The 144,179-nt window shown below is 38.3% G+C and overlaps 1 protein-coding gene and 1 long non-coding RNA gene across 2 annotated transcripts; both read right to left on the bottom strand.

The window, feature by feature from the left end:
* Positions 1-76,427: 76,427 nt before the first annotated feature.
* Positions 76,428-129,666, bottom strand: LOC141543153 (uncharacterized). The gene is made up of 5 exons (XR_012482355.1): positions 129,626-129,666; positions 100,292-100,320; positions 99,976-100,055; positions 81,348-81,491; positions 76,428-76,620 (listed from the first exon to the last, which is right to left on the bottom strand). It is a non-coding gene; the product is annotated as an uncharacterized LOC141543153 (long non-coding RNA).
* A 4,308-nt stretch (positions 129,667-133,974) lies between these two features.
* On the bottom strand, positions 133,975-137,814 carry ASCL1 (achaete-scute family bHLH transcription factor 1). Its single transcript, XM_074271415.1, has 2 exons — positions 136,626-137,814; positions 133,975-135,998 (listed from the first exon to the last, which is right to left on the bottom strand). The coding sequence occupies exon 1, from the start codon at positions 137,432-137,434 to the stop codon at positions 136,673-136,675; it is 762 nt and encodes a 253-aa protein (XP_074127516.1). The 5' UTR covers positions 137,435-137,814; the 3' UTR covers positions 133,975-135,998; positions 136,626-136,672.
* Between the last annotated feature and the right edge of the window lie 6,365 nt (positions 137,815-144,179).

Below are 144,179 nucleotides of genomic sequence, written 5' to 3'. Positions count from 1 at the left end.
CTAAAGAATTTCCATTCTAATGGAGAGACATGAACAAAAGTAGGTGTTTCAGCAGGAAAAATACTGAGTATGTAGAAGGAGGCCATATCTATAAGAGTGAAAATTAAAGCATTAAAAAGTGAAAGGAAAAAGTAAGAAGAGAGAACAGGATCTTACTAAGTCAGTTCTCTCTGGGTTGTGGTCAAGGGAGAAGTAAATATGTGATATCATCTTTTTATAATAAGGTATTTTGGTCCCTCTGTAAACAGGCAAATCCACCTTATACCATTTTCTCCATTAAAATAGCAAAATACTTGTGTGTTTTTAATTCTTTCTTTATCACTACTACATAAAAGAAGTTCTTGATCATTCCACCAAGGTTATTAGGCTTAGAAATGTCTCATATTTTCCAACATGATCTTTAAAAATAAAGGCATTTTTGTCTGTACCAGGGAGATTATGGGAACTACTACAACAGTATTTTATTTTTCCAAATACACATAAAAATAATTTCCAACATTTATTTTTGTAAGACTTTGTATTCTAAACTTTTTTCCCTCTCTCTTTTATCTTATTCCCTCCCCAAGACAGCAAGCAATCTGATATAGGTTAAACATATACAATTCTTTTAAACACATTTCCATATTTAACAGACCAAAAAGAAAAACACAAGAAAGAAAAGGCAAACAAAAAATTGGGGGGAATGGATGATAGAAAGGAACAAGAGGTACAATAAAGGCAAATGGAAGAAAGTAAAAATACCACTTTTTATGACTTTTCTTTTAGAAATATTTTATGAATATTTTCCATAACTGTCACTTCACAAGTACTCCCTCCATCTAAAAATTATCCCATTGATTTTTCAATTAGTACTTCTATGTCTGTGGTTCATTTTCCCCCTCTTTTTATTGATATTTTTTTTGTTCATTTCCAAATAGATCCTTTTCTTGCCTCTTCCCAAAGAGGCATCCCTTACAATAAGAAATAAAAAAAAAGAATAAGAAAAAAAGTACTTCAGCAAACAAATCAATGCATCAAAAGAGTCTGTCAGCATATTAAATGAAATCTTCTCTTGTGATGAATAAATAAATATCCAAGAAAAAAAATCAACACATTTTACATATCTAAAGATACATTCCTTTTTTCCATTTCAATTGCTAACTGCTTGCCTGTTAAGAATCAGATGTTTCAATGTCAATTATAGGTCATAGATCCAGAGTTGAAAGGGATCTTTGAGACATCTGATCCAATGCTCTCATTTTATAGGTGAAGAAACTGAGGCTCATAAATGATAAGTGATTTGGCCAATGTCACACAGGAAATAAATGACAATATGGAATTTAAAACAAGGTCATTCAATTCCAAAGCCAGTATTCTTTCTCCTTTATAGCTGAAAAGAAAGAACAAGACTGACTCCCTCTTGGAGCAACATTGATAATTAGAATTCATCTAACGAAAACATTCTTATGAAATCACAAGGATACTTAGGAAGCAAAATGGTTTTGCATGTAAAACATAGATATCATAGTTTGATAATGTCAACATAGAAACCACAAAATGTTATTACATCCTTGACATTTCTCCATTATTGCTTAATCTCTTCTCCTTTTAAACTTATAAAAATGTAAAGTAGTTCCATGTGGAATTGGAGCAATAGTCACAGAAATCTAATCCTGTTTCCTTTTGTTTAAACTAGTAAAATCTCCTGGCTTATATGACTGTGATTCATTTCATCTTTTGTACAGTCCTCCAAAGTCATGACTGATCACTTCATTGGTCAATGTTGAAAACAGATTCCTTCCATTGGACTAGTAAAAAGTTTCAGATTTTTTCCTTCTTCAATTAGCCTTATCCAGTGTGGGCTAAGATTATTTATTACAATTCTCCTTCCTTATTCACCATCTGTAAGGGAAAAATGCTCTTTCTCTTCAGTTAAAAAGCAAAAAAAAAATACTGGCATTGGAATTAGATAGAAAAACAAAGATATTGGATTTTCAACTAGATCCAGTAGTAGTATTTTCCATTAGTGGAAAATGTGTTGGGTTTGGATCCAGTGGATCCAGATGGAATCCAACATCCCCAGTATACTACTTCCTGTTGTGACCTTGAGCAAGTTATTTAGCTCTCTGGGACTCAGTTTCTCATCTTCAGCTTGAAGGGATGGTACTATGAGATAGCTTCTAAATAAATGACTTTATGACTACTGATACCTTTCATTTACATTCTAAGACCCTATAAACTTCCTCAAAACTTTTTAACTTAGCTTATGACCCTCTAATCAAGTATTAAACTCTTAAGAGAAGAAATTTTAAAAGTTATTGGCTGTAACTTCTATACCTTTCCCTTTTGTAATTACTTATTCCTACCCCAGGGAAACAGGCTTTGTTGTGCTTCTATTCTGGAATCTATTCTGGTTAATTTTTAATGAAAGTAAATTTTGAGTCATTTGGCATGGAATGGTGATGATCTGGCTTCAAATGGATTGATAGGTTGATGAAAGTTCAGGGATTTGTTTTCTCCTTAATTTGTATCTAAACTTTATTGGTTTATTGATTAGAAATTGAAGTCCGCTTGAAATCCTCAGAGCTTTGCAAGAAGAATCAGGCCAGAAATGGAGCAGAATTAATATTGTTTGTATTGATTTTGCAAAATATTGGGGGTTAAGCAATAGATAAACAAAAAAAAATCTAAGCAAACACAAAACGTTATAACAGCTAACTCATCACGTTCTGTCTCTTGAAATAATGTAGGCTACTGTTTAGAGAACTTTGGAAGGATGAAACCATAACACTGTAAATTCTGTTTGAATTTTTGCTGCATGAAATCAAATCTCTGATAAGTGCATGAGTTGCTTAAAATATTGTCCTATTCTATAAAATATTCCCTTTAATGTAAAGACTAGGAGAGAGGCTTTCTTTCAAAGGAAAGTCAATGCTTAGGAATCTGTCGAATTTCCCCAAATGAGTTAGACACAGTGATGAGATGAAGAGGTTAGAAAAGCTAGCTAGATTCAGAAGTTATTAAATGATGGAATCCCAAGAGTGTTGTTATATAAATTGATTACTAGCCTCATTAGATACTACTTTCCCTCCTGCTAAACTAGTCTTCTCTCTCTTCCTCATCAGTGAAGTTCCATCTTCTTCAACTTCTTTTTACCATCCATCCCTCTGAGAATCCATCTTAAACTTGGTACCACCTTCTTCATGAAGCCTATGCTGATTTCCCCCAACACTAGTGCTTTCTCCCCAAGTTACCTTGTATTTAACTACTTAATTATTCATGTTTATTCCCTTTATATTTATGCCAGACATATTTATGTAGGTCCTTGTTGTTTACTCCAATACAAAGTAAGTTTCTTGAGCATATAGATCAGTCCATTCTTTGTATTTGCATTCTCAATGTGTATCATAGTGCCTGACATATAGACTAGGTAGTTGATAAGTCCTGCTTTGTTCAATATGGGATCATGAATTTGCAGCTAGAATGGACCTTGGAAGTCATCAACTCCAGTTCCACTTTTCAGACAAATGAATTGAACCATGAGTTTAAGTAACTTGCTCAAGATCACACACTTAGTAAATTTCAATCTAGGTGTCCCTGATTCAAGACTCAAAGTTCAATGCACTTTTGCACTTAGTGTCTCACAATTTTCAGTGCTTGCTCCTATAAGCCAGGTGTGTGCCCTAAAATGCTTTGCTTTCCCCAAGTACTTTCTTCTTACCCAGCAAAGCCCATCAACAAATCTAAGCTGAAGAAGATGGAGGATCATGTGTGAGGAGCAGAGAGAAGGTCAGTTTGACTGGAGGCAGATTAGTTTCCATGAGGCTATTCACCAATTTACATATCAATACCCTTGTGCCCCTATTTTCTCCAAGTGCTTTCTCCATCTTACCAAGCAGGAGTCTACCAACAAATCCAAGGTGAAAAAGGGGGAGCTTACCATCCAAGTCTAGACTTCTGTGTCGTGTAAACAAAAAATAGTCTAGATATTTTTTCCAATTCTGGTGACATCGCAAACTTCCATAAAATAGAAATAATATATCAAAGATAAAGCAACTTCAGGTATTTCAATGGTTTAGGATATCAAAACAAAATTTTAAAAGTTCAAACCCAGAAACTGATGATCATTGACCCAGAATTCATAACATTCCTCTCTCTACCTCCCATACTACCAACATCAAAGTTGCATTAGCAGACCCAAGAATGAGTCACTGGTTTACATCAAAACCTCACGTGATCCCACCACCTTCCATACTGTGGAGACCTCAATTATAGGCTCTGGAAGTTTTCCTAGATACCAAAAGCCAACTTGGCCTTAGTCTTCCAGGAGCAAAAGCTCCAAACCTCTGGTAGTTGACACTACCTTGGGCCAAAGAATTAAGGAACTGAGGAAATGGAAGAAGTCACTGGGACAGTGTGTGGATGTGGGTGCAGATGAGGGGGCTGTGCAGTTCTCCAGCAAGCCTGAGAGAAGAGCCAGCATCCAGCTGGGGCCCCTTCTGACCACCCAAAAGTCATTTGGGACAGAGACCTATACTGATGAAGCATGAATTACCCAATGTTGGTAGAAGCTGAAATGTTTAAAGATCTAGTCCTCAAAAAAAACAAAATCAAAAAGGAGAGAGTCAGAAGTGAACAATTGGGAAAATACAGGGGACCGTAAGACTGAATAGTATCAAAAATACCAGGAAAAAGAAAAACCAAAAACTTTGAACATACTAACTGAACTTTTTATCAATGACTTGGATGAAATAAATGATAATTATGACATAAAGCTTGAAATCACTATTGATTAGAGAAAGACAAATTAAAATAGCTCTGAGGTATCATCTCCCAACTATCAGAAATGACAAGCACTGGTGGGGATGAGGAGGAAGGAATAGATATACTAATAAACTATTGGTGGAATATTGAAGTCGGTCCAATCAATTTGGAACTATATCCAAAGGGCTATAAATGGCATGTATATGCCATTTGACCTTGAAAACCCATTACTAGGTCATATCCCAAAGAGATCAAAGAAAAGGGAAAATGACCTAAAAGTACAAAATTATTTCTTTTTGTGGTAGCAAAGAATGGGAAATTGAGGAAATGCCCATCAATTGAGGAATGATTGAACAAGTGCCATATGATTATCATGGAAAACTATTTTGCTACAAGAAATGACAAGGAGGGGTGGTTTCAGAAAAAAGGCAAAATCTATATGAATTGATAAGTAAAGTGAGAAGAACTGAAAGATCATTGTATACAGCAATAGCAGTGATGATCAGCTTGGTTACTCTGGTCAAGGCAATGATCCAATTCCACCTTGCTGTGGTGTAGACAGATATTAATAATTCATGTGACTTGTGGAATAATATCATCTTTAAATTCATTCACTCCTGGATCATGGGGGCAGCAATGAGCAAAAAACAGCTGAGATGGTCACATGGGAAGAATGAGAGACAATCATTTAGCAGTTAGTGGTTTCCATTAATTTCTTGAAAAGGAAGAGAAAGAAAGAAAAATTTTTAATAGTTGGAATGATGAACTCATAGAAAGATATGGAGTAGGAAGAGCAGGCCTGGATGGTTGAAAAAAATGGCCAAATTAGAGATAATACCCACTCTGATGAGATCACAGATAGGCTAGAGTAATTCTGTATTTTACCCAACATTCTGGAGTAGTCCAGATCAACTCCCAGAACCTACATCAATAGCAGCCATTTGCCAAGTTGGATAAGAGTCGATTCAAAAAGGAGGAAGTGAAATCCCTAATATTTTAAGACATAGACACTATATAGAGCAGAGTTCTTAATCTGGAATTTATGAAATTAGTTGTTTTTAAAATTGTATTATTATTTTGGTAAGTATATTTCAATATAATTGATTTCTTTGCAAGTTTATGTGTTCTATTCATTAAACAAAAAGTGATTATGAGAAAGAATCTATAGAATTCACCAGACTTCTCAGGGGAAGTCTGACACAAATATGGTTAAGAATCTCTTCTCTAAAAGTATCTTCTTATACTATCCTTGTCCATATCAATGTTTAGAAGCTAGAGTACCTTCAGGTCAATAAAAGATCCCTTGAGCATTATTTTGAAGACAGCTAAGCAGGGCTTGGAAAAAGTGATGGATTTACAGTTTAGGAAGATCTGAACTTAAATCCCACATCTGTTGATCACTGGATGCATGATCCTACCAGCCTCAGTTCCTAATCTGTAAAATGAGGATAATAATTTCTTCTATAAGGATTAAATGAAATCACATATATAAAGTGTTTTGAAAAATCTTATAGTATTATATACACAACAGCTATTATTAGGTGGCTCAATTTTAACATATATGTTAATTATTGAGAACAAAAATAGACAGCTAGATTGTATAGGAAATAGTGTTGAATGAAGTGATTCAAGTTAATAGGCTTGCCATGGAAAATGTCATCCTTATTCCTTGACAGAGAGCTATGGAGACTCAATATGGATGGAAGCATAGCATTTTTATCTTTTTGTTGTTGTTTTTCTTTATCATGGTTTTTAACTTTTTGATCTGATTTTTCTTATACAACATAATAAATATGGAAATATGTTTAAAAGAATCCCCCATGTTTTCTTAAAAGCTTTTTATTTACAAAACATATGCATGGATAATTTTTCAACATTGACCCTTGCAAAACCTTTTGTTCCAAATTTTCCCCTCCTTCCCCCGGTATATTGGACAGGTAGTCCAATACATGTTAAATATGTTAAAATATATGTTAAGTGCAATATATGTATACATATTTATAAAATTATCTTGCTGCACAAGAAAAATCAGATTAAGAAGGAAGAAAAAACTTAAAGAGAAAACAAAATGCAAGCAAACAACAATAGAGAGAGTAAGTTTTCTCTCTGGGTATAGATGGTTCTCTTCATCACTGAACAAGTAGAACTGGTTTGAATCATCTCATTGTTGAAGAGAGCCATGCCCATCAGAATTGAGACTCAGATAGCTTTGTTGCCGTGTATAATGCTCTCGTGGCTCTGCACATTTTACTCAGCATCAGTTCATGTCAGTCTCTCCAAACCTCTCTGAAATCATCCTGCTGGTTGTTTCTTACAGAACAATAATATTCCATAACATTCATATACTATAATTTATTCAGCCATTCTCCAATTGGACATCCACTCAGTTTCCAGTTTCTTGCCCCTACAAAAAGGGCTGACATAAACATTTTTGCACAGTTGCGTCCCTTTCCCTCCTTTAAGATCTCTTTGGGATATAAACCCAGTAATAATACTGCTGGATCAAAGGGCATGCACAGTTCTATAACTTTTTGAGCATAGTTCCAAATTGTTCTCTAGAATAATTGGATCTGTTCACAGTTGCACCAACAAATGTATCAGTATCTCAGTTTTCCTATATCCCCTCCAACATTGGTCATTATTATTTCCTGTCATCTTAGCCAGTCTGACAGGTGTGTAGTGTTATCTCAGAGTTGTCTTAATTTGCATTTCTCTGTTCAGTAGTGATTTGGAGCCCTTTTCATGTGACTACAAAGAGTTTCAATTTATCCATCTGAATATTGTCTGCTCATATCCTTTGATCATTTATCAATTGGAGAATGGCTTGAATTATTATAAATTTAAGTCAGTTCTCTATATATTTTAGAAATGAGGCCTTTACCAGAACTTTTGAATATAAAAATGTTTCCCCAGTTTATTGCTTCCCTTTTAATCTTGTCTACATTAGTTTTGTTTGTACAAAACTTTTTTAACTTAATATAATCAAAATTATCTATTTTGTGACCAGTAATCATCTCTAGTTCTTCTTTGGTCACAAATTCCTTCCTCTTCCATGGATCTAAGAGGTAAACTAGCCCATGTTCTTCTAATTGTTTATAATATCATTCTTTATGTCAAAATCATGAACCCATTTCAACCTGATCTTGATATACAGTGTTAGGTGTGGGTCTATGCCTACTTTCTGCCATACAAGTTTCCAATTTTCCTAGCAGTTTTTGTCAAAAAGTGAATTCTTATCCCAAAAGCTGGGGTCTTTGGAATTGTCAAATATTAGATTGCTATAGTCATTGACTATTTTGTTCTGTAAACATAACCTATTTCACTGATCAACTTCTCTATTTCTTAGCCAGTACCAAATGATTTTGATAACCACTGCTTTATAATATAGTTTTAGACCTGGTACAGCTAAGCCACCTTCATTTGCTTTTCTCTTCATCGATTCCTTTGAAATTCTTGATCTTTTGTTCTTCCAGATGAATTTTGTTGTTATTTTTTCTAGATCAGTAGAATAGTTTCTTGGGTGTTTGATTGGTGCAGCACTAAATAGATTAGTTTAAGCAGTATTGTCATCTTTATTATATTCATCGCCCTATCCAAGAGGACTTGATATTTTTCCAATTGCTTAGATCTGACTTTATTTTGTGGAAAGTGTTTTGTAATTTTGCTCATAGAGTTCTTGACCCTCCTTTGGCAGGTAGCTTCCCAAATATTTTATCTTTTCAACAGTGATTTTAAATGGAATTTCTCTTTATATCTCTTTCTGTTGGATTTTGTTAGTGATGTATAAGAATGCTAATGATTTATGTGGATTTATTTTGTATTCTGCAACTTTGCTAAAATTGTGGATTACTTCTAATAGTTTTTTAGTTGATTCTTTAGGGTTCTCTAAGTATACCAGCATATCATCTGCAAAGAGTGATAATTTAGTTTCCTTATTACCTACTCAAATAATTCCTAGGACTGCACATATATAACTTGTATCAGATTGCTTGGTGTCTTGAGGAAGAAGGGAGAAAAATTTGGAATACCAAGTCTTACAAAAATGAATATTGAGGGACAGCTAGTTAATCTAATGGATAGAGCACCAGCTCTGAAGTAAGGAGGACTTGAGTTCAAATGTGACCTCAGATAATTAACACTTCCTGGCTGTGTGACCTTGGGCAAGCCACTTAACCTAATTGCCTCAGGGGAAAAAAAAGAATTTTGAAAACTATCTTTACATGTACTTGGAAAAATAAAATGTTACTGAGCAAAAAATAAATATACAAAGATATAGTGTTGAATGGGTGGAGTCAAGAAAACCTCAGTTCAAATCCTATCTTAGATACTTACCAGTTAAGTGTACCTGAACAAATCATTTAAATTCTCTGAGATTCTGTTTGCTCATCAGTAAAATAGTGATAATAATAGTACTGCCACTCAAAGAGAGGAGAAATAATTTGCTCAAGATCGCATAGCTAGTTTCTGAAGTTGGATTTGAATTCAGGTCTTCTTGACCTGAGCTCTAACTATTGCACCTCCTAGCTGCTCATGTATGGTTTAGTAGCCCTCGTTTCTATTTGAGTTTGATAATACTGGACTGGATGACCCCTTTTCAGCTTTCTATGCTCCTATGATATGCCTCTATGACCTTGAGCATTTGACCTTCATGGAACTCATTTCTCTAATCCTAGAATGAAAGGGGTAGCCTCTGAGAGCACTTCCAATTCTCTAAATCCATCAAAAAGCTCTTTGCACTGTAAGCTTAAATCCACATTTGACAATAAGTGATTCCAAAATGTAACAGATAAACGTTACTAGGTGCATCTTGCATTATAATGCTATCTTTTATTTTGATGCTTTATTACTTTTTTTTTTACAAGCATTTTTTACATCAATTCTCTCATTTTTTTAGGTATCCAACTTGATACGAATCTGTATAAAGAGAGAAATAGGGCAAGACACAAGCATAGGCCAGCTCCTGAGTGAGTAATGGTACCCTGCTATCTTGTCATTAGAGATGGCTTTGAGTCTTTATCTGCCCATGAACTCTAATTAATGATCATTGAACTATACTGTCAGTCTCGTTTAAATTTGAGTATTGCCAGTTGCTTCCTCCTCAGATGGACCAATAGCAATTGGAAAAGTCATTCATGCATACCATTGTCCTGGTGGCTCTGGGCCTATAGCATCCCAGTTTAATAGGGCATTCAGAGCTCATTAGCAAGGAAACACATCAGGAGTGACCGCTCCGGTGCCACACGTTGCAGCTAATAGCCCCGTGGAACAGAATCGTTTCTGTTTCTGCTCACTTGTTGTGAAATCCTTTCAATGTCAACAAGTAGTAATGCCGGCAGGAGCCCGCCATCCTGCCCAGCAGTTTTATCCGTTGCTCTCCTGAGCCAGACTTGTGTCTTCCTCCATTGTCTGACCCCACAAAGGGGCCTGAGCAATTACAAAGGCTTCACAGCCATTCATCATCAGCTCACGGATTCTGAGGGCCATGTTGCCCGCCAAAGCTTGGGCCATCCTGCGGGCAGAGCATGCATGAATACCAAGGCAAGGCTCAGGCATACGCCACTGGCTTGGGGGTTCCACAATACCAACACAGAGTTTTCTAAGAGGTCTTTTCTGACTCTTTCTTCCTAGGGAAGGGGAGTAAAGAGTGGTGGACAAAGTCAACACTGGGAAAAGATGTAAAGAATGAAGCACAAGGGAAATAATAAGTAAAAATAAATGTTCTGCAAAAAAGAAAGAAAGAAAGAAAGAAAGAAAGAAAGAAAGAAAGAAAGAAAAAAGAAAGAAAGAAAGAAAGAAAGAAAGAAAGAAAAAAGAAAGAAAGAAAGAAAGAAAGAAAGAAAGAAAGAAAGAAAGAAAGAAAGAAAGAAAGAAAGAAAGAAAGAAAGAAAGAAAGAAAGAAAGGCAAAAATATGCACAAGGTAGGAAGATGCAATTTTTGCTTTTATAATTATTTTAATAATTAATAAAAATCTGGCTTTTCTCTTTCTTCCTCCCTTCCTCCTTCATTAAAAAAGAAAAACAAAATCCTTGCAACAAATTATTATAATCAAGTAAAACAAATTCCCACATTGGTCATGTTCAAATATATATGTGTGTGTGTGTGTGTGTGTGTGTGTGTGTGTGTGTATGTATGTATATATATGTGTGTGTGTATATATATATATATATGTGTGTGTGTGTGTGTGTGTATATATATGTATATCCCAATCTGTACTTTATGCTTCTTTTTTTCCTCTTAGGTGAATATTATAATTCATCACCTCCTGGAATCATATTTGATCAATGCTAGTTAATCAGAGTTCTTATGTCTTTCAGAGTTGATTATAGTATTGCTGCTATTGTATAAATCATTCTTCTGGTTCTGCTCACTTCACTATGTATCAATTCATACAAATTTTCTCATGTTTCTCTGAAAGTATCACTTTCATCAGCCATGGATGAGGATGGTTCAGGATTTATGCCACAGAAAAACAAGGTCTTTTTATCATCTTCATGCTTTCTCCTGTTGCCTCCCCTGGGTGAATAGCTAGCACAATTTCTAGAGCTTCTTTCTTTAAACAATACCTTTTATTTAAATTCCCCTAAAGAAAAGAGCCATTTGAACCCTTCAGGAATAGTATTAGAAAGTGTGTTTTCCAAAAGAAATAGTATCCTGGAACATTGAAAAGAGTGTTATCTCCAAAGCACAGAAGTTAAAAACTTGGTTCTCATTTTTATTACCCCGGCATGAGGGACTTAATCTCTTTGAGTCTCAGTTTCCTCATCTGTAAAATGTGGCAGTTGCACTAGATGGTCTCCGTAGTTCCTGCCAACTCTTAGTCTATGATCATAGATATTTATTTGTTCCACCCCCATCTCGATTTTCTTTTTTTAGTTGTTGGGTTGTTTGTTTGTTTATTTATTTCTTTTGGTGGAAGGGGAAAAGAGTCTGAACTAGTAATTTCATTGTTATAGGAAACTGTTGGTAGAGAACTCGTGTGTTTAGCATAGTGCCTGGCACATAGTAACTGCTTAATAAATGTTTATTGATTGATTGAGAACTTCCTCCAGCAGTCTAGACTGGTGATTGCTCTATAATTTATAATATTAAGGAGTTACCTCGTTACAAAAAAAGATTAAGTCATTTTCCTAGAGCACCCGGTGGCTGGAATGCTTAACAGGAGAAACTTAAATCCGTATTTTTGTAATTCCAAAGCCAGTTCTCTATCCATTACTTCTGTATAATCTTGTGAACTTTGGAAAATCCATTTTTTAAAAATAGAGAATAAAATAATGTGGATGCTTCAAGGCCAAACCAGACTTTAAAAATTACATATATATACACATATATATATGTATGTATGTATGTATTTGAAAATGTGATAATAGGTTTTAGTGTTTATGCCATATGCCATATCTTAGTAGCTGAAAATTGGCTGTGTTTGATTCTGAAGAGAACCTAGAAAACCTTGCAAATTTAGTATTTGGTAGCACAGAGGATAGCACAACAGGATTTGGGATGGTTCAAATCTGACCTCAGCCACTCCTTAGTTAAGCAACTCTACACAAGTCACTAACCAGTTTGCCTCAGTTTCCTCAGTTAAATGAGATGGAGAAGAAATGGCAAACCATTATTTGATTTTGATCTTTGCCAGGAAAATCCCAAATGGGATCACGAAGAGTCAGACATGACTGAAATAAATTAACAATAACAAAATAATGATAATGATGCTGATGGCAATAATTGGAATTCAGACTGTACTTTTAAAAATTGCTAAATATTTTATGACATTTGAGCCACAAAACAATCCTGTGGAATAAATAATGAAAAGCATCAGTGTTTCCAGAGCCACAATTATGGTAGAGTAACTGGGGCTTTAACTCAGGGTGGCCAAAATCCACTGGAAGTGCTGCCTCCCTTTCAGTAATTAGTCTTTTACTACAGCCTCTTGTATTCAAAGCCAAACGACTCCATGCCTTCATTCAGCTTAAAGCCATCACTTCTGATCATCCCCTGACCCTTAGCATTTCTCCCAGGGTCCATGATACCATGGGCATGTTAATGTATTCCTCAGGGGAAAATGAGATGTGCCTTTTGCCCCTCCACTCCCAAACCCTCCCCCTATGTCTTCCTGAGAAATATCTTAGCATAGTTTGGACTCTCAGTTTCATAGTGATGGACCACAGAGGATACAATTCTATGAAACAATGACAATGAAAGTCATCTCAATCTGCTGGCAAAATGGGATGTCAAGGACACTCTGCCATTTGATTGAACTCCTCAGGAAAGCTCAACTCAATTCTGCCTTGCTGCCAATGGCCTCCTATTCTTTTTGTTTTGTTTTGTTTTGTTTTGTCTTTTTATATTATTATTATTATAGTTTTTTTATTTACAAAACATATGCTTGGGTAATTTTCCAACACTGATCCTTGCAACAAAACCTTCTGTTCCAACTTTTCCCCTTCTTCCCCCATCTCCTCCCCTAGATGGCAGGTAGTCCTACATGTTAAATATGTTAAAATATATGTTAAACATAATATATGTATACATGTACATACAGTTATTTTGCTGCACAAGAAAAATCTGACTTAAAAATAAGGTAAAAATAACCTGAGAAGGAAAACAAAAATGTAAGCGGACAAAAACAGAGGGAATGGAAATGCTATAGTCTTTTCATTGAGTGTAGCTGGTTTTCTACTTTGCTGAACAATTGGAACTGGTTTGGATCATCTCATTGTTAAAGAGAGCCACGTCCATCAGAATACATCCTCATACAACATAGAGAAGATCCAACTCACTTCCAGTTGATCAATGATGGACAGAAACAACTACACCCAGAGAAGGAACACTGGGAAGTGAATGTAAATTGTTAGCACTACTGTCTCTCTACCCAGTTACTTATACCTTCGGAATCTAATACTTAATGTGCAACAAGAAAATGGTATTTACACACATATATTGTATCTAGGTTATATTGTAACACATGCAAAATGTATGGGATTGCCTGTCATCGGGGAGAGGAAGTGGAGGGAGGGAGGGGATAATTTGGAAAAATGAATACAAGGGATAATATTATAAAAAAATTACTCATGCATATATACTGAGGGAAAAAATTTCTAAATAAAATTTTAAAAAAAAGAATACATCCTCATAGAGTATTGTTGTTGAAGTGTATAATGATCTCCTGGTTCTGCTCACTTCCCTTAGCATTAATTCTATAAGTTTCTCCAGACCTTTCTGAAATCATCCTGCTGGTCATTTCTTACAGAACAATAATATTCCATAACATTCATATACCATAACTTATTCAGCCATTCTCCAATTGATGGGCATCCATTCAATGACCAGTTTCTAGAATGGCCTCCTATTCTTCCATGGTTTCTATCTGCCTCCATGGGAACTGGTGTCTAGAGGAATCCTCTCTCAAAGCTCTGTTTCCAACTGTTTTTTTTCCCATTTTATGGATTTGGAAACTGAGCCTTATTAAAGTGAAGGGGTTTGCTCATTGTCACATATGAGCAAGAGGCACAGACAAGATTTGAACTCAAGCTTTCCAAAGTCTAAATTCTATCCAATATACCCTGCTACCCTTTGATTATAATAATCAAAATGCTTGATTTGTATCCTTTTAGCTAAGAAATGACAATTAAAAGGCAATGCCATAATGGATTGAAGGTCTTGGACTAAGGAAAATGTGCATTCAAATCCCATTTTTGATGTATATTGAATATGTGAATTCAGGCAAAGTAGCCAAATGAGACTGTTGTGAGAACATGTTCAGTCATTCTGTTATATTCAGCTCTTTGTGACCTCATAGACCATATTGTCCATTGGGTTTTCTTGACAAAGGTAATGGAGTAATTTGCCGTTTCCTTGTTCAGTTCATTTTATAGATGAGGAAACTGAGGCAAATGGAATAAAGTGACTTGTCCATGGTCACACACAGCTAACAAGTGTCTGAAATCAGATTTGGAATCAGGAAGAGGAGACCTTATTCAAACCAAATATTCTATCCACTGTGCTAGTAGCTGCCCATAGTACAAAGCATATAGTAGATGCTCAATTAGTACATGGTGTGGTGGGTAACAGATAAGTTTTCTTGATCAAAAAATTGTCCCTACACACACACACACACACACACACACACACACACACACACACACACACAGACATGAATACAACCTTCCCTACCCCTATGATTTGTTGTGTACTGTTCTATATTTGCCTCAGGATGCTACAGCATGTCCCAGAGGAAGTGATCCTGGATAGTTATTAAGCAGCTTTTGTCTCCTATCACTGTGGGTAGGAGTGGAGGGCATTGTAACAGATTTCTTTGGGGAACTTTAAAAAGGGTAATTGAATTGTTCAAATCAAATTTGAGGCCCCCTGTCACAAATCATTACCTTGTCTTTTCTCCATCTATCTCCTTGTTCTTTGAAATTAATGGTATGTCCCCCCTCCACTGACCTCCATTAGCTTAATTTGGTTGAGACATTTTCCAGCCCCTACCAGCAAAAAAAGAAGGAAAATTGGGTTGGGTAGGGGACTGTCTCTGGATTGCAAATTGGAGAAGGAATGGGATTTTCTCTAGTTATTCGTGTGTGTGTGTGTGTGTGTGTGTGTGTGTGTGTGTGTGTGTGTGTGTGTGTATTTAGCCAATTGCAGATCGCAGGAAATATCTTTGCCAATTCAAGACATCTCTAAGACCTCTGACTCATATTTAGTGACTAAAGCAAGTAATCACATTATCTTCGATTCAAGTTTATAGGTTATCTGGACTCATTGTAGAAATGTCTTTGCACCAATGCACATCTACAATGATGAGTAATTTGTAGCTTTTGAGAGTTTCTTAAGACCCTAAGAAGTTGGGTGACTGTCTCAGAATCACATTGTCAAGATGGGTCAGAGGTACTTAATCCTGATTCAAAAGCTAACCATCTAAACCAGGATTCTTCTGCTTACTTCATATAGCCTTACAAAGGGGTTAGAGTGACTGAAACATGATGTAGACCAGTGGTTCTCAAACTTTTGTTCTTAGTATCTTTATACTACTAAAAATTATTAAGGATCTGGCCAAAGAGCTTTTCATTTATTCATAGATATCACCACATCAAAACTAATTTTAAATCTGTACACCCTCTGAAAAGATTTCAGAAATCCCCAAGATTCTTTGGATCACACTTTGAAAACCACTGATGTAGAATGGGAGAAATATTGGATTAGGAGTTAGATGACCTGGGTCCTAATCTTTTCTAAGTCACTATCTGTATGCATTTCATCAAATTTGTCTGTAAAATAGGTGTAATAATACATAGGGAGAATGCTTTGAAATTTTAAAAAATTAATAGCACTTAATTTAACATTCAGGTGCTGGTCAATGCCCAGTTTCTGCCATATTATTTTCCAATGTTCTCAGCAATTTTTGTCAAATAGTGAGTTCTTATCCCAGAAGCTGAAGTCTTTGGGTTTATCAAATACTAGATTAGTCGTTGCCTTTTATGTCTTGTGATCCTAACCTATTCCACTGATCAACTACTTTATTTCTAATGGTAACAAATGATTCTGAGGACCACTGCTTCTTAATATAGTTTTAGGTCTGGAACAACTAATCCACCTTCTTTCAAATGCTTTGCAAATCTTAAAACACTCTTGAAATGGAAATTATTCTAACAACAGGGAAAAGCACTTTATGGCTACTTTATCTAAAGCTTCTCTTATTGTTGTCATTGTTTCTTCCTTGTCATATATATATATATATATAATATGTATATTCCCTCCTCTCCATTCATACAAACTTTCATCACCTTCCTAAAATATTCCAATGGCTTTCTCATTGGCCTCCTGCCTAATCTCTTCCCTTCTTCAATCCATCCATCAGAATTGCCAAACTCATATTCCTAAAGAACTACTCTGACTTTGTTCCTCCCCTTTTCAGTCTTTTTTAATATTTTTTTTTTGCTGAGGCAATTGGGGTTAAGTGACTTGCCTAGGGTCACACAGCTAGCCAAGGTGTTGGCTAGGTGCTCTCTCATACCTTCTAAAATGAAATATAAATTCCTTCAAGTGATATTGAAAGCCCTTCATAACAGGCCTCCAGCATGCCCTTCCCAAATTGTTACACCCAAGTCACTTTCACATATTCAATATTCCAGCTAAACTGGCCCCACTGATCCTCATACATGGAATGCCATCTCCCATTCCTGTTCTTTTGTACAAACTTCTGTGTGACCACAAGACCTACCATACTCATCTCTGCCTCTAAGAATCCTCAGTTTCATTCAAAGTTCAGCTCAAATGCCATTTCCAACATAGAGCTTCTCCTATCTTCCAGCTGTTTGTGCCTACCCAATACCCCCCCCAAAGCTTTCCAATCTTTCATATTTACTTATATTACTTTCTTTTGTTGCTTCAGAGAATATAAGCTCACTGAGGAAAGACTTTTTTTCTTTTTCTTTTTTAGTCCTAGTATCCTCAGGAGGCATCCAAGTGCAAGAAATAAAGTAGGAACTTAATAAATGTTTATTAATTAAATGATTGATAAACTATAAGAATCAATACTGTTTTTCTTAGCACTTTAAGATGGCAAAGTGCTTTTGGCACAAGAAAAGGTAGCACAAGTATTCCTTTTTGAGATGAAGAATCTGAGATTTTAAGTCATTTAGCAGCAAGCCAGTAGGCCCCTGGTGAGGAAGAGTCTGAGATGTAAATACAACTCTCTTGGCCCCACATGCAAAATGCATGCTTTGAGAGCAGTGGGTACAGTGTGGAACTTTGGAATTACAAAAGACCTGGGTTGACATCTTGTTTCTGAATAACCCTGAACAAATCATTTCATCTCTCTAGGCCTTGCTTTACTCAATTGTCAAATAAAGGTACTAGACCTCTTGGTTGACTTCCAACTCTAAAGATTTTGTGATTCTATGAATAAAAGAAGTTAAAAGGATAAAGTCAGGCAGAATATTTTAGAGATTTGGGGAGAGAGAGAGATCAATTTCATACTGAGGGTATGGATTTGTGGGGAAACATAGGAGCAGAGAGGGTTCCAATGGAAACAGGAAAGCTTCCTGGAGAAGATGGCACCAGGCTTGTGCTTTAACAAGAAAGAAGAGCTCTCAGCAGTCAGAGATTGGAAGCAGAGGAATGAATGAGGTCCCTTAAGAATTCTCTTCCATGCTCAATCCATTGAAATACATCCAGGATTTTGGAACCAAAGCATCTCCCAACCTATCGTCCTAGAGAACAAAAGGTATTTTGATCAAATGGAGAGGTTATATTTTTAGTTTTTTAAATATGTTTCTTAGAATCAAATCTGTCATCCCAAAGAACATGATGGCGAACATTTGTTTTTGATTAGGTAAAGAAAGCCATTCTCTGTCTCTTTTCTTACCTAACCTTAGTCACTGAATGGATGGTTGCCTCAGTCAAACTGAGATATGTTAAAGACCTTAGTTAAGAAAGGTCCAGGTCTCCCACTGCATCCTCTATATCTTGCCATTGGACCCATTGGAAGAGAAAATGAGGCTGGCGACTTTGCTCAGCCCTCCCTCAATTAAATCCAACTCAATTTTATCACCTCCTTGATGTCATGGTCATCTTCAAGAATGGAGGACAAACAATATTCCATGTTGAGTGAATTGATCCAGATTTTGAAGATTTAAACAAAAGCAGCATGTATTTTTAAAATGAGATTATAAAAAAGATATCTCAGGTCAGTAGAAGTGAGTTGTCAGTTTATGGGCTTTTCCTCTCATTTTATTTTTTTCTCAATTGCACAAAAAAAGGTCTATAGCTTTCAATAAGCTGAAGTTCCCAACAAAGCTGTAAGGTGGGACAACTAGGGCTTTGTCCAAGGGAATCAAATTTCAGGGGCACAGAATGGAAGTGACCATGTGGTTCCCTTCATTTCATGTAACTCTGGGCAGCTAACTTTTTATTTCCCAGAGTTGTAGTGAGGATCAAATGAGATAATATGTGTGAAATATGGCAAACATTAGAACATTTTAAAAATGCTATTTATTGTTATTATTTAAATAATGTTATGTAAATGTGTGTAAGATGAGGATATATTTTAGTTGCAGCTTATCATGAAATTTGAAGCTGCTTGCCAAGGGTTTTTCCCTTTACTATATGGTTATGATGAATCCAAAACATATTCTATCTTGCTCAAGTTGATTGGTTTTACAACACATTCACTCTCTTTCCAAACTTATTATTGTCTTCTTACATCCTAAAATCTAGTTAATATAGTACACTTGGCTCTCCATCTCCTCTTTCTTTGTCTCTGTTTCTCTCTATGTCTCTGTCTGTCTGTCACTCTGTCTCTGTCTGTTTCTGTCTCTCTCTCCCTCCTCCCTCTCTGTCTCTGCCTGTCTGTCTCTGTCTTTGTCTCTGTCTGTCTGTCTGTCTGTCTATGTCTTTTTTTCCTATATACATGCTGCCTAATATATCACAAGTGCTTAATTCTTACTGATTGAAACCATTCTTGCAACTGTGCCTCAAACATTATGTGCCTTGCAAATGGTACTTCCATATGCCTAGAATGCAGACCCTTAGAATAGAAGGCAGGGATAGCTTTGTTCATTTATTTGTATGGCCAGCATCTCAAACAGGACAATTCCCTTCACACTCCCTATTGGAAGCAAACTTCCCAGCATCTTCCATGAGAAAAGTTTGAATCCTCCAAGCAAGCCAAATGAGTCTGGGCAAGTCTCAGTATCCTATCCTATTACCTTTCTCTCTGGGCTTTTCTCATGATTCTCTGAACTTTTCCACCTTCATACCAGTAGTCTTTCACCCTAGAGATGTCTGCATCCCTGACATCTCTTTGACTGGTTGAGTTTCGTGTCCAGGATAGCCATTTTATATAGCACTCTTGTCATCCATGATAACATCTCACCTGCCTCCACTCCTGACCCTCTGGACTGTTTCATCTTGCTACCTTTCTCTTCTTATCCCTTTTACAGTTTGTATTCTTTCATCAGAAATAAGTAGGGTAGGATCTTTAAAAAAAATTTGACCTTTGTGTTGTAAGTGCTTAGCAAAGTGAACATAATATGCATTGGATAAATGTTCTCTGTGTGTGCGTGTGTGTGTGTATCTGTCTGTCTCTGTCTCTTTGATTCCCTGCTTCTTCTCTGTCTCCCTCCTGCTTTCCTTTCTTCTTCTTCTTCTTCTTCTTCTTCTTCTTCTTCTTCTTCTTCTTCTTCTTCTTCTTCTTCTTCTTCTTCTTCTTCTTCTTCTTCTTCTTCTTCTTCTTCTTCTTCTTCTTCTTCTTCTTCTTCTTCTTCTTCTTCTTCTTCTTCTTCTTCTTCTTCTTCTTCTTCTTCTTCTTCTTCTTCTTCTTCTCCTCCTCCTCCTCCTCCTCCTCCTCCTCCTCCTCCTCCTCCTCCTCCTTCCTTCCTTCCTTTTCTTCTTCTTCTTCTTCTTCTTCTTCTTCTTCTTCTTCTTCTTCTTCTTCTTCTTCTTCTTCTTCTTCTTCTTCTTCTTCTTCTTCTTCTTCTTCTTCTTCTCCTCCTCCTCCTCCTCCTCCTTCTTCTTCTCCTTCTTCTCCTTCTCCTCCTCCTTCCTTCCTTTTCTCCTCCTCCTCCTCCTCTTCCTCCTTCTCCTCCTCCTCCTCCTCCTTCTTCTTTCTTTTCTCTATCTCTGTCACTCTCTCCACACACTGTCTGATACACAGTAGATGAGGGCTTCTTATCAATTGATAGCTTGATCTCTGATCCTCCTATCAAAATTCTTTGAGAATAAAAGCATCACAATGGTAATATGTCCCCAGTCCTTCTCTCTGTCTCTCTCTGTCTCTCTCTGTCTCTCTCTCTCTCATTCTCTCTCTCTCTCTCTCTCTCTCTCTCTCTCTCTCTCTCTCTCTCTCTCTCTCTCTCTCTCTCTCTTTCTCCCTATGGAAATTTCCCCCCTCATTTATTTTTAACTTATATCCTTGAATAACTCTCTCAAGGGATTGAAAGATTAAATTTGCTTGGTTGTGGGGTTAATATAGTCAACAACCAGGTCTTGAACATGGGTTTCCCTGACTCTGAGGCCATCCTTCTTTTGACTATGCTGTGCTATAGATCCTTGTTGGGGGTGGCTTCTGAGGTACTTTTCTGCTTAAAATCCTATGATTCTTTTGTGTTCCATTCGCCCAATATACTAGCACTTTCCCCTACAAATCCTACATTTCCTTTGATTGCTGGTGTTCCATAGACTCTAGATGAGAAACATCTCTTCAATCTAACACATACTATGCATGATAAACCACCGTCCTTTGGGATGGCCCCCAAGAAATTCCAGGAATCCCAGAACGCTATTCTTTTCCCAACAAAAAACAAACAAAAAAATCTGTTCTTCTTTTGAGGATGAAGCATCCCTCTGTCTCCCCAAGGGTTTCAATCCCTCCCCTGACATAGCATCTGTCACCGATGCCATTGATGGCTTCCAACCTCCCAGGGCCTCTCCAGAGGCTTTCTTTTATAGTGTGGCCTCTGACAAACTCATAGATGAAATCGTTTAAGAGAGAGCTTTCATACTAAGATAGGAGCTGGATTCTCTGCTCTACACAGGATTAGGCCCTATTAGGGAAACTCCGGTTAACGCTTCTAAACAAAACCTCATCCCCATCTTTAAATCCAAATTCAGGGAAGTTGTGAGGAAGAAAAGAATATCCCCACATTCTCCTTCTCAAGATGGGCGTGGGGAGAATTGTAGAATTTTAAACCGGGGATTCTTTACCTTTTTTGTGTTGTGGCCCCCCTCTGGCAGTCTGAGGAAGCCTATGGATCCATTCTCAACACATTGCTTTTAAATGCCTAAACTAAAATGCCTAGAATTATAACAAAAACCAATTACACTAAAATAGCCCTTCAAATTATTTAAAGTTCCTAGACCTCCAGTTAAAAATCCCCAGCTTTAGACTCCAGGGATTACCATTATACTCTTAACAAGAATGTATTTCTTTAACATGTATTCTGTCCATAGCATAATCCCAGTTACTAAATAAATGATGGATTTGCATTTCCTTTATTTAATCTATTAAAAATAGAGTTGGCTATTGATTTTCATTTAGAGGGAGGATTTTACTTTTCCTTCCCTTCTTTCTCTCCATCCCACCCAAACCCAGAGATATATTCCGTCCCCTGCTCTCCTGTCACCCTCCCAAGCTCCCCAAACCCCAAATGGGCAGAAGGTATGGTAACCAAGCAGAGAAATAGCTCCCTGGCCTCCAAAGAAACTATTTGTTCTTGTATCTTTTCTTGTTTAAGCAAAGAAAGAGAATGGGGGAGGGGGGGTAAAAAAATTAAAAAAAAAAAAAAAAAAACTTCACAGAGAAGTAAACCTGAGACTGATTCAAGAGGCAGACATTTGAATGAACAGAGTCATCGGGCGAGTTTTTGACAGGTGCGGCTGCCTCCCTATATCTGGCATATAATCATTACCATTTTAATAAGGCTCTAATAGGGGGCTGATCATTCAATGGGGTGTGAGGATCCTAATTCAGCTCCCAATCCCACATGAATGTGCTAGAATTTGCCGGCTTTGTTTTCCTCCTTTGTAGCCCTGAATGCCAATAATTACTGGCTATAGATTCAAAAATTCTTAGAACTGGAAGCTAAATTAGCTCCCCTAATGCAGCACAAGAATGTCAATACTCATATAAAAAAGAGGGGAAGCAAGTGGTTTTTTTGTATTTTTTTTTTTTTTTTACACTTGGGGGTATTGTGAAGACTGGCTGCTGAAGTGGGCCGGCCGGCTTACAGCATGAATAAGGACATTACTGTCTGTCTCACATGAAGATTTCCCTCCACCACCATCTCTCCACCCCCTCCCCCACTCCAATCTCCTGCCCCCCCTCTTCCCCCAGAAGGGAAAAAAAAAAGTTGTTGGATGGTCTGAATGAAGCCAGTCTTTCTCAAATCATAAACTGCTCAAGTCCAGCTTTGGGCTGTCATGGTTGGGGAGGGCTCTCTGGCTTCCTCCCCACCATCCCTGCTAGGTTATAATAGAGGGGTTCAGCTTTTGGAGTTCTCTTGGTAGGCAATAAGATATATAAAAAAAATTGGGGGGATGGAGCTGAATTTGGGCAAATAGGATCCCTGAGTTGATTCACCATTCTCTGCCACTATTAAACGTGTCATTTTGGGGCAAGTCATTCTCTTTCTCTGGTCCTCAGTTTCCTAATCCATAAAAAACGAAGGTGGATAATTTAGGCAACCTTTTAAGGTCCCCTGAGGCTCTAAATTTCTGATCCTGGAAAAAGCACTTCATCTGTCAGTTTCCTCCTCCCTAAAATGAGATTTTTGGATGAAATCATTTCTGAGGTCCCTTAGAACTATATTATTAAGTGTTCTCTTTTTCAAGGGTGAATGTTGAAAATTATCCATGCGTATTTTTTTCATCTTAATAGCTTTTTATTTTTCCAAATACGTGCAAAGATAGTTTTCAACATTTATCTTTGCAAAATCTTTTGTTCCATCTTTTTCCTCCCTTCCTCCTCCCTACTCCTAGACAGAAAGCAATCCACTATAGGTTTAATGTGCATGAATTGACTTGTTTTTTTTTTTTTTCCTTTGCGAGGCAATTTGGGTTAAATGACTTCATGCATATGTTTTGAAAAATAAAAAGCTTTAATTAAAAAGAAAAAGTTCTCTTAGAACTCTAAATCTATTGCAAAATAAAGTGAGCAGAATCAGAATATAATACCATATATTAGTAAGAGTAATATCAATATTGTATTATGATCAGTTGTGATAGACTTAGGGACTCTGTTCAATACTACCATCCACTACAATTCCAAGGGACCCATGATGAAAAATGTTATCCGCCTCCCAAGAGAGAACTGATGAATTCTGAGTGCACATCGAAGCATGCTTTTTTCACTTTCTTTATTTTTCTTGTCTTTTTTTGGCAACATGGCTATATGGAAATATGTTTTGCATGATTTCACATGTATAATTGATATCATATTGCTTGCTTTCTCAAGAGTAAAGGGAGGGGCTAGAAGGAGGGAAAGAATTTGTTACTTAAAATTTTCTTTTAAGTGAATGTTTTAAATAGTTTTTTTAACCTCCTTTTTGAAGCTCCTTTTTGAGCTCATTCTCTCTTCCTTCTCTATCCAATCTTGAAGTCCAAGTTCACAGTAAAACCACACTTTGCAGGGGGACAAACAGGTTCTGCCAGGGTCTCATATGTATCCTTAGAACATAGATCTGAGCTAGGAGGGAGCTTAAAAAGTCAAATGTTTTCATTTTCTCTATGAGGGAAGAAACTTTCCCTTAGTCCTATAGCTGGTAGATTGCAAGAGGGGAATTCCAACCAAGACTCCCCAACTCTAGATATAACTTTTTTTTTCCATATATTTATTCTGGCAAGGATAAAATCAGTCCAGATTGGGCATTTGGTAGTCATTTTATTGGAGATGAAAAGTGTTGATGAAAAGCTGGAATTGGAGTCTGAAAAACTAGAACTCAGCTCCCACCTGTGGGAACATTAGCTGTGCCACTTGGGGAAATTGTTTCTTTTCAGAGATGGAGTTAACGATACCTGCAATACCCATAACTTTCTTTCCGGGTAATTTCATATACAATTAGTATTTCTGACTGGACAAAACTCTGAGCAAAACTCAATGAACATCACTACTTCCCACCAAGTGTCCAGTAAAGCTCCCCTACCCCTTTCAGCTTCCTTTTGTGCATTGTCTTAAGATTTAAATTTAATTTAAAACTTGAATTCAATTGTAAGCTTCTTGAGGATGGGGATTATCTTTCTTCCTGTTCATATTTTTATCTCCCACCTTTAGTAAACTGTCCAGCACATAGTAGGCACTTCATAAATATTTGACTATTGACCATAACATCAGGTAAATAAAAACTTTACAAATTTTAAAAGATTATAATTAATGAAAGTTAATAGTCTCATAATAATTTATCAGAAGGCCCCATTGTCTTAATGGGTAATTTCATGCAAGAGCAAGGTGTATTTTCTCCAAGGCTGCAAAGCAGGAATCAGTCTCAGAAAGAAACTTAAGGAGAAGTGTATTAAACCATTCTATTGAGGCATATATCAACTAAAGCCAGGAGTGGAATCTTCTTCTGTTAAGCAGGGTGTTTCAGTGGAAAGAGCCCAGGACTTGAAGTCAAATGATCTGTATTTATAGGATTCCAGGACCTTAGATTCAGAGATAGAAAAGGCCCCCAAAGATCATGGAATCCACCCTTTTCATCTTAGAGAGGAGGAATTGAGATCCAGAAAACTCCAAGGTCACTCAGGTTGTCTGACACCAAATTCCACTTCTGAATTGATGTGACCTTGGGCAAAAAGCCCTTCTATCTGTGCCCTAGGTTGGGTACTGAGCACATATATTTTGTCTTTAAGAAACTCTGGGATTCACTAGGAAACATTTACCCATTTTGTGCTAGGTCTTGCTTTCCAAATCCCTCATCTCCAATTGATTGGTGCCAGGAAAAGATAAACACAAATAAAATGTCTACGCAATAGACACAGCAGGAGAATGTTGGTAGAAGTAAGTTGAAGAGAGATCTTTAACTTTCCAGGGCCCAAATAAAGTCTGGGATGTTGAGGTCTAATCAGTTTCCTTATATGTAAAATGGAGATAGTAAGTACTATTATTGTGAATAGGATTATTGTGAAGATCAATTGAAATAAGATTTGTAAGGCTCTTAGTACTATACTTAGCACATAGTAGATACTTAATAAATGCTTGTTCTCTTCCCTTAATCTAATGGAGACTTTTAATTTCTGGCTCTTTGAGTAAATCAGAGGATTCAACTTAGAAACATTTGTAGATTGGGTAGGAGTGAGAGTATTAGTGAGAGTCTAATGTAAGTGAGCAAAAGAATCTCACTTGAATTCCCCTGTGTCAGTCTGTAATGTTGTGCCTAACCAGTGTTTTGCAGATAGTAAGTGATCAATAAATGGGTTTTTGTTTTGTAATGGATGAACATTCTATATGATCTCTATGATTTTAAAAATTCAAAGACTTGGAAAGTCTCGAGGACAATTGGGAGAATTTTTTTTTTAATGTAATAGGACCATTGAATTGAAGCTGAGTTGTTATTACAATGTTTTCCTCCCCATGGTCCCTTTCAACTCTAAAGGAACTTTAAACAAGTTCCTTCTACTCTATGGATCTATTTTGGGGTTTATGGAAATGTCACTGAGATACCACTAAGTCATTAATTAGATCATTCTTAGAAACTGTCACTGATTTTGTGATTTACCATAAAGCAAAAGTCAGCACTTTGATGCATCAACTCAGAACTTGTTCCTAGACAAATTAAGATCCTCTACCAGGAGAGCAAGCCCAAATCAGATCTCAGAAATCTGCTCCTCTCTGTCATTTTTCTCCCTTGACATGTCTTACTTTTTCTTAAAGGGCAAAATTAAGAAGATTGGGTATAAATCATAGCTAGGTAAATTTTAGCTCAAAGTAAGAAGACATTGCCAAACAACTACATTTTTTTATAAAGCAGAATAGGCTGCCTTGGGAGCCATCCCTAAGGGTCTTCAAGAGGAAGATGGATGATCACTTAGAGAGAATTCACTAAAGGGAATTCCTTTTTAGGTATGAATTGGAACAGATGGCCACAGATGCCTTCCATTTCAAGAATTTTGTGACTCGAGAGTTGAAATTCTTGCATTAAGATTCTGGAGTTGAAAGGTGGAAATAAGCTATGAGTTAATGCTGCTTTAGTTAACTTGGCCAAGAGTTAGTTTCTCTATTTGCAAGAAGGGATAAAAGTACCTCAGCAGAGGTAACAACCACAAGGATGTCCTAGAAGTAATTTGGAAGCATGAAAAGCAGTCTCTGGGGTACAGAGTTGGTTCAATATTAGGAAAACTATAACCATAATAATCCACATTAATAACAAGGACACCAAAAACCATAGGGTTAAATCAAGAGATGCAGAAAAAGCTTCTGAGAAAATACAATGTCCATTTCTAGTTTTAAAAATCACAACAATAAACAATAGAAACAAACTGGAATGAATGGTCCTTTTCATAATATACTAAATAGTATTTCTTGCAAAGCAAGAGCCAGCATTAAATGTGTAGGGGTAGTCTGGAGCTCCAATAGACCCTATCAGCTGGTTTGATTTATGCAACCTCTCTCTGTAGAAAATGGCAGAAAACTTGCTTCCAAGGAACATAGAAATGATGTGGAAGGGAATTTTTTGTAAGTTTCTTTGAAATATGCATAGATATTCTGTAATTGGTTCTTGTCAAGGTTTTTCAGTGAGATCTTTGATTGACTTTGGAAATATTTTTTTTTAAATAAGACCTTTGCCTTTTTTTTCCTTTGGAGTAGAAGAGATCAGAATCTCTAATCTTGAGAGCTTTAAAGATAGGGAGAGTGACCCTAGGAATCTGAGTGTTATATTCCAGGCTAAAGTTTATAGTCAAGCCATTCATGATGCCTTGAAAAGCAAGGCATGACTTCTAGGATTGTCCCTTGAGATACCAACTCAGGGGAAACTCAGCCTGAAGAAATGCTTTCTCTGGACATGAATTCAGTGAGACCAATGCTATATCAAAACTAAGTTTAAGTTTTAAGTCTCCTTCCCGAGAGACTAAGGTGGTCTTAGGGAGAGTACGCCCCCCCCAAAGTATTGAGATGAGACATCTTTATACTTCTTGCTATAACTCTGAAGTAAATATTACTTTGTAAAAGATAATTTATGTAAATTAGTTAAATGGAATTGGGGAGCAAATCACAGATACTTAACAAAGGAACAAATAGTAGGAGCTCTGCTAAACAGAAATGACATTTTTGTTCTGAGAGAGAACCTCAGAACATATATGTTACAGGTATATTAGGACAAACTAGAAATATTTCCGATAAGATCAGGGGTAAAACAAGTCTATATTCACTATATTATTTGTTATAAAGCTAGAAATGATAACTATAGAACTTATGCAAAAAAGAGAATGAACATAAAAAGGAGAAATTATCCATTTTTTGTGGATTATGGAATTATTTACTTAGAAAACTTTAGAAAGTTAAATAAAAATTAATTTAAATTTAATAACTTTTATCAAACTGTGCATACACTTTGATCCAGCATTGTTACTACTGGGCTTATATCTCAAAGAGATATTAAAGAACGGAAAGGGACCTGTATGTGCAAGAATGTTTGTGACAGTCCTTTTTGTAGTGGCCAGAAACTGGAAACTGAGTGGATGCCCATCAATTGGAGAATGACTGAATAAATTGTGGTATATGAATGTGATGGAATATTATTGATATTTAAGAAATGACCAGCAGGATGATTTCAGAAAGATGTGGAGAGACTTATATGAACTGATGCTGAGTGAAGTGAGCAAGACCAGGAGATAATTATACACTTCAACAACAAGGCTATATGATGATCAATTCTGATGGACGTGGACATCTTCAACAGTGAAGTTTCAATAGAACAGAAATGAATTGAACAAGCTACACCCAGCGAAAGAACTCTGGGAAATGAGCATGAACCACTACATAGAATTCCCAATCCCTCTATTTTTGTCCACGCATTTTTTATTTCCTTTACAGGTTAATTGTACACTATTTCAAAATCTGATTCTTGTGCAGCAAAATAACTGAATGGACATATATGTATATATATATATATATATATATATATATATATATATATATATATATATATATATATATATATATACATATATGTATATATGTATACACACACACATATATATATGTTGTATTTAACTTATACTTTAACATATTTAACATGTATTGGCCAACCTGCCATCTGGGGGAGGGGGTGGGGGGAAGGAGGGGAAAAGTTGGAACAAAACATTTTGCAATTGTCAATACTGAAAAATTACCCATGCATATATCTTATAAATAAAAAGCTATAATTAAAAAAAAGAAATTTAATAACTTCAGCAAAGTTTCAGAATATAAAATAAATTCACAAAATCATGGATATTTCTATGTAATACCAACAGAATTCACCAGGAAGAGATAGAAAAAAATTCTATATAAAATAACTGCAGAAAATATACAATAATTGGAAGTCTATCTATTAAGACACAAAGAGAAGTTACATGAATAGAGTTACAAAATATTCCTTATAGAATAATGAAAAACTTCAAAAGTTGGAAGGAGAAAAAAAATGTTCTTGGATTCCAATCAGTGGAAAGAATACTGACTGTAATCAGAGCACCTAGATGCAAATCACACCTTGATACTTACAACCTCCCAGACCTTGGACAAGCCACAATTTATATGGGCCTTTACTTTCTTATCTTTAAATAGAGGAAAGGGGACAACTAGATAGTCTTTGTGTTTTTTTCCTAGCTCTAGACTTGGTACTTGATAAATACTTATAGATTAAAGGATTCTCAGACCAAGTTCTAATGCCATTGACTAGGGTGAAAAGTGACAAATAAGTCATTTGACTTCCCTCAAACTCAGTTTTCTGACCTATGAAATGGACATAATTACGCTCTTAAGGAATTACTAATGAAATAATATATGTAAAAAGCCCTAGGCTAACTAGAAAGCAGGGTACTCATTTGTGAAAACAGTTGGAGCTGTGATTTTATCGGTGCAGGGAAAGTTCATCTAAAATAACTAGTTCCAGTGGGTACCTGCTCTGCAATTTATTCTCAGAAAGTTGCTTGGGGACATTTGGAAGTATATTAACTTGCTCAGGATGACACAATCAGTATAAAGAAATGGGATTAAGACCCAAGTTTTTCCAATTCCATGACTAAATCTCTATTTGCCAAGCTATGCTGCCATTATTATATCCATTCAATCCCAAACCACTTTTTGCGCATCTGCTGTGCATCAAAGATGTCCATTATCATTTCTATTGTTTAAAATAGTGCTAAAAATGCTTGCTATAGCAAAAATACAAGAAAAAGAAATTGAGGGAATAAGCATGGACAAGGGAAAAATGAAATTATCACTTTCTGGAGATGATGTGATACTTAGAGAATTAAAAAATACATTAGTATTAGTTATTGGAGGTTGAGAGTCAAACATAAAATAGCTTCTGCATTCAAGGAACTAACTTTTTTCCTAGGATCCTCAGTGACACTAAGCCTGTCACTTCTTTCTTGGAATATGATTTAAAATGGGCATTACTATATGTTTTCATTAGAGTGAATTAGTTATCAAGGGGAAAGGAGGGAAAGGATGTTTTATCCAATTTTAGACCTTGTTCTGATTTTGATAGGGTGAGTTTTAGAATTAAAATTAAACCTCCTCGGCCTTAAACTCTGTTGGGCACTCAGGGGAAAAAAAGAAAGAAAAGAAAAGAAAATGGAAAAAAAAAGTGATTTCATGATGCAAAAATAAAAGGCTTAGAGAGAGGACTCAGGAGGCGTCTTGGATATCAAATCGCTCTTACAAAACACCGTTTTGGATGAAGGCAGGCGTAAGGGAATCAGAAACATATGTATTAAGTTTCCCTCTAAATACCCCCCAGGTTCCAAGCTCAAGGAGAAAAGAATTGGGAGCAACATGGCATGGAGGTTTTCCAGGACTGTCTGAACATCCCCCTCCCTCTACAACTCCCCCAAACCCACTAGAGAGATGCTGTTCATTCCCCCTCCCCATCAGGAAGTACCAGAGCATTCACAAGACTTTCTCTTGGTGCCAGAAATCCAGATTTCTAGATCAAAGGGGTTCAGTTAAGTCCTCAGACAGAGGGAGGCTTATCTGTACTGAGGCAATGTCCCTACTGAGGTCTGCCACCAATTAGAACTAAGCCCCTTGCTTGCCCATCTGAAGCCAGCAGAGTCAATCAAGCTTGTTTTTCTTTGCTCATACCCAAGTCAATAAAATTCATTTCTCCCATTGACCCCTCAGGAAGTTTCCAAGTTTGACAATCTATAATTCACTTAAACAGTGACAGGAGAGCCATTTTTCCAGGATCTAAGGCATGACTTGCTAAGCTTTGCTCTGAAACCGATCATAGGATTCTAGCCGATTAGATTAAATAGTGGTGAAGAGTACTAGAAAACCTGAGTTCAAATCCTAGTTGTGTGTCTCTTGCCAAGGGTTAAGCTTAGTATGGGCTAGGTTCGGATACTAGTTAGTGTCTGAGCTTGGGTCCTGCTGACTGATCCAGCATTCTGTAATCTATACCAAGCCAGGGTGAGGAATTTCTAATGATTTAGGGATGTGAACTTTTGATTTGGAGGCTTCAGAAGGGAGAATGCCTTCAGACATATGACCTCATCTATACAGAGAATCCAAAGAAATCCCCTTTAATAATGTAAATGGACACTTGCACTGCCAGTTTAGTTTTAAAGAATTTCCTGAGGGTACTTGCCTTAATAATTTGCCTAAGAGAGAATAGACAAAATCAGGTCAAAATCAGGACTTGAACCCAGCTCTGCCCAATTCAATGACCAGTTCTATTCATGACATCAAATTGTTTCTTCTTGTAATTTATTTAATTCAATAAAAATTTATAAACAACAGAATAGAAATTCCAAAGAGCACAGTGAAAGGATAGGGGAGGGAATAAACTTTCATAGAGAGCTTATGGTAGACACCAGGCTAAGTTCTTTTTAAAAATAATATTTCATTTGATCATCACAACAACCCATCAAGGTAAATACTATTATTATGATTCCCATTTAACAATTGAGAAATTGAGTCAGAACTTAAGTGACTTGCCCAGGATCACACGGCTAGCAAATATCTAATTGCATATTTGAACTTGAGTCTTCCTGACTCCAGGTTAATCACTGTATTAACAGCACCATTAACATTACTAGAATAGAGTGATATGATTTCTGAGTTATAAAGGCAACAAAAAAAATCACTTAAGAAGGTTGCTATAGCTAGTTTTTGAATTGTCTAGGGCACCAAAAAGTTAATTCACTTTAAAAAGTTGCTATAGATAGTTTGGGAGTAGATTCAGATCTTCCTGACTCCTAAGCAGGATTCACTGTATCATACTGCTTCTCCTTTATGAGTCAGTTTAATTCAACAAGCATTTATTAAATTAGGTGTCAAGGGGAGCTGAGTTCAAATCCCACTTCTGACGGTACTTTTATCTTGGGCAATTCTTTCACTATGTTCTTTGGAATTAACTTCACTCAGCCCATGTTCTGAATCTATAAAATGAAGGCATTTAGGATTAAATGCCTTAGAGGCCCCTTCCATCTGTAGATTTATAATCCCTAGGACCGATGCACCAGGTATATTATTTATTATAATAAATTACTTTACTTTGAAAATATACTTACTTTAATTCACCAGGATCTAAAAAAAGTAAATAGATGCTAAGCAGCACTTTTAGGAAAGGGAGGGGTAGTGGAGGAGAAAGGAACGTGGCATCCATCCCAGAGAACTAATCAACAAAAGAGCCAGCTCTAAGGCCTCAGAGTTTTGTGTCATTGGACAAATTAAGATTAGTTTTAATTCCAGCAAGTTTTGGAGAATGTTCACCTAGGATCTTGGCAAAATTGGCCAGTGGGCCCTTAAAAAACAGGGGCTGAAATGTTTTATCTGTGTTGTCCTTTGTAATTAGGCCGCTGAATAACCCACGTATTATCACACCAGGGTTAGTGCCAGGGGATTACCCAAAGTTTTACAGATGGGATGCTAAAGGGGTCTGAGCAGGTGCACACACAAAGAGTGAGCGAGGGGGAAAAGTAGGAGAATGAAAGCTGAGGCCGTCTACTTTCAGCCACATAGGAAAATTAATGGTTTCTGTAAATGAATGGCGTGGTTAGATTACTATTGAACTTGTAAAATTAGAGGAAGGAGTCAGAGTCTTCATTACACTGCTTTTTTTTTCTTTAATTTGAGCAAAGGAGGTCGACCTTAATTGTCCTTCCTCTCCCCCCCTTAAAAAAATCTTTTCATTAGAATAATTTTGCAGCAGGCAAAAGAATTGTGCTTTCTGAAATCTTTTTAAAATTTTTTTCCCTCAGCACTTCCCCTTGTGACCTATGTGTTGGAGAAATAAAGGAGAGTACAAGTTTGAATGAGCTCATATTCAGGGAGTTGGACTGGGGGGAGGAGAAGAAAAATCACTTCTTTTGTAATAAAAGGTAAAAAAGAAAAGACGAATTGATTTCATTTAGACAAAATCAAAAGCTAATGACTGTTTTAAGTGGGCATCCTTGTCTAGAATTAATCACAAGGGACTCAGAACTAGAACTCCTGAATTCAAAAATAGGGTGACTGTGGGGTACCTTCAGGTGGCCTGGAGTAAACTGTGATCTGTTTGTTGGGGGAATTGGAGGTTTTGTGCTTTTAAGTTTGGAAAATGTTTCCTCCCCCTTTGTGAAACATGTTAATATGTGTATGATCAACTATGATTATTACTATTCTCATCATATAAACTGAGTTCTAATGAGACACCAATAAAGTTCCCCATACACCTTATGGATGTCTTGAAAATTTCAACTGTGTGAAACAGTCTAAGGCAATTGATAATGCTATTCCTTCACCAAAATGAACTCTTAAGCATTCAGCTGCTTTTACTACTATTTAAGAATAAATAACCTAAAAATAGATTCAAGGAAGTAAAGTGTTCTACATACTTAAAGCAGTACATAATATTATAATTCTCTAATGTTTCTGTGAAAGCACTTTATGATTCTTCATTGAAAGTCAGAACTGAAAGTTCATTTGATTTTTGTCATCAATGAATAATAAAAGTGAGATGAAGTTGAGATAATATCTCTAGAGTACTTAGTTTTCTCATCTATAATACAGGGATAATAATAACACTACCTCCCAGGGTTGTCAGGAAGATAAAATGAGGTACTTGAGCACATAGTAGGTATCACCATCATTTCCCCATGCTTATATAATGAGTTCCTTGGGAGCAGGAATTATGTTCACTTTGGTTTATATATTCCTGACACCAAACATAGTCTGTTAGTAGCGGGGATAAGGATCAAGACTAGGCCAGTGATTTCATGGAAAACTTCTTCTACCATAGCAAGCCAGCCCACTTCTTTGCAGTTCATTGCTTTAAGAGACCAATGAGAAGTCAAGTGAATGTTCAGGGTTAACTAACAAATCAACAAATTAACAAACATTGATTAACCATTTATTGTGAAGGACTTAAACTCCAGTGTTTCTGAAACTAAGACTAGCTCATGCTTAATAAATGCTAGTTGATTGGTTGTTTGGGTGAATGATCCAAATGATTTGGTACTTCCAATCCGCTAATAATTGTCATCTGTCGCAGAATAGGGATGCTCTAGGTAAGGTATGCCCACATGTATATGCCAAAATCTGGAGGACAAAATATCATTAGTCAAAGGTAATAGCTCACAGTCACTCTTCAAACAAGCAGAGACCATCTTTGGACTTCCACTGATTCAATGAATTCTCTTGGCTTTGTGCTATGTTCTTCCTATGAAATCATGTTTTTAACTCATGGTCAAAAAGCAAAATTGAGGGTCTACATCAAATAACAGATTAAAATAATCAAACTAAAGATTGTTCTTTGACTTGTTTTCTTCCTTCAGGAAGTACACATATTATCTTCACCTAACTTCTGTGTTCCCACCTAAAATGTGGGTAAATCTATATTTTCCTCCTTTGGGATGCTAGCTAACATTTTAATTCATTCACGATCTAGCTGAAATTAGTGGTAAAAGCAATGGCTCTTGATTCAGAAAAACTGGATTCAAATCCTTCCTCTGAGATTTACTGTCTATGGGCAAGAGTGTTAACCTCCATATGCCTCAGTTGCCTTATATATAAAATGAAGGAGTTGGACTAGATGGTTCTTGGGATCCAATCTAGTTCTAAATCAATGATCTCATGATTCTCCCTCATGACTTTTTCTGATGTGTGTTTCCCATAGAAAGTGACCCATGAAAAAGCCTGAGAGACAGCCAGGAGGACATCACAAAAGATAGTAGATGGATTGTCAAAGAGAAGTCAGTTTGGGTTCTATAATAGATATTAAATGAAAGGAATCATGGGCAGTGGAGACAGAGAAAACAAGATAAAGAATTGATAAAGTCTCCTAGAAGTAAGACATTGAGAAATTATTGGCTATGGGTAAAAGTAAGGTCAGATTTATACTTTAGGAAAATTATTTTGCTTCCATATGGACTATAGAGAGAAGATGTTGAACAAATGTATGCAAATTGGAGGCTACCATGATAGTCTGGGAAAGAGGAGCTAAGGAGCTGACCTAGAGTGGTAGACATGTGCCAGTGTACAAAAGGGACAGATGCGAGAGTTGTTCTGGAGGTGGAATTGACAAAATGTGGTACATGATTGGACATAGGCAAGTATCCCTGTCTTTTTAGAGGATTACTAAATTGATTCCCCTAAAATGTCAATTCAATGTTCAAAAGAGTAGTTTATCCCTTGAGACTAATATTTTAAGTATTATAGACAGACCATAGCCATTATTAACTTGTAATGTGGTTTTACAACTTCATACTAAGGTTTAATTGGAATATTCTGTGGCAGTTTATAACATATATGTGATTGTATGTCTATATCTGTGTATATATATATATATGTGTGTGTGTGTGTATGTGTGTATGACACAGTACACACACACACATACACATACACACACACTATCACAAGTTGTTTATAGTCAAAACTTCAGCCTTGGCCAGGACACTCTTGGGTATTTTTGAACCAAGTTAAAATGTAACTGAAAAATATTTAACAAATTACATAAAAATACAATAGGACATAGATAATGTTAATGTGTGATTTCCTAAGTCAATATGCATAGCCTACAGGAATCCTCATATACAGTTTCTATTTAAGTTTAATATCACTGGTTTATAGAATCAAGAGCTTGTAGATTGAGAGCTAGAAGATATTTGAGAATTTACATATGTGAGATGAGAAAACTGAGTCTTGGAAGAGATAGGGGACTTGATTCAGATCATGCAGATATTGAGGAAGGTTGGAATTTAAACTTAGGTCCTAAAGCTCTAGGGGTAGCTATGTGATTCAGTGGGTAGAGTACAGTGCTTAGAGTCAAGAAAACTCATTTTCATGAGATCAAATTTGGCCTCAGATACTTAGCAGCTGGGTGTCCGCAGGTAAGTCAACTTCATCCTGTTTGCCTCAGTTTTCATATCTGTCAAATGAGCTGGAGAAGGAAATGAGAAACCATATATCTTTAGTGAGAAAACCCCCAAAGGAGTCACGAAAAGTTGGACACAACTGAGATGACTTCATAAACAATAAGAACAACCTTTAACTCCAAATCTAGGGCTACTGCTACTTATGATGCTACTGTAAAATAATATTGGTTAAAGGAGCCCTTTGCCAGTGTTTTATGTGTCATAATATTGTTGGTAAACGCTCTGTGGAGAAGAGATTTCAGCTCTCTTTCCCACAGCAAGAGTAGCAACAGCAACCATATCAACCCACCTTCCTGGGTGAGTGACTCGTTGGCTACGGGCATATATGCCAGCTACTACACTATGTACTACAAACATGAGTTAATCTTTGGTGAAAGGAATATCTCCTTCTTCAGTGACTACAAGCATGAGTGCTACCTGGAGAAAGGGGCTATTTATTATGATTCTGAAGTAGCATCAATGTGTCCTAAATATATATATATATATATTCATATATCTATATATATGAATATATATATATTCATGTTTCCCATTTGTAGACACAATTTTAGGTTCTACTAATATCTTTGGTGGGCTTTATAGGTCTTTATCTGTGTATGTATGTATGTATGTGTGTATATATGTGTGTCAATACACACACACACACACACACACACATCCCTACAGGATGTTTATAGTCAAAACTTTAGCTTTTGCCACCACACTCCTCGGTATTTCTGAACCATATTAAAATGTGCTTTTTTAGTTTGATTGGAGAGAGCACTTGACTACAAATAAGAAGAACTAGGTTTGAGATCCCCTTTCCATACCAGCTGGGGTGTTTTTGGACAGGTGAATTAATGTTTCTGGATCTCAGTTATCCCATTTGTAAAACAATGCAATTAGACTTAGACACTCTCCAATTTAATATTTTATGGTTGTGATTTTCTATCAAGGATGGAAATTTTTCTTCCACTACTCCCAACCCTAACCCCTATCTTGAAACAGCACTGAATCCTTTGTTTAATTTGGAATGAAACTCTTGCCAATTTGGATCCCAATTTGGTACTGGGCTAGACACATCCATGAAACCTATTCTCATTGGTTCCTTCTTGGAAGTTCGCAACTTTAGTGTCACAGGACATAAAACCTGCTTTGAGAATGATGAACTCTGATTGGAGGATGAAACTCTGTTCCACATATTCTTTTATGGAAGGAAGGAAGGAAGGAAGGAAGGAAGGAAGGAAGGAAGGAAGGAAGGAAGGAAGGAAGGGAGGGAGGGAGGGAGGGAGGGAGGGAAGGAGGGAGGGAGGGAGGGAGGAAGGAAGGAAAGGAAGGAAAGAAAGAAAGAGAAAGAAAGAAAGAAAGAAAGAAAGAAAGAAAGAAAGAAAGAAAGAAAGAAAGAAAGAAAGAAAGAAAGAAAGAAAGAAAGAAAGAAAGAAAGAAAGAAAGAAAGAAAGAAAGAGAGAGAGAAAGAAAGAGAGAAAGAAAGAAAAGAAAGAAAGAAAGAAAGAAAGAAAGAAAGAAAGAAAGAAAGAAAGAAAGAAAGGAGAAAGAGAAAAAAGAAGAGAGAAAGAGAGGGAGGGAGGAAAGAGAAAGGAAAGAAAGAAAAAAGGAGGAAAGGATATATAGAGAGGAACAAGATGTACTAACAGATGTTTTCAGTCCCTCTAAATACAACATAAAGAAGCAGACCCAGATTGACCTCAGTTTTCAAAGCAGATCTACATTCCTATAGCTGAATTGTTTGAAGTTCACCCACAGAGGTTTCATGTATGGTATAAGATGTCAAATAAAGCCCAGTATAGTATGTCAGTATCCCTTTTGGACAAAGCTCATGCCTGAATTTTTAACAGGGACAAAATCATATTGGTAAGAAAGGAGAATATCTCTGGATGAACTCTATCCGCCAGTTATGAAGGTCCCATTTTATGTTAACCTAAAGTCACAAAACACAACTGAACAAAGTATCCTGCTTGGCGTATGACTAACTTCCAAAATGTGAGTTCAAGGTAGAAAGAACCATACTTTCCCCTTGGCCACCAGATTACCTTAAGTGTAGTCCAGTAAATAAATTCCTGCATGCTTTGGTTTATGGAATATGCTAGAATCTGAGTCTTTAGTGGGAGTACTTTCACCTGAGACAAAACATGTGGAAAGTGGAATTGCTGCAGTCCAAGCAGAGGTACAATTACAATTGGGAGAAAGGTGGTGGTCCAGAATCTAAACTGAAACCATTAGACAGAAAAATTCTTGAGAGCAGGGACTTTTTGGTTGCTTTGTTTATTCTGCCTTTATATTCCTAGTACTTAGCACAGTAGCTGGCATTTAATAAATATTTACTGACTTGGCTTGGCTTGGTTGTCTTCCTGTAGTAGCTAGAGGGCAGAGAGAGGAAAATGAGCCTTAAAAGAGGCTCTCCATACCAATGGCCTTGGATAGCATAGGACCACCAGAGAGGGCAGCAGTCATTATAGAGAGGAACTCTGAACCCCCCACTTTCCCATCCTTCAAAGATCACTTTATATATTCACCTCACACTGTTCATAGCTCTTAACACAATACTGAAAACTTTTTTAGAACTCAAAATTTTCCAGCAAGAATATAAATTTTCCATTACTTTAAGTTTTTTTTTTTTTTTCCCCCCTGAGGCTGGGGTTGGTTGAGTGACTTGCCCAGGGTCACACAGCTAGGAAGTGTTAAGTGTCTGAGACCATATTTGAACTCCGGTCCTCCTGAGTTCAAGGCTGGTGCTCTATCCACTGTGCCACCCAGCTGCCCCTTCATTACTTTAAGTTTTAAAACTGTTTTGGAAGGAAAACAATCTCCCAAGAGACTGACTTTAATCTTTTGGTGAGGAAAGGGTGAAGTTGGTAGCTAATAATGGATGCGAATGTCCATGCTGGATATGGAAGTACAGCAGCATTGCTAGGTCTGTTTTGAATTGTGATCCTTTCCTGACCCTCCTCCTTTGTAATGCTTTGTCAAATAATAGGCCACTGGAATTAGAAGAAAATCATGTAATTATAGAATGTAAGAGTTGGAAGGCATCCTAGAGAACAGATCATCTGCAGGTGAGAGAAGTAAACCCTAGAGTGGTCAAGTAGCCTGTCCAAGGTTACCTAGCCAGTTAATGGAATTCAGGACTTCAAATCCCTCAGTCCATGGATTTTCCACTCTACTGTGGGACTATCTACCATTGTTTCAAGCTGACCCCTTACTTTTGTTCCGGGGGAAGAGGCAAGATGGAGAATGATATTTCCTGGTAAACTATCACTCCTTAAAGTGAAGATTGATAATGGAAAATATTAATATTATAAATTCAGGACTTAATTTTCTATGGTTCCCTCTAGTAGAGAAGTTATGAAAACTAAAAGATCATTTACTTTCTACTAACTTTTAAAAAAAGGGAACATATAAACAAAGGGAGAACAAGCTAAAATACTGACCTATTCCCAAATCTCTTTAGGAATTAACTTGAATTGACTCCATTTTTCCTTCCCCATTGGCTGCTCTGCCCCAGCCCTTGATTACTACAATTCTTCCCACATTCAGATGTTCCCCACTATTGAATCCTTAATTCTCAGAACTTTATTCTCTTCTTTCCCCCATAAGTTCTTTATTTATATCTAATCACAATACCAAGGGCCCTGCTGAGAACTGACACTAGTAAGACATTAAGACACTTTGTATTTTTTTTTCTCTTGATCTTTCTGTCTCCATTTAGATGTGTGTATCCATATACATGTGTGTGTTTGTATATATTAAAATTATATATAGTAGATATCTATATGTAGTATATGTATATTTGGACTCTTAGAATTGTTGTGATTATTGAGTCATTTTTCAGCCATGTCCCAACTCTTTGTGGGCCCATTTGGGGTTTTTTGGACAAAGATACTAGATTCATTCTCCAGCTCACTTTACATTTGAGGAAACTGAGTTCAGCAGGGTGAAGTGACATAGATAATAAGTATCTGAGGAGCAGATACAAAGTGATATCCACACAATTATAATGACAAATTTAACTAGTTGGGAATAACTAGGGATACACATAACTAAGGAGATTGGAGTCAAATTCAAATAGAAAAGGAAGGGGGACACAAAGCCATATTTAAGGATCCCTTTGGGTGGCACATTGACTTAGAAAACCACAAATTAACAATATTTATGTTTTATTGTATTTTCATTTATTTTGCTAAATATTTCTACTTCCATTTCCATTTTAATCTGGTTTGGGCCTTGTTTGGGAGTGTTGTGATATTTCTGGTCTCACAAATCCAGAGTTGGCAGGGACTCCACAGGCCATGTAGGCTAATCCCTTCATGTTACAACTGAGGAAACTGAGCTCAAGCAGTTTATTGTATCAGTGTTTATGGCTTCCCCCCCCCCTGACTACCAGAAAAAAAATGAAAAATAAATCTTTTTAAAGATCCAAGTTCACACTTAAACTCCTTAGCTATTTTTCATTATTGTTTTACCCCAAATTCCTTGCACTGTCCTTGGCACATAGCTGGGGTTTAATAAATGCTTTTGGTTTATTTTTTTTAACCTAAATTGCTAATATCTGTAGACCCAAATCATGAGTCCTAACCAGTTGCTACTCCTATGGACCTCAGTCTCTTTCTCTGTAAATGGATGGGGGTTGGACTAATTGACCTCACAAATGGAAAATGTATTTTTAGGCCAAGAAAACAGGACCCTGCAAGCCTTCTCCCCTGTTCTGCCTTGTTCTCTGGGGTTTTTAGAGCTCACACCTCTCTTTCAGTTAGCCCAGCTCACTGGCGGTGCCCCTGGGTCCCTCCCCTTCCCCCTCCATCACCACAGTCACCTAATATCTGTTAAAGCCTGGCTGCCCCTGGCATTGTGTGAGACAGAGTTAATCAAAGGAGACACAGCCCTCACCCCCCCACCCCCACCCCAAGTGATCAGTTTAGAAAGAGTGACAGCCTTTATTGTGGTCCACCCCCCCTCCATACGATAAATGCAGACACTATTCTTCTTCATTTAAAGATCTAATCTTCGTATTTAACATTTATCAAGCTGACACTGAGATCATTAAATATTCCAAACACTAACGGGCGGTTGTGCAGTACTCCTTGGACGTTCAAAGCCAGGACTTAGCTTCTCCTTTGGAGAGAGAGAGAGAGCTTCTCCTCCCCCACTCCCCTCTTTTAAAGCCATTGGGAAAGTTGCAGCTGGAAGAAGGGGGGAGGAGGAAGAAGGAGGTCCCTAATTGGTCCCTCTGTCTCTAGTCTCCCCCCTCCAAACCATCCTCCACACAGCTGCTAAAGTGATATGCTTGCAATACAGATCTGACCAAGGCACACTTTGCCCCCTCCCCCTCAAAAATCATCAATGGCTCCCTATTACCTATAGCACAAAATAAAAACTCTTCAGCCTGGCCTTTTAATCCTCCACAATCAGGCCTCCTACCTACTTCTCCAGAGTTTGTGAAATATGACTCCCTTTCCCTCATTTTCCATTCCTTTCAAATTGACCTGTATGAAGCATTATTTCTCCCACTCCCATGATTTTGCACCAGTGGTTTCTCAAGGAGAAATCCCTTTCCTCACTTTCTCCTCATCAGTCACTTTCTTCTCCTACACAGGCCCCTTCCTGATCCCCACAGTTACTAGAAATGCCTTCCGATTAAAATTACTTTGTCTAAACTTTGCATGTATTTTATCTTTAATTACATGCCAGCTGTATTCTCCTAGCTCTCCATGAGATCAGAAACTATTATATTTCTATCACTGGACCCACAATGTAACAATGATCATCGTTATTGATTTGAATTGAACCGAATTCCCAGTTTCCTGAAAAGTGACCAATTTCTAGGCAAGAAAATTTGAAAACACCAGTGGAACTTGTAACTGATATGTGGAGTGAATGTACAAAAAAAGACAAGTAAATTAGTAAGAAAACTGGGTTCAAAGCCCAGAGACCTTAGATTCAAATCCCACCTCTCTTGCTTTTAGAACTTGGTCAAATCATCTGTTTCTTGTTCTGTGAGTAAGTTGGTTGAGCTAGATTGCCTCTGGTGGCCCCTTCTAGACTTAAACTAATAATAAAAGTTATAATTATAGCTTGATAGCAAATTAAGGTTTATAAAAATTATATTACCTCATTTTATTCTCCCAACAACACTGTGGTATAACCTGATGATAAGATAGAGAGAGAGAAAGAGAAATAGTAAAAAAGAGAAAGTGGGAGATAGAGATTGAGAGACATGTGTTTGAGAGAGAGACAGAGACAGAGACTAAAAAACAGAGACAGAAAGGCAAAGAGACAGAAAGGCAGAAAGAGACAGAGAAATAGAGGCAGACACAGAGAGAAAAAGAGACAGAGACAAAAAGAGAGAGAAACAGAGGCAGAGATGGACATAGAAATAGAGAAACAGAGACAAAGGCAGAGAGAGACAGAGAAAGAGAGGCAGACACAGAGAGAAAAAGAGACAGAGACAAAAAGAGAGAGAAACAGACAGAGACACAACGAGAGTGAAAGAAACAGAGAGAAAACATTTACTAAGCTGGATCAATCATTGGAGTTAAAAGCACAAGGAAAGAAGACAACCTCAATAGTTAAGAGGGAGGATTCTAGAAAGAGAAGACGAAAAAATGAAGGAGACATGGAACTAAGGTTGGAATATGGGTCAGGGGGGTGAGAAGTGTGATAGAGATCTTCAGGTAAGAATACACACACACACACACACACACACACACACATACACAGATTTCCAATGGCAAGGGGCTGTAGCAACTGAAGATCATGGCTGGAGCAAAGACAGAATGATGTAGGGATCTTTATGTTGGGAAAATGTCAGTGCATTTCTTTATCTATAAATAAGAAAGTCCCTTGCAGATTCTGGCTACTTGACTGCTTGCTGATCACATCGATTGGTCTGCTGCTTTGAGATCTGGATGCAGAATTGTGTGTTCTGTTTGTCTAGGTTAGTGCCATCAGGTAATTCACCAGGACCTATTAGGGGATGGGTGAAGGAGAAAAGTGTGTAATTAGTCCACCAGTGAATTTGTTGAAAGCCACCTCCAACCTCAGCTATTTGAATTAATTCCGTTCCATTCCACAGGAAGTGCAAACAATCCCAGCCACAGGTGAGGTTTTCAGGTCTGTAGGAAGGATGAGATAGGTCACTCCTTGTTCTGAAACCGATGCTCTCCTCTGCCCACTGGCCAGGTGGAAGCCCTAATTATCATGTTTGTGGTCTGCTGTAAACCAGAGCAAGAGGCTGATGCCCTTAATCTCCCTGAGTTGGGTCCGCTTGGGGACAATGTGGCTGCAAATGCTGGGCTTAGAATCTGCAAGATCAGGATTCATATCCCACTTCATCTCACTGTCTTTGGGAAGAGGGGTGAGGTATTTCACATCTCTGACTTTAAGAATCACCTCCTCCAGGAAGCCCTTTTCCATCTCCTAGTTTCTAGTTCCATTCCCTTTGAAGTTACCTTCCATTTACTCCTTTTTTTTTTTATTTTGAGTGTCTTATTTCTATAAGATATTTCCCTTATTTGACTGGAAACTGCTTAAGGACAAGAACTGGCTCTGGTTTTTCCCCCACCGTAAGTTACCTTCCATTTACTCCTTTTTTTTTTTTTTTTTTTCTTTTTTGAGTGTCTTAGTTCTATAAGATATTTCCCTTATTTGACTGGAAACTGCTTAAGGACAAGAACTGGCTCTGGTTTTTCCCCCACCGTAAGTTACCTTCCATTTACTCCTTTTTTTTTTTTTTTTTTCTTTTTTGAGTGTCTTATTTCTATAAGATATTTCCCTTATTTGACTGGAAACTGCTTAAGGACAAGAACTGGCTCTGGTCTTTCCCCCACCATCTAGCACAGGACCAAGCATGCAGTAAGTGCTTAATGTTTGTTGACTGACTGACTATCCTAAAAATTATTGTGAAATGCAAATGAGTCAATTTCCGTGAAGCACTTTAGAAACCTTAAAGTGATGTGATGTGATGTGATGTGTGTGTGAGTGCATAAATATATATATATATATATATATATATATATATATATATATATATATATATATATATATATATATATATATATATGTGCCTGTCATTTAGGATCAGAGTTAGTGCTTGAAAATACCTCAGAGGCCATCTTATCCAATCCCCTCATTTTACTGAGAATTCAGCTGAGAACGATTGATCCAAGTAAAGAGTGTTAGAAGTGAAACTTGAACCCAGGTCCCCCCAGCACTCTTGCTACCATGTTTTTTTGTCAGCAATTACTTTTTTCTGGGATATAGAGCACTTGAGGAAGCTGCTTTAAAACATTTTTTACCACTTAGAAATTATCTTTGTTTTTCTTCCAATGGCCATTTTGGAAATATCCTGAAGATTTTTATGGATTTCATCCATAGCTGCGCTGGTACACTAGATGGCTGAGGTATCAGGAAGAGACTCAGAAGGTTTGTATTTGTAATTAGATCCATCAAGAAATGACAAAAAAGAACAAAAAGTTATATTTAAAACCCTATTTATGACAAAGAAGAACTACGAGTAAGCTATCTGTAAGCCTTTCTTAAGAAGGCAAATTAAGGGTATGGTTGTGTTTGTTAGCTCCTGTGTGGATAACCATAAGGAAAAAAAAATAATTGCCCTAAATGTCTCAGCCAGAAAAAAAAATCCCTTAAGTTTCACACCTTTAAAAACTGTCATGTTAGCAACCTGTTCTAGCTCACTGTTTGGCAGGTGGCTTTCTATTTTGAACATCACATCTTTGACTGCTCTAACCAATAATACTGTGGAGAGAAACAAAGGCTATCCTGGAGAAGCTAACCAAAGCAAGTCTGAATTCAACCATAGATAAAGATTGCCTGATTTTTCCAGTGCAGCAGTGTAGAGATTAAAATCGTCTTACCTACAATAAGAGAGACTGAGGCAGAGGTCTGAGCTAATGGCCCTTTATTTAAGGGTCCAAAGTCTCCTCTCGTGAAGTGGACTGCAGATCTTCCTCACGATTTGAGATGCCCCCTTCTTCCAGGGCCTTGTATATATAAAGTTTGATATCTAAATATGCAAAAGAGGCATGATAAAATACAGAATCTCATTGGTTGATAGACTCTGTCTTTGAGAGCCAAAAATGACATATCAATATATGGTCATAGGCTGGGTGAAACATGGGGCGTCTTCACTGACTAAGTGGTCATGTGTTGTTCAACTGCTAGGAAAGAGAGAATGGTCCAAAGGTACCAAATTAAATTGGAGGACTTTCCACATAATTGAGTCCTCTCTACCACATGGGGCTTGGTCACCATGACAAGGAAAAACCAGTTGTTTCCCGTGATTAAACAAGTGAACTTAAAATCTACCACTCCCAGGTCTGGGGTCTAACAAATAGAACTTATAATCACCACCCCTGTGGAATCATATCCAATTGATGAATTCTGATGGAAATACAATAGAGGTCCAAATGAATTATTTCTCACAGCAGTGCTTGAAAGCCTTGGACAAATCATGTCATAAGATGATAGGCTCCTCTATCCAGACTTGGAGAGGACTTTAGAGGGCATCCAGTCCAAGATGTCCATTTTACAAAAGAGAAACTGAGGTCCAGTGAGGTTATGGGATCAATCAATCGATCAAATAATCAACATTTATTAAGAGCCTTCTATGTGTTACTCATTGTGTTAAGCTTCAAGATATAAAGAGAGATTAAAAATAGTCCTTGCTTACAAACTAATTGTGGAGATTATATACAAACATATATACAAGCAAGAGTTTAAATCTTAAAGGAAGCTCAGATAAATTAAGTGATTCTCCCAATGTACATTGTTGGTTAGTGGTAGAGTCAAGACATCAGGTCTAGAGCAAGACATCTTTCCATTGTATCATATTTCCTTCGGCTTGTACAAACTTCATGTTGACCTGTAAACATACTCAGTCCCATTGACCAAGAATAAAAAAGAAATAAAAGTGTGAAGGCAAATAGGAATTATAAAAAGTAATAAAACTTCTCAATGAGGTTCCTTTTTAATTTTTAATCTTTAACATGTGTGTGTGTTTTCAAGATGAATTTACTGCCTTTATGCAAGACAGTTATTTCTGACTCTCTGTTCCTGTTCAACAGGGGAAGAGTTATAATAGAGAGTCTTTAAGGTCTCCTCCAACTCTACATGTATGATTTTATCATTTAATTTTGAGGCTATATATACATATATATATATATATATATATACATATATATACACATATAGGGATTATCATTATTCAGAACATTATGGAATAAAAACACATAGGAAACAGATAAATGCTTAACTTAGTCCATTTGTTGTTACTTTGAGTCTTTTAAGTCATGTTCAATTCTTCATGATACCCTTTGGGATTTTCTTGGCAAAAATATTGGAGTGGTTTGCCATTTGCTTTTTACAGACAAGGAAACTGAGGTAAACAGGGCTAAGTGATTTGCCCAGGATCACACAGCTGGTAAATGTCCGAGGTTGGACTCTATCCACTGTGCCACCCAGCTGCCCTAACTTAGTCCATTATTCTATTTCTAAAATGGACACCAAGAGTAAGTCTAGAGACAGCTCAGAACATTGTAAAGAGACAGATTTGGAATTAGGGAACTTGAATTCAAATCTTGATTCTGATCCTTCCTGATCATGTGACTTTAGATAAGTCTCCTCTGAAGTCTCAGTTCTCTCATCCAGAAATTGAAGGCAGTTGATTCCTAAACTTCCTTTGTTTTCTGTCCTGGTGACATGTAAGCCTCATGAGGACAGAGACTGTTTCCTAGCAGTGGACCTTCCCTATGGTAAATGCTAATTGAATGCTAATTATATAGTTATACAGTTGCATAATAAATGCTAATTGAGTTGAATTAGAGTCTATAAACTTCTCCCTTCCTATATCTCCAAATTACCAATTAAGTATTCTCTATGTGATCTTAAATGGACAAAGTACCACCTCCTTCGTTCTATAATGAGAAGGCAGGAACACATGGCCTCCAGGCTTCCTGCCTTCTGGCTCCAGAGCTAGCTTCCTCTATTTAAATCCCTTCCTTGGAACACAGCCTCAGTGACTTTGAAGAAGTTACTTCTCCTGCTTTCCCCATCTATTAAACAAGGAGGTTGGATTAAATGGACAGCTTCCCAAGTCCCTTCTAGCTTTGTAAGTTTTGACACTAAGATCCTGTAAATCATATGATTAAATGAAATACACTTCCATTAAAACCATTTGACTGATTTTTTTAAAGGGTTAGACTCTCTTTTTGAAAGTCAGAAGTTACAAATTTATAAAATTAAAAAAATTATAAAATTAAAAAAATTCAAGTCATTCCCCAATTATTGATAAATGATCAAAGGATATAAACAGACAATTTTCAGATGGAGAAATTGGAACTATTTGTAGTCATATGAAAAGGTGCTCCAAATCACTATTGATCAGAGAAATGCAAATTAAGACAACTCTAAGATACCACTACACACTTCTCAGATTGGCTGAGATGACAGGAAAAGATAATGGCGAATGTTTGAGGAGATGTGGGAAAATACATTGTTGGTGGAACGGTGAACAAATCCAACCATTCTGGAGAGCAATTTGGAACTATGTTCATAAAGCTGTGCAAACCCTTTGATTCAGTAGGGTTTCTATTGGGCCTATGTCCTAAAGAGATCTTAAAGGAGGGAAAGGGACCCTGTGCAAAATGTGTATGTGCATGTGCAAAATGTTTGTGGCAGCCCTTTTTATAGTGGCAAGAAACTGGATATAGAATGGATGCTCATCAATTGGAGAATGGCTGAATAAATTAGGGCATATGAATGTTATGGAATATTATTTTTCTGTAAGAAATGACCCAAAGGATTATTCCAGAGGCCTGGTGAGACTTACATGAACTGATGCTGAGTGAAATGAGCAGAACCAGGAGATCATTATACATGGCAACAATAAAACTATATGATGATCAATTCTGATGGAAATGGCTCTGTTTAACAATGAGATGATGCAAACCAGTTCCAACTGTTCATTGATGAAGAGAACCATCTACACCCAGAGACCGACCTGTGGGAACTGAGTGTGGATGACAACATAACATTCTCACTCTCTGTTGTTGTTTGCTTGCATTTTGTTTTCTTTCCCAGGATTTTTTTCCTTCTTGATCAGATTTTTCTTGCGCAGGAAGATAACTGTATAAATATGTATACATATATTGGATATAACATATATTTTAACATATTTCACATGTATTGGACTACCTGCCATCTAGGGGAGGAAGTGGGGAGAAGTAGGGGATAATTTGGAAAAGAAGGCTTTGCAAGGGTCAATGTTGAAAAATTACCTAGCATATGTTTTGTAAATAAAAAGCTTTAATAAAAAAAAACTTTATAAAAAAGAACGTCAGAAGTTATTCTTCCTTCTGCTTTCCCCATCTATTAAACAAGGATGTTGGATTAAATGGACAGTTTCCCAAGTCCCTTCTAACTTTGTAATTTCTGATACTAAGATCCTGTAAATCATATGATTAAATGAAATGCACTTTCATTAAAACCTTTTGACTGTTTTTTAAAGGGTTAGACTCAATCTTTGAAAGTCAAAATCATATTTTTGTTCATCAGAAAGAATGATACTTTAAGATTTAAAGATAATTTAATGTAAGAAAGATAATTTAAGATTGGGAAGACATTTGACCTGATCTGTAAAATAACCCTGAGATCCCTAGTTTCCAGGAGCCACAGTATTGACAACGGGGTTTCCTCATCTGACATCAGCCATCTGGAAGCTAACCCATTAAATAGAGAATACCATATGGAGGCCAGGCTTCTTGGGATGGGGATGGAGCTGACAGGAGCAGGGAACCAGGGAAACTTTTTGATACTTCACTTTGAGACTTGTTCTGATCCTGGGAAAGTGATGTGTATGTTTTAGGGGGCAATTGTGAGATGGCGAGATTGAAGAAATAGAGGCAGAATCAATATTACCAGCACAGAATAGGAATAGCTTCCATGATTTCTTCTGAGGAAATCTTTCATGACTTCACAGAAGCTTGGTCCCAACCTGTGACCTCATCAGTGGAGGAAGATTTCCTGGACATCAGGAATTCCTAATGTCTGCCGCAAGTCTTCGATACTCTAGGCTAAACAACCAACTCATGGGTGACTAAAGTCCTTTCACTATCTTGATCACAGGATCCTAGATCTGGAGCCCGAAGGGACCCAGGGAGCCATCTTGTTCGACCTTCTTATGTTACAGAGGAGTTTGTTGAGGCCTAGAGAAGCGAAAGGACTTAAGATCATGGATCTGAGCTACGGAGGACTTCAGAGACCAACCTAATACAACACCTCATGTGACAGATAATTTTATTAAATGTCTATTGGGGAAGCTCAAGTGGTGCAGTGGATGGAGCACTCTGTCTGGAGTTGGAAAACCTAAGTTCAAAGCTGACCTTAGATACTTACTGACTGTGTAATCCCGGATACGTCATTTACTCTTATTTGCCTCAGTTTCCTCATCTGTAAAATGAGCTGGAAAAGGAAATGGCCAAAATACTTCAGGATCTTTGCCAAAAAGACCTCAGGTGGGATCACAAAGAGTTGAATGCAACTGAAATGAATGAACAATATAAGTGCCTATTATGGTCACTTAAGGCACTGGGCATAGAGCATACCAAAGCAATCCCTTCTCTCAAGGAGCAAACAATCTAGTAGTGATGGTGATAGTGATGAGAACAATATGCAAACAACTATGTACAAACAAGCTACATACAGGATAAATTAGAGATAACTAATAGAAGGAAATCATATGCATTATAGGGAATCAGGAAGGCTTCCTGCAGAAAGTGGGATTTTAGCTGGGACTTGATGGAAAGAGGGGGAAGTCAAGAAGCAGAGATAGGGAGAAGTATCCCAGGCATGGGACAAGCAGAGAAAATACCTTGAATTAGGAGATGAAAGGCTGTTTAAAGGATAGCAAGGATGACTTTGGATGGCAGAGAAAGTGAGATGTAAGAATACTTGAAAGGTCAGGGGAGGGGCAGATTGGAAAGGGCTTTGAATGACAAAGGATTTTATATTTTGTCCTGGAGATGATGGGGAGCCATTGGATAGAGGATTACATGGTCAGATCTATGATTTAAAAAGATTAATCTGACACTTGCTTGGAGGATGGACTCAAGGGAGGAGCCACTTGGGGTAAGGAGGCTGACCAGCAGGCTAATGCAATATTCCAGGCATATGCTAATAAAGACCTTCCCCAGGGTGAGAGAAATGTCAGAGGAGAGATGGGGACACATAGGAGAGATATTACAAAGGTAACATCAACAGGCTTTGGCAACAGATGGATATGGGGAGTGAATGAAAATGAAGAATCAAGGATGACCCATAGAGTAGGGACATATGATTGGAAGGATGGTGGTTCTCCAGCCTTAAGCTTCTTAAAATGTGGGTCACGACCCCAAATGGAGTCTCATAACTGAATACAGGAGTTGGAAAATTATAATTTATTATCAGTAAATATCTGATTTGTATATCTATTTCAATGTCTATATACCTGGAATCAAATAAAAATTTCTCAAGTGAAAAGGGGTTGCAAGTGGAAAGAATTTAAGAAGCCCTCCTCTAATAATAGAAATGAAGTTCAGAAGTAGGAAGGGTTTGAGCAAAAAAGATAATAAATTTGAATATGCTGAGTTTGAGATTTCTACTGGGCATCCAGTTTGACATGTCAAATATCAGAGAGGTAAGTTTGGATGTTATGGCTGGATAAGTAGATCTGAAACTCATTAGCATAGAGATTATAATTAAAGTGGGGGGGGGCTGATAAAATCACCAATTTCAATCAAATAAAGGCAGAAGAGAAAAGCCTCCCCTCCCCCCCCCCCCACTTTAGCAGACATGACCTAGACAAAGATCTGACAAAAGAGACTGGGAAGAAGTAGTTAGATAAGTACAAGACTGTTGTTGTTTGTGCTTCGATCTTTTTTAAATTTATTTTTTAATTTTTTTTTTTTAATTTACCAATTTGAGTATCTTGAAGGAAACTGAGATAGAGATTATAACACATCCCAGATCCAGCATTCTTTCCCCTGGTCCTTTAGCTATCCTACTCTGTTTCAGGTTGTTGATGTTCCTTCAAAAGCAGTTATGATGTGGAGCGGGAACTTTAACAAGCCCATCGTTGCAGCTAGGCAGATGGAATTTTGGATTTGGAGTCAAGGAAACCAGAATTTTAAATCCAGATCAATTAGACAGTTGACTGTACTTCTGGGTAATTTACTGAACCTATATCAACCTTGTTTTCCCTATTCCTAAAATGGGGATAAGAATGGAATTTATCTCCTCAAATGATTGTTGTAATCAAAGGATTTAAGATATATCAAGTGTCTGTAAACTTTAAAGGTCTAGTAAATATCAGTTATTATCATTCAAGTGCCCAGAATTAGGCACTTACTAGGAATAAGATGCCCAAATATCAGAGATGAATTGGCTTTTCCTCCCTCTATAATCAGTTCTCCTCGTGATATAGGCCCACACTTTGTGAACTCCCCAGGCTGGGGCTGTAACTGAGAGTCATAGCCGAACTAACTGACCCATGAAGGAGTTGAACTTGTGACCTGGCTAGATCTCAGAGAACTATAGACCTGGGGTGGTAGGTGCGATTTTAAGTAAGATCCTTAGGACCATGGACAAGGTCTTCTAAGTGCCTTAGGGGTAAGGTCATTTCCCCCCCCCCCCCAAGCCAGCTTTTTTAATAGATTAGGAAATTAAGGTCCAAGGAAGGGATGTAGGCAAGGGAGTGGGTGGGCAGCAAGGAATAAAGTCTGCCTTGAAATCCCCTCATTTAGGAGGCACCGCTCGGCTCCAAAACTGAGACCCTCTGGCCGGATTCCCTTCATCTTTGTCACCTCATCTCTGTGATTAATTTCAGGCCCTCCTTTTCTGTGTATATGTGGAAGAATTCTGATGAATGCTCTCCCCAGAGGTCAGTCAGGGGGTCACTCTGAAGTCCGAGTCTAATACTGATGCATGCAGAGGGATGAAAAACAGACATTTTCCAGGCTCCTAAAGGATCTAGCAGGGGGAAAAAAAAAAAAAAAAGAGTTGTCCATTCCCCTTTTTCAGCCCTGGCACTTGAAATGCTAATGAAAAGTGTGTTGTCTTCCAGCCCTGAATGGGACTGAAATGCTAAGGTTGGGGCTATTTGCATAATGCTCTGAATAGGGAGCCAGCCAGCAGACAGGATTACTGCTGCCAATCAGTTAGCTCCGAGTAGGGGCTGACAGGGTTAGGGAAAATTAAGAGGAGGCAAGGCAGCTGACCATAAGGTGGGGGAGGGAGAGGAGAACGCTTCCAGCCTCTAATCATTTCCTTTTTTTTTCCCCCAGCAGAGGTTTTGTGACCCAAAATGCTGAGCTTCAGACAAAAAAAGCAGCCCCAGGGAACAGCTTCTCCCAGTGTGGAGGGACTGGCAAGGAGCACAAATAGGCGATGCTGGGGTTACAGTACATCTTCAAGATGGGGACTCTGGTCTTAGTGATGTGACCTTTCTGTGTTCCTCTTTCTAATTCTGTGATCACCTTTCCCCTAGAAGAGTGAGGGAAGGTAACTCTTAAGCACCCATAGTTGGCTTTCCTCGATGGATGTCAGTCATAAGATCACAGGACTTGGGATCACTAAGTCCCTTATTTTAATAGATGGAGAAACTGAGGCATGGAGAAACAAAGAAACCTATTAAAATCACACATGTGGGTGGCAGAATTAGGATTCAAATCCTGAACTTTCTAGTTGGGATTGCTGGGATTTTGTAAAAATTCAATTGTATTTTATTTTTCTAAAAACATAATAGTTTTCAACAATTTTTTTGTAAGACTTTGTGTCTCAAATTTTTCTACCTCCCTTCTTTACTTCCTTCCTCCCCAAGGCAGCAAACAATCTGGTAGAGCTTGTACATGTACAATTGTTTTAATCACATTTCCACATTAGTCATTTTGTGAAAGGAAAAGCAGAACCGTTATCTTTTGCTGGCATCTTAGCCAATCTGAGAGGTGTGAGGTGGTACCTCAGATAAACCCTGGACTTCCCACTCTGATCCCAAGATTCATTCTGGTCCACTTTGTTGCCTAGTCTGGGTTCTAGTCACCACTTTCCCATTGAGCCTAATGGAAATGAGATGCAGTAGGTCATAGTGAGCAGAAAACAGGCCTTGGAGCAAGGAAGTCTGGGCTTTGAGAACTGTCTCTGACACCTGCCAGTTGTGTGTATGATCTCCATCCTCAGCCCTCCATCTTCCACCCTTCAGAGCCCAAGGTAAATCATTTAACTTGCCAGTGCCTCCAAGAAGCCCTCTAAGCCCTCTATCTGCTTTGGTAAAGGGAATTTTCCCCCTGGGAGTTCTTCCATATTAATGACATCCTAGATCTAATAACAACTATACCAAAAACAAAGAGCAACACTTTTACTGACCAGGAAGCTAAGTGTTGCAGTATTAGAGCTGGATTCGGAAGATCTGAGTTCAAGTCCATCCTCAAACATTTAAGTCTGACCTCAGGCAGTAAATTAAAATCTTTCAGCGTCTATTTCTTTATCTGTAAAAAGATATAGGAAAGGAAAAGAATAAGCACTTAGAAAACTCCTACTATGTGCCAAGCACTGTGCTAAGCACTTTTTACAATTTGATCCTCATAACTCTGGGAGGTAGTTGCTGTTATTATTTCCATTTTACAGTTGAAAAATGGATTCACACAATGGTCTATGATCACATAGCTAGGACATGGACTGAACTGTATTCAAATCTTTCTGAATGCACTCCCAGAATTCTTCTACTGTATCTGATAATAGCACATACTTCACAGGGTTCTTGTGAGGATCAAATGAAATAATTGATGTATAGAAATATATATATCTATATCTATATGTATGCATCTGTCTGTATATGTATTCCAAGATTCCAAGCTTAACAGCACTAGAAGATTGAATTAAATAAAAAAAGCTTGGTTTTGGTATTGGGGGTACCTTGACATCATTGGAAATGCTATATGATTCCCAGATATCATGCAGCCTTGATATGGGCCCTGAGTACAAGACATCCACATGATAAATAAGGCAGACGAGGAAGGAGGGAGGGAAGGAGAGAGGGAAAGAGAGAGAAGAAGGAGAGAAGAGAAGAGAAACAGAGATAGAGACAGGGGACAGAGACAGACAGACAGAGACAGAGAGATAGAGACAAAGGACAGAGACAGAGAGACAGAGAGGGAGAAATATAAACAGACAGACAGAGAGAAATAGGGTCAGAAACAGAGAGAGACAGAGACAGAAAGTCAGATAGAGAAACAGACAGAAAAACAGAGAGACAGAGAGACAAAGACAGAGAAAGAAAGAGGACAGATACAGAGAGAAAGACAGACGGAGAGACAGAAACACAGAGAGACAGACAGAGAGAGAGAGAGAGAGAGAGACAGACAGACAGACAGACAGACAGACAGACAGACAGACACAGACACAGAGAGACAGAGAGACAGAGACAGAGACAGACAGACAAAAAAAACAGAGACAGAGACAGAGAGAGAGAGGGAAGAAGAAAGACATACACATACACAAAGAGAAACAGAAAGATAGAGACAGAGAGACATAGAGAGAGACAGTGACAGAGAGACAGAATATAATGCTAGATATCATTATCATTGTCATCGTTACTGTTTTCCCTATGTTTAGAGACTATAACAAAAACAATTGGACAGTTAGCTGACAGACTCAGTAGAGCACTGGGCTTGGAATCAGGAAGACTCATCTTCCTGAGTTCAAATCCTGACTCACACATTTCCTACCTATGTGACCTTACGCAAGTCACTTAACCCTTTTTGCCTCAGTTTCCTCCTCCGTAAAATGAGCTGGAGAAAGAAATGGCAAACCTTACTTTTTTGCCAAGAAAACTCCAAGTAGGGTCATGAAGAGTCTGATATAAATGATATAAATTTACTTGAAGAGAATGGTATAAATAAACTATTCCCTGGTTTTTTTTTTTTAATTTCCTAAGTGGACCCCCTACAGATAGATCCCTCAAATTATTGTTCTGCCAATTGATTTTTGTTTATGCAGAGAGGATGAATCATCTCTCCATCCTAGAGTAAAAGAAACACACCCTCATTCACATATACACAGAGTGTTTCATAGTAACCATCAGTAACCATGCAGATAAAGTCTGGGTCATGGAACAGCTCTGGTTACTCACTTCCCTAAATCTCTGGATGGTATCTCCCCTGTAGTTATTGCCTCTCTTGGCTTTACAGGTGACTTGAGGGAACAGTTACTCACAAGCCACTGCTAAAAAATTGCTGACTGCAAAATCATGCTTTGATTTTTCTTCCTTTAATTTTGTTTTCCCATCAGGTTAGCTCAGATGACAAATGGAACTCATTTTCTTCCTTTAAAAATAACAACCACCTCATCTGTGAGTATTTATTTCTATGTTAGAAAGAGATAATAGATCTGGAGTTAGAAGGAGTATTGGAGGGGATATGATCCAACCGTCCTTATTTTATGAAGGAGAAAACTGAGACCTAGAGGACCCATGGTGACACAGATAAAAAGAAAATAACAGAGCTGGTATTCAAATGAGGACCTCCAGTTCCAAATCTAGCACAAGCACTTCCTCTGATGGACTATAATATGTTCCGTGAAAAAAAGGAACTGTTTGTTGTTGTTTTTATTTTCTTTATATGCTTTGTGTCTAGCAAAGTGTCAGGCATTTAGTATATATGTAAGTACTTTTAATTTTACTGTATGTATGTTTGTATATATGTATGTTATATATATGCATATATTAGTGTTAATTCAATATATAATTCACATATATAATATGCACATATTACTGTTAATTATATATAGTAATTGTAATATAATATTATTGTTAATTCACATATATAATATATAATAAATGTATAATAATATATGACATATATAATATATAATTCACATGTATAGCATATCCATATATGTATATATTATTGTTTTCATCAACAGTAAATTGATATGCAATAAAAAGTGTGCTGGATGGAAATCAGAGCCTCTGAGTTCTAATCTCATCTTTGCCCCCTTGCTACCTGTTTGAACCTAGGCAAGTTCCTTCACCTCCCTGAATCTCAGTTTCCTCTTTTGTTAAATGAAAGAGTTATATTGGATGACTCCCTTTAATCTCTACATTTGGCATTGGATCTATCTTTGGTCTTTTATTTTTTTCCCTTAGTGTTATTCCAAGATTCAAAACTTAACATAGCTAGAAAATTGTGTTTAAAAAAAAGATTGATTTTGGTGTTGAGGATACCTTGAAATCATTGGAAATGCTTTATGATTTCCCCAGATATTATCCAGTCCTTATCTGGGCCTTGATTATAAGACCTAAGATAGATAAGAGAAAGAAAGAGACAGAGACAATAACAGAGAGACGTAGAGAGATCAAGACAGAGACACAGAAATTGAGAGATTGAAAAAAAGAGAGACAGAGACAGAGAGAAACACAGAGGCAGATAGAGACAGAAACAGAGAAAGGGAAGGAGAGAGAGACACATACAGAGACAGAGAGAGAAAGAGAAACAGAGATAGAGACAAAGACAGAGACAGAGGAACAGTGACAGAGAGACAGAGAATATATGCTATATTTATGTTATATTATATATGCTATATCAAGTATAGATACTCTATTATATACTAAACTATATATAAGATATTGATATCTGTGTCTCTCTCCATCGATGGAAAAACTCATAAGACTGAGATGCTCACAAACCATCTAAGAGTTAATAATAGGAGCTTTATATAACCATAGTAGAGAAAGAATATTCAGCAAGAATAGAACATTGAATGAGTTGGGTGTACCTTCCCTGGAGCTCTACTGCCCATGCTAGTCTGCTGGCCAGAAAGCCTGAGCAAGAAACTGTTGACTCCCTGGACAGTAAATATTTGTATTTTAGGGCATCAGGAAGCCATATCAACAGCCCAAGTTTTAATTCCTTAAATTGATTGTCTCCAAGTAAATTTTAATGGGGGGACACATAAATAATCTAACCTATATGGAATATATTGTTCCTACAACAAAAGGGTTGGAGTTTATTGACATATATATATTAGATTCCTTTATTTGAACTAAATACCCCCAAAGATCTCTTACAGTTCTAAATCTATGATCCTACAAACTACTTTAAAGATCACATTGTTAATAAGTGTTCTTTTCACCCTACCCAGTCATCCTTTAGCTCATCATAGCAACGTACAATGAGAACTGGAAGGAAACTTTTGGGGCCACTTGCTCCAATCCCTTCATTTTACAAAGTTCCAAAGAATTAGAATAATTTGTCAAAACCAGAAAGTGAACTCAGTCAATCCATCTCCATATCAAAGGCTCTTTCCATTACATTGGAGAATCTCTCATCACTGATTTTTTAGAACTCTTCTCATCCAGGCACCAACGATTTTTGAGCCTTATTGGACATTATTTCCTTCTGGTACTAGGCAATGCAAACAAACTACCCTCTTTCTATTTCTCATATGTGATAGCATATCTCCCTGGCTGTCCCCTCTTTTTTTAGAATGCTCTGCCTTTTTACCTCTACATTTTCGAGTCATTGCCTTTCTTCAAAGCAGCTTAAGAGTCCCTTTCTATGAGAAGCTTTTCTTGGTTCGTCTTCCTGTTAGTATCCACCCTCCCTAATTATCTCATATTTAATGACTATGTTTGTTCTCTTAACATTTTTTCCCTATATATACTTGTATTTTCCACATTAGATTGTAAGCTGCTTGAGAGCAGCAATCACTTTGTACTTGTATACTCAAAACCTAGCACAGTGCCTAACTCATAGCAGACATTTGATAAAACTCCATTGATTTATTAACATTTTGATCTCTTATATCAGTTAGAGATGTATGTCAACAATAGTATAAGTTTACAAGAAGTGATAAAACATGATTCCAGTCATCAAGATAGTAAAGAAAGAAATATCAAGAATAAATTCTGCATCATATTATCTCAATTGGGCTTTTGCTACTGCATGGCAATCTTTTCATACTTCCCTATTTTACTTTTTATTGCAATCATTACAAACCTTGTCTTCTCTCCTCAGGCTATCTATACTACTCTCTCCCTTTAAGTAGAGGTTTTTACCTAATGATTTCTAGAGAAATATAGAAGTTACCTCCCCTGAGCTCTCTCTTTGCCCTAATTCTGCACTTCTAATATCCTTAACATCAATACCTACTCTCTTCTTCTTTGTTACAGCTTTTTTTTTTTTTTTTTTGGATGAAGAGATCAGAAAGCAGGGAATTCCAGACAGAGGCAGCCAGGGGTACTTGTTGTTGTTGTTGTTGTTGTTGTTGTTGTTGTTGTTGTTGTTGTTGTTGCTGTTGTTGTTGTTGTTGTTGTTGTTGTTCTTCTTCTTCTTCTTCTTCTTCTTCTTCTTCTTCTTCTTCTTCTTCTTCTTCTTCCTCCTCCTTCTTCTTCTTCCTCCTCCTCCTCCTCCTTCTTCTTTGTTCTTCTTCCTCCTCCTCCTCCTCCTCCTCCTCCTCCTCCTTCTTCTTCCTCCTCTTTCTTCTTTCTTCTTCCTTCTTCTTTTCTTCTTTTTTCTTTTCTTCCTCCTCTTTTTCCTCCTCTTCCTCCTTTTCTTCCTCTTTCTCTTCCTCCTCTTCTCCTCCTCCTCCTCCTTCTTCTTTCTTCTTCCTTCTTTTTCTTCTTTTCTTCTTTTTTTCTTTTCTTCCTCCTCTTTTTCCTCTTATTTCTCTTTTTCCTCTTCTTCCTCTTTTTCTTCCTCTTTCTCTTCCTCCTCCTCCTTTTCCTTGCTGGTGGTGTTGTTTTTCTTTTTCTTTCATCTTCTCTATTCACGACTCACTTGCTTTTTGAAACAAGCAAGGACTGATTTATCACAGCTTCATATCAACACTTCTAGACTAATGAATGCAAATCACTACTCTAGATCCAACACAAATATCTCTACCAAATTTTAAAGATTTTTCTAAAAGTTTTATGATTTCTTCAGCATAGGGAACTTCAGGTATGGAATCTTTCAACCCAATGAGGCAGATAGAGCAATCATAGGAACAAATAATAGTTTAAGTAGATCCATTTTCAAGGCTACAATTTTTCAAATTTAGTGAATTTAGTAATTCTTCAAAGGGCAAATTTTTCTTTCCAAGTGACATAACAAAGTTAATTAAAAGAGGTTCAGTATAAGCTGTTAGTCTTCAAAACTTTGTTTCAATCATAGTCTTTCTCTATTCTCTCCTTTAGAAACTAGGGATTTTTGAGTAACATTGTAATTGGGACCTTTAATTGGGTATTTTGAGATGTCACATACATTACCCTTTGTTCAGTTTCCTTCAATCCCATTCATTCAGCAGAGGTGATAAAGGGGAAGGAATGCTGCATTCAGATGGTTGGATCCTTGATTAGTCAATAAACATAAAGTACTTACTATGTGTCAGGAACTGTGTTGAGTGATGGAATATGAAGAAAGGAAAAAGACAGTCCTGATTTCAAGGAGCTTACAGTCTATTGTGTACAATCAAGCTCTAACAGAATTGGTTTGAATCCCAACATTCTTACTTACTACCTGTTTCCTACATGTATGACCTTGAATGTGTCACTTAATTTCTTCTGGGTTTCAGACTTTCATCTATTCAATAGTTTGGACTCAACAGTTTCTATGATATCTTCTATTCTAAATCTATGATCCTATGATTTTTTACAACCCCACTATTCCTCTCACAACATTACAATATGTTTATTTTTTCAAGTTTCAGGTAAACTTTTATTAAACAGACACAAAACAGGAACCTCAGCACCCAGTACGGCACAGCACTATAACAGATCTTTAGTGGGGGTGATTTTAGGATAAAGTACGATTGATAGCTTAGATTCAGGTCTTGTTCCTGGTGAAAGACCTTTCTTAGTACCTGGCAGTTACTGGGAAACCTATTTCATCCTAAGGTTTGCAAAGCACTTTACATGTATAAGATTCATTTTCTGGTCCCACTCTCTCAGGCTATCTGCTTTACTATTCAGGGTTCCAGAATTCTGTGAAGAATTTATAATTGGCTCTCATTCCTCCCCCACTCCTATTTTTTAAGGACTAGGGACTAGAACTTTTAGTTCATTTAAGCCATTTAATATAGGATAACTTTTATAAAGGTGTAGATTTTTCCAGTAACTGCTCCTTTGTAAAAACTATCTCATATCAAAGCACTATTCTTTTGCTATATCTAAACCATGTTGCATTTCAGAAAAATAGGTTCCTATTCAAAAGACAAAGAATGTCCTTTTAAAAGTTATCATGTTTTAGTTAAAGCAACTGTTGTTTATGAGAATTTTGAGTGATATTATCCAAAAACATTGAGCCAGGTCAAGGTCTTTTTCCATCCCTCTATTGACCTAAGTATCTTCTTTAATTCCTTGCTTTGTTATGTTTCAAATCAAATCCATCACAGTATTTTTAGATCCTTCCTTTATCACTTTATTTCCATCCCTACCTCCCTACAATAACCACCAGTCCATAAGGGTTAATTGAAACTTTTGTTGCTTTTCCTGAGCATCTGGTACATCGCATAATTTTTCCAGGGGAAGAGACCTAGGAGACAACCAGAACGAGTCTATGGCAGTGTTGTTCACCCCTATCCTTTGTATACACATTAGTGACTTGTGGTTGGGCAAGTGCATCTATCTTGCATCCCCCTAGAAGATCATGATATTTATATGAGATCAGATACATTCTGGCAGTCTGGCTCCCCTCCAGCCATTCTCCCCAGATAAGCATTCATTTGACACATAATAAGCACTCTTAATAAATGTTTTTTCTTTCATCCATCCATCCATTTCTTTCCCTAGAACTTGGACTTACTTTTATCCAAAGTAAGTGCTTAATATGCCTTAGTTCCCCAAAGCTCTGGATTAGTTTCATACAGAAATTTGTACACTCAGTGAGCATCTTTAAATACACACACACACACACACCCCTGGAATCCACTGGGCTTTAGAGCTAGAGTGAGGGAGGTACTTAAAAGTCAACTAATACAACTATTTATATTATTAACGAATACAATTCATTTTCCAGAAAAGGAAACTGAGGCACTCAAAAGGTAAGTGATTTACCTATAAGTCATCTGGTCAGTTAATTAACAGAGCCAGCCCAGAATGAGTGCAGTTCCTCACTCCTAGCTATAAAGATCCTGGAAAGTATGAATTATTTTATTTTTTTGTCTGCTTCCTTATCATGTAGTATAGCACCTGGCATATAGTAGGCACATAATAAATTCATGTTGATAATAAATGCATTAATGCTAATAACTACCATTTACACAGTGATTTAAGGTAAAACACTTTACATATGTTATCTCATTTGATTTTCATAGCATTGTGAAGTGGGCACTATTTTTATCTCCATTTTACAGATGATGAAAATAATATTTTCCTAGGGTCACTCAGTAAATGTCTGAGGGGGATTCGAACTCAAGTCCTCACTCTGATGCTACAATTTTACTCATGTTCCTATGAGATCCTCAAGCTATTTCATTTTTATCTTCATATTCCTCCATCCTACTACAAGTGCCTTCTTTGCACACAGTAGGGGCTTTAATTTTTTTTTTTAATTGACTTACCCAGGATAAAACATGCTGTAAGTGTGAGAGGCAGAGTTCAAACTCAAGTTTTCCAACTTCAAATCTAGCTCTCTTTACCCTGGACCTCACTGTCCATCACCTATCTTATGGAACTCAAAACTGGTATTGCCCAGCTCAATTTCCTTATCCATGATATTTAACAGTTCTCTAGTTCAGTACATGTACTTAGTACTTACTAGAGTTCTACAAGATTCACATCTTTAAGAGAGCATATATAAGCTAGGAGCCTCAACCAGGATTCCGTGGGGGAGATTTAGAAGCCAGACCTCAAGCTCTCGGAACCAAGACTACAGAAGGCCTCTAAGAAAGCTAATCGGGCTGCAGGAAAGGAGACAAGGCTTGGAAAGAGACAATAAAGGATTTAGACTTTAATACCTGGCTGCATTTGGGGTGATTACTGAACTGAAACTAAGGCTGCCGCCAGAGACCCCAAGGAAACCCCAACAAGAGAATATTACATTTTAGAGAAGAATTACATTACCCTTCAGTAATTTTTATCCAAAGTTTAATCTCTTTTTCATGGCTCTTCTAATAATTAAAAACAGGCCTTAAGTCACCCTTAAATCTTCTTTTCTCCAGACTAACCATTCTCAGTTCCCTCAACCAAGTCTCATATGATATGGACTCAAAACTCTTCATCATTCTTGTTGTATTCCTCTATACTCTCCAGTGAATCAATAGTGTTTCAAAAATAAGGTGCCCAGAACTATACAAAACATTGTAGCTAAATCAAACCTAGTAGACTAAGATATAGTATAACTATCCCATGCTTACTTCCAAGTAATTAAACTTTTATCTGACTAAATAAAACATTCTGAGCTTTGGGTCCTGCTCTAACTGTGGGCCAGGCACTATCCTAGGTACTGAAGATACAAAGATAAAAATCAAGTTAGTTCTTGTCTTCAACAAGTTTACATTTTAATGGAGAGGATCTATATTTTATAATATAACATAATGTAATGTAATATATAAGATATGATATACCATAGCAATATAATGCTAACATAGCATATATATACATAATGTATATTCTATATTATAATTATATACTATATGTATATATATACATATATTTTATATAAATCTTACCAGAAGGAACTATTGTATATATATATACACATATATGTGTGTGCTACTTTTTTGTACATATGTATATGTTTATGTACATGCACATATTTCTTATTCAAATACGTAGTTTCATTTAGAAAGAAAATTCTTAGTTTAGAAACTGCTATTAAGTGCTTTCCCTGTAACTTGGAGTGTTTGATAGTTTGCCTTAGAGACGAATCCAATTTGTCCAAAGTCATATAGTCAGTGTGTATCTAAAGTGATATTTGAATTCAGATCTTCTTGATGCAGAATTTAGCCCTCTCCCCACTATATCCTGCAATAATAGACAGGAAGAACATTAACCATTAGGAGGATTTTTAAAAGGCCTCATGTCAAAGGTAACACTTGTCCTAAGCTTTGACAAACACTAGGGATTCTAAGAGAAGGAAGGGAGGGAGGAGCATTCAGGCATGTGAAACAGTCTTCACAAAAGAACAAAGGTTGGATTTTTTTTTAAATAGAGACTAGCAGGCAGGCCAGTTGATCTAGTTATAGCAATCTTCTCTTTAAAAGTTCAGAATGATTTCAGAACATGGCCTGTTTCTATTAGTTCGTAGGTCATTTTACTGAATAATAATATCTTACACTTGTCTAATGCTTTGAGGTTTTCAAAGTAATTCTCCCCTTAGGCAAAATTCAGAAGCCAGACTTGCAGCCTCCCATCATAGCTGAAATCTCCCTTCTATAGTCTGGAAGATCAACAGAAAGACGATTGATTGATTTACCTGTTAAATGCCATGCTATATAGGCCACATGGTTGAAGAGCTGGTAACTTCAGCCCATTCAGTGCTCTGTTAGATAATGGTTGCCCTCAGGAAACAGTTATAAGATGTCTCTGCTATATGCTCCAAGCTCTAAAAATCCTCTTCTAGAAGGATATCAATAGGTTTCTGTGTTCTATAAGTTCTCCAGTCCTCTGGACAAATAGTTTAAACAAATTAAAACTGTGCCACTGCATTTCCAAAGCAAAAAAGCTCCCCCAGCCCATTGAATGGACCCCCATGACAAATTCATGGGGGATAATGGTTGAGAATCCCATAGGATGAATCTCATTCTGTACTATGGGGGGAATATAATCAGGGAATCACTTTCTCCCTTTTTCTTTGTATTTCCTACTTAGAATAGTATCTAACCTAGAGATAGAGCTTAATAAGTTCTCATTATCTCTCTGTCTCTCCCTCTTTGAATGTGTATAGATAGATAAACAGATAAGATATATATATATGTATATACATATAGATAGATAAGCATATATATGTGTGTGTGTGCATATATCTATATCTAAGCTCTATATACATTTTATATATATTTTTTAAAAGTATGGACATTGTATTTTTAAAAATTATCAAGGAAAATTGACCTGAGGTTTTAGAACTAGAGAGCAAAACAGAAATTGAAAAAAAAAAAAAAAAAACACTGACAACCACCTGAAAAATATACTAAGATCAAAACTCACAGGAACTTCATAGCTAAGTTTTGAAGCTCTCCATTCAAGGAGAAAAATACTAAAAGAATTACTAAATTACTAATACTCAAAGATTGTAATAGTTTGGAACTTTAGTCAAGGTAGCATAAGATTTAATGGCTTCTTCATTCAAAGACTGAAGAGTATGGAACATTATATTCCCAAGAGCAAAAGAGCTGGGTGTGCAACCAAGAATAACTTACCCAGAAAAGCTGATTGTAATCCTGCATGGGGAAAAAAAGGATATTTAATACACTGGTGGACTTTCCAGTATTTGTGAAAAAAAGGCCAGAACTAAATGGAAAACTTAGCCAACTAGATTCAGAAGAAACATGAGAAGATAAATATTAAAACAACAATTATGAGGAATTTAATTGAGTCAAAATATTTACACTTATATGAGAAAATATGTGTAACTCTTAAGAATGTTATTATTACTTTGGTAGTTTGAAAGAATATACATAAAAATCTTGGTGTTGAGTTAAATATGATGGGATAATTTAAAAAAAAATAAAATTGGGTAGTGAGAGATAAAATGGAACAATTAATCTCAAACAAATGAGGCATGGATGGAAGAGCCATTACAGTGGAGGTAGGAGGTACTGGAGGACTGGTAGTGCTAGAACCTTATAATCATCAGAACTGGGTTAAAGAGGGAATAAAATTTACATCTAGAAGTGTATAAAAGTCTTAATCGACAAAAAAATAGGAGGGTGAGGTATAAGATAAGAGAGGGATTCTTGGAAGAGGTGAGGACTAGAGATAAATTTAAAAAAAATTATATACATAAAAATGTTTATATACATACATACAAATATATACAATATCAAACATTGATATATATACTATATAACATATTATATACAAAGATATACTATATACATGTATATGCATATAATAGTATATTTAGTACATATACAACACAACTCAAAATAAGATAGCACAGCACACAGAACACAATACAACAAGCATTTTAAAAGTGCTTACTATATACCAGATCTAAAGATGCAACAAGTTGTATATAGAGAGGTGGTTTCTGGGTCCTGAAGGCTTGGATTCAAGCTTTGCCTTTGACTTTTCCTGGTTGTGTGATCATGAGCATTTCTCAGTGCTTCAGAGAACTTTTTAAAATGACAAATAATAGATATCATTGGCCATTGATGGAAGGAGATGCCAAATGGGAAATTCCTTGTGTGAATGAAATTACTGATCTGCACCCCCCCTCAGATGTTCTAGGTTCTAGGGATGCTAAGATAAAATGAATAATGATCTCTGCCCTCATGGAGCTTACATTCTACTGGAGTGAAGTGGTTTTCATGATAATTTGGGTATGTGGAAAAGGGCTAGAGATCTCTAAGATCCATTTCATCTTAGAGATTCTTTGTTCCTCCAAAGTCAAGTTGCCCTCATGGGTTGCTTTAGAAAGCCAGAGTTATACTTTTAATAGGTCAGAATATTACTTTTCACAGAGAGGGGAAAAAAGCAATGCTTGAAAGTTCAAAAGATTTCTGAATGAATATTCTCAATCCAGGCAGTCAGACCAAATAATTCAGATCACAGAGAAATATATTTTAGTTTGATTTGAGAAAAACTGTCTTTAATAACTAGAATTTTCCCAAAGTAGAATGGGTTACCTTAGAAGGAAGGGGGCTTCCCTTCACTGGATGACCTTTAGGATAAGGTAAGATGACCCCTTGCCAAGGATATGGAAAAAATAATTCTTGTTCAGGGAGAGGTTGGACTGGGTGATGGCTGAAGCATCTTCTAGCTCTGAAATCCTGAGATCTTGAGATCCTGAGATCTGAGGGATATCCTTCCCCAGACCTTCTACTAGAAGTGACTAATTTTTTTTAGTCCAGTATATAAAATACATCTCCATCAGGGAGATGTGTTATCCTCAAAAACTATGCAAAGAAATCACTGTTTGTGCCCAGATATTCCTTTCTAAGAACACACAATGAGAACCTTTTCTCCTATTCCTTTAAAGAGTCTCTACTGATTAACTTTTATTTAAAAAAAAATTACATTTTGTTTTTAAAAGGAAGATCACATTGTCCTAAGAGACAGCACTTCATTGGCTTATTCTGCTTGGATCTTCCCTATCATAGTGCTTATCTTAATTATTACATTTTATCATTGTTATGTATAATCTGAAGAATGTTCAGGAAATTGATCCTCCATGATTATTTTATTCCCTCCAGAATTCTAATCATTTAATTCTCCTGTCATTAAAGGGAATCTTTCCAAGATGTGACACTGGGCTGCATGAAGTAATCACTCATTAATTTATTCTTCCTTCATTTACACATATGTAAGAATTCAAGAACCTTTATATGCCAGGTGAGAAGTAGATGAAGTACTAGATTTAGATTTAGAAAGCCTTGAGTTCAGCTCTTACCTCTTACACCTATAGACATACCTGAATATGGAACTCTGAGCAAATATCTTTAGTAGAGATATATATTGAAGATAATAAGCATGTCTTAGATATGGATTCAAGTCCTGTCTTTGATATACCTTGACAAGTCACTTGGTCTCCCTATGCACCAAACAACACTTTAAGCTACTATTTGCCAGAGTCAGTGCAGATTTAGAGTTTCATAGATGTAGTTTTGGCATTTCCTTATTGTTGTTTCCTATATCGTCAAAATTGGGTGGAGTGGGTCAAAACTCAGTGTCAGGCCCTTTTGCAGATATGGGAGATAGAAAAATGAAAACAAATCAACCCCTCCTCTCAAGCTTTCAATTTTGTCTAAGCAAAAGAATGAAATGAAATTTTAATGAATTCTTTGGTGAGTGTTCTCAAAATATTCAGACTACAAAACAAACAAACAAAAAACTACCACAAAATCCTTTCTTTCTTTGGAAGCATTTTCTCCCTTCCCAACCCTGAGAATTATAATTATTACTATTTTCTCCGTTTGTTTGCCATTACAGATCCAATCTATCTTTATAAAAATAAAATAAAAGTAATATAAATTAGAAAGATTTGGGGCTTGAATGATAAAAATCTCAGAAGAACCCTAAAAAAAGAACACTTCTGATGTAATGGAAAGAACTGTCATTAGAATTGGTTTTGAATCCAACTAATTTAATATATAATATCAGGGAAGTCAATTGCCTGCCTTTTACTTGATTTGCTCAAATGTAAAATCAAGAGGTTGCTCTAGAATTAGAGATTCTTAATCTGGGATGTATGAATTTGGTAGATTTTTAAATATATGCTTTGAAAAATTGTATGTCAATACAAATACAAAGTCTAATTGGCTTCTTTGTGACTGGCTGTATTTTATTTTATGGATTTAGAAATATTATTCTAAGAAAATCCATATTTGACTTCACCAGATGTCCAAGGGGTCCAAAATACAAAAAAAAAAAAAAAATTAAAATTAAAAATCTCTTTTCTGGGATGCTGAAGGTATTTCAGAAGAACAGAGATTAAAGCAATGAATGTTTTACTTTGGAGTGTTGTTGAGAGGAGCCACTCCCCTCACTCCTTTTCTTAATGCTGTTCAGCATCCTTCCCTACTCCTTGCTCAACTATCTGTAGTGAAAGACCATTAGTGTGGGTGTAGATAACCTGTTGCCTATAAATTAAAAAAAAAAAAAATGGACAACTCTTTTTAACATAATTGGCATCTTTTTAATCCCATGTATTTTACATATATTTAAAAAACTTTGAGAAGAGTTTGCTTCTTGACACATAAAATGGGTTAAGAACAGGTGTTCTAAATGGTAGACAGTGGGGTTTAGTGAAAACTGATTACCTGAATTCAAACACTGCCTTTGCTATTTACTAGTTCAGTGGGTTTTTTTCTTCATGTCTGATTCTTCATGACTGCATTTGGGATTTCCTTGGCAGAGATATTGCAGTAGTTACTACTTACTCCCAGACTTAATTTCCTCATGCATAAAATTAGGAGGTTAGAAGAGATGACTCCTAAGGATCCTTCCAGATCTCTATCTCCATTTTAAGGACAATGTCCAGCAGTCAGATTCACTCCATCTTTTCTCTCTACATTCTACTACTGATTCTCTAGGTTTCTTGCATCATTTTTCTGTGTGATTACTTTTTTTCATCCAATCTCTACCCTATCTCACCCAATGCATACTTTTTCACTTCTTTTAATGTGTTGTCTATTTCTTTTTTCTTTCTTTCTTTACTTTTTTTTTGCAAGGTAATTGAGGTTAGGTGACTTGCCCAGAACCAAATAGCTAATAAATGTTAAGTGTTTGAGGTTCGATTTGAAGTCAGGTCTTCCTGACTCTAGAGCCAGTGCTCTATCATTGTGCCATCTAGCTGTCCCTTGTCTTTCTTCTTTTCTTTTTCTCTTTCCTTCCTTCCTTCCTTCTTCTCTCCCTCCCTTCCTTCCTCCCTCCCTCCCTCCCTCCCTCCCTCCCTCCTCCCTCCTCCCTCCCTCTCCCTCTCCCTCTCCCTCTCCCTCTCCCTCTCCCTCTCCCTCTCCCTCTCCCTCTCCCTCTCCCTCTCCCTCTCCCTCTCCCTCTCCCTCTCCCTCTCTCTCTCTCTCTCTCTCTCTCTCTCTCTCTCTCTCTCTCTCTCTCTCTCTCTCTCTCTCTCTCTCTCTTTCTTTTTCTTTCTCTTTCCTCCTTTTTCTTTCTTTCTTTCTCTCTCTCCTTCCCTCCCCCCTCCCTCTTTCATTCCCTCCCTCTCCTCTCCCTCCTTCCCTCCCTCTCTCCTCTCCCTCCCCTTCCTCTCCCACCCCCCCTCCCCTCTTTCTTTCTTTCTCTCCTTTCTTTGTGTGTGTGCTACATTTTTTTATTTGAATATAAACACTTTGAAGGGACAGACTTTTTTATTTTTATTTTTTTTATTCCCAGTGCTAACTTAGCACATTACCTGGCATACAGTAACTGTTTCATAAATGCTTGCTGACTTGTTAACTGTGATTTACTTTTCAGGCCTTGAACCTAGAATTATATATGGACCTGTGTTTCAAAAAGAAAAAAAACTGAAGAGATATTTTTCTTTGCAGTTCTGTAATAATTCGACCTTGGTTACCACCTTAATAAGCATGTGACAAACACCATTCATTCATGAGGATGTGGGTTTTGGGTTTTCATTAAGTAAAACCCAGGTTCAATAAAGTAATACTCACAGGCCTATAGAATAGAGTAATGCCTTTTCAATTTGCTAGGACAGCTTTTTAAAGAAACAATTGGTTTGTTCCAGGGGTAATGGACTTAGGTTTGAGATAGGTTAATACAATTACAACTCAACTTTCTTCCCTCAGGGGATCTGAGAGAAGAACTCCCTAGTGTTTCCATATTGATGTATTGACACTGCCTCCTCCCTCTGTAATCTGAACCATTTATCAGCATAGACTCTAGATTTTTACAGGCGCACTAAAAAGTAACTTGAAGACTTAAATTATCTTTCCCTCCCTTTCCTCCCAGCAAATGGATGGTCTCTGCTTCCCGATTTTTTTAGAAGGAGGGTGCACCTCCGGCCTTTCAGTCACTTATGTAAATGTTTTTTGTTTTGTTTTGCTTTGTTTTGTTTTTTTAAGGTAATCATTTTCTCTTATCTATGCACTCTCTGTTTCCCCTAGTAAAAATTCAACCACCCAATCCAAATTCAAAATGAAATACAAAGTTTCTGACCACTTGGACCAACAAAAGTTGTTTAGCCTGACCTTACTCAAATGCTCAATGTAAATCTGCAGGCTGTACTATGTGTGATCACGTATACATATATGTGTGTAAATACATATAAGTATATATCTATATGAATATGGATATAAGAAATATAGACGTAGCTGGACTTCACAGGTTCATGAGGAAAAGCCTGGATAAGTCAATATTCTCTGCTGATTAAGGTTGGCACTTTTTCTGTGACTTATCCTCTTTGAGAGTTGCCTAGAGTGCTTAGAAGTTAAATGACCCAGAGTCACACAACCCATGTGTCTCAGAAGTGGTTTTGAATCCAGTTCTTCCTAGATCTTAAATCAGCTTTTTATTCACTGTGTCTTTTAACTGTGTCTCACATGTCCATACGTGTGTGTAAGTGTGTGCATATATATATATGTGTATATATATATATATATATATATATATATATACCTATCTTTATCTATCTATCTAATCTGTCTGTCTGTCCACCTACCTAACTACACACAGATTTATATATATATAAATATATCATTGTTTCTATCTATCTTTATCTATCTACCTACATATGTTCCTTATCTATTTATTTAGCTACATACAGAGATATAAATATATAAATTTATCACTGTATGTATGGTTGCATATAGGAGACTTTAATTATAAATGTATATAAACACTTGTGTATATATATGTGAATATACATAAACATATTTTATATGTATAGAATAATTAGCAATCACTTTCTATTCACATATTGGAGCATGTCACCCATCATTGTGATGAAATGGCATGGTAAGAAATAGTGGTGCAATTTTCTAAGTGTATTATTAGGGGGCAAGAATTACCTTACCTCAAAAGTAGTAATTTATAATAGCTGATATGGTATTTCTACCAAATAATCAAAGGTTTTTACTGAAGCTTATATGGAAGGGGATTTGGGACCTGCATGTGCATTTATAGATTATGGGTACCTACCATTTTACATCCTATAGGTATAGACTTCCTTGATCAGTGATTTATGAGTGGACACTCTCTTCAGTGTTTCAATTGTATCTCTTCCACATTTTAATAGGTAATTAGAGGGCACTGTACTATAAAATCTTCCCTTGGGATCACCCCTAGGATCTTTTGAGCTATTTTGAACTGAACAAGGTTGCTTAGCAGACCACAGGCTGGCACTGGGTCCAGGCTTACAGTCTTTCCAGGTTTCATAAGTCTCGCTCCCTCTGAAATTAGCAGTCAGCTATGCAGAGTCACCTCCGTCCCACTGTGATGTTTTACTAACACACTCCAGTATAGGATACACACACATACACTCATGGAGAAACATACACACATGTACAAACTCAAACATACACACGCATCACAACATAAACACAAACACATATACAAAAGCACAAACACAGAGACACATACAAACACAGAAAAACACATATCACTGCATCACAAAACCCTGAGGTGGAAAAGGTCAGCAACTATCTAAACCATTGTTGTTCTTGTTCAATCATTTCAGTCATGCCCAATTCTCCATGACCCCATTTGAGGCTTTCTTGGCAGAGATCCTGGAGTGCCATTCCTTCTCCTGCTCATTTTATAAATGAGGAACTGAGGCAAACAGAATTAAGTGACTTACCCAGGGTCACACGGCTAGTAAGTGACTGAGGCTAGATTTTGAACTCAGGAAGATGAATCTTCCTGACTCTAGGCCCAGCATTCTATCCACTGCATCACCTAGATGCCCTCTAGAGCAACCCAGATATGAACGGAATCCCCACTATAACATACTTGATAAGTCATCATCTACTATGGCTTGAAGCTATCCAAGGAGAAAGAGCTCATCATCCCTTGAAGTAATATATTCCTTATAGCAATACATATATGCATATACACACAGTCATATTTGTGCTTGCATGAACATGGTGCATACAAGATGTTTTCTCCAAATCCCATCCTTTTTAGTTTAAAAGATAAGAGTAAAGTTCTTAAAGATCTCTCTATTCAAGGAATTTATACACTTCTGGTAGATCTCATGTGTTACATGACTTTAAAGTCTCAAACAAAATGACTCTACCCAAGTCAAATGAAAGAATGACCCCAAATATGTTTAAATCATTTTCTTTTGTTTTTTGGTTCTGTTTTAAGGCAAGGAGGGACTAGTACATTTATATGAATATAATATATTAGTATATAAATACTAGTATATTTATAGAGCTGTTTTGCCATCTCAAATAAATTATAAATCCATAAAGCTTTTCCCATGAGAGTTGTCTGAGGCATTCTGGAAACCCTGTTCATATCGTCAGAGAGAGAAGTATTTTTGTGCTACTCTTCCTATTCAAGAAGTTTACATATTGCTGTCAGATCTCATATGCTACATCACCTTATGGTCTCAAAACAAAATGACCACTACCCAAGTCAAATTAAAAAATGATCCCAAATATATTTAAATCATTTTCTTTCTTTTCTTTCTTTTTTTTTTGTTCTGTTTTAAGGCAAGGAGGGACTAGTATATTTATACAAGTATAATATGCTAGTATATAAATACTAGTATATTTATAGGGCTGGTTTTGCCATCTCAAATAAATTATAAGTCCATAAAGCTTTTCCCATGAGAGCTGTCTGAGGCATTCTGGAAATCCTGATCAGACTGTCAAAGGGTAGAAGTACTTTTGTGCTACTCTTCATTTTCCCTTAATATTAAAGAGAGTGAGTCGTCTTAATGAGAAAGCATTCTCCATTCATAATATTCCAGGAAGACCCAGGAAAATGCAGATTCATAATTGGGCAAAAACAATTATTTTCAGATTGAAGCATGATGCTGAATGGTACTAGGCTCCAATTATTGCCAGACTTTTATTCCAAATGGAAGGCTGAAATCATAGATGGGCTTACGTTAATTGGGAGAAGGGAGCTGAAATTTTCATTTTAATACCCTACTGTAATGTCTTATATGTAGGTCATCTTTTTTTTTTTTTTTTTTTTGCATGCACATGAGTGCTTATGTATTCTCTGTTTTAGACTACACACTGAAATGGCAAAGAAACACTCTTCTTCCCATGGCATGTGTAAATGTATCTTGTAATTAAAAAGCAGAAAGAGAGACAGAGACAGACAGACACACAGAAAGAGAGAGAGGAGGGGGAGAGAGAGCGAGAGGATGAATTGATGGAAAGAGAGATTAGATGGATGTATCTAGAGCTGCGAGTTCATCTGTATAGGGTATTCCCATTTTTTAAACTACCTTTATTGAAACAGATCAACAATGAAACCATAATGTATAGGCTGAGAGATATTTCTGGGGTTCTAAGGAGTGAAATCAATCGTCTAAAGTAACACAGATAATATGGATCAAAAGTGGGATTTTAATCTCAACCTTCCTTACTTCAAAGTGAGCTGCAATTTACTATACCATATTATTTAATATATTTATTGGAATATAAGACCCCTTGAAATTAGTAATTGATTCACTTATTTTGTTTGCATTCCCAACAACTAGCAACTGAAACATTATAGGCTAAATAAATTATTGTAAATTAATAAATTTATTAATTAATCACTAACTGCTTGACTAGATCCATTGTATTTGTAAACCCAGAGGCTATTAGCATAGTATCTGGCACATAGCAGACACTTAATAATTACATGCTTACTGACTGCCATAAATATAGATGTAAATATTATTTACACATAGATAGATATACACAGAGGGAGGAAGGGAGAAACAGACAGCAGAAAGGCAGACAGAGTCAGAGAGATGAGAGGAGAGGAAAGAAAAGGAGAAAAAAGACAAAAGAGAAGAAGAAAGGAGAAAAGAGGGGAGGAGAGGAGGAGAAGAGATGCAGCACAAAATACAATTTTTAAGGTCTACAACGGGGTGTCAAATGTTCAAATCATATAAATTTCTTTGCTAGAAAGATATTCAGTGATTCTCTGATTGCCAACATCCAGCAAAGCATAAAACAGGTGTGGAAGTATGTTCCTCAAAGGATTTTACTATTGTAATAAAAGTTATCCTGTACAGGATCCATGTGGAAAAGATTCTCTGCTTGCTAAAATTAGCTAAATGCTTCTACTTGCAAATGGTATTGTGCTGATTGCATTGAGATAAAGAATATTATGGCACCTCCTCAAATGAAACTGAAAAGCAAAAGATGCATGAGAACAAGTTCAGGTAAAAATAGAGACTTGTCCACAGTCACCCAGCTAGCAAATCATCACATCAAAAAATGGCAGCGAGGCATTCTGCCTTTAAACCAATCTTTGTTGTTTTGTTGTTGCTCAGTTATTTAAGTCATGTTCTACTCTTTGGGATATCTTTTTGGGTTTGGAATTTTCTTGGCAAATGCACTGGAGTTGTTTGCCATTTCATTCTCCAGCTCATTTTGCAGATAAGAAAACTGAGGCAAATGACCTAAGTAGGGTCACAGAGCTAGTTCAAATATGAAGCCCCATTTAAACTCAAATCCTTTTCACTCCAGGGCTAGCATTCCATCCACTGTGTCACCTCACTGTCCCTTTGTCTTCTCTAAACAAAATTCTGAGCCATAGCACCTTCCACTGCACCACCCTTCATTTCCACTATAGTGAATGTATACGAAAGTATTTTGTAAGCATAAAGTGTTATATAAATGTTATTTATTCGTTTCACCCAGGCATGTATCAGCTATACAGTTCCATGTAGTACAGCACTGATGGTGAAAAACAAAAACAAAAGGAACTGGAATAGATCGGCTATGTTGTGGAACTTTCCTTTGTCAACATTGGCAGACGCAACCTTGTTTTCCCATCAAAAGATGTTGAAAATGAAGGATAGAATTCAGTGACTGAATCATACACACTCACCAACCAGGCTAGGATCACATGCTATCATCACTTCAGTGCCATATTTGACAAAAACAGAACAGTCCAATTAACCAACCAAGCTTAGAACAAAACAAGAAACACCAGTGGGCAAAATGAGACAAGAGTCAAGCTAGGTGGTTAGGTTTATAGTGTTTTAGTCATCTCCCAAATTATTCAAGGGAATATAAAAAAAATTCCTGCTCAAATGTATTTGCAGATGAAGAACAGGCTTAGGAGTTGTAAGTTATAGGAAAATAAAGCATAATAAAAAATTATGATCAGATGCATTGCTCATTTGTAGGAAGAAGACTCAAACAGAGTTCAAAAACTTCCTCTCTCTATTCTGCTTATTTTTCAACATAACTACTTGGAGAAGGGCGTTAGTGTCATGCCTCCCAACTGTGGGAATTCTAAACCTGGGAAGGAGAGGTAATATATTAGATAACAGAGTCAGAATACATTGAGAGCTCAGATCTAATAAGATGGCATATAATTGAGTAAACTTATAATTGAATTTTCTATGTGTAAGTCACAGGAATTGTACTAGATGGAAAGCTTAATCTAAGTCCACAGTGTACAATGATATCTACCACAGTGAAGTGGCATAATGGATAGAGCCCTGAGTCTGGAATCAGGCATATTCCTCTTTTTGAGTTTGAATCTGGACTGAGACACAATTTATGTGATTCCCAAGCAAATCGCTTAACTTTGTTGCCTCAGTTTCCTCATCTGGAAAATAAACTGGAGAAGGAAAACCCCAAGTGAGCTCACAAAGAGTTGGATGTGACTGAAAAATGAAACAACAAAACATACAACACAATTAGCTAATGTGTGGCAATGCTACTTACCAGAGTAATTGTGATGGTCTTGCTGTACTCCTGTTCTAACCAGATATTGTTCTAACCAGATACTGTTTTTAGATGGAATGTCACATTATAGAAAGGACAATGCAAATGAATTTATACAAAAGGAATACAAACCAGATGCCTAAAAATTATGCTGCATCATCATTGGATTCATAAATGTTGGTTAAAAGAATAGGGGATGTCTAAGGAAGTACATGATTACTGACTTGAAATGTTTCAAAGATTTGTCTTAGTAAAAGATTGATGAGATAAAAAAAAAAAACTCCTCTTTTTCACTTTGAAAATAATTCATAATCTACCTTTGACTTGGTTTTCCAGGTTCATTACACACTGATCTCTCTTCATAATGCAATGTTCTAGCCCAAGTGGCCTATTTTCCTAATCCAGACCATTCCACCTTACATGTCTTTGCCTAGCTGTTCCTCTTGCCTGGGAATCATTCCCTTCACATTTCTGCTTCTTAGATTGTTCTAATTTCCTTTCAAAGCTCTGCTCAAGGGCTATAGGATCCTGAAGTGTTCCTCTTATTATCACAGAAAAACTTTGAATGTTGTTTCTCCCATGAGAATGTAGTCTCCTCAAAAATAGAGACTGTTTCTTCTTCCAAACTTTCCTAGTAGAGTTCACCACCATTTTTCCAATCACCTTTGTTTACAATCCTAGGTCATTCTAGATCCCTCCTTCTCACTAACCTCATGTAATCAATATATTGCTAAATCAGGTTGTTTCTACTTGGACAATATCACATAAATCCTTTTTTATCTCCATTTATACAACTGCTCTTCTGGTTCATACCCTTCACTTGGACAAACTAATCTCGTCCCAAGTCCTTCTCCATGGCAGACCATATTTCATTCTGCTATGGCTAAAATGATTTTCTGAAAATTATGATAGTGTTACCACTCCAACACATACAGAGTAAACTTCAGTGGCTTTCTATTATTACCATGATAAAATGTAAAATGCTCTGTTTCTCATTTAAAATTCGACATAAGCTGATTACTTCCTACCTTTCCTATTTAAACTTTATTGTCTTCCACACATTCTTAGATTCTGCTATACTATTCCTCAAACATAATACTCCATCATCTTTCTCTATGCTGGAGAAGGCAAAATCAAATCACTCCAGATTTTTTTTATTGTTTCATTGATTTTTCACTTAAAAAAAAAAAAAAGACTTTATTTGCCAGGAAGGCTGTTTGCAATTCAACCCCTTCTTCATGCCTGGAATCCTTTCTTGTCTTACCTCTGTCTCTTAGGTTTCCTGGATTTCTTTAATACTTGGCTCCTAAAATTGTATTTACATATAACTGAGGAAAAAAATAAAATATTATTTATACAAAAAAGGTTTGGCTTCTTCTATATGAAGTCTTTATAGGTCCTCCCTAGCTACCTTACCATTTGAGATTATCTCCCACAAACTCTATCTATATTGTGTTTATTTAATTATTTACACCTACTCTATCCCACTAGACTGTAAGCTCCTTGAGGATAAGAACATTTTCTTCCTTTTTATCCCCAGTACTCAGTGCAGTACTTGCACATCCTCATGCTTAATACTTGTTGATCAACTGTCATTTCCTGGAACACAATAGGAGTTTAATAAATGTTTGCTGACTAGATGGATTCATCCTTTTTAATCCTGGGGTAACCAGTGAAAGTTACCCTTTAAAAGCAATGTAAGAGATTACATTCTGGAAATTAAAATTATACAGGAACAACAGCAAACAAATTCCTTATCAGCCATAACTATCTGAAATTCTATAACATTTAAGGCTTGTAAATCATTTTAAAGTGATTATTTTGTTGGCATCTCAAAACAGTCCTGTGAAATTTGAATATCCTCATTATACAGCTAAAAAAAGTGGACCTCAGAGAAATTAAATGAATTGACTATGGTCATGCAACTAATGTTGGAGCTAGAATTTGAACCTCATCCTCAACCTAAGAGTAGTATTTTAGCCATAACACAATTCTCTTGGTAGTGAGTATTCAAATATTAGAGGTCTTATAGTACAGACTGGGTGAACATTTGTCTGGGATACACACACACACACAATTTGGTGAGGTAATTGGGGTTAAGTGACTTGCCCAGGGTCACACAGCTAGGAAGTGTTAAGTATTTGAGGCTGGATTTGAACGCAAGTCCTTCTATCCACTACACCATCTAGTTGCCCCATTGTCTGGGGTATTTTTAAGACAATTCATGCTTAAAGCTGAACTATCTACTCTCTGGTATCCTTTTCTAACTCAAAGAGTGTATGACCAGTCATTTTCCAATTGGTAAATGGTCAAAGGAAATGAACAGGCAATTTTCAGATGAAGAAATTGAAACCATTTCTAATCATATGAAAAAATGTTCTAAATCACCATTGATCAGAGAAATACAAATTAAGACAACTCTGTGATACCACTACACCCTTCTCAGATTGGCTAAGATGACAGGAAAAGATAAAGGCAAATGTTGGAGGGGATGTGGGAAACCTGGGATACTGGTACATTGTTGGTGGAGTTGTGAAGTGATCTGACCATTCTGGAGAGCAATTTGGAACTATGCTCAAAAAGTTATCAAACTGCATACCTTTTGAACCAGCAGTGTTACTACTGGGCTTATATCCCAAAGAGATTTTAAAGAATGGAAAGGAACCTGTATGTGCAAGAATGTTTGTGGCAGCCCTTTTTGTAGAAGCCAGAAACTGGAAACTGAGTGTATGCCATCAATTGGAGAATGGCTGAGTAAATTGAGGTATATGAATGTTATGGAATATTATTGGTTCTCTAAGAAAAGATCAGCAGGATGAATACAGAGAGTCCTGGAGAGACTTACAGGAACTGATGCTGAGTGAAATGAGCAGGACCTGGAGATCATTATACATGGCAACAAAAAGATTATATGTCTGATGGACATGGCTCTTTCCAACAATGAGATAATTCAGGCAAATTCCAAAGAATTTTGTGATAAAGAGACCCAGCTGCATCCAGAGAGGGAACTATGGGACTGAGTGTGGATCACAACATAGCATTTTCACTTTTTTTGTTGTTGTTCGCTTGCATTTTATTTTCTTTCTCATTTTTTCCTTTTTGATCTTATTTTTCTTGTGCAGCAAGTTAATTGTATAATAAGTATGCATGTATTAAATTTAACATGTATTTTTACCATATTCAACATATATTGGATTACTTGTTATCTAAGGGAGGGGGTGGGGGAAGGAGGGAAATTGCAACATAAGATTTTATAAGCGTTAATGTTGAAAAAATTATCTATGCATATCTTTTGAAAATTAAAAAGCTTAAATTTTTAAAAAGTATAGACAAAAAGATGGTATGCTTCAATTCACATTGGCTTCTCAATCCCTGACTTTCTTCCTTCTCCCTCCCTCTTACTTAGTAATGGCTGCTACCATCTCCAATACTTTGGGAACCTAAATTAGTGAACTGCTTTTAGGAGCTACTTAAGTCTTTTTCTCCCTAAAATTCAAAAGGAGTCTAACTTCTCTGTCTCTATCTCTGTTTCTTTTTGTGTCCATGTCTCTATGTCTGTGTTTCCGTGTCTGTGTCTGTGTCTCTGTCTGTGTCTCTGTCTCTCTCTGTCTTTGCCTCTCTCTGTGTGTTTCTCTGTCTCTATCACTGCCCCCCCTTCTCTGTATGTGTATCTCATTTTCCTGAACACACATGCAAACTATCTTAAATCAAGCCTTTTTTCTAAGCAACAAGGAAAGACTGAAGGAAGAATTTGTGAGAAATCTAGAGCTCAGTTCACTTTGTCATTTCTTGGCAAATGTCTGTTAGAAAGTAGAAGGGTTTGAGAGTCACTAAATTAAATACCAGATGGTTAAAGATAGAGCAGATGAGATGTTTCCACAACTTTCCCAGGCCACTATTTTTTGGTATTATCATATCAGAAAGGAAAGTGAAGGACTAAGTTTGGAGTGGGTGGGAAACTACATTATTTCATTTTTTTTATTATGAGAAAATAGAAGTGAATCTTTTTAAAGAATTGTGCTGTCTATGGTACTGGAAATGTGATCATGTAATTTAACTTACTTACAGTGAAGGTGATCATAAAATCATATAAGTACTCCCTATACTTCAGACTTCTAAATGTCATCAGAAAATTTAATTTCATCTCCTGGAATTCTAATGCTAGTTTAACAGATAAATTATTGGGTGGGTTGTGACTTCTGTTAAACAAAATCTAAGTGTAATTCTGACAAAGTAATTTATATCAACTTTTTTTTTTTTTTTTTTTTTTTTTTTTTTTTAAGGAAATGAGCTTTTTTTTTTCTTTTAGATCTTAGCTATACAGTCATCCCCCCACCTCCACCCTCATACTGCAAGTGGGAGCAGATGTCTTTGTTATGGAAGATAACATGATGACAGATCATGAATTTAGAGCTGCAAGATCTTATATGTCATGTAATCCAATTCTCTCATTTTACACATGTATAACTGAGGCCCAGAGAGATCAAATAAAATGTCAAAGTCAGACATATGGTAGGAAACAGGATTCAAACCCAGGACCCAGAACTCCAAGGTCAAAGTCACTGCAATATATTGCTTTCATCTTCCTGACTAATTTGTCTAATTTTTACAAAGCCTTCCATAATTACAGGAATATCTGATATTTTCACAGTACTTTGAGGCTTGCAAAGTTCTTTCTATAAATTTCCTCATGTGATCCAGGTGAGAACTTTTGGATCAATGTGAATGAAAAGACTCTTTTTATTTCCATACCTCCTGGCCTGTTTTGTGTTAGTTTGGATCTGTATGCATAGTCATTCTTTTTGCCTCAGATGATACTAAAGACCTAGGCTAGAATCCTCATTCTACTATTTACCATATCTATATATCCTTGAAAAATTTTTTACTTAACCTCTTATTCTTAGTTGCCTCAATTAAATAGAGGGAACGAATAGGTAAAGTCTCTAGGAGCCTCTGATATTGATTTTTTTTCATCTGTGAATAGAGTAAAATTTAGAATTGGAGAACATGAGTTCAAACCTACCCTCTAATACCTGCGACTTTTGATAAGATGCTAAACCTCTTTATGCCTCAGTTTCTTCAACTGTAAAATAAAATTACTTCAAAAATACCTTCCAGCTTTAGATCTAAGATCTTAAGAGTTATTGACAGAAGTGTCAGTCAGGGAGAATTCACATAGACGTAAGGAATACTTTTTAACTTTGAGCTATCCAAAATATTTTTCGACTGATCCAGGAGTCAATGGGTTTCCTTCCCATCACTAGATATTTAAATAGAGACTAGAAGTCTATATGTGAGGGATATTGTGGCAAGGAATTTCATTCATTCAGGTATCACTTAGATCTTTGAAGGCTAATCTTGGCCATATGTAACCTTGTCATTGAGGATAAGATATAAGAATCCATCTTTGTAAGGCTACTTTGATATAAAGTATGAGCTACATTTATTTGGGTAATAACTCATACAATGCTTCCTGCTATTCCACTTTTTGAGGCTTAATAGATTGCTGGCCTTGAGGTCAGGGAGACCTGAGTTGAGATCTTAACTCTGATAAAAACTACCTGTTTCATCCTGAGAACATAACTAAACCTTCCAGTGCTCCAAGGCAATTCTATAAGCCTATATATGGAAAAGGTGCCAATCTCCATTGGTAAATGCACTTGTGAAAGCTAACAACTTTGATGAAATCACATGGCCTTATAAAACAACACTTCAATTCCACCAAAGTTATTAATCACCTGCTATGTGGGAGATAATTTTGTAGGAAATAGAGCACAAAACCCCAATTTTGAATTGTTATCACATTTTGTTTCTCAGTCATTTCCATCATGTCTGACTTTTTGGGAATTTTCTTGGCAAAGATATTGAAGTAGTTTCTCATTTCTTTCTCCAACTCATTTTACTGAGGAGGAAACTGAGGCAAACAGGGTTAAGTGACTTGTTTAAGGTAACAAAGTAAATGTCTGAGGCTGGATTGGAAGAGTAATCTTCCTGACTCTAGACCTGGCACTCTATCCACTGAGCCACTTAGCTGTCCTGACTATGTAGTACTTGCCTGTTTTAGATCATATGCAACTTGATGGTAGAGGCTCTCTCTTTTATGTATGAAAGAGAACAGTGATTTAGAGTTGGAATTGGATCTGGCTTGAAATTCTTGCTGTGCTGTTCAATAACTATGTGAAGACTCCATGGTGAACTTCTGGTAAGGCAAAGATAAGAATAGCACAAAGTGAGCAGAGTTAAGTGTCACAATTTATGTTACTGGAGCGCATAATCATCATAACCTTCAGCAAATCTAAGTAGTTAAGCCCCCATTTCAATGGAATCATAAAAGCTGGAACAATTGTGGCTAGAATAGGTTTTTCACTTATACATCTTGACTGAATGACTTTGAACAAGGAAAGTCACCACTGGTATCTTGAAAACTTCATTACTGTCTTTGGCAATGATAGTCATAATAGCAGTTATGTAACATTTTGTGACAACTTGCTTAAGGTGTATTTCTGCGGGATGAGGGATGAGCTAGCTTATATATGTAGGTCCCAGTAGGACTTGTAGACTACTGCATGAGAATTCACTATTTGAAGTAAGGAAGAAAGGAAAAGGAAGAAAGGAAGGAAAAAGGAAAAAAGGGAGGAAGGAAGGAAGGAAGGAAGGAAGGAAGGAAGGAAGGAAGGAAGGAAGGAAGGAAGGAAGGAAGGAAAGGAGGGAGGGAAGAAGGGAGTGATGGAAAAAGGAAAGAAATGAAGAAAGGGAGAAAGGAAGAAAAAAGGAAAGGAGGGAGAGAGGAAAGGAAGGAAGGGAGAGAGATCTATCCCAGATGCTCAATGCCTTGAGTTCTCTTACTGGGATTCAACCATTACTCCCTAGGGAACTGGTTAACAGGCTTCTGGATCTGTCCTTAGAAACCCCCTCCCCTCCTTTGTCCACTATGCAAAAAGAGTTGGTCCATTTCACTCCTTCAGCCTCCTGGTATCTGTCAGAAGCTCTCTTCCCATAAGAGAGGATGATATCAGCAATTTTAATTTGACAGTGCATAAGCTGCACCTTCCTAGAGAATTGAATCAAACATTTTTTTTTTCATAGTGGACAAAAAATAAGCACAGTGAGCTCAAATATTCTCTATAACTTTCATTCAATTGCATGATTGTATGGATATGGTCTGCTAGGATTCATTTATAAAAGTCATACTGTTTCCTTCTATATTTATCCGAGGTGTTCAATTCATATATAAAAGATGTAACAAAGTATTTGACTCCCTTATTATTCATATCAAACACAGAAAAATAAGATATAAGCTAACCAAAGATATTTCTTATGGCCATGAAAGAGGCTCAAGGTAGAGTCCAAATAGAAAAGGTACTTTTGGAGCTGTCAAAAGTCCTCCAGATCAATTTATCAGCTAATCAATCCATAAGCACTTATTAAACACTTACCAGGTACTATTCTAAATACTACAGATACAAAGAGGTTATGTTTTTATGGAACTCACATTTTAATATAATAAACAGATGCTACCACTTTTGGTTGACTTTGTGCTGCCTGTATCAAACAACTATAGATCCTCCTACGTGAGATCTATAATCATTCATGAGAATTCAGCATAATTATCAGCCTGGGAAAACCAAATGGATAAAAAAAGAATGCCTTGTGTCCACGCTGTCATCTGCCTTTGGACAATCCATAAATCTGGTCCACCAGAGATCTTGGACAGATATAACTGGGGGGCAAAGAACTGGACCAAGAATTGAATAAGAGGAGAAAAGAAAGTTTCAGAAAATTGCTCAATTTTTTATGACACCAAGATTCTTCTTGAGACAAAAACAAAGTTTTTTTTTAGCATCTATATTATATATCCTCTTAATAAGGCTATAGGACAATGAGCTACGGCATAACAATTGCAAAGATCACCAAATCTATCAACAAGTATTTTCTTTGCAACAGCTGTTAGTCGTGTGGTATATAAATACAATAAATGGAATAATGCTCCCTCATATTCTAATGGAGGAAACGAGGACCTCTATAAATGTATTAATACATATAACCAATGGAGAGATGCAGGAGGAAATTGGGATAATATATATAAAGTCTTAAACTGTTAGGTAATTGTTAGCAATGATGATGATGATTGACCTATGTCATAGATATTAGACAGCTAAAAAGAATGAGATTTTCCAATAGGCAAATGGCTCAAAAGAAAAATTGCCAGCTATTGACAACCTATTAACAGTATCCTCCAAATCACTACAGTGAGAGAAATATAAATTAAAGTAAATCTGTGATTTCATTTCATAAGATGACAAAATATGGGAACACTCAATATTGGACAGGTTTGGACAAGATAGGCACTACTAACATATTGATGCAACTATGAATCAGGACAACTGTTTTTTTTTGTTTGTTTGTTTGTTTTGTTTTGTTTTGTTTTGTTTTTTTCCTTTTTATGAAGCAATTGGGATTAAGTGATTTGCCTAGAGTAAGTATTGAATGTCTGAGGTCACATTTGAACTCAACTCCTCTTGTCACCAGAGCCAATGCTCTATCCATTCACTGTACCCTCTAGCTGTCTCTCAAGACAACTTAAAATTATGCAAATAAAGTGACAAAAATGTTCGTGTCCTTTAATCCAGAGATGCCATTATTAGACTTATCTTCAATGAAGTCATTAATAAGAAAATGTCCACATGTAACAAAATGTTATGTTATAATTATGTTATGGAAGATATGTTATAATGGATATATTATAATTATAATATAGAAGATATATTATCATATATAATTATGTTATAATATGGAAAATATGTGTTATAATACATAATAATATTATACATTACATATTAGTTATATTATGACAGTGCTTTTGTGGTAGCAAAGAATAGGAAATGAAGTAGATGCCCATCATTTGGGGAATGATCAAACAAATCATGCTGGAAACTATGTTAAGATGACTATAATATAAGAAACCAATAATATATAATGAATACAAAGAGTGATGGAAATATTCCAATGGATTATATAGAAATGATCATCTATACTGCCATTGATATCAGGAAGAGTTTGTTGTTTCCAATCACAATCCCTGTGACTTTCTATAACAAAAACTTTCCTAGCCACCATTCCCCTTTATGTCTCTAGTGTTTAAATTTAAACTTCTTGTGGAGGCTCGCGCATTTATCTTTATATTGACAAGTATTTTAAGAAGTTGTACATGGTGGTAGTGCTTGGGAAGAAAGTGTTTGTTGACTCCCTTTTATTCTTCTGTTCATAACACTAAATAAATGCTTGTTGATTTGGTATTTCTCTCGGTGGATAGACTGGAACTAGAAGGGACTTCAGAAGCCATCGTGTCTAATTTTACAAAAGAGGAAACTGAGGTCCCAAAAGGTTAAATGGTTCACTCCAGGGCATATAGCTAAAAGCAGGACCTGAACCCAGATCTTAACCACTTACCTAATAAATGCTATTAGACCCTGATGATGCAAGTAAAAAACAGGCAGACTGTCTCTGACATTGAACTCCAAACACCTGCAGCCTGGAATTCTGTAGTCTTCTCTAAAACTAAACAGCTATTTATTTAGGCTAGCGTTCCCTTGCCTAGACTATTTTGGTACATCTATTACTGGCTTCCATTTAGCGTCTGTTTATTTAAATCTACTTTCAACTGGCACATAATTCTCTTGATTATCAGTTGACGCTGTGACACAGTAGGAATACAGATAATTGTTGGTATGCCCATTTGGCTGGCAATGCGAAATTATTATCTTTAGAGCAGCCGAGGAGGGTGTTTGAGCAGAAATGTTACACATTGTTGGCGCAGTGGGATGGGTAGAGAGCTAATTTGCTGGCTCTCTTCTCTTTTCTTCTCGTTCGCACAGTACCCAAGCTCGTTCATAATCACTGGTGAGCATTGGGTGCTTCTGAACAGTTCTCTGTTATTCAGTCCCACAGGAAGATCCCATTTCTCCACTCCATCAAAATACACTGGGGCTTCCGATATTTGTCCCAAACCCAAGGAGCATCCAAGAATTGTGCAAGCCTTCTGCTGGTTCCTCTGGGTGATTCGGTTCCAGACCTGTGCTAGTAAATATCTAACAGCTAATTCTCTGGTGAACAAAACAAAACAACCCCATACTTAGAAGCTTAATCTGAACTACTGACATTTTCTCTACCACATAAGTGAAATGATCATTGTAAAGTGCTTAACAGTGTCTGGCACATAAAATCAATGTAAATGTTAGCTATTATCATCATGATGATGTCTAGAGATCAAGAAAATAAATCAATCCCTGATTTGTAGTTTTCCAATCTTTAAGGTGTAAATGCTCACTCTGAAAAATGAAGAAATAGCTCTGTCAGTTTGATATACCTCAAGCACACCTTTGTTCCCATAATCTGGACAGGAAGAATGATCCAGTTTTGAATCCTGTCTCAAATACTTATTAGGTTTGTCTTGCTTAAATCTCAATATATCTCAATTTCAACTTTCCCCATTTGTAAAATGGTGATAAACTATCTTGGAGAATAGTTGTGAGAATGTGACCTTGTTTAAAACAATTTGTAAATCCTTAAGTGCTAAATAAATATGAATTGGTATTTTGATACTATATACTATACTATATAGAGACTTTATATACTATATACTCTAAATTGCTATATAAATAAGTTATTTCTTCATCATTATTTTCATGACTTGATCAATATCAAATATAAACATTTCTTTATGAAAAGAACGGAAAAAGAGGTTGGTATGTGATACTGGGAATCTTTTCTTTATGTACATTTTTGGGTGTGTGGTGGGGAAATGTATTTTTTAAAAAGAATAACATGGTAGCTATTCTATGATACTGTTGTTAATTTCTCTCTTAGGTGTTTTACTGTCTGTGGGGAACATTTCTCATTTGCAAACTATAAGATATTGAGAAATCATATTTCCATAGGACTTCAAAGTATACATAATAGCATGGATTAATGGATTGACATCAGGGAAGCCTGAGCTCAAACCTTGCCTCTGACATTAACTGTGGGATGGATCCTGAACAAGTTTATTAGCCTCCAGGTTTCCCAGACACAAAGTGTCATAGGGTCTTCCATCTAGAAATGGAAAGCAACCTCATCAGCCACCTCTTCAATCCTATCATTTTATGGATGAAAAAAATGAGGCCCAAAGAGATTAAGTGATTTGTGCCAAAATCTTGGAGTCCCCAACATCTGGCTTTGAATTCTGCCTCAGATACTATGTGTGATACCGAACAAGATTTTTAAAGCTCTATGTGCGATGGCCAAGTCTCCAGGTCTTTTCTACTCACATGGGTTGTTGATCACATGGCAAATCCCATAACTATGAACTTCATTCCAAAAGCATAAACCTTTAAATGATCACCTTAACACAAAGCAATTAGCTGGTGAGATAGATTGTTCTCATTGGATTCTTCCAATTATACAGAGAAGTGAAATTCAGAGAGATTAAATGACTAGTGTAGAGAGGATCCCAAGAGCTAGAATTTAAATTCAGGTCTCCTGGGACCAACAGCAGCATTCTTTCTGCTTCATTCATCAATAAACATTAAGTGCCTAGGGACTGTAATACATAAGAATTCAGTACCATATTCTCTACCTACCTACTGGGAAGTCTGCAGCCCAAATAGGAAATAATGTTTTTAAGTGTTTCTTGGCAAATCAGTGGGTGTGACATTCTGGAATAATAGCAACAAGATTTTGGGAGGTTTTGATTGGAGGAATTCTGGGTTAAGTGACTTGTCCAGGGTCACACAGCTGGTAAGGGTAAGAATCTGAGGAAGAACTCGGGTTCTCCTGATTCTAAGTGCTTTCTTAAGTGCTCTATCCACTGCACAAGTCATTCTTGTGCTCTATCCACTGCATCACCTGGCTATCCTGAAAAGGTTTTTCTTTACAAGAAGAATGAATCAGAAAAGGATTCACCACTTCTTAAGAATGCCGGAATCGAACATTCTTAAGAAGTGGTGAATCCTTTTCTGATTCATTCTAGATTTACAATATTAATAGCGAAGACAAGTTGGGGGAAAAGAAGATGGAATGTTCAATAGTAAAATCTTGAGGAATTGTAGCCAGAAGAAGCAGGTTAAGGCCCTAGATTTCAAATCAAAAGACTTCTCTATCCCTTACCTCTCATCATTCCACCCCCTCTCCTTGTCTTTATAAACTTTATTCTATTCTTCTCACTCCATGGCCCCAACACCTATCTCCTGTTATTCCAGACTCTTCCCTCCCCCCAAATTCCCACTTCCCCTCACTCTGCTCCATTTCCCCCCCTGCAATCCCTTTTAGGGATTCCTGAATCCCTGTTTCCCATCACCTTTCTCATGGTTTCTCTCCCATCACCTCTCTCCCTTATTTCTCTCCCATAATTCCCCACTTTCAAACATCCCCAACACTCCTCCACACCCTTGATTCCTTATCTACTCCTGCTCCCAATCTCCTATCACCCTAATCTAATTCCAGGCTGCTTCCAGCCCCCTGCTCCTCCTTTAATCTCCAGCTTGTCTCCCACTTCTTACCACTCATGCTGCTTATTCTAAGACCCCCTCTCCCTCAGTTGCCTTACCCTTCACCCCCGTCCCCCATCTCCCCATCATCCCGCATCCTCTTATTTCCCGGCCTTCAGCCCCAGCTGCATCCCTCAGCCTTACCCCAAACTCCCATCACCCTCATCCCCGTTACTCTCCCCTCTCGGACTCATCCTTCTCACCCCTCTTCCCCACCTTCCATCACCCTATAGCCCCCCTCTCTCCTCGCCCTTCGTCCCTCCTCCCTCCCCATCGCCTCCTCCCCAGCCCCGGGCTTCGCTGCCCAGTCTCCTCTCCATTTACAAGTGCCATTACTAATTGCTTTTTCGGGCTGCTTTTCTGCGCTCTGTTCAAAATTCACGGGGCGTTCCCCGGCCGCCTTTCTGCCTCGTTTCTGAACCTTTTCAGTTTCTTCTTCTTCCTTTCTTTCTTTCTCTCCCTCTCTCTCTCTTTCTGTCTCTCCCCTCTCTCTTTTAACCAACAGCACTTTCTGGGCCTCTTTTCTAATCTTTGCAAAAGGGGCCAAGGCAAAGAAAAGGCAAAAGACTTGAAAAAAAACTTGAAGGTTGGGTGGGTGGGGGTTTTGTGCCGGGTTTGGGGATTTTTGGCAGCGGCGCTCCCCACCCCCGCTTACTTCCCCGCCCCCTCCTCCTTCCTTCCCCACCCCCACCCCCAAAAGCACACGCATGGGCCCTCCTCCCATTGAATGGGCCTTTGTGCCGAGAATTTCCGGAACATCGCGCGGTGCCCAAGGCTGCGCGGAGGAGGGGCCGCGCTGGCAGGCCCGGGGGCTCCCCGAAGCCCACCCCATTACCACGGTCACTGTTTGCCCTGGATTCTCCCAAAGGGCCTATTGTGGCCCGTTACCAGGTAGCCCCTAGCAACGCCGAAGCCCGGCCGCCGCCGAGGCCGCTAACGCCTCTCCCTGGGGCGGCCACAGTTCCCCGGGCTCCCCAAACGCGTGCTGCGGCCGGGTCCTGGGAGGCGGCGGCGGGCGCGGGCGCGGAGGCAGGGAGGGGGAGAGAGAGACGGGAGCCCCGAACGCTAGCTCCCCGAGGCTGCTGGCCCAGCCCCCCCCAAACCACGGCAACTGGCCCATTTCCCCTTCCCTCTCCATCCCCTTCCACTTTCGAGACACTCCATCCCCGACCCCGTGACTTGGTTTACCTTCCCCACACACGGTCAGACCCCCTTCTGCATCCTAGTAGCTCTTTTCACCTGTTAATTCAGACCTTCAGGACTCGACATGCACATCCCCTTCGCTAACCCATCCCCCCCTCTCTACAGACCCTCTTTTCCTTCTGACCACCCCCCCAAAAAAACCTTGATTCATTCAAAACCCAAGTATATTTGGGTTCTGCGCTATAATTGGGTTCCCCTTCTCCAAGTGAAGGCCCTCCCCAAGCCTTGGTGCCTTCCTCTCTTCAAATTCAAAACTCCCATCTATCACTGACCTCAGCTTCTACTTTCATCCCTTCTGTATAATCTACCTCCATATTCGCCGACCCTTCTCCCTCTACCCCTTTTACAAAACAAAAAGCAGGGCTGAGAGAGACTTGCTGAAAGTGGCTAGGAAAAGGCAAGAGCTGGATTTCAAGCCCTCTTAACTCCAGTCATAATTCCCCCATCTTCCATTCAAAGCTATCATGAGCTTTCTATCTCTTGAGACAGAATACCCAGCATGGAAAGGGCCTTTAGAAGCAGCCACCATGTACTAAATGCTTATTTTGTGCCAGGCTTCTGACCCCGATGCCAATGCTTTTCCCATTGGACGCTGGACATTGAGCCAGATGATCTAAGATCCCTATTTGTTCAAAATCCTCTGAGAGTTCCTACATGTGGGCACCTCACGAACCAATGTAGGGCACGATCCATCTCATCAGTCTTTGTGAATTTCTGTGGCCAAAAATGTGATCACTCAGGACCGGCAGCCTTCTGGCCATGAGTACAGCTGGTTATGCAGAGGTGAAGCACTAGGGCTTATTGCTGGGCCCAAATTTGGAGTCTTTCTGGCTCGGCAGCCCCTAGATCCTGAACCTCTCCCCTTCCTATCACTTTCCTTCTACTCTTTGTAGCAGGGCTTCCACTTGAAACTCCCTTTTGCTTGAGAAATCTGATTCCAGATATATAAAATAGGTATATAAAGGAAACATTTACTGATAATAAATAAAAAAAAGTCTGTGATCCTCACATTCAGTTACACAACCCCTTATGGGGTCAATCCACAGTTTAAGAAGCCTTACTCTAGACAACATTTATGAACCCAGTTGTTTACCAGGGAATATAAGCTCTACAAGATCAGGAAATTGTGTGCCTTTCTTTGTGTCTCCACTGCTTACCACAGTGACTGGCACATAATAGGTGATTAATAATATGTGTTCCTGACTGACTAGTGGATCTGGCAGAATGGAAACTCCACTGTTATAGTCAACAAGGTAGCAAGGTCACTCCATGCTGCAACCAGTCAGTAAGCTTTAATGAATATCTACTATGTGTCTAGTACTGTTTTAGACTCCCAGGGTACATAAATGGCTTAAAAGATATAATCAAAGCAGTTTCTCCTCTGAAGAATCTTAAGTTCTACAAGGAGAGATGACAGAAGAGGAAGTATGCTGTGACGGAATGAGAATTGACTCTGGGGTCAGAAGATCTGAGTTCAAATCCCTCCTCAGATGATTATTGCTTGTGTGACACTGGACAAGTCATTTGTCTCTTTGGACCTCAGTTTCCTCCTCTGAAAAATGAGGGGGTTGGATAAGATGAGCTGTGGGGCTCTTCCAGTTCTAGAGCTATGATCTATATGCACATTTAACTACATACAAAATCATAGTTATAGTTTAACAGCTGAGAGGATCAAGAGGGGCCTCAGGCAGGAAGTGTCTTTTGAGGGGTAAAACTCACATTTCCATGAATGGATCGAGAAATGTTTTGTAGAACTCAGGGTCATTCTAATAACAGAGGAAATAAGAGTTGAAATCTAGGGAGCCAAAAAAGATGAAAACAAGGTTAGGAGGGTCAGTGAGGAAGAAAAAAACCTGAAAATGAATCTAGAGTGGCCTGCAATAGCCACTATGAGGTACCTTGAAATCCTGTTTTTATTTATATCCTTTGATCTCCTAGAAAGTAGCAAGTCTTTTAAAATTATTTTTATGCACATTTATAATCTGTACCTCTCACTGCTTCCCTGGAACAGAGAGAGAGAGAGAGAGAGAGAGAGAGAGAGAGAGAGAGAGAGAGAGAGAGAGAGAGAGATATGAAGGAAGGTAGGAAGTAAGGAAAAAAAAAGAAAGAAAGAGAGAGGGAAGGAAGGAAGGAAGGAAAGGAAGGAAAGGAAGGAAAGGAGGGAGGGAGGAAGAAAGGAAGGAAGGAAGGAAGGAAGGAAGGAAGGAAGGAAGGAAGGAAGGAAGGAAGGAAAAAGAAAAATTAAAATAAGGAAGAGAGAAGGGAAAAGGAAGGAGGCAAGTTAAGAAAAGAAAGGTAAAGGGGAATGAAAGCCATAAAAAGACTTAAAGACCACATTCTAAAATGTAGCAGGTTTATGAACTCCATAGGTAGAGGGACAAACTCACAGATCCTTGAGGTAATCTTTCTCTTGTGTATTTTGTCCCTGAATCCCATCTACAAACCCATCTTCTATTACATTACCTATTAGTTGGCCTCTGGTATACTTCTATGTGATACTCATGAAAGATGACTGTTAACAAGGTGTATCTAGGTTTGTTCACACTAATATAGAATGGATAAAGTCAATCAACAAGCATTTTCTTATTAGGCATCTACTGTGTGCCAAGCACTGTTAGATGTGAGTCTACAGAAGTGGTACAGCTCCTGCCTTCAAGGAGTTTCAGTCTATCAAGAGAGAGACAATGCACATGTACACATTTATATAAAAGAAATAAATACAAGGCCAATTTTTTGTGTGTGGTATTTAGAAAGTGTAGGATGAAGGAAGGGCTCAGGTAAGAGGTATCCCTTGTTCTGAGTTTTGGAAGAAATTAGGGATTCTAAGAATGGAAAAGCAAGGACAATCCAGGAATGGAAACATTCAGTGCAAATCCATAGGGCTTTGTATTTGAAGAAGGAGCTGTGAAGAAGCCAATTTACCCAAGCACAGAGTGCCTGGAAAAGAGTAACTCAAAATAAGGAAAGGAGGATAGGAGCCATCTTCTCAGCATTTGTACTTGTCCCTGAAGGTAACACAGAACCAAAAAGGTTTATTGAATATGGTAGTGATCTGATCAGATCCATGTTTTACGAAAACCACTTAATATTTGTTGTACTCTCCTGTGTAGTTCTTCTCTGGTTAAAGTCTACAAGAAATTTAACAACTGATTTAGGAAAACAGTAATATCAAAAAACAAACAACAAAAACAAAACAGCTGAGAGTCTGGTTCTTTGTTTTGTTCATTCTGTTTTGTTTTACACATCTATCCCAAGGGAAGAGCTTGAGGTTTCATACATTTGCATGTATGGTACCATAGGGATAAATAGATAATCTATATATGTATATATAATTGTAAATTATGTAAATTGTAAATCAATAGAAATGTTTTCCTTTATAACATATGCTTATTTCATGCATTTATAAATATTATTGAAAAGGATCCATAGGTTTGAATAGGATGCCAAAGAGGTCCATGAACCATTCCCCGCCACCACCATTGGGGAAAACAAATGCTTTAAAAACATAAGGATCCTAGAACGTTAGAAGAATATATTATATTATCATAATCCAAAATCCTCATTTCTACAAATGAAGAATAAAGACATTCTAGAGGTATCCTGAATTGTTCAAGGTCATATAGATGGCTGGTAGAGAAACTGATAGAAGCCTTGTTTCCCAATCCAGCATTCTTTCTCTTGAAAGCTGTGGTCTGTAGCTACATCCATTTATGAAATAGGTGGATGGCAAGATCCATTATTAAGAAACCTTAAATTCCAAACTCCCCCATATTAGCAATGGTAAAAATGATTTTTAGGGTTCTAGACATAGAACTGGGAAGGGCCTCAGAGGCCATACGTAGGCCTTTCGTTTTTACAAGTGAAGAAACTGAAGTTATTATCACACGACCTTAGACTTAGATCGAGAAGGGACCTTAGACACCATTGAGTGAACCTCCTTACCTTACATAAAAAACAAATCAAGCCCTGGGAAGTTTAATAGACTTCATAAGTAGGACTTGAACTCATGTCCTCTGCCTGAAGTCATTGATTGTTTTTCCCTCTCATTTTTACCTTAGTGAACATTTGATCCTCTCTATGGAGCTGTCCAGTGCAAACTGTTTTGATGTTTGGGAAAGAAGGAATAAAGATCATAGATGTGAGTTTTATGATCCCTGAGTATTCAGATAGCACAAAAATCTGTTCCATTACAAGAAAGTGAGGGCAGGAAGGAAACTTGAAGGAATATTCTTCAGTTTTCAACTTGTAGGATGGAAACAAAACTAAAAGAGTGAGTGGCAAGTAGGGAAAGGAGCTTTATTTAGTTCTGAAAATTACAGGCATTTTGGATGAATTGTAGGGAAGTAGAATTGGCACACCCTATCCAGGAACAATGGCAGATTTGATTTGGTTTTGATTCATGGTTGTAGGATTTGGAAATGGGAGTAGGTAGGAGAACTGATAAGTGGGAATTGGTTAGAGAGGGGAGGAAGAATATATATATTTAAAATAGTGGTCTTAGAGGCATTACCAATGAGGGGAACAAGATCCTAAGATGCAAATGGGGAATGAATGCATGTGTGGGACACAGAGAATAAGGAATGGAGGAATGGAGAGAAACAAATGACTGAGATGGAGGATGGCAGGGTTAATTTCCAAATGAGCAATCACTGGGGTCTGACACTGTTTAGTCTCTCTTTACTCCCCCTTTCAGTGCTGGTCGAAAGCCATACAAATGTCTTAAAGGCCTATTAAACATGGACTGCAGAATGGGCACCTGAAAAAAAGAGCAGAAGGGAATTCTTTGAGAGACACTTTGCCTTTCACTCAGTAACTCCAGCCAGCCTGTAATAGGGACCCAGCACATGTGATGACTTGGAACAAATGCAGAATGGCAGAGCCTCTGCAGGTCAGACATTGTACTGGCTCGTTCAGGGCTAATAAGCAGCATGTCAGAAGGCCTGCAGCTTCTCAGGCAGCCCACTGGAGCCCAGACAACCTTACCCAGGGAGGGAAGCTTGCTGGGAACACCATCTGATGCAGGAGATGTTACACAAAGGTGAGCACACATGTTTTTACATAGTTGTAGTTGAACAGTGAGCAATGAAAGTTGCAAATCATAGGATGCTGAAAGTGGTTCATTTCAACAAATATTTCAAAGTATCATAGACTTCAGGCTGGGAGATACCTCAGAGGTCATCTAGTTCAAACCTTTCATTTTATAGACGAGAAAAAACAAGTTGAGGGAGACTAAGTGATTTACATGTCACAATGTTTGGAAGAATCAGAGATGAGATTTAAATTCAGGTCCTCTGATTCTAGACCCGATGTTCTTTACAATGTATGTCTGATAACACCTACTCTGTGCAAGATTCTGTAGCAATTCCAAGTGTGCAAAGAAAAGATAACACTGCCCCTGCTTCCAAGGACCTTACATTCTATTTCTTTGCATAATCTATGTATGTATAAGTTCCATGTTCTCTTTATTGAAAGATCCCTGCAGTGGAAGATTCTAGGAACTTTAAAAAAGAAACACAAATCAAGAGAAATCTAGAAAAGTAAATTGGTTTGAGCAATTAGAAAGAGCTGTATGATGATAGGTTCATAACATTTTAAAGCAGAAAAAGTTTTCTTCAGTTTCAGTGTTAAATAAGAAAAACAGAGGGCATTGTGGGTAAATTAATTCTATTCTGAAGTTTTGAAGAGTGAAAAAGTTAGGCCAACTAGAGAACACTAAGTTAGAAGGGAAGAAAAGTAGAATAGATATTTCTATTACTTGTAATTGGGATACATAAAGAGTAAATGTATATATATATATATATATATATATATATATATATATATATATATATATATGATGGAAGCAGGTATCAGATGAACCTCATTGTTGTCTGAACCAAGCAAAAAGGGTAAAATGTATATGTATAACATACCCTTAGACACACACACACACACACACACACACACACACACACACACACACACACAGTTAGTATGGTTTGGAAATCTATCAAACTCAATGGGTTAGGGATAGGAAAGCAAAAGTAATCCCAGGGAGAGAAGAACTATAATTCAAACAAGCTTCTTGAATCTGAAAGAAATATTAAAAGCTAAAAAAGGGTGGAAAAAAGAAAAAAAAAGCAATGGAATCTGAGGGGAAGGCCAAATGTATCGAGCTGTCGTCTCCAGAAGCTGCTGGATCGCTCTCTGGGAAGAGATCTGCTGTGTCTACTCAAATCTCTCAGACAGATTCTTCTTCCTGTAGTGAACCGTTGTCTCCAGGCAGTTGCTGTTAACTCTTGTCCTTAGAAGTGACTTCCCTTCCTGCAGAGAGCCCCGTCAAGCCTGATGCAATGCAGAGTCTTTCTTCTTGAATCCTGGCTCTGAATCTCCTCCAGCTCTTATCCTTCTCCAGGCCGAAATGGAATATTATTATGCTAGAAGTAATGGAAAGGACAATTTCAGAAAATCCTAGGTTTTATGAATTGATGCAAAGTAAAGTAAATGAAAGTAGGAAAACTATTAGACAAAAAAATATAAAGAACAAGAGCTTGGAAAAATTTAAGAAATCTGGTCAATTCATTGGTCAACCATGAGGACAACAATGGAGTACGTACGCTGCCTATACCTATTTCAAGGACCTTTTGACCCAGGTCGGAGACATAATACGTGTACATAAGATAAGAGAAAGCAAAGAAGGATCAAACAAAGATTTCTAAAAATAATCGAGGAAGTTAGGGAATAGGGAAAGGAGGCAGTATCAGTCAGTCTAGGTGATGGACTCAAGGATCCGAAAAAGGCAGTTTTGGATAGTTTGTGTGGATATCCGTTGTCTGTTTACTGTATTCGTTATTTTGGGTTTTTCCTTCTTTAGTTTTTAATTGGGAACAAAGGAGAGTGAGGGATGACAGGGGAATTAAAAATAGTGATGCCCCCCAAAAGGCCATTTAAACATTTTTAATGCACAGAGCAGAGACAAAAAAGAAGGAAATAAAGAGTAAGAGTGGAACTGTGTCAGAAAAAGAAAAAAAGGAGGGGAGAATGAAGAGAGAAAAGGACAGAACAGAGAGAGCAAACAGGCAGAGATACAGAGGGGAGATATAAAATAAAAATGCATTTGGTGATGGGTAGGTATGTTCAATTTAGCTTGATTTATAAAGACTATCACAAAGTTGACCACAAGATGATCCATTTATATAGCTAGCCATCTATCTACTACTTTCCTTCCTTCTTTCTTTCCTTCTTTCCTTCTTTCTTTCTTCTTTCTGTCAATCTATTTATTCATTGATTTATTTATTCATTTAGTCTAGAGAATCTCTCAAAGGTCATGAAAGAGATTACAATATGGATTGATGAACTTTTAGATCTTTGAAGTTATAAAGTATTCATAGTTACTCTCTATGCATGTAAGTGTATATGTGTGTATAAGCATATGTGTATGTGTTTAACAAGGAAATGAATGAATATAAATATATGCTTTTCATGTAGATATATGTTTACATGGATACATATACACACATAAACATATACATGTACACATACATATAGAAGGGCACAGAGAAAGGAAGACTGAAAATGAGGAAGACAGACACCAGAAGCCCTGCCTATGACACAAGCTGGTTGTTTGACCCTGTAGTCAGCCTCTTAATTTCTCAGTGCCCCAGGGAATTCTTTAACACTTTGAGTTATAGACGTTTGCTGAGGAATTTCTATTCTGGGGGTGTCCTATCCAGATGAAATCACAAGTTTAAGCAGATTATATATATATATATATGTATATATATATATATACACATACACACATATATATATTTATATATATACATACACACATATATATATAAATATATAAAATGCAGATATATATAAGAATATATATAAATATATAATCAGATATAGATAAATAGATAGATGGATACAGAATAATGGGGGCTAGTATTCTAAAGAATAGAAGTTCCCCAGTATTCATCCACTTTAGCCCATGTAGAGCTATAACCTTATAACTAACAGATTGACTTCTGTCTCATCCTAAGGGTGAGAGGCAAAGTCCTGTGAAAGGAATGAGATTAGACAGAGGGGGACTAAAATAATCCTATGAGAGAGGGGAGTGAAAACACTGGGAACCTAGGTATGCTGCCATTTTAATCTATATAGAATTAGTCACCTCCATCCTAAAGAAATTTTAAGGTGGGGGAGATATACCTTGGACTTTAAATGAAAGATCACATCCTGGTGACCCAAAAATCACACGATACTAATGTAAAAGCTGAAGCTATTCATGCAGCTGACAACAGAATTAACAAGTCCCTATTTTGTCATTCTTTACCTCTCTCTTTTTTTGGAGAGAAATGAACTAGTTTTCTTATTCCTCTTTCTTGCTGGTTTTGTTTTCTTTTTCAAAGTTTCTCTGAGATAAATTACTAGTTTGTCTGTGTGTATTATTAGTGTTAGTGGAGGGAGTAGTAATAAGGATAAAATAAAGAAAGAAGGAAAGATTTGTTTTTTAGTAATTGTTGGACTTTGCCTTGGCATTTTTGGTAGAGAAATGGAAAGAGAGCCTATAGAAAATGTTTTTTTTTTTTTAAGACACTTGGTGGCAGGTTTGAAAGGAAAACCCTTTCCCCAAAAGGAAGAGCCAAGAGACTGGAAACCAGTCATGATGGAAAGGAATCTAAAAGTAGAAGCTAAAAAACAATGGCCTGTCTTCAAGGGTGGGAGCCAGAAAGAGGGAGTAGCTAGTACCTTGTTCACTTGCACAGCACCCTAAGATAGACACAACTATCAGTCACTTAATTTTCCAAAATGAGATCATTTGACCCTCTATATTTCACACACACATGTATTAAATGTTAGATACATACATGTATATATACACATACATATACGCATAAATATGTCCATCTTTTTCAGAAAGATGATGTTTCTTTTTTAAGATTTGGATTAAAGTTTAAAAAAAAGGATAAAAAGATGATATTTCTAAAACAAATGCTATTTATATGTGTAGGTGTTGCTTAAAAATTGCTTAACCTATATTTTTTCCATACATTGTATGAACAATGTATTCCATTCATTATATATATATTATATATTATTAATCACAATTGGTGAGTCTTCAGAAACCACACCTGATAAGTTATCATCCAGCCTTTTTTTTTGAAGATTTCCACTCAAAGGAAATCCACTACCTTGGAAAGGAGCCATTTCACTTTGCCTCATCCTAAATGAGGGGTTCTGGGCTTAATGGTCTCTGAGGTCCTTTCCAACTCTGAATCAAAAATCTTATGATCCATTAAGCTGAAATTTCTTCCTTTCCAACTTCTGTCTACTCTTCTTGGATCTTCCCTCTGGGACCAAGAACAAGTTTATTTCTTCTTTTATTATATCTGTTCCTGCATTTCGTGGCTTCTCCAAGTATTTTTACTCCAAACTAGATCTTCCACCTCTAATTAACAAAGTGAAGGTATTGGAATAAATAAGCTAAAAAGTCTCTTGAAGTGCTACCATTCAGTTAATTATTTCATCATTGAGACATATTTTTAAAACAAAGTCTTTGTTAAAAATACTAAGTTTCTGAGACTTGACCCAGCTGTTTTTGGCATCATTTCTGATTACCAACCACTAAGCTTATCATTTTGACACCTATGGGTGTCCCTAGAAACCCGTGCCATTTTAAGTTGCCTTCATATAGTTCGTCTGTCCTCTCTATTGATGGACTCATTATATCATCTACTCCTTCCCTGAAGAATAGTTGGCTTTGGAATCCTAAGGTTGCCTTCCTCTGATGAGAAGTTTATCATGGACTCACTCAGGGAGTGTCTGAAATGAAAAGGAGCTTGGTTCTTGTCTAGCTAGTCCATGCAACATCTGAAAAAGAACAACATCCTTAAACAAATAGCTATAGTAGCTACTTGGAACCTCCAACCTCCCCATGAAAATATCCAGGGAACTCTAACTTCAGATCAGACCAATGAATGTTGGGTTAATTCTAATTGTGAAAATGCCTCTCTGCAATTACTATCATTGCTTCAGCTTCTTATTCTGAGTGGATACCAGTCAACTGGTCAATTGTTTGTGCTCTAAGACTTCATTGCCAATGATGTCATCTCACTTTTGAGTGATTCAATTAGATGATGCTAAAGAAATGCTAAAGAAAAGAAACAGTTTCTCCCCATTTCACAAATTTCTGCTAGACATTTCACATTTCTGCCACCTAGATACTGGTCAAACTCTTCAATACCTTCTTCTTTACAGGATCACAGGTTTGGAACTGTTTAAGTCTATCTTTTCAGGAAATGATAGCCTAATGAAGTAAAGAGTCATCTAGCCAGTATCTGAAGCTGTATTTGGATGCTTCTGACCCCAAATTCATTTTCTCTCCAGTACCACACAATATTACCCTAATTGGTCACCTTCTCTTCCTATTATCAATTCCATTTGCACCCTCCAGCACTTGGCATAATAGTGAATAAATATTCTTTCAGTTTTTTCACTCATTCATTTGCATGCCCATCACTTACCACATTTTCTGGCACATAGTAAGTGCTTAATAAAATGTTAATTGCTATATTTATTCATCTGTATCTCCTATGATTAGATGGATTCCTGGTACCTATTAAGTGCTTAATAATTTTTTTCATTTATTCATTTGTATGACTGGCACTTAGTATATGGCATGGAACACAGTTAACTATGTGCTTCATAAATGCTTTATCATTTATTTGCTTATTTTTTCAATAACCATTTATTTAGAAGCTACAACATACAACAAATTATATAGGTAGATAGGATAGAAAGATGACATAAAATAAATTAATCTCTACACTTGAGCAGTTTACAATCTATAGGAATAGCTATCACAGATATCATTTAAGATTTTCAAAAGCTTTCTATATCTTATTTGAACCACAAATGAGGAAAAGCATAGAATGTTGGCAAGAGGGTTGAATTAGAATCAGAGGTCTTGGGATCAAGTCTTACCTCTGTAACTTTCATGATCTTAGGCTACTCACAGCCTCTGTGGGGCTCCATTTCTTCAACTCCAGAATGAAGGGATTGGACTAAATGGATAGGAAGACAGACAGATGATAGAGACAGACAGACAGACAAACATAGAGTTGTTGAAAGAATAAGCAAATGAATGATAAACTTTATTAAGCACACAGTAAATTTGTTTTCCATGTAATGGAGAGCCAGAGAGAAACAGAAACAGAGAGACAGAGAGACACAGACACAGGCACAGACACAGATACAGAAACACAGAGAGAGACAGAGAGAACATTTATTATATACTTACAATGTGCCCATAGCTCAAAATCGGTAGCTCTAAAGAAAAGTGAGATGCACAAAGTTAGAGACATTTCCATCCAAATGGAAGGACTATTTGAGTGAGACTCGTGATAGAACCTTCCAAACTCATAATGATCTTATCAGCCACAATCAGATGCAGCACAAATTGATTTCAGTATCATGATGTCATTACTAGTCTTTCCAATGCAATAATGAAAGCAGTAGCTACCTCTCAATTAAAGTGTTATTCTAGGGTTACAAAATTCTTTCTTTTCCTCCTTTAGCTCAAATGAGCCTCACAGTGATGAGACAGTCCACATATATAAATACCTTGTTTAGGGTCACAAAACCACAGAATCAGTGACTGAGAGCTTTCAGTTTAGATTTTTTCTGCCTCCAAGCTCAGCCCTCCATTTTCTATGCCATGCTTGCCTCCTGACAGAAACACCTGAAGTTTTCAAATAATTCTGTAACCTGAAAGAGTAAATAACTGTATTTGCGAAGATAAGTCTTCCTGACCAAGGCCAGTGTTCTACCCACTGGACTATCTAGCTGGGCCTTGATCAGGAAGATTCAGCTTCATAAATTCAGTCTGCCCTCAGACACTATGTTTGCTGTCACACAGCTGTTTGACCCTAGGCAATTCTATTTTATTTTATATTTTATATCTATATCTATATCTATATCTATATATATATATATATAGATATAGATATACATCTGTATAGATGTATATATGTTTATATTTTCTTTTTAACCCTATTTGCCTCCATTTCCTCATCTATAAAGTAGCTGGAGAAGAAAATGACAAACCACCATGGAATCTTTGCCAAGAAAACTCTCAGGGGGGTCGCAAAGAGTTGGAGGTGACTGAAAAATGACTAAACAAAGTTTAAAGTAGTATATAAGTATCACTGTCTTTATATTTCCCATTTAAAGCCCCCAAATATGCTCACATAGACTGCTTGTCCTCTCAAGTTGTGCTCCATTCTTTCTGTAGTCACCATCAAAATGTACCTCACTCCCTCAGGGTCCAGCTAAATTGCTGCCATGCAAATAACCACCAAATGACTAGGACCAGGTGTTAATGGTGATAAGGTGTTAATGGATGCTAATAGCTTAATGTGTGACACTGAGCCCTCCCCCTGCCCTCACCTCAGCATTGCATTTCTATAGTCCTTGAAGTTTTGCCAACAGGGACTCCAGGAGATGCTATGTTTCATTCCAGAAGAGTGATTCTAATTTTAGAAATTCACAATGGAGTTGTAGTCAAGGGGAGGGGGTGTTAGAGATGAGGTTGGGGTAGGAAGTCAGACTTTTCAGGGATGTGCCAAGCAGTATGCCCTGACAGAAAGAACACTGGCTGAGGAATCAGAAGATATGGGGTGGAGGAGTCCCAGATCCATCTCCTGCTTGCTGTGGAACTCAAAGCAAATCATCTCCCCTTTTTGAGCTTCAGTCTCCCCCATAATAAGTGAAGATCAAAATCCCTGATCTTTGGGGTGTCCTAATTCTATAGAAATTATCCACTTCTGTTACTGCCTTGCTGTGTGACTTCAATAAATTGTTTCCTTTCTAAGTTTCTTTGTTTGAAAAAAAAAGGGGGGGTGGGGTTGAATGTCATTCTCTTGAAGGTCCCTTTCTCCTCTAACATTCTATGATGGGGAGGGATATGGTTATGTGAGGGGTCCCTTTCTATGAAGCAGAGGGACTCAGGTTGGGAGAGGGCATGTAGCTGTGTGAAAGGAGACAAGAATGGTTGTAAGGTAGTGTGGGAAATTAGAATAGACAAAATTTAGCAATTGTTTGGGTTCATATCTAATGGGTCAACAAGAGGAAGAGTCAAAGAAGAGATGGTGAACATGGCTGAATAGGAAAAATGGTAGGACAGTCGATCCAATTTCACCAAATGCTATGTTTCTGGTTCTGGGCTAGGAGTTGGGAAAAGAAGTACAAAGAATAAAATAATCTTTACTGTCAAGAAACTTAGATTCTATAGTTATACTTTGGAGATGTTGTGGGCTCAGTTCCAGAATACAGAAATAAAATGAATATTGCAATAAAGTGAGTCACATGACTTTTTTTGGTTGTTCAGTTGTATTTAAACTATACTGTAGTCTATTATGTGTGAAGTAGTATCATTTCAAAGAAAACAATGTATATACCTTAATTAAAAATACTTTATTTCTAAAAAATGCTAACCATCATCTAAATGTTCAATAAGTCATAGTATTTTTATTGGTAGAATGTCTTGTTTCAGTGTTGATGGTTGCTAACTGATCAGGATGCTGAAAGCTAGGGTGTCTGTGGCAAATTCTCAAAATAAGACAACAGTAAAGTTTGTTGCATTAATTGACTCTTGCTTTTAGTTGAAAACCTAGAGACCCATTTCTAAAATATATAGAGAATTAACACAAATTTATAAGAATTCAAACCATTCTTCAATTGATAAATGGTCAAAGGATATGAACAGACAATTTTCAGATGAAATTAAAACCACTTCTAATAATGTGAAAAGGCGCTCTAAATCACTATTGATCAGAGAAATGCAAATTAAGACAACTCAAATACCACTACACACTGGTCAGATTGGCTAAAATGACAGAAAAAGATAATGCGGGATGTTGGAGGGGATGTGGGAAAACTGGGACACTGATGCATAGTTGGTGGAATTGTGAATGGATCCGACTATTCTGGAGAGCAATTTGGAACTATGCTCAAAAAGTTATCAAACTGTGCATACCCTTTGACCCAACAGTGTTTCTACTGGGCTTATATCCCAAAGAGATCTTAAAGAAGGGAAAGGGACCTACATGTGCAAAAATATTTGTGGCAGCTCTTTTTGTAATGGCTAAAAACTGGAAACTGAATGGATGCTCATCAATTGGAGAATGGATGAATTAATTATGGTATATCAATGTTATGGAGTATTATTGTTCTGTAAGAAGCAATTATCAGGATGATTTCAGAGAGACCTGCAGAGGCTTACAGGAACTGATGCTGAGTTAAATGAGCAGAACCAGGAGATCATTATACAAGGCAACAATAAGATTATATGATAATCAATTCTGATGGACAGGGCTTACTTCAACAATGAGATGATTCAAGCCAGTTTCAATTTTTCAGTGATGAAGAGAGCCATCTATATCCAGAGAGGCCTGTGGGAACTGAGCATGGACCACAACATAGCATTTTCACGCTTTCTGTTGATGTTTGCTTGCATTTTGTTTTTCCTTCTCAGGTTTTTCTTTCTTTCTTGATTCTATTTTTCTTATGCAGCAATATAACTGTATAAATATGTATACATGTATTTGATTTAACATATATTTTAACATGTTTAACATGTATTGTACTACCTTCCATCTAGGGGAGGGAGTGGGGGGGAAGGAGGGGAAAAAAAAAACTAGAATGCTTAAAAATTAGGTGATCCAGGGTAATATAGCCAGTATGTGTCAGTTTGTGGGGTCAAGGGAGGCTTCATGTAGGTGGTGCTTGAAATGAGCCTTTCTGGAAACTAGGGAGTTTAAAAAGTGAAGATTAGAAAGGAGTTCCCTAGGCAAAAGGAACAACCAATAGTATGACAAGAGAGAGATTATTATATATGAGGTATAATTGAAATTAAGTTGTAAAAAAAAAAAAAGAAAGAAAGAAAACCTAGAGGTCATTATAGGGTTATCAGTTGGCTTTATTAATTATTAGTCATTAATAAAGTTACCATAAACCTTCCATTTATTTTTAAAAATCCATTATCTGCAAAGGGAAATGAAATGAAGTATTCCCATACCTTGTAAACATACATATACAGAGCGAAAGATGTACAGAATACATTTAAATAAGATTAGGTGTTGTGATATAATAAAAATAGGACTTAACATTTATATAGTGATTTAAGGCTTGCAAAGAACTTTTAAAATATTATTTCATTTGATCTTCAAAACAATCCTGGGAGGTAGATGTTATTATTTCCCTATTTCCAGATGGGGAAACTGAGTCAAACAGTAGTTAACTGACTTGCCTATGGTCACATAACTAGGGTCCCACAACAAATCTGAAACCAGGGCCATTTTCTCTAAAATTTGTAGTCTTAGAGAGTTACTTAAAGCACTGTGGGGTTTGGAATTACACAGACTGAGGTGGAACTGAACCCACCTTCCTGGCTCCAAGGTCAGCTCTCCATCACTCCTGCCTTGACACAATAAATAGGAAGAGAATGAATGTCAATAAACACATGGTAGTTAAATACAAGGAAATTAAGAAGAAATTATAGATGGGCTAAACATGTAAAGAATACATATAAGGTAATATGGGAGGGTAGTAGTTTCATGTAGAAAGTAGTATTTGAGCTGAGTCATGAAGGAGAGGGATTCATTCTAAGATGAGCGAGAGCATTCCAGTTGTGGGACACTGTCAGAGATCAAGCATGGAGATAGGAAATGGAAGTGTTTTATGTGAAGAACAGAGGCAATCAATTTAGCTTGTCCATAAATCACAGGAAGAGGAACATTGTAAAAGAATGCTGGGAAAAAAATGGATTGGAGTCATGTTGTAAAATACTTGATAAGATAAACAGAGAAGTTTATAGTTTTGTTCAGACACATAGAGAAGAGGGAAATTTTAAGGAGGCGAGGGATTAAGGGAGATCATCATGTCAATTCTAGATGTTTGGAGTTTGAGATGTCTATGGGACTCTGTGTCAGATGCTCAACTCAGAGGGATGGGGAGTATTTAGGAGAGATGCTAAGACTATATGTAAGTCTGAGCATTATCTGCATAGAAATAAAGAATTGTATCCTTGGCAACTGTTGACATCACTGAGAGAAAGAGTTCCCTGGACCCTAAGAAAAGAGATGTTTTTAACAAGGTTATGTGGTAATCAACTCTGATGGATGTGGTTCTTTTCAACGAGATGATTCGGGTCAGTTCCAATAGACTTGTGATGGAGAGAGCCATCTGCATCCAGAGAGAAAACTGTGGGGACTGAATGTGGATCACAACAGAGTATTTTCACCTTTTTGTTGTTTGCTTGCTTTTCTTCTTTCTCACTTTTTTCCTTTTTCTTTTCTTTTTTTCCTTTTTGATCTGATTTTTCTTGTGCAGCATGATAAATGTGAAAATATGTTTAGAAGGTTGAACATATTTAACCTATATTGGATTACTTGCTGTCTATGGGAGGGAGGAGAGGGAAGGGAGGGAGAAAAATTTGGACCATGAGGTTTTACAAGTTTTGTTGAAAACTTATCTTTGTATATATTTTGAAAATTAAAAAGCTATTATTAAAAAAGAGATGTTTTTGTTTCTGTTTTTTGACACGAGCCTGATCAAGAAAGAGCCCTGGATTTAGTGGCAGGGGGCTTAGGTTTGAATCTTGCCTCTATCATTATGCGACTTTAATTCATTTCATATCTCTGGGTCTCAATTTTCTCATTTGTAAAATGAACATTGAATTGAGTGATCTTTGAGGTACTTTCCAAGTGTAGATCTATGATCCTGTGATCATCTTTGTATGATCCTGGGCAAGTCACTAACTCTCTGCCTGCCTTAGTTTCCTTACTTATAAAACGAGAGGAGATGTGAACGCTAAGGACCCTTTAACCTTTAAATCAAACCCAGTGTTATCTTCAGCATTTCTGGGCAAATCCTTCCTCATAGGTCTTTCTCTAACACATCAGACTCAAGGGGATCACAGTTCCTTAGATCAGTGGTTTTCAAAGTGTGGTTCAAAGAATCCCGGGGGGGGGCTCTGAAATCCTTTAAGAGGGTCTACAAATTCATTATTAGTTTGTATTTATCATTAAATATATTTAAATATAACCCACATAAACAAAAACTCAATAATTTTAATAGTATAAAGATAGTGAAAACAGAAGTTTGGGAACCACTGTGTTTTAGTGGTTTTAGTTCAGTGTTACTCTGACCTTGTATGATGAATCAATCAGCATATTGGAGCTAGGTTGAACACAGGAGATCATCATCATCTGGCTACAGTACATTGGACTGAAACCTCTTGGCATCTCTGAAATTGACAACTGATGTCAAACCTTGCTTTGTGTTGAGACAAATGGACCATATCCTCTCCATCCTTTTCACTCTGTCACTAGTCAGACAATACATGGGAGGATGACTTGGTTTCTAGCAGCAGACCCAGAAAGCCAAGGACACCTATCATTCCTGCCTTGGCCATGACCAATGGAGAGCCCTTGTCTCTGGTTCCTCCAATATATTGAGGTTGGCAAGATAGTCAAGGTGTACATGGAGAAGAGAGACAATGATTCTGCCTTCTAACCTTCTTTCCAGGTAGCTGTCCATACCAGTTTAAATCAATGCCAACATTAATGTGATTCCCTAAGAAATGTAATGAAGGTGCTGGCTGATCATCTGAAGCAAAGGAGTATGTAGAAAGTCATCGAAGAGTATGTTGCCTGTCAGACACATGAGATAGCTCTATCTGTTCTAGTTGTCTGCTCCATCTTGTCGTCTGTCTCGTGCCCTCAAACTGCCTTTTTTGATTAGTTTTTAAACGCAGCTTTTTTATTTCTGCATCAAAAGTGACTCAGATAAAGAATATCAAATTTGCTCAAACTACCATTTTTCTCTCTGAAAATGAAAGAAAAACAATTTTGCATCATTGGTCCAGACCTGTAAGGCACCTCAGAAGCCATCTTATTTTACCCTTTCATTTGATAAATGAAAAAATTCATTTACAGAAATTCATCCAAAAAATTTGCCCAAAGGTACCTCAGTGGTAAGTGTCAGAGCTGGGATGTGAAACTCTTTCCTTCCAAATCCAGCCTCTGTCCCTTGCCAAACATGAGAACAAATATGATATTTCCATAAATATTCAAGAGAAAGATTGTTAAATAGATGTAATGGTGAAATATTGTCTTAGTATTATATGTTGCCTCAAATCAACAATCATTTGTCAAACATCTTCTGTGTGCTTGATAATGTGTTGATACTGATGATATAAAGACAAAAATGGCAAAATCTCTTCCCCTGTGGTCCTTGTGTTCTATTGGGGGAAACATTATAGTATATTGTATTGTTTCATATCATATCATATATCAAATTGTATCATAGCATATATCATATCCCATTATATAACACTTTATATTATACATTATATTCTGGTATATTGTATTGCTTATTATGGTATTGTATATTGTTATTTACTGTTGTTATATTATTTATATTGTATTATATTATATATATATATATATATATATATAAGTAATTACAAAACATAAATGTGATGTTTTTCTTTTTCTTTTTTTTTCCCCCAAGGCTGGGATTAAGTGACTTGCCCAGGGTCACACAGTTAGGAAGTGTTAAGTGTCTGAGACCAAATTTGAACTCTGGTCCTCCTGAATTCAGGGCTGGTGCTCTATCCACTGCGCCACCTAGCTGCCCCATGTGATGTTTTTCTAAATAAGAGGTCTAATTCCAGGATGAGGAAGCTCATTCTATCAATATAGATCAGCACTCTCTCTCAAACTTATACTCTTAGAGAGGTATCTAAAAGAACTGAGATTTTAAATGACTTGTCCAAAGTCACATGGCTAGTGTGTAGGACAAAAGTAGGACTTATACACGAGGTTTCCTTGCTAGAAAATTGGTGCTTTATACTGTGTTATATATTCTCCTAAGTGAAAGAGGGTCTTATATGACTGATCTGTGCTTTTCCCCCAAATGGAAGTTAATATAAAACCAAAGAAATTCAAATTAAATTGAGGAAGAAGGACTAGCAGCTGAGAGTATCAGAAAAGGTCTTCTGTAGGAGGCAATGCACCAGCTAAGGTTTATTTATTTATTTATTTATTTTTATTAAAAAAACCAAAAACGTCTAGAAATGAAATTGTCAACTTGGTTACATATGGTTTATTTTAGGTTTCTATGAAATTGAACAGAATAGTATCCAAACTGCCCTACTTTGTTGATATTCCTCCTCTGATCTTCTGTTCTCTTTTGCATATTAAAAATTTCATTAAAAACACTCTAAATCGCTATTGATTAAAGAAATGCAAATTAAGACAACTCTGAGGTGCCACTATGCACATCTCAAATTGACTAAGATGACAGGAAAAATAATGATAAATGTTGGAAGGTATGTGGGAAAACTGGAACACCAATACATTGTTAGTGGAGTTGTGAACAGATCCAACCATTCTGGAGAACAATTTGGAACTATGTCCAAAGAGCTATCAAATTATGCAAACCCTTTGATCCAGCAGTGGTTCTATTGGACCTGTATCCCAAAGAGATCATAAATAGGGAGAAAGGAGCCATATGTCCAAAAATGTTTGTGGCAGCTCTTTTTATAGTGGCAAGGAAATTGAGTGGAAGCCCATCTGTTGGGGAATGGTTGAATAAGTTATGGTATAAGAATGTTATGGAATATTATTGTTCTGTAAGAAACAATCAACAAGGTGGTTTCAGAGGAGCCTGGAGAGATTTATATGAACTGATGCTGAGTGAAGTGAGCAGAACCAAGAGAACATTGTACAGAGCAACAACAAAATTGTGTGATGATCAATAGTGATGGATATGTCTCTTTTCAAGAATGAAGTGATTCAGGCCAATTCCAATAGACTTGTGATGGAGAGAGCCTTCTGCACCCAGAGAGAGGACTGTGGGGACTGAGTGTGGATCACAACATAGTATTTTTGCTTTTTTGTTGTTTGTTTGCTTTTTTTTCTTTATAATTTTTTTTCTTTCTTGAGCTGATTTTCTTGTGCAGTATGATAAATGTGGAAATAGGTATAAAGGGATGGCAAATGTTTATATGTATTGGATTACTTGGTGTCTAGGGGAGGAAGTGGGGGAAAGAGAGAGGGGCAAGAACTTCGAACACAAGGTTTTGCAAGGGTGAATATTGAAAAATATCTTTGCATGTATTTGGAAAATAAAAAGCTATTATTTAAAATTTTATTAATGCTCTTCTTTTTCTTTCCTTCTTTTTCCTTCCTTCCTTATTTCTTTCCCTTCCTCCCTCCTTTCCTTCCTCCCCCTCCCTCCCTCCCTCCCTCCCTTCCTTCCTCTCCCTCTCTCTCTCCTTCCCTCCCTTCCTCCCCTTCCCTCCCTCTCTTCCTCTCTTCCTTTCTTTCTTCCTTTCTTTCTTCCTTTCTTTCTCTCTTTCTTTTTTCTCTGTCCTTCCCTCCCTCCTTTTTTCTTTCCCTCCTTTCCTTTCCTTTTTTTCTTTCTCTTTCTTCCTTTCTTTCTTTCTTTCTTCCTTTCTCTCTTTCTCTTTCTTTCTCTCTTTCTCTTTCTTTCTCTCTTTCTCTTTCTTTCTTTCTTTCTTTCTCTCTTTCTCTCTTTCTCTCTTTCTCTCTTTCTTTCTTTCTTTTTTCTCTGTCCTTCCCTCCTTCCTTTCCTTTCCTTTCCTTTCCTTTCCTTTCCTTTCCTTTCCTTTCCTTTCCTTTCCTTTCCTTTCCTTTCCTTTCCTTTCCTTTCCTTTCCTTTCCTTTCCTTTCCTTTCCTTTCCTTTCCTTTCCTTTCCTTTCCTTTCCTTTCCTTTCCTTCCTTCCTTCCTTCCTTCCTACCTTCCTTCCTCTTTTTCTTTGTCCCCATCATGATCATTTTCCACAAATTTCTCAAGAACCAATGGCATTTCCTGATCCTTAAACAATTTAGCTTTAAAAGATTTCTAAGAAGTAGAGGTAAAGGGAGAATATCCCAGTCACTGGGGGGAACAACTTGTATAAAACAGAAGAAAAAGGTAGACTTTTGTGTGTTGGGAATATCAAGAAACTCAGCCTGACTGACTCTAGTTCAGAGGATAAATGTTATAATAATTTTGGAAAAGTAAATTGGAATGAAGTTTCAAAGACTTTAAATGCCAAACAGTGGAAATGTGTATTTCACTTTAGAGATAATAGGGAGCTTTGAATTCGGTTTTTTTTTTTTTTTTTGGTATGATTTTAAAAAATCATATTGGGGCTTTTGGGGGACTTTTTATTTTTCTTACCTGTGAAATTGCCTACCATTATTTCATTGGCTTTCATAACTCATTATTGGTAAAAATATCAGAATAGGAGTAATTTGGTCATGATATCATTCCTTTAGGAATATCAATTTAGTAGCACTTTAGAGAAGGGGTCAGATTTGAAGCAAGGAAGCTATGGTATTATAATAGAACTCTTATTAATAGTGCGAGTCCCACCATGGTAGCCTACCCTGGTAAAAATGAAGCAGTAGAAAGAGCAGTGAATATGGAGTCAGAGAATTGGGTTCACATCCAGCTTTGGACATTACTAGCAGAATGATCTTGGGTAAGTCACTTAACCTCTCAGTAAAATGATAGGGTTAGACTGGATCAGCAACAATGTCCCTGATAATTCTCTCTCTGATCCTGATGTCTCCAGTTCTAAGAAGCACATTTTGGAACAGGCATTTATAAGACAGAGAAAGTCCAGAAGCAGGCATGGAAAACAATTTGGGAAGCATGTGGTTGGGTGGGAGTTAGAAAATTTATTTCTATCAATAATGATCTATAAATAATAATGAAATAATGATAAGCAACCTCATAGGAAAGAAAAATGAGAAGCCCCAAAATGATTTTTAATATCATACAAAAAAGCCTACCCAAAAGTATAACAAAAATAAAGCAAAACATTCTAGGTTTTGAACATAATAAAATAAATGCTATCCAATTTGGGGAAAATACCTTCTTTATTATTTAAAAGTTTCTATTCACCTTTTTATGTATTGTCAATCTTAATCAGCTTTTTAAAAAATTCATAATATCTTATGAGATTTTTTTCCCTCAATGAACCCTGAGAAATCAGTGTCCCAGATATTTTTGTGCCTATGTTACAAGTGAATAAGTGGGGACTGAGGGTGATTAAATAATTTGTCAAGGGTCACACAGCTGGGAGATAAATGTCAGAGGCAGGATTCCAATCTGAATTTCTCTGAACCAATCCTGAGCTCTAGGAAGAGAGACTTGGCTGCTTCAATGGAGTTTGTTTGTTTGTTTGTTTGGATAGGACCCAAAACTTCACTGGATAAGAAGCTCTCTATAAAAAACTTCCTTTACCCATGCAGATCATTGCTTTCTCTGAGTAGTAAAAAGTTGCCAGGGACACTGAGAGGTTAAGTGACTTACCCAGTCACAATATCAGAAAAAAATATCTATAAATATCAGAAAAGAGAGAAAAGACAAGAGAAAAGGAAGAAGGTGTAATAGAAAGAGAAAGGGGGAAAGGAAGAAATGAGGGAAGAGGAAAGAGAGACTGAAAGAGAAAGAAAAACAGAGACAGACAGAGATATATAGAGAGATACAGAGAGAAAAAAAAAGACAGAAACAGAGAGACACTGTCACACACTGAGAAGCAGTGAGAGAGAAGCATAGACAGGCAGAGAGACAGAGACAGACAGACAAAGAGAGAGAAAAAAAGAGAGAAAGAGAGAGACAGCACAGAGAGACAAATAGAGAGACAGAGATAGAGACATACACAGAAAGACAGAGAGAGACATACACTGAGAGACAGAGAGAGAGAAACAAAGAGAGATAGAGACAGAGACACACACATAAAGAAACTCAGAGACAGAGAAAGACAGATAGAAACACACAAAGTCACACACAGAGAGAAGCAGAGACAGAAGCAGGGAGATAGAGACACAGAGAGAAACAGAGACAAAGAAAGAAAGAGAGAGACAGAGACAGACACACATACAGAGAAACAGACAGAGACAGAGAAACAGAGAGACAGACACATTCACAGATTGCTTTCCTAACTTATGGTTTGTCTTACCTTATGCTAGCACTTAACTGCTAAATCCAAATGAACCAAACCGATTTTAACCCAAGTTCACATAAGATAAAATTTCTTTCACCTTTGTGTTCCTCTGTAGACTACAGAGGTTCTGCCATGCTGCGACCTTGGCTTTAAAATAGTTTAACACAAAGGGTGAAAAAAAGACATGCAAATGGCATTGTCCAGTGTTTGGAATTCCAGCCAAAGCATCCATCTGTTAATTGTCCAAATGGTCCAGAATTGATTTATAGGTCACAGGGTTGCAATGCTTTTTTGGAAACCTCTTGACTTTCATCTTATCTTTAAAAATCCAACCCAGACAATTCTTTCTTAGAAATTAAAACAGAAATCAAAGGTCACTTGGAAACGCTATAGTTGACTATTAATAGAAATCTTTATATTAATCTTTCCTGGAAAAGTCTGCAGCCATGTTGGCTTTGGGGCTAATACCAAAGAACACGGCAGCCTAATCAAAGAAGAATGCATTTTTTTTTATCTGGAAGGCAATTTAGAGATCACCCCATTTGATTTCTTCATTTTACAAAGCCAGATACTGAGGCCCACAGCAGGGAAGGGACTTGCTCCCAGCCCCAGTCTCTTGTCCTGTAAGCTGAAGCTTTTCCACTAAAGCACACAGGTACATTTTTCTAAATGAATTCAAATCCACAGTCAAAAACATCCCCTGAAGGGCTCCCACTTTTCTTTATGCCAGCAATTTTTTCCCCTCCCTTTCGAAAAATCATTCTCTCCTTTTGTGTCTCATCAATAGCATTAGGTCTCAATGAACTCAATTTAAAATTGGGAAACAAAGTATTTTGTCCGCACAATCGCTCAGAGACCATGTACCAAAATCTTTTCTTTCTCTTAAAAAAATAATCTGAGGTGTTTTCTTTTTTTAAATAATCAGGCTGAAATAAAGAGCCAGGAAAATCTGGGCTTGGGATTTTGTAAATAAGCCCGCTGCCCATCAGACTTCTGGGCAAGATAAGGGCCGGGAACGGCATTTGCCGAAATGCACTGCTATCTCTCCAGCAATCCGGCTCAGACTCGGGGCCCCTTGGTAACAGCTTGGCAAATCTGTAAAAGGAATGTGACTGTATAGTTTGTGTGTGGATTGTCGAGTCATTATGGTCTCCAAATTGCACAGCAGATCATTAATCATAGGCCAAGATAGGCAATCGCTGCAGAAACCTGATGAAAGGCCATGGAGCATAATGCCAGCTAAATCATGTTTAACATGCAGACCTTGCCTGTGTAGATATGGACTGGAGAGAGGAAAGAAAAAAAAAATCATTCCCCTTTTAGGAAAGAAAACTTCTCCTTATCTTTGATTTGCATTCAGTCGTCTCTCAATAGTCCTTAAGTCGGTTATTTAATTCATTTTGGTGCCCGGACCCATCACAAAGCAGAAATCCTAAGCGAGACCCATGCAGTCCATGACCTCCAAACCTCTCTCTTTTCTTGTCAGTTCTATGTCATTTGTGAAGTTGAACCTTGCCAATTTGAAATGCTGACCTCCTCCATAGACAACCTTATTCTCCTTGAGTGAAAGAAAGGGCCAGGGCCTACAAACCACTCAAGCGAGAGATGGCAAGAAAAGAGAAAAGTGGATGACTCGTAAATCAATTTCCACAGCCCACCCAAAACCCACACACACACATTGAATTTGTATAAATTTTCTTTTTAAAAAAATAGTGAATGGATTTTCTTTAAAAGAGGGATGGGGGTGGCTTCCAGGACAAAATAAAAAAAAATATATGAATTGAATGAAAATGAATAGGACACACAGCTTTCTAACAACTGGGTTTGAGGGTCTAGGGAGTTTCCTTACACCTGTGGTACCCTGACACCCTTTTTCAAAGAAAAGGATTTCTTGAAATGCAGAAATATGCATTTTCATCCCCATGGAAGATAACAAAGAGAATAAACAGAAAGAAGGCTTCAGCACCCCAGGACTCATCCTACAAACCGAATCCCTCTGATGGGACGTGCTAAATCAAGAATGGCTCTACAGAAGAGATGGGGACACATTTTACAAAGCATCTTGTGTATTGGCAGACTGTTGGAGGCAACCTGCAATAGAATAAGGCTGGGCTCTTTAAACTTGTGCATAATCAAGGAGCCTTCCAAACCACTTCATTCCCCAATCTTGCATTTTAAACCCTTTCCAAATGAAACCAATAATTAAATATGTAACAGTATGATAGTCGTTTCAACACAGTGATGAAATTAATGATAATTACAAGCTAAAATGCGATGCCCTATTTGTCAATGTGATGGGACTTCATCCAAGAGCCTTATGCGGGAAGAAAAAGCTTTCTCTTTATGCACTCTGGGAGTCAGGCTTTCGGGTTCATTTTAATTCGACGAACATTTATTAAATGACTGCTATATGCAAGCTCTGAACCGTTTAGAATTCCCCCAAACATGCACCCCAAATTGTTCCTTTGTGTGGGGAACTCTGGCTGGATGTGATCGGATTAAATAAAAAGGAATCGATTTTACCGATTTCAACAAACGTCTATTAAGAACCTAAGGTGTACAGTATAAAGAATGAAATGAATCCTGGCTCTGGAGGACCTGGTTTCAAATCTTAGCTCTGCTACTTGCTATTTGTGTAATTCTGGGAAAACAGCTTACTTCTGAGCCTCAGCTTGCTCTTTGATAAAATTTAGAGCTGAAAAACAACCAGTCCCAACATCCTCATCTTATCCATGAAGAAACTGTGACTGAGTGAATTTAAATGACTTGCCTAGAATCATAAAGCCGGTGAGCATCTGAGGTTAGATTTGGTCAGTTAACTAGCCAACAAGCATTTATTGAGTGTTACAAAATGTTATTAAGTGATACAAAGAAAGGCAAAAAATAACTTTCCTACTCTCAGGAAAGTTATACTCTAACTGGGGAGAAACAAGTGTTAAAAAACAAACAAAAGTGGCAGCCCTCTTTGTAGTGGCCAGAAACTGGAAACTGAGTGGATGCCCATCAGCAGGAGAATGGCTGAATAAATTATAGTATGTGAATATTATGGAATATTATTGTTCTGTCAGAAATGACCAACTGGATGATTTCAGAAAGGCTTGGAGAGACTTACATGAACTGATGCTGAGTGAAATGAGCAGGACCAGGAGATCATTATATACTTCAACAACAATACTATATGATGATCGAATGATGGATGAGGTCGTCTTCAACAATGAGATGAACCAAATCAGTTCCAATAGAGCAGTAATGAACTGAACCAGCTACACTCAGCGAAAGAACTCTGGGAGATGAGTATGAACCACTACATAGAATTCCCAATCCCTCTATTTTTGTCTGCCTGCATTTTGGATTTCCTTCACAGGCTAACTGTACATTGTTTCAAAGTCCAATTCTTTTTGTACCGCAAAATAACTGTTTGGACATGTATACTTATATTGTATTTAACTTAAACTTTAACATATTTAACATGTATTGGTCAACCTGCCATCTGGGGGAGGGAGAGGGGGGAAGGAGGGGAAAAGTTGGAACAAAAGGTTTTGCAATTGTTAATACTGGAAAATTACCTATGCATAAAATTTTTGTAAAAATTAAAATAAAATAAAATAAAATAAATAATAAATAAATAATAAAAAAAAACAAACAAAAAGCAAAAGGAAGTTCAGATGCAGGGAGGATGAAAGACCCCAAAGTATTAAGAATATAGCAGTGGATAGATGGTGAGACTCAGGAATATTCAGTCTCAAAATCATCCACCTTCAGGCCCTCTATTATCGTGCGTCTCTGAATTTGGTCAAATTGCTCTTTGGACAGTGGACACAGACACAGAGTTCACCACTGGACCCACATTCATAGCTTTTTTCATTGGTAGGACCTACCCAAAGCTTGTTCTGTTTTGGACACAGGTCACTCAGATATTACAATAAGGCATCAGAGGAGATCTGTAGTAAAGGAGGGTCCATTTTGAAATGTGTATAGTTGATCAACAGGCAGCTAAGTGGTGCCATAGTGCATAAAACACTGGCCTTGGTCAGGAAGACTCGGCATGAGACCAAATCAGGTCAGAGCAGCTGTGTGACCTTGGGCAAGTCACTTACCTCTGCCTCAGTTTCCTCATCTGTAAAATGAGCTAGAGAAGGAAATAGCAAACATTCAGGTATCTTTGCCATGAAAACTCAAAAATGGAAGTCTCAAAAAGTGGGACATAACTCAAGAAATAACTGAACAACAACAATCGAGAAACAGATATTAATTGTGTAATATTTGCCTGGACTATGGGACCTAAAGTAGAGAGAGATTCTATACCAGTAGATCTTTTTTTAAATGCTGAATCAAATAAAGCTTTTCTTCTCCTTTACCTAAAAACTCCCATTTCTAAAGCTTCTGTAATTATAGATTATACATGATTCCATGTACAAGCATTATTTATTTTTGCTTAATTGATAAAGCAACTGAGATTCAGAGAAACTAAGTAAATTTCCCAAATCCCAAACAGCTGGTAAACGTCAGAGCCTCAGATTCAGGTCTTCTAGGACCATAGCTAATGTTCTTTCCGTTTCTCTATGCTTTCCATCCATTCCCATTGTCTCTATGAGAACCTGAAAGACAGTGTTTTTCCCAAATGTGACTGACTCACTTTTAGAGAGAATCTGGAGAGGTCATTTAATTCAGACCCTAATTTTACCAATGAGAAACTAAAGACCCCAGATTGGAGGGATGCCTTTGAGAACCTAAAAGACAATGTTTTTTTCCCAAATGTGACTGACTCACTTTTAGAGAGAATCCAGAGAGGTCATCTAATCAAGACCCTAATTTTATCAACGAGAAAATGGAGGCCCTGGGATGTAAAGTGTCATGGGTGGTGCTTTACAGATTATATAAATTAATAGATTTAAAACTGAAAGGGACATTAGGAGCCAGCTAATTCAATTTTATCATTTTACAGATGAGGAAACTGAGGCAGAGGTCACACAGTGACAATAAAAATCAGAAGTAGGATTTGAACCCACGTCCATTGTCTTTTCATTGTACTGAGTATTGGAGGCTAGAATTGAATTAATGGTCTCATGGCACTATCCAAAGTCAGGCATAAACTCACTAGGTAAAGAGGTCAAGGCATAGAAGCAAAGTTTGGGAGTAAAATTTGAAAGGAGAGAGATGAAATCTCAAAGTCCTTTCTTTCTCTGTCCACTCTGCTATAGCTTATAGTATCATAGGAGATACCAGCCTTTGTCTCCATCCTTCCATAGTTTTTCCCTCTGATTTAGCTTTTGACATCCTTTGAGATGACTCTATTATTCCTGCATGAACCTTTTTCTGGTCATTGAGGTGAGGAAGAGCTTGAGTTTGAATGTTGCCTCAGAAACTCACTAGCTATGTGACCCTAAACAAGACACTTCAACTCCATTTTCCAATCTGTAAAATAGGGAGAAACAGTAGCACTTACCTCACAGGGTTGTTGTAAGATTCAGGTGAGATAAAAGCACATTACAATTGCTAGCTATTACGTGTTGCAGCTTGAAGCCTAGAAGTCTTCTGTAATCTAGTGGCTTCTAGGCTTTTTATCATTGAAGATATATAGAGAAATAGGAATAAGGTTCTATTCAATGAGCATTTATTAAACATAAATTTTACTAAATATAAGGTGTCAAAAAGCATCTTTGCTGACTCTAAAACTTTTAGAGAGTGGCTGATGGATCAAGTGACTTGTCCATAGTATCAAAAGGCAGTACTTGAACTCAGGGTTCTACCTAATGTGGAGAAGTAAAAGGGCAATTTCACCTGCCTCATTCTCAGGGACCAAAGTTAATTTCTTTCTGCTTTATCTGAAGGTTTCATAGGACCTGCCTAGTCTACAGAAAGTCAGAGTCATTTCCAAGTTTTTATGAGCTATCAGGTGAAATCTATATAGTATGGACACACAGCCAATGTCTGTGCTTTAAGCAATAATAAATAAACCAAAAAACCCTAAGGTTCCATTGGTGTAGCCAATAATAGATAACTACCAATCCAAATAATAATTTTTGAGAGTTGTTCGAGACAGTAACAAAAATATTAAGTAATATGCTGAAGGTCATACAACCAGTATCTATCGGAGGCAAAATTTGAATTCTTATCATCCTGTCGGGGATAGCTCTTTATCCATTTGCTTGGATACCTAATCAGTTGAAGAATGGCTGAACAAATGATGGTAGAGGGTGAAATGGAATACTATTGTACCATAAGTAATGTTGAAAGAGATAAATTTAAAGCCTGGGAAGAACATACATGATAAAAACACAATTATAAAGACAACTTTGGAAGACTTAAGAACATTGATTAATGCAAAAATCAGCTACAATCTCAAAGATTGTTAATGAGGAAGGTGATGGTCTCAGGGTCCAGAATGAGATTATGTTTTTGGATATGACCAATGTGGAAATTTGTTTTGCTTGATACTTGTTATTTATTTCAAAGATTTTCTTTTTCCACTTTTCTTTCAATAGTTAAGGGAGTAAGGAAAGAAAATAAATGCTTGTAAATTGAAAAAAAGGCACATACAGTTAAAATATAAATAAGTGCAGAGCTAAGCTGGAAGCAAGGGTATGCTTCTGGGAAACCTCTGCAAAGACTATTGGAAAAGGCTTGTGCTAGCAAATCTTGTGAGCAGATAGACAAGGAATTGTCAAGAGAAGAGCTAGCTGGAGCTAAGTTCTGAAAATGGAGATGGCCATAATTTGTTAGAGAGAAGGAGGGGAATGACTTTCTAGAAAAGGAATTGCAAGTTCAAGAGCTCCAGGATAGAAACCACAAAACAGGAAGCAGAGACTGGTTGATAGGTCTTCAGGTGAATTTTTAGGATCAGAGAAAAATCAATTAGATGGTGAGCTTTTCTAGGTCAGGAATCATTTTGTCTTGTCAGTGCTTTAAACATACTGCTTAGAACATAGTAGGTGCTTAATAAATGTTTATTGACTGTAACCCTTAGTGCTTAGCACATAGTGGTTAATTAATAATGTCTATTGATTATATTCCCCAGTGCTTGGCTAGTAATAGGTACTTAATAAATGTTTATTGATTGTATCCCCCAGTACTTGCCACATAGTAGGTGATTAATAATGTTTATTGACTGGGAAGAACAAAAGGGCCTCAATACATTCATTTTACTGTTCTACCTTTAGTAGGAGTGAGTAGAAAGACAGACCCCAATATATGTGGTTATATAATGCTACTAATTACGATGTTCTGGACTTTATCTTTGCACCCACAATTCATGGCATGTGTTGCCCTGAGCCAATAATTGGAGTTGTACCTTTAGTATGTTATCTATCCCTTAACAGATCTCCTAATCTCTCCTTTCCTTGGTTTACTTCTCAGTACAATGTACAGAATTCTCTGTGTCCTATAGGGATGAGGTTCGATGGCTAGGAAATCTCAGTTGCCAAAACCTTAAGAGCAACTGAGTGACAGACCATCTGTGGAAAAGGCTCTACAGTTGGAGTCAGATTTTCAAATCCTGCCTCTGGCACCTTGGACAGGTAGGAAACTTCTAAATCTTCATGCCTCAATTTCTTCATCGGCAAAATGAGAAGGGTTGGGCTAACTCTAGGTCTTTTCTCTACCTGCTCAATTCAGTGAACTGGGGAATGAGCTTTGAAGAGAAACAAAATGAAAATAAGTCATCATGATTGGATGCAGTGGGAAGTGGCCTGGATTAAGAATCACTGGATCTGAGTTCAAATTCTGCTATTTGTATGGCATTGATGCTCTAGCTTCTTCATAAGTGAAGTGAGCTTCACCAAGCTAGATGGCATCAACCTTCCTTTACATACCAGTTGAAGTTTCACCTTCTGTAAGACATCTTTCCAGGCCTCCTTAATCTCAGGGCTTTCTATCTGAAAGTATGCCCAATTTGTCCTCTATGTCCTATTTGTTCATAATTTTTTTTATTTTACCCAGTTACATGTAAAAAAATCAACTTTTTTGGTTATACATATAGATTCTTTTTCACATATTTCCTTAAAATCATGTTGGGAGAGAGAAATCAGAACAAAAGAGAAACATCACAAAAAGAATAAGAAAAACAGAAGAAAAAGAAAAAAGTGAACATAGCATGTGTCGATTTACATTCAGTCTCCATAGTTCTCTCTTTGTATGTGGATGGCATTTTCCATCCAGACTTTATTAGGATTGCCTTGTATCACTGAACCGCTGAGAAGAACCAAGTCTACCTTGATCTTCATACACTCTTGCTGTTGCTGTGTCCAATGTTTTCCTGGTTCTGCTTGTTTTGCTCAGCATCAGTTCTTGTAAATTTTTCCAGGCCTTTCTAAAATCAACCTGTTCATCATTTTTTTATAGAATGATAATATTCTATTACTTTTCTATACCACAACTTATTCAGCCATTCCCCAGCTGATGGGTATCTACTGATTTTCCAATTCTTTGCCACCACAAAAAGAGCTCCTCCAAACATTTTAGCACTTGGGGGTCCTTTCCCCTCTTTTATGATTTCTTTGGCAGTATTGGATCAAAGGGTATGCTCAGTTTTATAGCCTTTTGGGCACAGTTCCAAATTGCTCTCCTGAATGGTTGGATCATTTCACAACTCCATCAACAGTGCATTAGTGTCTCATATAATTGTTTATATGTTGTCTCCCCCATTAGTCTGCTAGCTTCTTGAGAGCAAGGATTTTTTTTTGTCATTCTTTGTGTGAATAGAATAAATATTTATTAAACACCTAGCATGTGCTAAGTTTACAGATATTATCTTATTTGTTCTTGGTAACAACCTTGCAAAATAGGTACTGTTATTATCCCCATTTTATAGTTGAGGATACACAGGCAAATAGAGATGAAGAGGCTTGTCCAGGATCATAAACATCTAGGAAGCTGTCTGAGGTTGGATTTGAACTCAGGTCTTTCTGATTCCAGAGTGAACACCCTATACCAAGTTGCACTGCTTAGCACCTACATTGATACTTCTTGGCTCCTACTACTATTACCCTATATCACTTCCTCTCTCTGGGTCTCAATTTTCCTACCCGTAAAATGAAGGAAGAAGACTTCTCTTCAATTACAAATCTCTTATTCTATGATTGACTAGGAGGAGACACTTTAGCAGGGCAACATTTGGGGAAAATTCTACTCACCATCTCTCTCTCCCTGGAAGTAAGCAAATGACACCCTTCAGAGGCACAGGACACCCTCCACTTCAAAAAGAATAATGATTGGGAATTGGCTAATCAATTAAACAGATCCCACCGTCTCTTCAAAGCTAATTTCCAAGCCCTCAAGATGGGGCTGAGTTTCTTGGCTTGTTAATGTGTCTCAGCTTTTCCTTCTTGACTAGCTTTATTTTTTGAACAGGTGGATTTAGTTTTCTTTTGGAAGTTTTCTCAATACTTGTTATGCATTGTTACCTGAAAGTAGAAGCAATCCTAGCCGAGCCATATGGCAGTATTTAATTCTTACTGTAGCCAATACAATAAAGAAGTTAGGTGACAAGTAGGTATAATTCTGGGCCTGGAGTCACAAAGACTCATCTTGAGTTCAAATCTGGCTTCAATCCCTTCCCACCTGTGTGATTTTAGGCAAATCTGCCTGCCTCAATTTCTTCATTGTAAAATGAGCTAGAGAAAGAAATGGCAAACCACTCCTGTATCTTTGCAAAGAAAAACCCAAATGGGGCCATGAAGAGTTGGACATGACTGAATAATAATAATAGATAATGCAGATTCCCTCAGAAATTACTTTTTTTTTTCATCAAATCCAAATTTCATGCTTCATCAAAATGGGGATTTCTCCTCATCCCTCAAGGGTCATGTAGATTGAAATAAGGGTAATATAGATTATTGTTGTTATTATCATCACCCTCGTCATTGATGGAAAACTACTACATGAAAATTTGTACTGCGGAAAAAGAAAAGGAAGAAGCTTAGTGCATGTTTTAGACAATGCTTATTAAACAGATTCATGATCAAATTCACATTTAGAATCAGAGGTATGGAGTTGTGTGGGACATCAAAATCTATCTAGTCTAGCCCCCTTGTTTTATAGAGAAAGAAAACTGAGACTCAAAGACGTTATAGGATCATAGGAACACTATCTAAGCTGTCCCCTTAATTTTATAGATGAGGAAACTGAGATTCAGAGAACTAAAATGAATTGTTAAGGTGAGACAGGATTTGAATAGAGTTCTCTGATCCCAAAAGCAGGGTCGTTTTTACTATACCATGATGCATTTGGGACTCATCTGTCTAAAGGGCATTGGTGAAGCCATGGGTATGAAGAAGATTATCAAAGAAAAGCTTAACAAGAAAAAAGAGAAAAAGGACAAAGAGAGAATTTGGGGTAAGTTACACTTTAACTTCCAGACAGGGGGCAGTGAAGGACAGAAACTGGAGCTACCTAAAGGGTTGAGAAGAGACATGATGTCTCAGATTGAAGGGAGAAAATAATATGCAAGAAGGGGAAGTTCAATAGCTGCATAAAAGTCAGAAAGAAAAAAAAGAGGATATTGGATTTGGCAATTAGGAGGTCATTGGTGACTTCTGAGAGAGCAATTTCTGTAGAAAGATACAGGCAGAAAGCAGAATGCATGGGGCTTAGAAGAGAGTGGGTGGTGAAGAAAGGGAGGCATTTTATGTAGAAAGCTTTTTTAGGAAATTTAGCAGAGCCAGGGAGGAGAAATGAGAACACAGTCATTAAAGTTAGAAGGATTGGGAGACCTTTGGCCAAGTGATACTTCTCAGGCCTACAGCCCCATCAAGATCAAAGACAGAAGAAAGTCTCTGTAATAACAAAATACTGGCAATACCACTTTCTATTAGCAGAAAATTGGAAATCTGGTGTCTGTTGATTGGGGAAGGGCTAAACAAATTGTGGCAATAGGATAGTATTCCACTATAAGAAATACATAAAAGTTTCAGAGAATCCTAAAAAGACTTGGAGGAAATTGATGAAAGTGAAAAAAATCAGAACCAAGAGGAAAGTACACATCAGGACGATAGCTGTGTGAATAAAAACAGCACCAAAATGTATCGATTCCAATACACTATAATGACGAACATTAGTCCCAGAGAACTCTGGGAAGTAGGTACTATTATTATCCCCATGTATAAAGATAAGTCAGACTCAATTTGGTGACTTGCCAAAAGTTATACGCATAGAGGCAAGATTTGTCGGAGGCAAGATTTGAACTCAGTTCTTCCTGACTCTATACCCAACCTTCTATAGACTGCCCAACCTAAGCTGACCATATTTTGAGATTAGAGTCCAGCCTTCTCTTTGTACAAATGTAAAGTGAGAATGAGATGTGACTAAGTTTTTATCCCCTCCTCTCTATCAGTGTCATCATATGATCAGCATAGAATTCATATAGTGTTTTAATATTTGAAAAATACTTTACAAAAATTGGCTATTGATTCTCACAACATAGGAGTTTATGTATTATCATCCCCATTTTACAAAAGATGAAATCGAGACACCCCCAGGTTAGATGATTTAATCTTATACCCCTAGTCATCAGAATAGGAGAAATTTTGTTTTTTATTTTGGACACTTTCTGACATGATCATGCTTTCATGCAAAATCCAAAGGAAGCTGATTCCTATTATCCTCAGAAGAGAGAAGGGAAGGGAGGGGGAAGAAAAATTTGGAACTCAAAATCTTTTTTTAAATGAATGCTAAAATTTTTCTTGACACTAAGGGAAAAATAAAACACTATTTAGAAAGATTCAAAGGAAGCTTTTTTTAAAAAATCTCCTGCTCTACTTACAGTAAGCATAGAGAGTATACATACATGTGCTAGAATTCTGGGAAAATGCAGGAAGGAGCACAGAGAGAGACATTTTAAAAAACAATCCTCATAGTTTTCTCAAATGATAAAGTCTAAAAACTCATATACAAGAAATCAAGCTTGCATGCAATAATGAAGAGTGACATGATCAGAACCAAGAGAATGGTGCATATAGCAATAACAACATTATTCGAAAAACAACTGTGATTGATTAAATTATTCTGAGTATTATAAGTACTCAAATCAATTGCAAAAGACCTATAAAGGAAGATGTTATCTACCTCCAGAGAAAAAACTGATAAATGGGAGGAGAGGGAGACAGGGAGAGACAGACACAGAGACAGAGGGACAGAGACAGAAAAAGATATATAGACACAGAGAGAGAAAGAGACACAGACAAACAGAGACACAGAGGCACAGAGACAAAGATACAGAGATAGAGGGAGAGGGAGAGAGATGGAGAGAGACAGAGGCTGAGAGATATACATATCTAGGTATATACATATAGCTATGAGAGAGAGAGAGGCAGAGAGAGACAGAGAAAGAAACAGAGAGAGAGAGAGAAAGAGAGAGAGAGAGAGAGAGAGAGAGAGAGAGAGAGAGAGAGAGAGAGAGAGAGAGAGAGAGAGAGAGAGAGATCCAAGAGACAGAAAGATAGAGAGAGAGCAGAGAGACAAAAAGACACACACACAGAGAGGCAGAGAGGCACAGAAAGCTACAGAAATAGAGATACAGAGAGAGAGAGAGAATGGGGGGGGGGGGAAGAGAGACAGAGAGACAGTGACAGACAGAAAGAGAACACTAAAACACTTAGAGCTGGAACAAGTCACTTCCTTCCCTCATTTCTCTCATTCTTCTAAAGCCAGTACTGTCCAGTGGCAGGACAGAATCAAAATGACTAGTGATGAAATGTGATGCAGTAGATAACCTTGGTGTTTCCAATGTCTAACCAATCTCTAAGTGCTCCTTCATCTGCCTGTATGGCCACTGGAACAGAATGTTCTCATTTATCCCTTTCATCAGGGGAAGTCTTTACTAGGGGTAGATACTCCCAACTCACCATAGGGTTTGAGACCTTTGGTTACCCTCAACCTGCTTTATAGGCCATTTGCTGAAATGGTTTGCCAGGATGTGGTCACTATGTATGCTACAGCTTCTTGGAGCCACAAATGAGAGTTAGTTGAAGCAGGTGAACACCAAAGGTGGAACGTATTCTTGTAAAGGGCTTGGCAGCTCTTACCTCAGAGGTACTAGTCTTTCCTGAACACACCTTAATCCCCATTACCATTATAGCAGTTCCTAGAGAACAGAACCTATTTCATGCCTATATTGTGTCTCCAGCACCAGCATTTGTACATACTTCATATATATTTGTTGAATCAAATGCAAAGAAAGTCAAGGAGATAATACCAATGAAAGCACAGATTTCAGGGGATACAGTGAAGTCTTTTTTTAATCAAGTTATAGCATTTTTTAAATCAAGATTGGATCTATTTATCTGTTTTTATATTTACACTCATCTATTTATCTATTATCTATCTATTCATCAATCTTTTTTCTTTTCCTTTCTTTTTCTTTTTTCTTTCTTTCTTTTCTCCCTTTCTTCCTTTCTCCCTTTCTTCCTTTCTTTTTCTTCCTTCCTTCCTTCCTTCCTTCCTTCCTTCCTTCCTTCCTTCCTTCCTTCCTTCCTTCCTTCCTTCCTTCCTTCCTTCCTTCCTTCCTTCCTTCCTTCCTTCCTTCCTTCCTTCCTTTCTTTCTTTCTTTCTTTCTTTCTTTCTTTCTTTCTTTCTTTCTTTCTTTCTTTCTTTCTTTCTTTCTTTCTTTCTTTCTTTCTTTCTTTCTTTCTTTCTTTCTTTCTTTCTTTCTCTTTCTTTCTTTCTTTCTCTTTCTTTTCTTTCTTCCTTCCTTTCTTCCTTCCCTTCTTCCTTTCTTTTTCTTTCTATCCCTATATCTATAGCTCCGTCCATAAGAACAAAGGATCATATTCAATAATGGACAGAAACAGCTACACCCAGAGAAGGAACACTGGGGATTGAATGTAAACTGTTTGCACTACTGTCTTTCTACCCAGGTTACTTATACCTTTGGAATCCAATTCTTAACATGCAACAAGAAAATGGGATTTACACACATGTATTGTATCTAAGTTATACTGTAACACATTTAATATGTATGGGATTGCCTGTCATCTAGGGGAGGGAGTAGAGGGAGGGAGGGGAAAATTTGGAAAAAATGAATACAAGGGATAATGTTGTTAAAAAAAAACTCATGCATATGTACTGTCAAAAAAATTATAATTATAAAATTAAAAAAAAAGAACAAAAGATCATAGACCTGAAAGGGATCTCACAGGCCATGCAATCCAAAGCCTAAATTTAAAAGATGAATTGAAGCGACTTGTGCTAGATCACCCAAGGATTACAAGATAGAAGCAGTATCATAAATTGAGATCTGGAAGAAACGTTAGAAGTCATCTAGTCCCAGCCCTTTATTTACAGATGAGGAAATTGAGGTCTCAAGGTGAAGTGATTTCCCCCCAAGTCACCCAAGCACTAAGAGACTGAAGCAGAATCATAAATCTAGACCAGGAAGAAGCCCCAGAAATCACCTAGTGCCAGTCCTCTATTTACAGATGAGGAAATTGAGGTCTCAAGGTGAAGTGACTTCCCCTAGGTCTTTCAAGTACTAAAAGATTGAAGCAGAATCATAAATCTAGACCAGAAGCCCCAGAAATCACCTAGTCCCAGCCCTTTATTTACAGATGAGGAAACTGAGGTCTAGGGAATTTAAAGGACCCTCTTAAGGTCACAAGGTTAGCAAGTCCTTGAAACAGGATTTAAAAACAGGAAACGTGCCTCATTTTATTCTTTTCACTGTACTGGGATAAGGTGCCCAAGAGGAATTCTAGGTTGTTTGGAGGTGTCTGGAAGTATCTCGGCCAGACCCGTCCAGTGCAGCCCCTCTCCCTTAGAAGCATCCCACAAAACAATGGCAGGGGCTGGAGGGGGCCAGGGGGCCAAGGAGGAGGGTCTTGCCTTGAAGCTGCCCCTGAGCGAGCCTGCCTTCTCCCAAGATGGACCCTGCAGTGTGGAGAGGAGCCTCGCCTCCCTCCTCCCCCAGCATGTCAGAGGGTGGGGGTACAATTCGCTTTGGCAGTTTTTATTTTCAGTGAGCTTGACAGGCTGGGAGAGGAAGGCGTTAATGTTTTCTGACAGGCGACCCCTAATTGTGCACGCTTTTCTTCTGGGCCATTTCTGTGAAATTCTGACTTAGGCAAGCAGCATTACAAAGTAGTGGGGCATTGAAATGTAGCTTATTCATGAAGACTTCAACTGGTTTTGTCTTTTAACTAACCTTTGAGTCTGATCAGAAGTCTAGCCTGGCTCCTTTTCTCAAAAGGCTCCGCTGGCAACTCCACTAGCAGGCTAACTGTTTTTGCCCCCCGTTAAATGATAACTGGGCTTTGGAGTTGGGTAAGGGGGACATGAAGGCGGGAGGAGGGCTGACTGGCACAGGAGCGAGGAGTTCGGCTCTGCCTCTGGCCATTGGCAAGGAGTTAGGAGCAGTGTTCTGAAAATTGATGCAGGAAAAAACCCAGAACACACACAAAACCAAAGCAAGCCTGTGAATTCTAGCCATGCAAACGTTGCCCTCCCTTTCCCTCAGTTTGCCTTTTGTAGGAGGAGGAGGTTTGGGAGCCCTTTGTATTGAAACACACACTGAAAAAAAAGATGCCCTTCATTCAAACCTCCCACCCCCCACCCCCACATGCACACACTTCCCCTTTTCCAAAGGACTCCGTGACTGGAGTTGCGATCTAACTGGACTAGATTTGGGGATCACTGTAGGAAGAGGAGGAGAGGGGGCCAGAAGAAAAAGGAAAGAAAGAAGGTGCAGAAAGAAGAGGGAGAGGAGGGAGAAGAGGGGGAGAAGAAATGGGAGAGGGAGAGTAAAGGAAGGAGAAGCAGGTGAGGGAGAAGAGGGAGAGAGAGGGAGGAACGAGAAAAGGTTTAGAAGGGGAAGAAGAAGGTACAGAAAGAAAAGGGAGAGGGGGAAAAGGGGAGGGGAAGAAAAGGCAGAGAGTAGAGAAAGGAGAAACAGGAGAGGGAGAAGAGGGAAAGAGAAAGGGAGGAAAGAGAAAAGATTTCGAAGGGGAGCATGAAAGTGCAAAAAGGAGAGGGAGAGAAGAGGGAGACTAAGAGGGGAAGAAGCAGGAGAGGGAGAAGAGGCAAAGAGAGGAAGCAAAGGGAAAATATTTAAAGGGGATGAAGGAGGAGATGGAAGAGAGAGAGAGAGAGAGAGAGAGAGAGAGAGAGAGAGAGAGAGAGAGAGAGAGAGAGAGAGAGACAGAGACAGAGACAGAGACAGAGAGAGACAGAGAGAGACAGAGAGAGAGACAGAGAGCGCAAAGAGTACAAAATGTGCTAGAATTATAATTCAGAAAGACATTGCTAAAGGCAAAGCAGCAAAGCAGCTCTCAGTAGTAGTAACTAGGTTTGGATAGTTCTGCCAAGAGTGAGCTCTGAGCTTTTGGGCTCAAGTCAGTTACCTAAGGGATTCTGCTTTTGGCAAGTTGTGGTCTTTTGTCCCCATCAAACTCTCTGTCTCTATTGTCTCTATCTCTCTGTCGTTCTCTATCTCTGTTTGTTCTCTCTATTGCGCTCTCTCTCTCTCTCTCTCTCTCTCTCTCTCTCTCTCTCTCTCTCTCTCTCTCTCTCTCTCTCTCTCTCCATGCACTTCACCAAGAGTGACTCATTCAAGGAGCAATGCTTGGACTCTTCCCCAAGTTACTGCTGCCTCCTGACATCAGTGGGCTCAGAGCCTCCTGAAAAGGAGCTTTGTACAGTGCCCGGTGCCTGGGGGTTCGCTTTATTCGGGCTCTACTTTCAGCTGATGATCTCACATTTGGCCTTCTGAGAGAGAGAGCACCTACTGCTCACATATATTCATTTTTTCCTGTCCTCTTTCACTTTTCTCCTGTCTTGCTAGTTCTACTTTACCTCACACTCTACCCAGTCTGTCCTCTCTCACCCCATCTCTCTCCCAATTTCTTTATCTGCCCCTCTATCCTTCTCCTTTCTCCTTTATCTTTTTTCTTCTCCCCATCTCGTTTTCATTCTGATTTCTCTCCCTCTTCTCTCATTTCCTCCCCTTTCTCCTTCTTGCCATCCCCATCTTTCTCTTCCCTTTCTCACCCTCTACCTTCTTTTTCTCCTCCTTCCCTATTTTTCTTTCCCTCTTTCTTTTTTCCTCTTTCCTCCTTTCTTCATCTGACTTCATCTTTTCCCTTTTTTTCTTCCTGCTCTCTCTCTCTCTCTCTCTCTCTCTCTCTCTCTCTCTCTCTCTCTCTCTCTCTCTCTCTCTCTCTCTCTCTCTCTCTCTCTCTCTCTCTCTCTCTCTGTCTCTGTCTCTGTCTTTCTTCTCTCTGTCTCTGTTTCCTCTCCCCTCTCCCCTCTCCCTCTCCCTTTCTCTCTCCTTCTCCTTCCCTCCCCCCCTCTCTGTTTCTGTCCCTGTCTCTGTCTCTCTCCTCTGTTTATCTCTTACTGTCTGTCTCTGTCTTTCTGTGTCTCGCTCTTTCTCCTCTCTCCCCTTGCTCTCTTTTTTCTCCCTCTCATTTTTTTCCTCTCCCCATGTCTCTCCTTCTTTTTCTTTCTGGATTCCTTCCCTCCCATTTTATCTCTCTTTCTCTCCTTTCATCCTTTCCCCTCTCTCTTCCCTCCTTCAACTCTTCCTCTTTTTTTCTCCTCTTTCCTAGGGAGCCTCGCTCTCCCCTCCACCTCTTCCAGAGTCAGGTAGCCCGGGCTGTTGCCCTGGCCAGTTAGCTCACCGAAGATCCTGGGCGCACGCAGCTGACAGTGGACGCATGCCTTCAGCCAATCAGAGCTGGGGACCAGCTGGGATAGTATATAGTTTGAATAAATCATTAAGCTTGACACGCGCTCTGGTCTCTCCGCTCTGCAATACAACTTGCTTCCTGCCCTTAACCTACAAAACCCCCTTTGTAGCAATCTGATCTTGCCTACAAAAGAAGGAATATTACTCCAACCTGCAGCGGGGCCAAGACCTTTGTGCTTCTTTCTACTTTAAAACGACTGTTAAAACAAGAATCCAACCCACCCCTCCCGCCTGCGTCCGGATCTACCATGTGATTTCTTGGCCCCTCACCTTCGTTCACATTCTGGGCTCTGAGTGAGCTCATCCGGCTCCTGGAGCCTCGTTTCGCTAGGAGAGAAGAAGGATGAAAATCTGGTCATTAGCTGTTTCTGGAGAGCAGTGGACCTCGCTTTCAAGATAGATGGCGTTGAAAAAAATTGAGAGTAGGAAAGAAGCAAGAATAGGGGGCTGCCGGCTTAAATGATGACCCCCAAGCCTTTGAATGAATCATCTTTCAGCTACAGAGTGCTGGATTAGGGATCAGGAAAATCAGGGTTCAAATCCTATAAATATAAGCTCTTTGAGGGTTCTCATTCTTTCTCTTTTGTCTTTGTTATGGCCAACTCCTAACAGTGAGTAGTCCAGAAAGATGAAAATCTATTGACTTGAGTAAATTGCCTCACCTCTCAAAAACTTTCTTTCCCTATCCAGAAAATGGGGATATTAAATAATACCTGTATTAAATGTCATAGATTTATGAGATGCAGATGAGCTTATGTATGTAGAGCAGCTTTACACTATATACATGTCATTTGTTATTATTTAATGAATGCCTTAATGTATAACATTTTTTAAAAAGAGGGGCTTAATTGCATTCCATTATTAATCCCCACAAACCCCTTCACCTAAGGCCTTGGACCCCCAACTATAGCCACTACTTTCCATTGGAAGAGATTAGGATTTAGATAGTAGTAACTAAAGTGTATCTCCTACTAAAGCTTATCCTGATCTCAATTCATTTTCTATGAGTATCTCTGCCCAGGACAGGTGGAAACTTAATTGACTTTGTAGTTCAGAAACTTGATTTGGAATCTCTGTTCCTGCATTAGCTGTGTGGTTGGATCACTCATTCTAAATTTTGGTACGAAAAGATTAATCAGAGATATAGGATGATGTCCAAGGTCTAGATCAACCCCCTTCACTTTGCAGATGAGGAAAACAAAGCATAATTATGGGAATCAACTTGTCCAATATCATAAAAGTGTAAGAGGGCAGGTTTGAACAAAAGTCCTATGATTCCAGTTCCAGGATTCTTGTCAAATGTGCAACTCTCTCCCTATTCCATTAGGTTTTGTCAAGATAGGACATCGCAAACATCATAAGTATTGAGGTGAGGTGGAATATTACATTTTTGAAATCCTTTCCATCTTAGACTTTCTAGGGTCCCAAGATAGGTTCTGGGGTGTGTGGCAGTCTAGCTACAAAGATCAGTGATCAGCCTAATGAATCCAATGAGAGGAGAAAGCTTTCTTTCTTGGTTCCCTCCTGAGTTTGAGCAGATGAGATTATTAGAATGGAAATTGTATTTGCCTTAAAGTCGACCTGCACTCTTATCCACTGGTTCTCTGAATCTGTGCTAATTCATTCATTTATGGTGAACCTCTGTTCCACTCCTTAGGTTGAACTTGAGACAGTTCCTCCTACCCAATCTAAGAGTGTGACCAAAGAAAACACATATGTAGCTTTAATGTCATCCACCACCTCAGCTCCATGTTGGTTTGATACTGGATTCTTTGGCTGAGATTAATTTATGGAATATATATACATATATTCCATACATATATGTACATATATATATACACATATATACACACATATAAAACACACACACACACACACACACACACACTCACTCTCTCTCCCTCTCCCTCCATCCCCCTTTCGTTGGAGCATTTAAGCCTCAATTCGATGATTTGTAGGCTTCCTTCCCAGATCAGGAAAGAAAGAAAGAAAGAAAGAAAGAAAGAAAGAAAGAAAGAAAGAAAGAAAGAAAGAAAGAAAGAAAGAAAGAAAGAAAGAAAGAAAGAAAGAAAGAAAGAAAGAAAGAAAGAAGAAAGAAAGAAAGAAAGAAAGGAAGAAAGGAAGGAAGGAAGGAAGGAAGGAAGGAAGGAAGGAAGGAAGGAAGGAAGGAAGGAAGGAAGGAAAGGAAGGAAAGGAAGGAAGGAGGAAAGGAAGGAAGGAGGAAAGGAAGGAAGGAGGAAAGGAAGGAAGGAGGAAAGGATGGGAAGAGGGAGAGAGAGAGGGAGGGAGGAAGGAAGGAAGGAAAGAAGGAAGGAAGGAAGAAGAGAGGAAGAAAGATCACTTTCAAGTTGTAATTTAATATTGGTTAATCAACCTTATAAGTCACAATTCTCCCTCCTTCCCCAACACACCACTTCTTCTAACAGAAAACGGGAGTGGAAAAAGAATGCACTCGTCCCTGTTTCTATGTTTTGTATCTCTCTGCTAGCCCAGCGCAGCTTTAAAAAGTCCTCGGGCACCCAATAGAAGCCTCTGATTTATGGGGTTTACTAATGCTAGCTGAATACTGCTTGTCAGGGCTCCATGAATGCCTCTCCCTCCTGATACAAGAAAAGGCTTTGTGTTGCTAAGCGATTAGAGCAGATGTAATGAGATTTACCCCAATCCTGGTTTGCCCTTTCCTATCTTCGGCAAAATTGTGTGTGTGTGTGTGTGTGTGTGTGTGTGTTTTTGTGAATTTCCCGAGTTTGCCTTACACATTGTGGCCAACCACAGCGTAACTTTCCCTGGACTTTAATGAGTGCTGAATATTTACCATTCAGAAGTGAGCAAAAGAACACCTGTCTACACAAGGAAGAGAAAATTCCCCTTTGTACGCAGTGAAACACTATCCTAATGTTATATTCATAGCCATAAATTACTAGCTACACTTTCTTTTGCATACCTTATCTGTAAACTTGCAAAGGAGTTGGGGGAGGGGGCTTGGAGAGAAAGAGGGTATGAAAGAACAGAGGTGATAGGAGAGAAGAGGGAAGAGACAGAAAAGAAGAGGAGAGGAGAAGAAAAGAAAGGAGAGAAAAGAGAAGGAAAAAGAAGGGGAGGAAGGAAAGGAGGGGAGAGAAGATGAGAGGAGAGAGGAGACAAGAGGAGGGGAGAGGAGAAAAGAGGACAAGAGAAGAGAGAAGAGGAAAGGAAGGAAATTAAGGAGAAGGAAGAAAGGAGGGAAGAGAAGAACAAGGGAGTAGAGAGGATGGAGGAGAGGAGAGGAAAGAAGGGGAAGGGAGAAAGGAGAGACGAGAAGAACTGGAGAGAAGAGAGGATGGAGAAAAGAAGAGGAAAGAAGATGGAACAGAGGAGAAGAGATGATAGAAGAGGAAAAGAAGGGAAAGGGAGGGGAGAAGAACAGGAGAGGAGAGGAGATGGAGGAAAGGAAAAGAAAGGGAATGAAGAAAAGAGAGATCAGCAGAGGAGAGGATGGAGGAAAGGAGAGGAAAAAAGAAAGGGAGAAAGGAGAAAAGAGAAGAACAGGAGAGAAAAGAGGATGGAGCAAAAGAGAGGAAAGAAGATGGAGAAAAGGAAAAGAAGGGGAAGGCAGAAAGGAGAGAAGAGAAGAACAGAGGAGAGGAAGGAGAATTCATTCTCCCCAAACTAAAGGATAAACATGAAGGAAACATTACGGTGTCATTATTTTCATCAATAATCTTGAAACTGGTCCAGGGCTTTCAGAGGCTCTGGTTATTTATGATGATGGGGAATGGCCTGATTCTCTCCCCACTCCCCATTTTAATCACATTGATCGTTTGTTTCTGAAAAGCCTGAGTGCATCCCAAAGAAGAGCACTTCTGCAGAATGCCATGAAACTTGGGAGTGCTCATTGCCTGGCGGCCTCAAATATCTCTGTATGTCTCTGTGTGCAGCATTATTGGTGAGAATCAACGATAGAGCTGGATGCACAAACACAGGCAAGATTTTTTTTTTTCCTTTTTAACTCTGTAAGACACGCTGCCTCTGCGCTCTTTGTTGGGTTTTGTAAGATGCATTTTGCGTTCTCCTTTCCGCTTGGCTTCATGCACGCAAACTGAATTTGCAAGTAATGCAGAAGGCAAGCAAGTAGCCAGGCGAAAACAGGCTTGGATTCCGGTCACGTCCCTGCTAACTGACAACAAGCAGACTAGCCAAAAAGAAAAAAGAAAGAAAAAAAAAAGGAAAGAAAAAAAAGGAAAGAAAAAAAAAAGAAAGCAAGAAATAAAATCCACAACCAATTTCTTTTTTGAAACTTGGTAATTGGGTATTTTTGCACGCAGATCACGGTATTGGGACAGAGCTATAGGCTTAGCTCCATCAGTGTTTCTAATTTGCTTCACATTACTTCTCTTCTGGTTTATTTATTTAATTTCAATCCCTTGGACACCTCCCCCCACTTTTTCCATTTCACCCCCCCCTTTTTTTTCCAGGAATTCTCTGAACTGCAGTGAATCTATCTGTGGTTTAACATCATTGTGCAAAAGCTAGAAAGTGTGTGTTTGGTATTTGGGGGGGAGGGGGAACCACACCCAAAACAAGAAAGCTTGCTTTTACCATGGGTTCCCCTCTCCTCCCCTTAGTCTTTTTCTCTACATTTCATAGATCAATTCATTGGAGACACAATGAGAAGTTAGAAGCACAGGAGAGGGATGAAAAATGTGGGATGGAGCGCCCTCTTTTCCAAGCTTATTCTTTTGGGGGAATTATTTAACGTGCAGTGATTTCACTCAAGGACAATGAAGCTATTAATCATCCCCTATTCTCTTGGTGTGTGTGTGTGTGTGTGTGTGTGTGTGTGTGTGTATTTGCAGAATAGAAGAGCAAGAACACAACTGTTAGGTATCTTTTGTCCTCACATTTATCACAGATACGACATACTGGCTAAGGTAGCACTTATCTTTGTCATCTTTGCCACTTAATATGTTTGGTACCAAATCTACCCTCTACCTTCCTCACCCCAGTCCCTTGGCTTCCCTTCCCTTCGCTGCAGACCATAGACATGGGCACATCAGTAACTTTGAGAAGCATAGGATCATTTCTTTAAAAAAACAAAAACAAAACCAAAAAGTTTTATTACGAAACTAGTTTGTATAAAACAGGGTTATACAGGAACTTTGTAAGTTTGTAATAAAACAGTAAGAAAAATAGGCAGTGGTCTTAAGTTCTCCCAAAACAAGGCAGCAATAGGAAAACCAATGGCTACCATTTTTTTTTTTTTTTTTTTTTTTTTGCGCGTTTGGACAATAGCTGCATAAACTTCGTCCCCTCCTCCAACAGGGTTTAACATTATTAATACATTAACAAAGTTTCTATAAAGTAAGACACATTGGTGCTAAAGTACATCCGGCAGCCTCTCCATCCCACCTGTAAGGAGGGTCCTTTACACAACCATATACAAAAGATGGCAGTTGTGGTGGTGACTACTTATCTAAAACAGGCAGAGGTAATAAGCATCACATATTAAGGTATCAAGATATACACATTTTAAAACATTTGTACAAAACTTCTATAAATCTCTTTTCTCTCTCTCTTTCTCTCTTATATACAAAAATATCTTAATATATCCCCAAACTGGTTAGGATAGATACAAATAGATTTTCTCATAATAAAAAAAAAAATTCACAAAAGATTGGAAGCATTTTAAGATGAATACGGTAGAAAAGATGTCAAGGAAAGAAGGGGGGGTCTGAGTCAGGAGGGGGAAGGGAGGACTAGGAGAGGGTGATTTCAAAGGACTCTTTGAATACAGCATAGTTTCATTGCAGACAAATTGATGGGGGAAGTAAATGTAGGTCCATAGTGAGTCAAAGAGGAAGGACCACCGGCATCCATTCGTGAAGGATTAAGAAGTGTACTTTGGGTGATGAGTTCGGGGTCTGGGACGGGGGCGTAGTGGGGGGGTGCTTTAGGCTTGTATGTTAGCGTTCATATGTATACGATAAACATGTGCTATCTCCCCTCCCCCCCTTCTGACTCCATTGCCACTGGGCCGCTCATAGGCTTCTCTGCACACAACCCCGCCCCCCACAACGGAGGCCCTTAAGTCAATGTTCATCCTCCTCTTCAGGAATCGTGGTGCAAAGATAGTAGCGAAGTAATAGCCGTACTTCGGGGCATCTTGGGGGGGCGGGGTGGAGACACGCAACTTTAGGCAAGGCGTTGCTGTTGTTTTTTTGTTTTTTTGTCTGTTTGGAGGAAGGGGAGCCGATTTCGTCTTCTTCCTCCCAGTGTCGCTGGCGGAGAAAACAAAATGCTAAAGAGGCAGGTTCTCTCCGGTCACCCTGTAACATGACAACAACAGGAGAGGTCAGTGTGGAGACTCGGCTGATGAGACCCAGTAGGGGGCCGGGCGGTGGGGGAGGCAGGGGGAAGAGAGGCAGATGGATGCGCCGAGGGCTTTGACAGCTCGGGCTCTTCTTCCAATACTCCCTGGGCGACCCAGCGCAGCCAGGCAGGCAGCAAGGCACCCTTTTCCAGCCCCCGGCCGCATCACTCCTCCCCCCTCTGCCTCGGTGTCCCTGCACCCCTCGTCCTCCAACACCAGCGGCCGGGAAGAGCTCCAGCGCATCGAGCTAGAACTTCTCCCTTTACACACACATCCCAAAACGGAGGAGATGCGATGGAGATGAAAAGCAACTCCCATCTACACACAAGCACACGCGCACCGTACTGGTGGTCCCCTGGCTTCTGCGCGCGCGCACACACACACGCGCACACACACACACACACACACACACACACACACACACACACACACACAAGTGATGGAGCTCTCCGCTCCCCTCTCACTTAACAAACACAGACGCTACAAAACCTTATTGGAGACCCCCCCCCCCCTACATACAAGCCGAAGTGGTGGATGTCGAGGGATGGAACATAAACACACGCGCGCGCCCCATGAAACTTGCCTGCTCCCAAAGTTGGCTTTCCCTCGGGCCTGGGCTGCAGAAGGCGTTCAGAACCAGTTTGTAAAGTCCAGAAGTTCTTGTTCCTCTGGACTGAGCGGGTCGTAGGAGCCCTCGTCGGACGAGTAGGACGAGACCGGGGAGCCGGCCATTGAGTTCAAGTCGTTGGAGTAGTTGGGAGAGATGGTGGGCGACAGGACGCCGGCCTGGAAGGCCGCGCTCACGGCGTCGTGCTCGTCCAGGAGCTGCTGCAGGGCGCGGATGTACTCGACGGCCGAGCGCAGAGTCTCCACCTTGCTCATCTTCTTGTTGGCCGCGCCGTTGGGGACGTGCTCCCGCAGCGTGGCGAAGCCCAGGTTGACCAGCTTGACGCGGTTGCGCTCGCGCTCGTTGCGCCGGGCCACGGCGGCCGGCTGCTGCTGGGGCAGGCTGTAGCCGAAGCCGCTGAAGTTGAGGCGCCGCTTGCAGCGCATCAGCTCGGGCGACGACGAGCGCGGCCGCTTCACTTGCTTCGGCGCTGACTTGTGACCGCCCCCCGAGGCTTGGCCGTCGGCCGGGCTCAGCTGCTGCTGCGGCGGCGGGGGCTGCGGCGGCTGCTGCGGCGGCGGCGGGGGCTGCTGCTGCGCGCTCTGGGCGGCCGCCGCCGCTGCTGCCGCCGCCGCCGCCGCCGCCGCCGCAAAGAAGCAGGCGGCGGGCTGCAGGAACGGCTGGGGCGGCTGGGCTTGGGGCGGCTGCGCCTGGGGCTGCGGCGGAGGCGGCGGCGGCGGCTGCTGGCTGACCCCGGCGCTTTCCATCTTGGAGGGGCTCTCCATGGGCCGCCAGGAGATGTGGAAGCCGGGACAGGGAGGGACGGAGAGGAGGGGTGCCGCGGGGAGGAGGGGGCAGAGGGAAAGCGGAGGCGCCGGAGACAAACGCAAAGGAAGCGAGGAAAGCGACGGAAAAGAAGGTGTTCGGGGCGAAATTAAAAAAAGAAAAAAGAAAAAAAAGGAAGGAAGAAAAAGAAAAAGAAAAAAAAAGAGGAGACTCCTGAGGGTGGGGGAAATGGAAGGTGGCAATGTCTTCCCTCCGCCTCCCACCGCTCCTCCTCCTCCTTCTCCCTCCCCTCCTCCCTTTGCGGGTTGGCTTCGGGAGCCTCGCGTGGCGCTCGCGTGTGAGGCTGCCGCTAGCTGCTCCTTCTTGCAAAAAGAAAAAAAAAAAAAAAAAAAAAAAAAAAAAAGGCAAGCGGGTGAGGAGCCTGCCTGCTCGCCTCTCTCCGTGCTTCTCCTCGTCTCTCCTCCTGTCCCCCTTCTCTTCCCGGAGAGCTCCACGCTCTGGCTAGGTGTCCGTCTCCGCTTCCTGCAGTCGTGCTCCGGCCCCCTTTTTAATTTCTCTCTCTCTCTTTTATTTTTCCTCGCTCTCCCTCCCCTGGCGCCTTCCACGTTCCCTGGCTTGAAGTGAGTGCTCACGGTCCGGAGTGCGACCGCCTTTTCAATGGGACACACAGCCCCACGCGCTCTCCCTGGCCCCGCCTCGCCCCCCACTCCCGCTGCTCGCAACAGCAGCGGCAGCTCCGGCCCCCACTCCACCCCCTCCTCTCTCCCTCCCTCCTCCCACCCACTCCCCAAACTGCTCTCTCCTCCCCCCCCTTTCCCGGCCCCCCTCCCCGCCCCAGCCCTCGCGCCGCCCGATTCCTTGCAAACTCTCCATTCACCAGGTTTGTTGTTGCAGTGCGTGCGCCTGGCGCGTGCCGCGCACGGCGCTGAATAAACAGCTGGGGGAGCTGGGGCTGGGCAGGAGTCGGGGGTGGCTGCCTGAAAGGTGGGGGGGCACCTCGAAAGAGAAGGAGCGGGGCTACTAGGGGAGTTGCAGAACTGGGGACCCTGTCGTTGGGAAAGGGAGATTTTGGGAGATTTAGAGGCTAGACATCGCCAAGCGGAGATGGAGCAAAAAAGCAAAGTTAGGGAAGATGTTTCGAGGTGAGGGGTGGGGGGTGGGGAGGCAGGGAAATTTAGTGCACTTCCCAAAGCCACCTCCCTCCTCTTCACCTGGTGGGCATTTTCTACAGGGATTTCGGTGCTGTGTGAGACAGGAACCGGTGGTATAACAGCGAATAGTTTAGGTGAATTGTTCTAGAGTCCGGGCCGAAAGAGTCCCCCCGGAAAAGGGATTTTGGGGTGCACGGATAAGCGGAGAAAGCATCCTCTGGTTTCATTGCTGGTCTGGGCGGTGATGCGTTAGGCCTTTGGGGGAAGAGGTGTGGGGTGAAAGCACAGTCGGGGAGGCCTTTCCAGATTGTCGCAGCGTCCGGACGCAAAGATCCAGAGCCTTTGGGTGGGCTGGGCTGGGATGAGCAGAGGGCGGGAAGGAAGAAGGACCCCTGCGGCCGGGAAGGTGTCTCTCCCTCTCCAAAAGGAGTGGGGATTTTCGCAGACGGAGAAGGGCTGGGGCCAGATCTTATGTGAGGCTCGGCGCAGCAGGCAGGGACTTCAGCAAAGAGCGCGCCCGGAATCCCCAATTTACGCCCCTTCTTTTGAGATATATGACAGGAAATTGGAAGCAGTCTACTTGTCACGAAGTGATCCAACGCGCTCTTCTCGAGTCTCCGAGAGTCCTTCCCCCCCCCCCCCCTTCTCCTTTAGCCCAGAGCCTTCCCTCTCGTGCATATTGCGCAGCGGGAGAGATGGGAGCCGGGGACCCTGGGCCCGGCCGGAGACTCCTTCCTTGTCCCTGTGGGTTACTTAATCACTAAAGACTCTCCGAGCCCGAGTTGTTTTCCCTCGGGAAGGAGGGCGTTTAGGAGGGGAAAACAAAATGCCCACCACTTTGTGGTCCTGCCTACTTAGTGAAGAGGGAAGTAGAGAGCTAAGCCGCAGTTGGATGAATTCAGCCAGCCTGCAGAGCGCGAGGAATTCACCGAATAATTGCTCCAAATCCGCATTTGTCCAGGATACCTGGACTCTGCCCGTTCGAGCTACTGACCTGGGCAAAACAGGTTTTTCCAAAGGCAGAAGTTATCTCTGGGCAGCGGGGCATGTAAAGCAGGGGAAAGAAATAAGTTTTCTGAGAGAGAAAGGTGGAGGGCTGTCTTTAAATGGCCTTTTTTTGATGTTTCCTAAGTGGCATCCGGGATGGACGCCACACTTCGTAGTTAAAATAACACTATACCTCTCTTTCCCGACTAGCTTCCACTTAGCTCCCAGAAGCCCAGAATGGAAACACACACACACACACACACACACACACACACACACACACACACACATACACACACATACACACACACACACATACCTATTTATATATGGACTCATCCAATTACACCCTCCTCTTGTGCAGTGGTATAAGGAAAAGAATAGATTCCCAAACCAGAAGAATTGGATTCGAATGCTACCCCCAACTCCTTATTTCCTGCTTTTAAAACTTTGTACAAGTAACTTGGTTTTTATGGTCCTCAGTTTTTCCATCCATAGTAAAAGGAGGGCTGACTCGGTTGCCAGCTATAATATTCTTGGCCTTTCCCCATATATATCTGCCCCCTGACCAAAAGCAAACGCATTGGAATTGTCAAGGACGATCAATAGAAATTGCTGGAGAACGGTCAGTCTGCTAATTCTATGAGATCACTGAGCAAATATTATCTCAGTTAAAGATCACACACGTCCCATCTAAGTAGGATAAAGCTTGTTGTTTTAATACTAGCCTTCAATAAAATAAAATCTAAAAACCAAAACTATCTGGCATGTTATCTCTTGGCTTGAATTTCTTCATGTCCTAGCAAAAAAAAGTCTCATCTCCAAGAAGTTTTTCCTAATCTCCCTTAATGCTAACACAGTGCTTCATTCAAAAGTTATGTTCAATTTAGTCTCTATGTACATGGGAATTCTTATATTTTCTCCCCCATTAAATTGTGAGTTCCATGAGGACAGGGCAAAGACTGTTTTCACTCTTCTTTATATCCTTGAGCTTTAAAGGTACCTTGCCTGGAATTGAACAGGTGCTTAATAAATGCTCCTGGTCTTGCGTTATTGACCACAGGTGCCAAATGAGGAGTACTTTGGAATAGAAAATAATGCTAGAAATGAGATAGTGAAAACAACTTGATAAGAAGGTAAGAGAGAGATGATTTCCTGGTACCTCCCAAACAACTTGATGATGATGGTGGTGATATAATTGTCCCAAAGCTATTGTTTATGCTGCCCAGGGTCAGTGGGCCTCTGGGTGGAGGCAGGCCTCAAACCTAACTGAAATCTATGTGACTCAGAGGCAAACTAGTTGTCTGCCACATAAAGAGGGCTCCCTCTCAGTAAAACTGTGTCCACAGCCCCCGAAATTCTCTACCTCTTTAATTTGCTTCAGAAGTTACCAATCTTTTTTGGTGGATGGAGTCTCTTCCGTGAAAATCACAGGAAATCTCTCATCTGCCCAAGTTAAGAGCTGTTAAAGCTCTTTCGTGGGGAGAGTCAAGCCTCAGGAAGCCAGCCAAGCCTAGTTGGCACAAAGCAATGGGCCCTGTTCGACTATTCTACAAAGTCCAAATAAAGGAAGTCTCGGCTCATTCTAGTAAAATCTAGTTATTACTAAACAGCACAGAACACTTCCTTCTCTCCTGAACAATCTGAGGCACACACACATACACACACGATTTATACTAAGAGCCAGGTGCCTTCAAGGATGGATCACCAGAGTCATGCAGATCCCTGATCTTAATAAGGTCTGTCTCTTATTTTATTCTAAGAACCTATCCCACTTCCCCCTTTTAAAAAATCTCCCAGAAAGCCCAGGGAATATGCAAGCCATTGTACCTCATCCTGCTTTCTGGACCTTTGAAAGAGAGTTGAACAGGTGAGATGCCCTCCTCACCTCCAGAAAAGTTTACCCTGCCTTTTAAAGGCAACCAGGAATTATTGGCCTTCAACCAATTCAAAAGGTTAAATTCATCATTTATTCCAAAGGCTTCTTTCCCCGGAAAGTTTCTATGTGCCCAGTTGTCCTTATTTTTCAGAGATTTCAAAACTAAGTAGACTCCCATAGGCTTAGGAGTGACCACTATTAACTTCAATTAGGATATCAATCTACCCTGCAGAGGGGTTAGGGTTCCAGTTGGAAGGTCCCTTCTTAGTTCCTTAATACTTAAATAATGTATTAGAATTTGTGTGTGCTTAGAAGTTATTTTAAAGTGTGCAAAGAATGCCCCATAAACAATTTTCTTTGAGTTTTTACAACTTTGTAAGACAGGGCTTGGAGTCAGTCAGGAAGACCTGAGTAAGAATTTTGTCTCAAAAGACTCTGGACAAAAAACATTTCGATTTTCCTGATCTTCAGTTGCCTCATCCGTAAAAAATAAAGGTAATACCACTTCTTATCTCACAAGTTTATTGAGAGATAAAAATTAAAAAAAATATATAGATAAAGAGAAAGGGATCAAAACTGTGATTTCTTTGGTACAGGGACCTCTTGGATGAATAAAACCCAAGCAATCCAACTTTGCAATTTGCAAAATTTTAGAGAGTTGGAGCATTGAGAGGCAGTGTGGCCTTATGGACGGAGCTATGGCAAGAAAAAAACAAAACTAGGGTTCAAGTCCACATCAGTCACTTGCTGGGTGCCTGATCAAAACTTCAGTTTATTTATCTGGGACACTGAATTACAACAACAATAACAGCTAACATTTCTAAAGTACATTTCTAAAGGGACAAAGTGCTTTGTAATCATCATTGAAACAATCCTGGGAAGTAAATACTAATACTATGCCCATTTTACAGATGAGGCAAATGGAGACTGTGATTCACCCAGAGTCTACCACAGGTAATAACTGTCTGAAGTCACAGTTGAACTGAGATCTTCCCAATTCCATTACTCAAGATCATACAAACCATAGATCAAAGATGGATCTTGAATGGAAGTTTCTGTGATTCCATGATTGGTTTTCTATCCACTATATCTCAGCATTCAAACAATTAATCAGAACTTTGATTCCTGATTCTAACCTGTTTAAGTTTTTGCAATCTTGAAAACTATGGACACCCAGATTTTCATCAAAATAATTCTACTCTTTCTAATTCTACCCCTTCTTTTAATCAATCAGCTGGAAACTGGAGCTCTGGGGCTAGACTGAAGACTCCTGAAGATTGTTTAAGATATTTCTACTTCATTTAGTATGTCTAGCAAAAGGTGTTCTGAAAGATCCAGTGCTGGGCAAAATGTGGTAAACCCAAGCTCATTTCAGGCTTCCTATCATCATTGTAGCTACTTTAATATATACTTAAAAATAGTCAGGATCTGTTGGATATCCCACTGCCTGCCATCATAGCCAGCCTTGGTTTTTGCCACTCAGCTATATGCTTCACAAATATTATCCCATCTGATACTCAAGACAACCCTAGGAAGAAGGGGCTATTATTATAATTCCCATTTTACAGATGAGGAAACTGAGGTATCAAAGGTTAAGTAGCTTACCCAGGGTGGTACAGTTAGTAGGCTTAACAGCTCTAACCACTGCACCACATAAATGGGAAGAGAACTCACAGAAAATAATGTATAAAGGATTTTTTAAAATACTTATTAAGTTTTCACCATGGGCTATGCCGTTTTAAAGGCATAAAGGACTATATACAGGTAATTTTCATAGTTTATAATTGATGTAGAAAGGAATAGAAAGAGATGAACTTGAGGCTTATGACAAAAATAGAGAAAAGCAACCTTTTGCTTTCATATAAAGCAACCTGTGATTCATGACATTGAAGCATCCAGCTTTGTTTGTAGAGCAGAGATTACAATGCTAAAAATTCAAATTCAATTAGGCCAAGTTCTTCATTTTCCAGAAGAGGAACAAAAACTCATAAAGGTTAAATGACCTGTTCAAGATCACCTAGGGAGTAAAGTAATGAATGAGGATTAAACCAGGTTCTTTGACTCTCTAGCATTTCTTTGATTTCCCAATGGCAGTGGGAGAATACTGAAATCTGGAAGCCTGAATTGAAAGCCTGGCTACCTGTGAGATCATGGACAAGTCATTAAACCTAAATGGTCCTTCCCCTCTCCCCTTTTCTAAATGAGGGGAATGAAAATTAACCTCTGAGACTTTTTTCAGGCTCTCTGGTTTGAAATCAAGTTCTTTATCTGTTGAGACACCCTAGGGGATATTGACTCTGAAACACATGCAATCTTTCACTTGATCCAACTACCATTAACCAGTATTGGTTCTGGCCAAAGTCCTGAAGAACTATTTTGGCCAAGAGAAATCAGAGAAGCATGTTCTCTTTTCTCTCCTGAGTGGGATCCTATTTAGAGCTAACCCTGCAGCTGTGAAAAGGAATAAGGAGAGCAAAACACACATTTATTTTATGCCTATGTAAAGAGTTCCAACAGATAACTGGGACTTAAAAAAAAAATCCAACATGCAAACTTAGTTATATATATATATATATATATATATATATATATATATATATATATATATATATATATATATATATATATACATATACATATATATATATATATACATATACATATACATATATGTATACACACATATACATACATTTTATGCCTATAAATTATATATATATGTATATA

This window comes from Sminthopsis crassicaudata, chromosome 5 (assembly GCF_048593235.1).
Source record: "Sminthopsis crassicaudata isolate SCR6 chromosome 5, ASM4859323v1, whole genome shotgun sequence".
NCBI classification, from domain to species: Eukaryota; Metazoa; Chordata; class Mammalia; order Dasyuromorphia; family Dasyuridae; genus Sminthopsis; species Sminthopsis crassicaudata.
This window is presented reverse-complemented; position numbering and strand designations above follow the sequence as displayed.

Coding starts and splice junctions, on each gene's coding strand:
- ASCL1 (XM_074271415.1), bottom strand. CDS start 137,434: ATGGAGAGCCCCTCCAAGATGGAAAGCGCCGGGGTCAGCCAGCAGCCG.